We start from the raw sequence: 131,338 nt of genomic DNA, 5'->3' as shown, positions 1-131,338 counted from the left end.
ATCATCAACTGGTTTAGTCAGGTTAGTCACTCATCAATCAGTACACATTTATTGAGCATTTATATATGCCAGACTGTGTTAGGAAATAAGGACATAAGATGGATAAATGAATGAGATATTATCCCTACCTTCAGGGCCCTTACATTCTAGCAGGAAACAGACACATTAATAATTACAATATACTGTCTCTACAGAGTATAAATCAAGTGCGAGAAAAGCATGATAGAGGAGTGGGTTCGTTCTATCCTAGGCTTCGGGGAAGGGAGAATCAGAGAAAGCTTCACAGAGGAGTTGAAATTAACTTGGACCTTAGAAATAAGGAGTGCTCAAGCATCAAACCAAGAAGGAGAAGATCAGGAAGAGGGATGAGCTGGAGCAGAGGCTAGAGGCATGCAAGACCCAGCGGGTTCAAGGATAGCCTGGTGTTTGGGGTGACTGAAGCTTAAGTAGGGATTGGGAAGCACTTTACATGCCTGTGCCATGTTTGTGATTTGGCCTTTATCCTGTGCATGGTGAGGAGGCACTGGACAATCTTAAGCAGAGAAATGACATAATTAGAATTAAAATTTTTAAAGATAACTGATAGTGATACAGGGAATGAATAGTTGGAAATAAAATGCTATGGGATCAGATGTCGTTTATGACCATCTCAGTTCCGGGAATACAAAATTTGGAGTTATCAGAATATGGGTATATGCTATAGCTAAAACCATGGGGATGATTGAGTTCACCAGTAAAAAAGTATAAAGAAGCAAGAAAAGGGCCAACAGCAGTGTCAACCACTAATGGTGGGCGGGGCAGAGGAAGGCCGGCCATTGAAGGGGACTGAGAAAGGAGGCCAGAACTAGCAGTGATCTTGAATAAGGTAAGTGAATTTGCCAAAGGACCAGTTGGGGGTGGAGTACCTAGTGTCAACAGTGCCTAGTGGAGTAGGGCAGTAGAGAAAGGCCATTGAGCTGGACATTAGCTGAACATCTGTGACTTTTGAAAGGGTAGTTGCAGTAAATGCTGGAGATAGAAGCCAGACTCTGGAGTTAAAGTGGAGGCATCAGGAATAGACTTTTCTTTTTCAGATACTTGGCTGGGAAGAGGAAGGAATGAGGTAAGTGTAAGAGAGGCGGGATGCAGGAAAGATTCTTTGGGGATGTCAAAAGCCTGAGTCTCTGGGCTAATAGGAAACTGCTAGTGAAGAAGAGATGCTGGAGGGGAAGAGAGAGTGAGGAGGGAATTGGAAAGAGAAAAACAGATGATACGAAGTCTTCAGATGGAGGCTGGGAGATGTAATCAGATGAAAGGATCAGCTCTGGAAATCCATCAGGTCACCGGGAAAAAAGACCAGTCTAGCAAGTTACTTGACACAGCATGCCTGCATTTTAAAATGTTTCAGCCTGTTCTGTTGGACTTTTGAAGACAAAGCCATGGTGACCTATTTAGAAGCCAGCCAATAGAAATAGTGGCTTAAGATACTGTGTTTTGTTTTTTTAAGTAAATCATCCTGGAAAATTTCAGCAGTGCTTAGGAAAAATCTTCCCCCCTTCTTTTTTTTTTTCCCCTAACAGTTTTGATGTAACCATTGAAGTATTAAAAGCACATTGTTTTTTTTTTGTTTTTTTTTAAATTTTTATTTTTGTTAACATCTTTATTGGAGTATAATTGCTTTACAATGGTGTGTTAGTTTCTGCTTTATAACAAAGTGAATCAGTTATACATATACATATGTTCCCATATCTCTTGCATCTCCCTCCCTCCCACCCTCCCTATCCCACCCCTCTAGGTGGTCACAAAGCACAGAGCTGATCTCCCTGTGCTATGCGGTTGCTTCCCATTAGCTATCTATTTTATGTTTGGTAGTGTGTATATGTCCATGCCACTCTCTCACTTTGTCACATCTTACCCTTCCTCCTCCCCATATCCTCAAGTCCATTCTCTAGTAGGTCTGTGTCTTTATTCCCGTCTTGCCACTAGGTTCTTCATGACCTTTTTTTTTTCCCCCTTAGATTCCATATATATGTGTTAGCATACTGTATTTGTTTTTCTCTTTCTGACTTACTTCACTCTGTATGACAGACTCTAACTCCATCCACCTCACTACAAATACCTCCATTTTGTTTCTTTTTATGGCGGAGTAATATTCCATTGTATATATGTGCCACATCTTCTTTATCCATTCATCCGATGATGGACATTTAGGTTGCTTCCATGTCCTGGCTATTGTAAATAGAGCTGCAATGAACATTTTGGTACATGACTCTTTCTGAATTATGGTTTTCTCAGGGTATATGCCCAGTAGTGGGATTGCTGGGTTGTATGGTAGTTCTATTTTTAGTTTTTTAAGGAACCTCCATACTGTTCTCCATAGTGGCTGTATCAATTTACATTCCCAGCAACAGTGCAAGAGGGTTCCCTTTTCTCCACACCCTCTCCAGCATTTATTGTTTCTAGAATTTTTGATGATGGCCATTCTGACCGGTGTGAGATGGTACCTCATTGTAGTTTTGATTTGCATTTCTCTAGTGATTAATGATGCTGAGCATTCTTTCATGTGTTTGTTGGCAATCTGTATATCTTCTTTGGAGGAATGTCTACTTAGGTCCTCTGCCCATTTTTGGATTGGGTTGTTTGTTTTTTTGTTATTGAGCTGCATGAGCTGCTTGTAAATCTTGGAGATTAATCCTTTGTCAGTTGCTTCATTTGCAAATATTTTCTCCCATTCTGAGGGTTGTCTTTTGGTCTTGTTTATGGTTTCCTTTGCTGTGCAAAAGCTTTTAAGTTTCATTAGGTCCCATTTGTTTATTTTTGTTTTTATTTCCATTTCTCTAGGAGCTGGTTCAGAAAGGATCTTGCTGTGATTTATGTCATACAGTGTTCTGCCTATGTTTTCCTCTAAGAGTTTGATGGTGTCTGGCCTTACATTTAGGTCTTTAATCCATTTTGAGTTTATCTTTGTGTATGGTGTTAGGGAGTGTTCTAATTTCATACTTTTACATGTACCTGTCCAGTTTTCCCAGCACCACTTATTGAAGAGACTGTCTTTTCTCCACTGTATATGCTTGCCTCCTTTATCAAAGATAAGGTGACCATATGTGCGTGGGTTTATCTCTGGGCTTTCTATCCTGTTCCATTGATCTATGTTTCTGTTTTTGTGCCAGTACCATACTGTCTTGATTACTGTAGCTTTGTAGTATAGCCTGAAGTCAGGGAGCCTGATTCCTCCAGCTCCATTTTTCATTCTCAAGATTGCTTTGGCTATTCGGGGTCTTTTGTGTTTCCATACAAATTGAATACCTAAATAAAATATCCCATGAATGAATACTTGCTATTTGTGGGGTGGAAAAGTAAAGGCTTGCCAACAATGAAACAGAAAGGACATTGGGGCTCCCAGACACACACTCCCAGATCTCATGCCTTTGGATCCTAACCAACACAGGTATTATGTCCTCTGTGTTTATGGACAAGGGACTCAAGCTGGAACTAGAAACTATTCCAAGTTGTTCCCATCTCCATCTAATATGGCACCTCCTCTTGGAAAAAAATGATGACCTGAACCATAAAAAGTGCAGACAAGCACTTTTATACAACTTGATATTGTGAATACTTCTGTCCATAATTATTCACAATGCAGGGCACCTAGGACATCGGCTATCCTCAGTCATAATTCACAGTTCCAAAATAGGCATCTGGTATGATACTAAATGAAGTAAGTCAGAGAAAGACAAATATCATATGATATCGCTTATATGCGGAATCTAAAAAAATGATACAAATGAACTTATTTACAAAACAGAAACAGACTTGCAAACTTAGAGAATGAATTTATGGTTACCGGGGGGAAGGATGGGGAGAGGGATAGATTGGGAGTTTGGGATTGACAGGTATGCACTGCTATATTTAAAATAGATAACCAACAAGGACCTACTGTATAGCACAGGGAACTCTGCTCAATATTCTGTAATAACCTAAATGGGAAAAGAATTTGAAAAAGAATTAAAAAATAAAAAACGAAAACAAAAACAAAACAGGCAGCTGGTCTTTTTCCATAAACTGTTTGCTGCTTTTTAATCTTATCACTGACACCTACTAGGAAATAGCATAAATCCCACATATTTCTTCTTCCGGTTTGCAAATTTTCTTTTGGCTTCTTAAGATTATTTGGCTTCTCTATGGTTAACAGTTTGAGTTTAATTAAAATCTAATGGAATCAGGAATCAGAATTCCCAATTTATCTTATAATGGAATAAATACTTTAATAGGCTCAGTTTTTACCAAGAATGTGATAACAACTTTTAAAATTAAGTATAAGAATTTAGGAAATAAAAGGACTCTTTCCTGGCTATAAGGCACAAAGCTATGTTTAAAAATATATTAAGCTGATACTTGAAAAGCCAGGGCTGACTACATATAGTCTACCCATAAGCAAAGAGGTACATTTATTTGACTACACAGTTTCCTTATGCAACTATAAGAACAAAATCTCTATGTCTTGTTTATTTTTAGGTAAACCAACATGTATGATACACAACAGTGCTACGTGACTGGGGAAAGTGTGTTAAGAGATTGCAGAAACCTGGCTGCCTGACTCCAAATACAGCATTTGAACTGCGATTTGAAGGGTTGGTAGGATTTCAATAAGACAAGAATTGAAGGAAGAAATGCCAGGTAGAATGGCAGAGGCAACACCAACAACAGAAAATTGAAATGTGCATGTTTTTAGTAATCCCACCAAAAAGTGATCTTCTCTCATCTGCTAAACTCTAAAATAATGGAAAGGAAACAGTCCATACTCTCAAAGTTCTCATGGGACACGGGAAGGGCAGCATCAGCAACCCCACAATAGTGTCTCCGTGTTTTCTGCCTTTAGGACACTGAGCAACCAGAGGAGAGAAGCTGGAGCTTTAGCTCAGTTAGAGGTTTGCATGTTGAGAGAGTAGGAAAAGGGCCACCCCAGCAGAAGGAGCATGCAAAGACACACAGACATTCTTCCTATAGTTTCTTTTTCTAATTATGTAAATATGAGAAGAAGAAGAATAACATCTAACTCTTTACACTCAACTATTTGTCAGGTACAGGTATTGAAACCTCATTGAATCTTTAGATATCCTTCGGATGAAGGTACTATCTCCATTTAACAGATGAGGAAATTGAGATACAGGGAGTTAAGTAACTTGCCCAAGGTCACAGAGCCAGAAGGGAGGATTTCAACGCAGGGTGTCTGGCTCCAGAGCCCACATCCTCAACGGCAGTGTCACCACAGATAGCCCATGTGGTACGGTCAAGGAAATGTGGGAGATTTACTCTTACCAATTCTATAGTCGGAACAGCTATATTTTTCGAGCCCTAAAAGTTATCCGGCAGGCAGCCAGTTTCAAACATGCATTGAGCCCTCAGAACATTCTACTTGAGACACTACCACCTGTGTCCCTGGGGCTCTTATAGTTTAGGCTGGAAATTGTGATGGACTGCTATCATGTTTTCTGCTCCAAACCTCCCTTGTCTTGAGAACTTGTCTCCCCACCCCCTTTCTTTTCAACCATGTGATCCCAGCGGGGACTGCCATGATCTTACATGAGATGTTTGGCCACCACTGATGGATCTAGAGGTGTGCCTATCTGGTCTTGACTGAACTAAAACTGAGAAGTGGGAGTTGGCGAATCTAGTGGCCGGAGCTGTGAGATACAAGACTTGGCATCATCGGCCATGTGTTCTCAGCCACGTGGTCTACAGCGGTTGAGGGCAAAACCAACAGGCAGAAAGAAACACAGCTGAGAGTTGGAGAGAGCAGGAATTCTGAGGGCATTTGAATGTCCAGATCCTATTTTCCCTAAGGTCTAGCCACATATCCCCCCGACCTGAATTTAGGTCAAATAAGATAAACCTGTAGCCTTCCAAAACATTCACCTCTTTCTTAAACCAGCTGGAATTCTGCCACTTGCAATCAAAAAGGTCCTGAATAACACAAGCATAAAGAATTAATTTCCATAAAAATACTCAGAAACTCTTTATAAACAACCTGCAAGCAAGGGCTGCTGTATCACTATGTAAAATATCATTGACATATACATAGTGGAAAAAGTTTGACCAAGGCACACTTTCTTAAAGGTAGAGATTGGCAACAGATAACTTAGTTCATGTTGTCAAGTGATTCAGCTTCACCCACACTTATTGAGACCATCCCTCTTCTCTGACACCAGAAATTTTAGGGCTAGGGGATCCTATGTGCTTTAAAACATGGCACCTCCCAACAGTTTCCTGAGTACACAAAGATTCTGAAAGAGATGCATTTCTAAGTCAAATGGTACACAAGTTATGACTCCACAGCAAAGCAACTGATTTTTAAATAAATATACCAGAGTCTAAAGCCCAAATGTGTGCTTTTTCATTTAAAGCCATCAACCTAGGACCACACACTTGGTCTCTGAGGCTGCCATGTCTCAAAGCAGCATTGGAACTCCATTTGGGGGATGGTCTTCACAGCTTACCACCTATGCTCTAAATATTCTTTTTTTTTTTTTAACTTATTTATTTATTTATTGGGGGATGGCCTTCACAGCTTACCACCTATGCTCTAAATATTCTTTTTTTTTTTTTTACTTACTTACTTATGTATTTATTTTTGGCTGTGTTGGGTCTTCGTTGCTGCATGCGGGCTTTCTCTACTTGCGGCGAGCAGGGGCTACTCTTTGTTGTGGTGTGCAGGCTTCTCATTGCAGTGGCTTCTCTTGTTGCAGAGCACGGGCTCTAGGGCGCGCGAGCTTCAGTAGTTGAGGCGCACGGCTTAGTTGCTCCACGGCATGTGGGATCTACCCGGACCAGGGATCGAACCCGTGTCTCCTACATTGGCAGGCGGATTCTTAACCACTGTGCCACCAGGGAAGCCCCTCTAAATATTCTTAATGGTACCAAATATTTATCACTGGAGGCAGGTCTAGACTTTTGGAATGAGCCAAAATATTTGGAGCCAAGGTTATTGATTAAGGTGAGTAATCCAGCTTAGAAAACTACTTGGCATCAGAAATAACACTTGAATATAGATATGGAGATAGATTTTTTCATTCATTATTGACAAACTGCTTCTGACAAGTGATTTTGCTCAGTTATATACTGTTATAATTTTATAATATAGTTTAACTGCAAAGTAAAGTTTTAAAATCTTACTTTTATGGTTTATCTAATCAGATTCATAAATGAGAAGGAAAAATCTCCTCTCCCTAAGCCCAAGATCTGACAACAAGAGATGTGCCACCAAAAGTGTTTGGATGTATTATGCAAACTTGTTTTAAAAAAAAGATTACTTTGGATTTTACAGAATCTTCCATTCCAACCTCAACAATACTGAATTATCTGGACTATCATCAAGCCCAAGGGGGACATTTATTACCTTGGGGGATGAGAAGGGACAATTCTTCACTCTAAATTCTTCCCTCTAAATGTGATAATTTTCTCTTTGAAAAATATAGCAGTTAAAATATTTTTTTCATTTTTTGCCTTTTAAAAAGTTTCCTTCCTCTATAAGTTATTCTTTTGCCTACACTATGAGGCCACTGAGTCTACTGAGGACTCCCCTAATGGTCCAGGAGACAAAGATCCTGGAGGATTGTCTTCATACTTCCAAAATCTTCTTTTTTTATATATTCTCTGTGTTATAGATCACAAGGGTTACAAAGCAATCTCTCACATTTCCCAGAAAATAAATACATCTGATTTGGAAATTCTTACATCAGCAAGATTGTGTATTATTTGTACCAGTTATTTCTTAAACAAATAAATAAAACCCCAGAAAATCTTTTTAAAACATCATTTCAAACAATACAAATAGAAATGTGACATGCATGGCATGGCTGTCCATTTTACTTGCACTGTTTTACTGTTTCATATTCTGAGCAAACAGAGAGGCTATTTTCCCCCAAGGGTTCAGGAGGGCATACGATTTCATTTCTTCAGAAAATTGTTTCTCAAGATTTCAATCTTCTTCGCTGGAGATGACAAAATATAATATCAGAAACACTTAGGCTTTTTATCTACTGTATTTTCAAAGAATAAATAAAAGCTCAGTATACGTTTAATTCAGGTAGATTCAAACTTAGGAATAAATCACATACATATTGCAAAATAGCTTTATAATGTAAGAACATTTTAATTTTAAAATGTTTAAGAGAAGATCAATAGAAAAACTAAGCCCTTTAAAAATATTTTGCATTGTCACTCTTATTTTACTCAGCTAGCATTCTATTTTCTAAATCTTGGGGTTAATGAGACAAGAAATAAAAAATTAAATTGGATTTTTAGAAAAAGGGATTCAAATGGGCAGCATTCAGCTAAAGCTTCTTTTTCATTTTTCTTTTTCTAATAGTGGTGAGCACTATTTTGGTTTTCAACCTCATTATACTTCTATTCATAGAGCATGGTATAAAAACTTTAAGCCTCAAATGTTTTAAATAAAACAAATCATGCATCATTGAAAAGAAGACCATAATGGGTTTTTTTTTGTAGCTTGCCTAGTGCAGTTTCCAACTGGTCTCACAGCATTAGCTAAAGAATTCCCATTAGTATTAATATGCTCTTAAGTTCTAACTGTCCTATCATTTAAGCAATAATTTGAGGATCAATTCAATTTCATGGGAATTTCACTATTCCAGGCCAGCCCTGTGGCTTTGTGCGCAGAGAAATTTAGTTGTTGCGACACTGAAGTTTTCACAGTCTTTTGTGGAATAATTGAACACATACACACCCACCACACACATGCCATTAAACTAACATCTTGGATGAAACCAGTTATCAAATAAAGGTGGCTTCTGTGGTATGGATGCCCACCAGCTCCACACCTTTCTTCTCTTGGATCCTAGCTTGTCTGCAGACACCATAGCGAATAGGTCATCCAGGAAAATATCAGGGTTGGTCCCTGAAGAGATTTAAGAGACACTTAAGGAATACTTGAGTCCCTATTCTGTCCGGTTGCTGTCTTGGCTTAAGGCATTGCCTCTAGAAGGTCTCTGATAAGACAACAATTTCTGATCTGGGAGAGTTAACAGGAACTCATTAGCAGGGTTCCCTACATGTAGTAAGAATATATGCTCATTGAATTGAAAGAGCACCCATGAGATCACGTCCATGTAATCTGCCCAATCGGTAATGAGCAAAAGCATCACAGGACAGAGCAAGTCCTGAGTGCTGTGTGGGGGGCAGAGGAGAGAGCAGAAAATAAAAATCCCACCTGAAAATACAGAATTCTTACGTAACTGAAAAAGGCTTAGAAAGAAGCTTCATTGTATACTGAACAAACTATATTCTTGACACAAAAATTATTTTTACTGGTTGTGGGAAAGTTCAGAGAAGTCACCACTATAAGCTTAGGCAGCATTTTATATCTCATTCACTGGAAGTAGAAGAGGCTGAGGAATAAGAACATTGCACCAAGACTGATAGGTTGTGAGACTTCTGAACTTTGACACTAATAAACCCACAAAAACTTCAGCAAGTCTCCTGGCTGATCTTGGAACTTCCTCCTGTTACATTCTTTATAGATAATCCTGCTCCACCCTTAGTTTAGCTTCCTAGGACAAACCCTGGGCATGATCAGTTATAACAGCCATGCAACATGCATTAAGAAAATGAAATACAGGCTCTTCTACTATAAGATATATATGTGTTTCAGGGCTTCCCTGGTGGCGCAGTGGTTGAGAATCTGCCTGCCAATGCAGGGGACACGGGTTCGAGCCCTGGTCTGGGAAGATCCCACATGCCGCGGAAAAACTGGGCCCGTGAGCCACAGCTACTGAGCCTGCGCGTCTGGAGCCTGTGCTCCGCAACGGGAGAGGCCGCGACAGTGAGAGGCCCGCGCACCGCGATGAAGAGTGGCCCCCACTCACCGCAACTGGAGAAAGCCCTCGCACAGAAACGAAGACCCAACACAGACAAAAATAAATTAATTAATTAATTAAAAAAAAAAAAGATATATATGTGTTTCAAATGATACTTGCATTCTGCAAAATCACAGGATTTATAGGAGAAAAAAAGTAGCAAACCACTCAAAACTTAAGCAACTTTATAATGAAAACACCAACACAGAGAATAATAAACCTAATCAAAATATTTTCAGTTTTTTTAAAAAAGTCGTTAACTTCCTAGTTTAAAAGACTACTGCAAAAGTTTAAAATTATATTCTCCATAACGATTTCTTCTCTGCCTTGTTATTTTTCAGAAACAGTGAATGAACAATGAAGACTAAAACACTGTTATGTAAATAAAGGATGTATTGTATTTAAATAAAATGTAACAAATACTGATTTTTAGAAATATCTTTTTTGTGGTTATAAATATTCATGCTCATTATTAGAAGGTATCCTAGAGAAAATGAAAATGACATACAACTCTGTTGCCGCAATGTATCTGTTGAAATAATTATTCATAACTTTTCTTAGTTTTTCAAGTGACCAATGGCTATTTTGTTTAAAAAAGTAAAAGGAACAATTTAACTATCAATAAATTAAATAATGAGATAATTTATAATGTATGCCTACAAAAAAACTTTCACAGTCATTAAGTATAGATGAGACTGTTCTGCAAGTATTGATGTGAATAATGTTCCATATGATACATTAAGTGGGGTAATGTTCAAATTATTGCAAAATATGATTTTATATTATATTTGGTAGAAAAATATCTGTTGTTATCTGTGTGCTTACAGTATAATAATATGTGTCTAACCTGGTAATTTAAGATTGCAATATAATAATATTTGACTAACTTAGTAAATTTTTATTTTACGTATGCAGTTTTCCATTTTTGTGTTGCTGTTTTTAATGAACATTTTTTTTATCATTGAAAGGATGAAATTTATGTGCATTAAAGTGTAAGAGCTAATTCCTGTTACAGAAACATACTACAGACTCCCCTGGAAAAGTTGTCATCCAAGTGTTGACATGGTATTTTCTGAGAACATAGACGACATCTGAGAATCCTGTGCATTACTTCTTTAACCATCTAAAGGCAGAAGCCTGAACCAAATAACCTCCAAGCCCCATCTAGCTCTTCCATTTTAGGAATATTCAATTTTGGAGGCTCAAGAGCAATTTAATTTTTTTAATGATATATAAATGACAATAACAGTAGATGAAATAGATGTAGATGACAATAAATGTAGATACTAATTGGTAGGAGAGCATTGCCCAATACCCTACGTGGAAGAGGAATTTTTCATAGCATAATGATTTTGAAATTCCAACATAACAAGGGAACTTAGTCAAACGAGAGGACAGTTAATCAAGTCAGCCATCAGGGGTACTCATGCTTTGGGGAAACAAGTGTCCAAGGTCTATCAGGGTTTTAGATCCAGGAAGGACAACTTTGTTTATAGCCCTTTGAAGACACACTCATGGAAATCAAAATTTCCACTCTTTGAGATTATTCAACTAATGCATGACCAACAGGCTATACTCTAATCTGTTGCTTTTCACCAAAAGGATTTATCCAGGCCTCTTTTCTGTAGGCTCTTCTCGAAGCTAAGCAGCTCACCCTTTTAATCTGCTTATTCAGCACAAAATATGAAACACAAAATAAAAGCAGTGGTTGACTTTCCATAACTGCCTTTTGTTTTACCTTGTTGGCCCCCTTTTGCCCTATTTGAATAGTAGTGTATCTCCTTCACATTCCAGTCTTAATGAGGTTATTTACCTTGCATACCCAATGAGATTATACCTTATATAATAAATTCTCTTCTCTGAGATATATCTGAGAGGGCAGCCTATTTAACTATTAAAAGGATTAACCTTTTAACTGAGAATGATCTTAAGGCTGGACACAATTTTCATGCTGAGCTTTCAATTACTTAAAGATGTCACCACTGCATACAGAGGTGTTTACATTTACATATACTAGTAGATCACCCTTAAAAATAGCCACTCGTGGGCTTCCCTGGTGGTGCAGTGGTTGAGAATCTGCCTGCCAATGCAGGGGACATGGGTTCGAGCCCTGGTCTGGGAAGATCCCACATGCCGCGGAGCAACTAAGCCCGTGAGCCACAACTACTGAGCCTGCGCGTCTGGAGCCTGTGCTCCGCAACAGGAGAGGCCGCGATAGTGAGAGGCCCGCGCACCGCGATGAAGAGTGGCCCCCGCTTGCCACAACTAGAGAAAGCCCTCGCACAGAAACGAAGACCCAACACAGCCAAAAATAAATAAATAAATTAATTAATTAATTTAAAAAAAAAGTGGGATTAATCATTAGAAGAAGGGTCAAACAAATCAAATATTAAAAAAAAAAAAAAAAAAGAATTTTCACAAATCTATTTTCCTCCAAAATCCAGTTGACTTTTGCATTATGGCACATCTCACTCTCAGATCCTCATAAACATTATAACTTAATCTGCTTGATTAAATGTTGTACTGACCTAAAAAGGAACTGTTTATAGTAATGTCCAAGGCACTGGGAGAGCAGCTCTCTTAAGTCAAAACAATTTGGTCTCTATTCTTAGGAAAGGAATCATTGAAAGGAGAACCTCCCCTTGGACATAAACTACCTTGTCCATCTCCCCTGCAAAAGTCCCAGAAAAATCTAGTCTATTTACTAACGTTCTGGGGCTCATGGATTATTTCTGGAGAACTCAAATATTTATTGATAACCTACCAACTGCTGTGTACTGGGAGTACAGCAGGGAATTAAACTTTCAGAAATTTCTGGCAACATGGATTACTTTCTACAGGGGGAAAGGGTGCAATAAACAAAGATGCAAAATATACACACATTAGATGGTGATAATATTGCTATTGAATATTTGTGATAATAGAGAAGTTTTAGACAATTTTAACAGAGGAAAAAAGCAGGAAAGGGAATGGAGGGATATTATAAGGAAGGTGTTGTCAGGTTAGGTAAGGCAAGTTGATATTTGAGTAAAGACCTGGGGATGGGGGATCCAGCTAAGCAAAAATGTTTAAAGCAGAGGGACAATTAAGAGAAAAGGCTCTGAGGCAGGAGTATGGCTGGCATGTTAGAGGAAAGCCAAGGAGGCCAGTGAGGGCAAAGAGAGATGGGATAATAAGAACAGGAACATCAAGCAGGGGGTGAGGGTGGATAGTGTAGGACTTTATAAGCCATTGCAATGTCTTGGGCTTTTACTCTAAATAATATGGCGAACTGTGAATCTAAACTATGGACTTAAATGTCTGTCAACAGATGAATGGATAAAGAAGATGTGATATATACACAATGGAATATTATCCAAGCATAAAAAGGAAGAAATCCTGCCCTTTACAACAACATGAATGGACTCTGAGGGCATTGCGCTAAGTGAAATAAGCCAGAGAAAGACAAATACTGTATGATATCACTTGTATGTGGAGTCTTAAAAAGATGAACTCAGAGGAATAGAGAGTAGAGTGGTTGTTACCAGGGATTGGGGGGTGGTGGGAGAAATGGGGAGATACTGGTCAAAGGTTACAAACTTCCAGTTATAAGATTAACAATTTGGGGGATCTAATACACAGCATGGTGGTTGTAGCTAATAATCCTGTACCATATACTAGAACATTGCTAAGAGAGTAGATCTTAACTTTCTCACCACAAAGAGAAATTGTAACCATGTGATAGGATGAAGGGGTAGCCAATACTACGGTGGTAACCATTTTACAATTTATAATTATATAAAATCAACACGTTGTACATCTTAAACTTACACAATGTTATGTGTCAATTATATCTCAATTAACCTGGAAAAAACCCCAACAACAACAAGAAGAACAAAAAAAGATGAGAAACTATGGGAAGGTTTTTGAGTAGAGGAGTCATCAGACCCTATGAACAGGCTTACTTTGGCTGCTGCTGGGAACGGATTGTGAAGCAAGTGGATGAGTGCCTGTTACAATAACCCAGAGGAGAGATGAGAGGGGCTGGGGTCTGAAAGAAGAACAGACACAGAGTTCAGGTCTGAACAGCATGGAGTGAGATTAGAGACTGCTCACAGACACAGCCAACATCTAGGTTACAAATGAATTTATTTTATAAATTCTAATTCATAAAATGTATGTACTGTGAAATCAATCCATCAGTGAGAACACAACTTAGTGGCCTCCAGTGTTAAAATTTGTAATAAAATACATTGTGTGTACATTCTTTAAAGTCACTACACATCTGCATTAGAAGTTGAGTCAAATGTTCGAGGAATGACAGAGGGACCTGTGTAGTCTAGGGGATCTGTGGAGCACAGCATGAAAACTAGAACTCCCTAGGCTGCTAGGAAAGATGCCATATCCCGTGAAAACTGACGGAGGTGGCCTCAGAACACTCTCGGGAGGCATCAGGAGAGGCGGGGGCTGTTGAAGTGACTGGAAGCAATAGGACATCCCACTTCCTCATCACTTTTCTGGGAGGGCCTAGTCTCACAGCCCTGAACTACTTCCTTACTTGCCTTCCCAAACATCTGGCGATAATGTTTGACAGCAACATGTGTTAGACGTTTGTGTAGAACGCATGTTCTTTGTGAATAGAACCATCACAATGCATGAATTACACATAAGAATCAGGAGTCATGAAAACTACATGCAAAAGCCATAAAGGACTAGGAGAAAGGTTGATACCAATCTCAAATTCAATAGAAGGACATGCAAAGTACTGGGGAAGCAGGTGCTGGGTGAGCACAGGATGATCGCAGAGGAAGGATAGGAGAGGAAGGAAGGGGAGAGGGGCCAGACAAGGCAGCTGACTAGTGTGAGGACCTTTGTTGGGCCAGTGCCTGTAACCAAAGGTTAAGTGGAGAAAGGCAGCTGGTCATCAATGCCTAGACCTCTAGGTAAAGCCCAAGGGCATGGGAGCTGTGGACAGCAGCAGTCCGTAGCCTTCCCTCCCTGGCTTCAGATGAAGACCTAGACGCACAAGGAAATCCAAAATCAAGGTTTCTTCATTTCATTCAAAAATCTTAAACTTCAGAGAAGATAAGCATCTATATCAGGGGCACAGTGTCCTGCTAGAAACAATTCCAATTCAACAAACATGCATGGAAAACGTACTGTTTGCCAAGAACTGTTCTAAGTGGAGAGTTGAAGGAACCTAAGAGACAATTAGTCCCTCAGTGAAAGTGCAATCCAGGAAGAAATCTGCATCCTTTGTATAAATCAAACCAGCATTTGGCATGTACTCAGAAAAACATTTCAATAGACAAGAAATATTAGATATTTTTCAGTACTTTCAGTAAAAATCTCATTGGAAAGACAAATTTTTTAATGGCACAGAATCAAAGAATTTAGATGTTGGTTTTAGAAATTCACTTAGTACCAAGAATAGAAAGGTAATTTATGTACTGAGCAACTTATAATCACCTTTTCTGCTGTTGTCACAAATCAAGTCAACTCTGTATGGTAGCACAGAAGAGACACAGCTAACAGTGAAAGCGGAAAGAATGCGCACTGCTCCTTACTAAGTGGAGGAGGAGCCAGCAAGCAGTACCATATTCTTTTTTAGCTTCTAAAATAATAGTAACATCTCGAGTACTGTTTCACAAAATCTGGGCAACCCAAGGAGTGAGTGTCTTACCAAAGGGACTCTTCAAGATTTCCTTCAGAATATTACTATGGAACATTTTTACAGGATATTTTAATCACTTACAAGTATATAAAGACAAGACAGTATTGCTGGTAAAAAGTCAGCTTGAACAAATGGATAAGACTGGAGGTGGTGTGATACAGTGAAACATTTATGGATCAACCTAGGTTCAAATACTGCCTTTCCCACTTACCAGCTGTGTGACCTTACATGCGTGACTGAATTTCCTGGAACTTCAGTTTCCTTATCTAAAGAACGGAGATAAATAATTTTCTGTTTCAAAGAATTCTTCTAAGGATCAAATGACACTGTGTATATGTCTTACAGCAGGTTGGGTATATATTAAGTATTTAGTCAACTATGGTTTCCCCAGTAGGAAACCAGCACATCAGGGGGGCCTCCAGGTACACTAGCCTACATAAATAGACACTTAAAATAACTACCATAAAGTAAGTATTTCTACAAAATCTTAAATGTATTCTAAATTTACCTAATTTTGTAAATCATGAAATTCATTCTCATCTCTATCACAAATTGCCACAAATTCTCAATTTGGGAAGCTTGAGTCAGATTTTGCTATGATTGCTATCATATGATAATTATTCCAGAGCAATCTGCACTAAGCTACATTACTGCATACTGTACTGTGATTATTTCTAAATGTTTATCAGAACGCAGATTTAGGAAATTATTTAACCATCCATAGGAAGCAGTCTTGACAACTTGTGAGATTTCCAAAGAAATATATTAAGGGAAGATCAAAGATTATGGTGCCATATTGCATAAAATGAAGCAACTGCTTATTAGAAGACAAAAACCTTTGATTCATTCCTCTTAATCAAAGGAATTAATGAGCTATGTATGCCTATGTGCAAAGAAAGGAAGGTGGAGAAAGTATGTAAATGCACAGGGGCTTTCATAAAAATCTACAGGCTGAGAGTACGTTATTTAAGCTGCTGGAAGAAAAAAATTATCTGAGTTTCTCAGATTCCTTCCTAATTTTTAAGTCCATGTTTTTCATAAAGCATTCATTTCTATTCTTTATTCCAAAGTAACAGAGGTCTCTATTTTTTTTCATTTATTCATTCATTCATTCATTCATTTATGGCTGCACTGGGTCTTCGTTGCTGCCCACAGGCTTTCTCTAGTTGCAGCGAGCAGGGGCTACTCTTCGTTGTGGTGCGCAGGCTTCTCACTGCAGTGGCTTCTCTTGCTGCGGAGCACAGGCTCTAGGTGCACGAGCTTCAGTAGTTGTGGCTCGCAGGATCTCAAGCGTAGCCTCAGTAGTTGTGGCGCATGGGCTTAGTTGTTCAGCGGCATGTGGGATCTTCCTGGACCAGGGCTTGAACCTGTGTCCCCTGAGTTGGCAGGCAGATTCTTAACCACTGCACCACCAGGGGAGTCCTTCTATATTTTTACTGCCCAGATAAACTCATTTTTTTCTCTGCCTTTTGAAGTTGAACTCTTTTTCAAGACTTTGCATATATGAAAATGTTCTGAATTTGGAAATAACTGAACTATTAATTTGAATTTAGAAATCTTTCTGTAACACAGTGATTTGTTGTAGCTCATTATTCTAGATTTTTAATTTTTTACTTTAAAAATTAGACTTGCTAAAAAGTAATGCACATTCTTGATATTCAAAGTACAGGGGGAAAAGGTGAAAAAACAAAGTAACACGTATACTACAACCCAACTATAATTAGTTAAGATTTCTTATATTTTTATAACATTTGTTATAATATTTTTATAAACCCTTCTTTTTCATATATCTATATATTTGTAGATAGATCTATATTTATGTATTTATATAGATATAGATTTATCTCCACATCCTTGTATATGAGACCAGACTAAATATACCATGTAACCTCATATCCACTTTTCTGTTAATATTAAATCTTCAGCATTTTCTCACATTATTAAAAATACTTCAAAAATATTTAAATGCATTATTTAAATACTCGCTCACTTCTGAGCATTTTGATCATCTATTTTTCTCACTATCATAAATAATTCTGTGATGAACTTCATTTTACAATGCAACAGGTTTAGACCTACGAGGCAAATGTACAAACTCAAACTTAAGGTATATTCTGAAGGAGAAATGGAAGAGGAGATACTAGGGGAAGGAGGGAGACCAGGCATTCAAGCGTTCAGCCTGCGTTTGCCTGAGTGTAAGGGAAAAAAACTCATTACCACTTGACAGCTGCTTCGTGGTTTATAAAAAGTTAAGGGTTCAAACCTCTTCCCAGTGACCAGATGCCCATGGCTTCAGGTGCTACGGAACGGTCAGTAACTGACTCACGATTTTGATGACAGTTCATGTGAGAGAAGCTACAGGAGGCAAGTGGGGCCCCATACAGAGCACCTTGCTCAGACACAGTTTGGTTTAAGAATACAACTGTGTACCTATCAATTTATAAAGCATGTAAGCTAAAAGGACTAAAGACTAAAAGGGAACCTAAGGAAGAGAAAGCAGTTAATGCATTACAATGATAGAATGCAGTGAAATAGCTTCTAAAATTTTTATCATTGTGCTTTAGATTTCTTATATTAAAAACCAAGAGAGAAATAGACAAGTATTGGTGAAAAAAACTAATTTTATGACATCATTGCATGAGCAGGAAGCTCCTGGGTTGTGGGGAGGGAACAAGTAGGGGGTTGGGGGGAGGGTGGTGAGACTTTAACATTTATAACATCAAAATCCAGTAAGATACTTTGGGATTCCTTCCAATACCCCTACCTTATTTTCAAAATGCAATCTCACTAATCTCACTAACACTGTCGAGTTTTAAGCAATTCTCCTGTCTAAAAATGATCACTGATAAAGCTATCAGCAATCTAAAAACACTCAAGACCCACACACTAAACTATAGTTCCTTTTTTATACTAATTTTGCCACTGCTGTGGCCATTGCTGCTTTGTACCTGGCATATAGCTTCTGGCCATGGGGATAATTTGATGGGTTCTTTAATGCCCAAAGAAAAGGTACTTGAGATTCAATTGTGGTTTTTTTTAACATCATTAATTTAAATATTACAGTAATGTTAACTGGTATCTTTGATAGTTAGCTATTCTCCTAGAAGAGAGCTACAGAGTTCCTGCTCTACTGACTCATGGTCCCCTTTGAAAATTAGATGAGAGCTATGTATTCTCTTCATAGAAAAATGTGCATGCACACACATAAAATTCTGCAGAAAATTTCCAGAGGTCCTTGGACTCCCTGAATCCCTGTTAACCTCTATGCCAGAAAGAGAAGAATTTATAGAGAAATAGTAAACAGGCTGAGAGGTGTAAAGGGAGATAAAGGAAGGATGGGAAGTAGACAAGAAAGTTTCCCATTCTAGTCCAGACTTGGCCTAGACATCCCCTATTTACTTTTCACAGCAGCTCTGTGTACTACATATCATTTTCTATGGTCAAGGAAACCAAGGTTCAGAGAGGTTACCTAACTTTCCCACAAGGTCATACTGCTGGAAAGTGGCAGAGTCAAAATGCAAGCCTGGTCTCTTGACTTTTTAAGTCCCATGTACATTTCACTTAGGACTTACTAAGTCAACTTACTGCTTTTTCATCTTGGACTTCCTAAGATAGAACTGACCTATTAGAATAACCACCTAGTAGACTATGAACTCCCTGAGAGTAGGGTCCATGTCTCACTCATTTTATATCTCCAGTGCCTGACACACAGAAGGCACTCATCAAAGGAGAACTGAATATATAAATTAACACCCTGGGGCAACAATCCCTTAGACAGTGGGAGAAGCTACATGCAGCTGTGTGTGATCACAAAGATCCTTATCATCACTAAATATTCCTTTAGATGACCACTGGGCACAGACTTCAATATATTTTAAACTACAAATGATAAAACTCTTGTACAGAACCAGCATTTAAGACTTTTGAAAAATAACCTATTTATAAAACACAAAGTAGCTTTACAACAAACCTGCCTAATGTTATCATGTCAACAACATCTTTTTATAGTGAACTACTGCATCTTATGAAAACCAAACTCATGTTGAAAATAAGTGCATAAATTAGGACTGTTTTCAAAAGATACTTAACTTTACAAATGTTATAAGAACTTAAATGTATTTTTGTTGTTTTTGCAATAATTGCTCTGAAGATGAAAACTAAAGCACCATTTCAATGTAGTAAAGGTAATTGCTGCATTTACTGCTCATGTCATGTTGATGCATGACCATGTATCAAAGGTCATCCTTCTGTACTCATACATTATCAAATTTGAAAGCACAATATTTGATTCTGACCAACCTTTAAACTGCCCACAATGTGTGTGAAAAATAGATGGAGTTCTACCTTGGGTTTAAAAAAAAAAAAATGACCCATGTTTCGGAAGCAGAAGGGTCAAGAAGCCAGTGGCGAGGTTAGATATCAGCACCATGAACCTCGCAGTGTCTTAGCTTATCAGTGAGGTCTAGTACAATGATCACAAGCTAAAATTGCTGTACTAATGAAGACAAAGGTCTAAAAACTTAGATAGCACAGGCCCTCTGACAGAGGGCAGTATCTTGTGGACAATCATGCAGAGATAAGGACATAAATCACCCTTTAGAGACAATAAAACCTATAATGCACAAATTGAATTGTTTACATGTCTATTGGAGACACTGTTAAAAACAGAAGTGTTCGCTGCCATACCTCTTGTTACTCATCTGCAACACAGTAGCCCTGAATTCCACTTCTTCATTAGAAGGCAAGTCATCTGCTCCCCTTCCCCTCTTCCTGCTCCAAACATACAACACTACTGTCCAATTTAGTAGTCCTGTGCCATCCTGACCTAAAAGGAGTGCTGAACATTCATGCTTGCTTCAAACTATTGCTTACAATTGTTTGCTGGGAGGAGAAATTGGTCTTATCAGAATCTCCTAAAACCTGAACAGCTGCTGCTCTTGCCTTTGCTGGTTGGGGGAGGGGAGGAGGTGTGGCAGGGTGGGGCATCAGGCAGCAGGGAAGGAAGAATCCCCACTCTTCAGTAAGGATTGTGGCTGTCTTTAAATAAATAAAACGCCATTTAATTCCATCAAGCCCAACTACAGGAGACTGCCTTATTGAAGAGAAGAAAGATCATACAAACATACAAAAAGAATCCAGATCTTCAAAAACCAAAAGAAAAAAAAAATCATTCTGAAAAGAATCCACAACGTCCACCCAAAACATGTTTCAAGCATATCAATTTTATTTCAGCCAATTCTCAGGTTAGATTATTTTATAAAATTCACAACATCCTATACTGAAAACTCATTTATTCTTTGGCTGTATGAACACTCATAATTGAGAATACAAATTCACTCCAAAATTTGATTCCTTCTTGTTCCTAGGAAAAGGGTTTTTTTTAAGCATACCACTGTAATTTAATAAAATATGTCAACTCTTGGCAGGTAGGCCAAGCCTTTAGAATTCTTGCTATAGACAATAAGGCACAAGTAGCCTTTCTCATTTTCAGAAAAAACTAACATAGCTGACTATAATTCATAAAATATACCACACTAATGCAAGTTTTAATTATACTTGCCATGTACTGTAAACTTTGCCTTTAATGATTTTTTGAGGAAAGTACTCAATTTTAAGGTCTGAATTCCTATAGCTTATATACTGAAAGAGGAAATATTCTTAAATTATATATATAGTGCGTGTGTGCGTGTGTGTGTGAGTGCGTGTGTGTGTGTGTGTGTCCAGGCTCCACCAATGTCCAAAAAGCAGCAACTTAATCCATAAAATTCCTAACTTAATGTCAGTTGCAACATTAAATGGTCAGAAATGAGATAATGAATAAAAATAAACATAAAAACAAGGTATTTTTAAAAACCTCATTCCACAGGTAAGTAAAATATGGGATCAGGGGTGGGGGGAGTATAGGGATCTTCAAGAATGGGAGTTTGCTAAAGAACACAAATTATACATACAATTTAGAAATCATACCCAAACAATGGACTCACATGAGTCAAGGAAGAGCTCTGACACTGTGGTCCCCCCCAGCACACCAGTTCTTAGGCCTTCTCCAGGTCTGTTCATTTACAGTTATTGAGCATCTATATCAGGCATTAAGAATTCAAAACAAATGAATCCTCCCCACCCTCAGTGTGCTCACAGTTTCCATTTTCTTATATCTTGAGCCAGTCCTTCTCACTTTCTAGCCCCAATTACTATATTTGTAGGAGTTTCAGATGGAAGTAGCACACCAACCACTAGTGCTGATCAACTCAGGTCTATCACTTATAGGAATCCACTCTCTAAACGTACATGTAGCAGAGACCATGCCAGGTTTTAGTTTTGTTTTAATTTGTGCTGTTTTGTTTGAAGAGAAAAAAAGTGAGAAAATAAAAACTGAGAAACATGGCCTTTCTTCAGTGTTTACAATCAAATGAGGGAGGCAAACATCAGGAGACTACAAGTTACACCTGGCATATAAAGTACACTGGGAACAAAAGGCAAGTGACTGCTTAGGAAGGCTGAGGAAATCACTCAGATTACAGACAGAGTTAGTTCTTAAAGAAATGAGAGTTGACAAGAGTAGCGTCATGCAAGATCAGTGCAGGGCATCTCTCAGAAGTATGAAAGACTCACCTGTGGTCAGAGCGCGAGGGAGAATAGTGGGAGACAAGGCCGGAAAAGTGATTTAGATTCTGAGGGCATGCTTACAAGCCACCTAAGGAGTTGGCCATACACAAAGGAGCCTTACAATAATTTTTAAAGTTTGTGTTTTAGAAAACTCCAACAGCAATGTGGACAATGTATTAAAAAACAAAAAAGACAAAAGGGTCAATTGGAATTTTCCTAAATTGTGAGAAACAAGCTTTCTGGCCCTTTCCCTTCTCAATAATTCAAATAATTTGAGATTTGCAAAATTCTTCACACTATAAAATCCGCATTAAGACTGCAGTGGTATTTCCCATTGTGCATGTGTGTACATGCATGCATACTACCATTCAACAGATAATTTATTATCTCTTCTATACGCCAGGCACTAGGAATATAATAAGCAAAACCAGACATGTCCTTGCCTTCAAGGAGTTCATAGTCTGGTGCAAAAGATAATATTATGAAAGCATTTCAAGGGGAGGGTGTGTGTGAGTGGAAAGTCTGACAAGTGTTAGGCTAAGAGAAGATTGCCCTGAAGAAGTAACAACTGAGTTATCACAAAACTGAGAAACCCAGGAGCCTGGGTCTATTTCTTTCAGCTACCAAAGAAAAAGAAGTAGAGGGCTCGTAGGTAGTAGCGAAAAGGACAGGACTTAAAAGATCCTAGGTTCCAGTTTCATTTAAAATATCCATAAACTAAGTGATCTTGGGAAATTAATTTAATCCCTGCTTGACAGGATTCCATCCTCTCACATAGCTCATAGTCTCACACAGACTGTAAGGGAATGTATATGAAAGTACCCAGAGCACAGTGCCTAACCAAGAATAGGTATTCAAAAAAATGTTCATTTAATTCCCCACTTTCTTTATCCTTCAAAATCAGACTAAGATAGAAATATTTATTTCCACAAAAATAAATGATTTTTCCCAGTTTTCCTAAATCAAGTGCCAGGGATCTGGTAAAAGTCTTTGGCAGTTGAAGATTTGGCCTATTCTCATATAATCCTGGAATAAGAACTTAAAAAACTAATTTACGAGGGAGATTTTTGAGAACTCTTTTTAATCTTCTCAGAGTGCTTCCAGATTCTATCAGTTGTGCTGCCAAAGAAAAAAGGAAGGCATAAATATCTTTTTAAAAAGAGAAAAATGCATAAAGCAGAAACTCTAGGTTTTAAAAAACATCAAATAATACAGAACTACATAAGTGGATAGTATTTTCTTCTCCTAAAACTACATGATAGTATAAATTAAACTACATGTAACAGGACCTTTGAAGGAGAAAGAATGGGAAATTAAATGGAATCTAAGTTTCATACAAAGGCAAACTGATAAAGGTAACTGGAGGGATATCTACTATCCAATAAATGCAACAATATTTTTAAAGGAAGTTTTAAATAGTATTAAAGTAGAAAATGTAGATTAGTTTCTGAGGAGGAAAGAAATTAGACAAATAAATAGTTTATGGATTGATACAATTTAATAAGGTTTAATTCTGTACTCATTTTAATTTTTATTCTTATGATTATATTCTCATAAATGTACTTTTCTATATTTATATGTTTATCTTTCCAAACTCAGAGCCTGAATCTGTGGACATTAATCAAACACTTTAAAGGAGGTCACCAGCAAACTTGTTAACCAGTCTCATTGGCTTCCATCTTTTTTTATGCATAATAAAGTCAACTGACCAAGTGACCATGAACAGAGACTGACTGGGGCTCCTGTTTTTTAGCAGCTGTTCCTCTTCAGCTCTGACCATGTTGTTGTGTGATTATCTCAACTGGTTTTAATCAAGACAGAAACTGAAGCTCTACCACTGAACTGTTTAAAAGTAAGACACTAGTTTCTTGTATTAAAATTGTTTGCAGTAACAGCAACAACACAAAATCTCTGTTTGTTTTATGTCCACATTTTACTTATTAACTTGGTAGAGTTAATATATTTAGGTCTTTAATAACTTTGAAACAAGTCAAATTACAAATTGTAAGATTTAGCAGATCATTGATTCACAACTATCTCTATCTTGGTCTATCTTTACATAAGTACTTTTATTATTTTTAATAGCTCTTTGGGAGTTCATAAACTATATCTAAATCCCTTCTATAATTTTTACAATGAATTGAAGTTATACTAGATAACTTACCACATTATTTTTCTTTCAATTTTCTAAAGCAGCTCTGTTCTCCATAATTGTTTCAAAATAGCTACCATAATTCCATAAATTATGCTCATTCTTCGACCCTTCTGCTAACTGATCTGCACACAAGCCAACAGGTAATACTGTAGAGTAATACTGTGAAGTGGTATAAGGAAAAAAATAAGTAAAATGTTTTAAGATAGTTAGTTACTGTCAGCTGGAAATAGAAGTAAACATGTTACATATTTTAAATAATCTTAATCTCTAACACCAATATTGATTGTATATAAATGGTGTGTAAAATGTATAAAAATGGTGGTTTAATATAAAGCATCCTACATTAAGAGCTGAGATCTGAGTTCTGGCTTGGCTCAGGTAGCTAGCTCTCCCTATGACTTTGTATAAGTCATTTAGCATTTCCAACACTCAGCATACAATATTTAATGAAAAAATCATTATATAATTAGAATCTTCCCCCCCACCTCATGAAACGGTAGCTCTCCTGATTCAATTATGTTCACCAAACAATAGTGATTGTGTGTCTAATGCATACAATGAGAAAGACCAATTACAAGAATAAAGGGCAAAGCTTAATAACAATAATTAGCAAAATTTCTAAACTTGGGTTCTAACTGGAACTATTTCAATTGAATTCAACAACTACTTACTGAGTGTCCCCATATCTATGTGAGTGGGAAGATACCCCAGGCAGAGAAAGAGTACCAGGAGACTGGGGGATTAGAGAAAAAAACACTGCATATGCAAACCACAGAAAACGGTATAGCTACATTAAAAACATGGGGGAACAAGGGGAGAGGAACAGTGGCAGTAGCTGTGGTGAGAAATGCCAGAGTTAACTAGGAGCAAAATTACACAGGCTTTGTGGGCCATATGGGTAAGTTTGGACCCCATTCCAAGAACAATGAGGAATAATTAAAGGGTTTAAGCAATGGTATGACATGATTTGTTTTCCAATTGTGAAAACTCTTTCAGGCTACAGTGCACAGAATAGATAGCTGTGGGCAAGACGGGAGATGAGAAAACCAGTTAAGAGACAGTTTTGAGACGAAGGAGGCTTGAATTAGAAGGCAGTACAACAGTAATAAGAAGTAAGACTTCTGAAGTCATTTGCCTGCATTCAAACCCCAGACTTTCCACTTACCAAGTTGCTTACTCCCTACACCTCTTTTCTCATGTATAATCCAGAGGAAAAAATCCTCACAGGGTTCTTGCCAAAGAACAAATAAAATAATACTCATACAACAGTTGGCATGTTGACTGGCACATAGTTAGAATGCAAATGTTTACTATCATTAAGTAATGTTAATGGGATGGAGAAATGAGAATACAACTGAAAGATGTTTAGGATACAGAAATTGACAGTTAAGGTACAGGAAAAGGGTAAAGGAATGAGTGAACAGATTCTAGTTTCTGGCTTGAATAGTGGCACTATTTGATGAGATGAGAAACACAAAGTTTGAAGGAGAAAATAGTGTTCATTTTTTAATAAATTGATTGAGAAAGACATTCCAACAGGCAGGTGAATATATGGCTCTAAAGTGAAGGAAACAGATCAAGGGTGAAGATCTGAGAATGAGAGAGACAGATGGTAATTAAATCCATTGGGGTTGACCAGAACCTCTAGAGAGAGAATACATAGAGTGAAGAAATGCTGACAAGGTAAAAAGTATGAAACACCAACATTTAAAGGATGGGCAGGGGAAGAGAAGCCTGCAAAGGACACAGAGAAAGGGGCCAGAGAAATAAGAACAATAGTGTGAGAAGTCAAAAGCCAAAAGAAAAGAAGTGTTTCAAACTAAAGGAAGTACTCAACAGTGTCAATACTGCCAAGCAGTGGAATAAGTTAAGGACTGAGAGTCTTCACCGGATTTAGCAACAAAGTTATTCATTCACATAATAAATGTGTCAAACATTGTGCTAGGCCCTGGAGAAACAGAGGTAAATAAGACAAGAGCCTTGCACACACAGACTCTAAGTCTTGAAGAGATACAGTAAACTAGTAAACAGATAAAATACTTACACATTATGATAATAAAGTAACATGACAGAGTAAAAGGCAGAGGCTAGCTTTAGATGCGGAGCTTGGGAGGGCATTTCTCTGAAAAACGAACATTTAAGCTGAGACCTAAGATGGGAAAGGGTTTAGCTTGGTCAGAGAACTGAAAGAGGCCCTGAGACTGCAGCATAATGGTGGAAGAGCCAAGGAGAGAGAAGCCAGCTCATGACTGTAGATTACGCTGAGGGTACAGTGAGAAAAATTTAGGTGATGACCTGTTGAGCATTAGTAAGTAGGGAAGTTAAGATCACTCTAACTAACAGCACTTATTAGTTTGCTTTTCCTCATTTATACTAGTCTTAATAATCAGAAATAGGACATTTTACCACTCTTTCAACCATTAGCTGTTTATTACAATGTCAAAATAAACTTTTCTATTTTAAAGGGTACTATATGATTACAGTATGTTACCCGTTGCATTAATTTATCTTTTAACCTTTTAACCTTCTTCCATAGATACTTTCCATAATATCTGCTTAATTCTATCATTAAATTATATTTCTCTGAGGTACTCCTCATTTTCCAGTAATGTACATCAGAATTTGAATGCTTTATAACAAGAAGACTCAGCAAGGTGTTACTAAAGTGTTATGGGCCAATAACACACAAAAAATCTGATGGGCTTCATCAAAAAAAAAAAAAAAAAAGAGAGAGTGTCTATATCCTGTAGTATTATATTCCACAGTTTCAGGTTCCTATTTTCTTAACCTATGCATTTATATACATGTATATGATAAAGAAAAGCTGATGCAGAAAACTTTGGCTTGATTTTGAACAGCTGAATTATATGTGCATATTGTTTTTTCATTTCCTTATCTGCAAGAGGAAGAATTTATAGCCCTTCCATATTTCACAAGGATATCAATAGTATAAAATGCTACCATTTACTTAATATCTATTAATTATCAGGCAGTGAGCTAGGCACACTACATAAATTATTTTTAATTGTCCCCATACCTGAAAAAGTAGGTATTATTCTTCCAATTTTACAGATGAAAAGAGAGATCAGCTGATTTGCCCAAGACTGAAGAGCTGGAATATAAGCCCAGTCCTGTAATCTTGAAAACTCTGGTCACTATACCATGATGCCTCAGACTATCAACAGATTTAGATTCCTTAAAAATACCTGTCAGATATAAGATATTAAATCATAAAGATGAATTTTTAAATGGTAACAAATGGTATTTTATTAAATTTTTAATAAACTGTGTACAACTTAGAAATACTTGCCATATACACCATTCCTATATATTCCTCCCTTTGGCATAACTTGATTTCAATTTTTTTTAATAATAGAGAAGAGAGATAAAAGGAAGAGAGAAAAGATAACAACACTGTACTTAAAGTACAAGAATTACTATTCTGGGTCAAAAAAATTTCCCAGTTAATCCTTAATACACATATTAAATCCAATGAACTACTAGTAATTAACTGCCTATTCTCACAAAACTATGTCTCTCAAAATTAAAAACTACAAATGGCCTAAGGATTTCATGAATCAGAAAAATCTAACCTCTGATTAGAACCTCTAAATGTCACTATTTCTCTGAATTTGAAAGGCAACAAGTCTGAATAAAAAGATCATAATTTGCTCTTAGCAGAATCTATTGATTTATTGAATTGTGAGCTTTTCCTCCTAAGACTTTTCAGGTAGCCATGTCAGCCACCAAGATACTGTCTGAAGAAGTCTAGGTATTTAACAGAAAGAAATTGCTGCCAGATCATCTTTATTTTCCTTAACAAAATACATAATAGAGCACAAAATTCACTTATAATATCATCATTTTACAAATATAAATAATGCTCAAAATTCAAGTACAGTCAAGTGCAGAGATAGTTCCTATATGTTAATATGTAAACATAAGCTAATTATATACATCAGGTACCTCTGGCCCAGGTGCAAAAAAAGAGACATCAAAATTAACACTGCACTTGACTGTTCGACTGCATTCTTACTGAGAATTCATACCAATGCCTATATTGTTACTGTAGTAACTTTCATACCTCTTAATATAAATGCCTAAATAGACATTTTACCCCTTGGAAAATATCTCAAGAGTTAAAATTCTATCCATTTTAATGATGTAGTATTAAAAATCTTAATTGAGTTTCATTCCTTAAAACAAACGCCATTAGAACTTATTCCTAACCAAAGTTCTTCCTATGTCAAAATGGATAGTATTTACAGGTCACAAATAAAAAACAAAACTGCTATATTTGTTTATATTTAGAATGGAAAAAAATACCTAAAAGCTGTCTAAACAGTGTGGGTTTTATACATTAAAAAGGATTTTACTTTACTGATATCACTTGCTTTTAATTTTAATAGCAGTAGACATAACTTTGACATATTGAAATAGCTAGGCAATCAGAAATTCAGATGACATCAAGCATGTCTTTAGAGGGGGAAAAAAAAGTACCACCTAAGAAAGCAATAACTGACATCAACAAGACTACAAATATCCAGTTGAAGGCACGTGGAAGCATTTACTACATTGTCGAAGATTCTCCACTTAGTTCAGGATTAGGAATAGCATCAGCTCTGGGAACTGTTGATTTGACTTTATTCATTGAGGTTTCCTCATTCTCGGTCTCTTCTTGCTTCTCCTCTGGTTTCTCTGTGCCAGATGCTTGTTCAATCACTGGGTCTGTCTGCTCTGTATCCGGTATTTTGTCATCTGTCTGCTCTGTACTGTTATCTAGAACATCTTGTTCTTCTAAAGATTCTGAAAAGATAAAGAGTCAAGACTTTAGGTATACCCAAATGTTAAAACTACTAAATAAGATAAGCACATGCAAACATGGACTAAGAAACAGTAGAATGGTCTAACATTAACCTCAAAAATCTTAAAAAATATGTACTTAACTCCCTACAGCATACCATATATGAATTGGTATGAATGAAGGAAAAAACAAATTGGGGGGAAACAAACCCACAAACATACTTTTACCTGAAGACCCATAGTTCATGAAATATATGAACTTTCATAATATTTAAGAACTTCAAGATGGGTATGAAAGTTGAATGTCCAAATATATCAAAGTCCCAACAGAATTATGCGCTATAAGACAACAGCCCAGCAAAAAAAGCAAATGTATTAACTCCCAGATTATGTTTCCTGAAGGAACTGGTCTCCCTTGCGTCCAGGCAACACTGTGACCAATGTGTAAATGTGTACCTTTGTGTGTGTGTATGTGGCGTGATTTCCCACACTGATTTACATCTCTATTGTCCATGACTGGGGAGGTCTGGATCCACCTTTTCCAAAGGCATGACAAATCTTCCCTCATCCCTCTGCAAGACAAGTCCTCAGGATTTAAACCTCTGGGTCAGAATATGCTACATACCTTGAATGCTAGGGAGAGAAAGGGAAGGGTCTTTTGCCCCTGTCTCCATAGCGGAGGCCAAGTAAGGGTCTTGGTTCCTACCTGAAAACTTATTCCCTTCAAACTCTCTTTTGAGTTTCATTAAATTCAAATCTCTTAATAATAATTTAATAATAACAACTTTAATTCTTTAAAGTTTATAGAAAGGGATAGGAAAGGGAATGACAGGAGCAGAAAGCTTTGAGCCACCCAATTTCCAAATCAAAGATAAAAACCTAACTTTGAGGTGTTTCTTTGTTTTGTTTTTGTAATAAACAGCAACTAATATTATTGTTAGGAGAAATATGGTTAAACTACATCGGCTAAGCAAATAAGCCGATTTTCATACCATCACAAAAGATCCCTTGCAATAAACTACAAATGTTACTAATTCAAAAAATCTGGAGGAAAGGTCAGTCTACACTAGTAAAAAGTTCTAGTTTTGTTCCTTATATAGTACAGGCCAGAATTTTGCTAAATAGAATTAATAGTTTTGCAAAGAAATTATGTGCTATACGCACACATATTGACCTGGAGGTCTTAACAAATTCATGGTTTTATCATATCAGTTTTAATAAATACAAATTATCTATAAATCACACACTCTATGTCAAGAGTCAAAAAATATTTTTAAAATTATATTTAAAGCAGATATCTTAGACCCTAGTTTACAAAATTAATTACAATCTCTTTCTCTCTTTTTATATATAGAACAAAAGGCCAAAATTGCATAGTTAGGGACATCCAAGTTAATGAGGTTTTACTGTATGAAAATTTCACATGCTCACAAAAAGTAGTGAGGAATGTTCATGTCACAAAAATGTTATTTTTATCTTAAAAGGAACTTCAAATGGCACTGCTGCACCACTTGGAATCTTACAAAAATCCAAAGCAGAAAAGCAGTAGGTCATTTGAGTTGTGTTACTTGAATGTTCCAGTGCTCACAGAAAAAGCAGAAAGTGAAATGAAACTCTATGGACATGTACAGATCATTTCTGCTATAAGGGCAAGCAAGCTCTTCAGTGGAAAATTTCAGGAGTCACTAACCATTTGTAATTCTACCTTCACATATTTATCCAGAGTAGAATTTTAAGAGTCATGGTTTTCCACAACTCTCTGGCCATAGAGCAATACTTACTTGCCAAGAACTTTACAAGTGGTTATAATTTAGTAAGCCCTCCAATAAAGTCACATGAAATGAAAAAACAAAAAGCTCAAAATTCAGGACTCAACTCATCAATAAACGTGCTTAAGTGAACATAGGTCCACATAGTTTGTCATATTCTGTTTGACAGATTGCCTCAGTACTAAACTTAAAACAGGAGAGGTATCAAAGTTCATGATTTATCGTATTAAAGCTCTGTGATGTAACTATTTTCAGAATCAGATACATCCCCAGTCAAATCCGATTTAATTTAAAAATTCTGGGATCTTAAAGAAGCAGTTAATACAAAGAGAAGAACTATAATACTTAATTTTTTAATGTCTATAGAGGTGAATTCTAAGAAATACCATATGCTGTCATAATTAGAAAATAGCATTATATACAAAACTTGCTCATCAATACTGCACTGTATTTCAGAAAATATATAGAAGACTAAAAACTGGTGAAGTGAGGAGTAGGGCTGGAGAACAATCAAAAAGCCTAGTAAGGACTACTTTTCTTCCCCCAGGTTAATTTTTAGAAAAGTAATTTTAATAGCAGTTAACACTACAAAAATTTGGTATGTGTCATAATATCTATAATGCAGATATCAGCTAGTCTAAACGACACAGATATTCAGTGTATGGATACCAATGCCATTTTGTGAGAGGTCATCCCAATAAGCTTGAAGTAAACTAGGTGTGCAAGATTAACAGAGAATTAATTACATATCAGTTTAATAACTAAACCACAGAGCTTTATAACAAGTTTATTAAATATATTCCAAAAGTACTTACTTTATTTCTGTGGGGGGCTATCATTTGCCTATTCTAATAAAAACAGTGAATTTTTTCTGTGAAGTTTAAAATAGCTTGGTGGTATAAAATATATTACAGTAGATGTCAATATTTGGGCATAAAATACCAAAAGAGAAACCAGCTTTCATGTTCACACTAATAAAACAGGCCTACTCTCCCTGTGCAGCACCAGTTTAAGACTAAAATTGATGCAAGTTACATGAGTGACCTAATTCAATCTGTAAGAAAATTTTAAAAATCACCTTTGACATCTGTAATGCCAAGAAAACAACAGATCACAATGTGATAAAACAAAAATTACCCAAGGGATTTGTTCCTTACCTGACTCCTACCCCTGCCCAACTCCCACCCCAATATCCTTGAGAGAGAAGCTTTTTCCACAAAATTGTAACAACTGGCTTCCACTTGTCTGGGCAAAGCTTCAGTTCAGCTAGACAGAGCTCAAACTTGTAAAACTGAGTGTAACTGTACAGTGAATACCACTGCCTCACCTGTAAACCACACACATGCAAAAACATCTAAGAAGATCACCTTACCTTTAGGTTTTTATTCTAGCTCTTAAAAGAATAACTTTCTAAGAAAATTAAAGAATAGTATAGCAAAACAATTTCATATATCTCCAAAAGAAACACATAACTTCCACAGCAAAATACATGATTGTATTTAGATTATGCCTTCCAAAACCCCTCATATTTTAGTGATTTAGATTCTTACTTCTTATTCCTTTTTATAATAACTTAAAAATTTTTTTTTGCCTTGCTAACACATCAGTACCTACTATATGCATAGACTATAAAACTTACCTAAAGGAAATATGTTAAATTAAAATGGACAATTTGTCTTTGAACTCACAGATTTTAAACAAACAGTTTTTGCAAGATTTTTCTGCCTTAAGAAAAATGGCCAACTTATATTTAAGGACCAAAGACATGAATTTCATCCCAAAACTCAACTCAATGGTTCAACGAACAAAATTCAAATAAATGATAACCACCTATGAGAAAACAGCTTATCTTAAACACACAGAATGTTGTGTAATTATTTACCATTGGTGAACAAATTCATTAGATGAGACTTTAGAATGTCATTATTAAGTAATAATGTAAAACTATTAGGTGAAGGTGTTTTAGAAAAGGGAATCAAAAGGCTAAAAGATCTATATGTCTAAAACAAACATGCAAAACCATACTACAGGCAAGTTTACATCTTGAGTAAGCTATACATAGCTAAATATAAATAAAGGTATAAGTTTTTTTGATCTGATAAATACACAGAATTCAATAAAATTTATATTATCAAATAGTTCAATTTCCTAGAGCATCATAATAAGCAATACTAAAAATAGAATTTTCCCTAGTTCAACATAACCTAATGGTTACAGTATATTGCTTAAAAGAAAGGAAGAGCAGAAATCAGGTTATCAGATAAATTTCACCTTATATAAATTTTAATCACTATTTTTGATAGTACTGATTAGATGCCATGAGTTTTATTATTAGCAAGTTATTTCCAGTTGAATAAAAGCTATATTCTACTAAAATAATTACATAAACTCTAGCCAAATATAACTGAACAATGAAAATGATATTAACATTTTTCAAACATGCTAACTCCAAATCACTTTACTAAAATACTAACAGTGTAGAAACCTTGTACTCTAATTATTACCATATCTAACAAAAAGAATGCTATGTATCAGTTATTTTGGAAAATACATTTTTAAAAAAAACAAAACTGATAAACCCACTTTAACATGGCTTAGCAGAGACTCAAATATTACTGTACTATTCATTTCACAGTAAAAGAAACCGAGGAACCAAAAACCAGTTCATTAGTTTGGCATACTATATCTAGTATGCTTTTAGATAAAATGACAATCCTAATATCTTGCTTTCTTTAATAGTCTATTACCAAAGCATCTGTATACACAGTTCTATAAAAAATACTAGGAATTCAAATGAGCAATTAATGGGAGGAATTTCTTCTAGGTCTCCTTCTTTGATGAAAACTTTCCAAGGTTTCATATGTTGTTCTAAAGAGTGGTCCAAAAATTTCAAAAGCCTTGTGCCTCATCCTAAACGCAAAATCTTCCAGTAGCAGGATCAAGACAAAACTTAATTTCAAAGTCTTGCATCATAAATAGAAAAAAAAAAAAACAAAAAAACGTTTCTTCTATTAACTCTAGATTTATATAAATGGTTGTGGAATATTTTTTGAAAAAAAATTCAGATGGAAGAAAGTTACCTTTTGGTTCCATCTGTAAATTCAGTAATGCAATTTCAAGGAGCTACTTCAATACTTTAAAAAAATATAAATATTAAAACGGAAAGTTTTTCTCTCAGACCTCAAGTTTCTATGTCAAAAGTGTAGAAATCAGCAATCTAAGCCCTTAATCACATTGGCTGTCAGCAGAGAGAGTAGCTGATTCAGATGATATGTTCCTTACTTCATAGTTCAATTTAATCATAAAGGTATGCTACCAGCATTCAAATAAATGCAGCTTCATCTGTTCATCAAAATACTTCCTGTCATTTACTAATAGAATCCAGCTTGGAATTGATAACTGTATATCAACAGTGTTGAGACAGGAGTCTTCGAAAAAATTTTCAGTCTTCTGGAAAGCCAAAGAAGTAAAAAGGTGCTCATAATAGCCATTTTGATGAATCCAAACAGAAGAATGAAGAAATTACTACTCTACAGACTATCTTAACCAAATGGAATCGCTTCAGTTTCTAGCACTGTGGAACTATCAGACCCTGCCTCAATGTCTTCACCTATTAACGTTACCTTATTAGGGTTGACTTTGAGCCAGTTAGACTTCATTCCGGAGATTTCTGACAAAAAATGAGACATCTGGGGTATTGCTCCTCCTAGATTAGATGAGAAGGGAAGGTATAGCTGGGTGTTGTTTTGCTAACTGTGCATCTTGACCTTAGCAGAAGATATAAAGCATGGGACTCATTATCAAGATATCTATTTTGTTGGCTGTTTTTTCTTTTCTTTTGTCCCAACTATCGGCTTTCAAATATTCACTTTAGCTTTCATAAGCAAGGTTACTCATGGAAAGGACTCCAATTTTTCCTCTAGGCATCTTCACTATGGAATTCTTTAATTTTCAGTTCCAAGAGGCTTGCAATGGCAAAGCAGATGATTTGCATGTGACAGCATGCAGCTCAGAGCATGACTTAATAAGCAAAAGAAAAAATCTGATATTGTGTTTGGAGTCGATGTTGCAGACTTGGAGAAGACGAATGCACTGATTTCAGTGTTGGAAGTACACAGGCCTCTTGTCATGGCTATCTGTATTCAAATTCCTTTTGATATTTGTTAGTAAGCCAAAAGCCAAGCCCAAGTCAACACACATATTTTAGGTTCATTTTTCGAAGTTAAAAAAAAAAAAGATACTCACAGTTTCATACTAAACTTTAGATATGTGAAAATTCATTGCCTCATATATTATTCTCAGTTTAAGCACTTTTTCTACTACTCAGTGATTTTATAAAGAAATCAAATATATGTAACTGATAATTTCAAGAAGTTAAAAAGATGCATACTGACTACTACTTAAACTATGTGAACTGAACTTCCCATATGGATTTTTTTTTCTGTACCAGGTAAAGCACCAAAATATCAGGGCCTTTGTCATAATTTTAGCAATCTTCATAATTCAGAGCTGCTTAACAAGCAGCTCCTCACCCAATATTAATAACAAGAAATAGCTGGCAATTAATAGTCAGATCTTCCATCTCATCTTTTTCATTTTTTCATGAAACTTCCTCAAGAATTCCTAAAACAGAATTAAAAGATAAGTTCTAAAACTCAATGAATCCTGATAACTTCAGTTTCTCTAAAATAAGGTTGTTTTACAACAAAGGCATTCATCAGCAGTGTTAAATCTTGTGGACCTCAATAAATTGTTTGTTTCAAAGGAACACCAGTCCTATCAACATAGTCTTCCAAAGAATGTAAGGCTGACTTTCCAACTCCAAAGTTTCCGGCTTTCGAGTAACTTCTATTCATTGAAATGGTAGGCACAAACCTATTTTTATCAATGTTAATTACAAAGCTTATAAGAAATTTACCCTTATGAGTAGTAGTTTCATAATTCTCATAATCTGCTTCATTTAAATAAATTGAAAAATAATTCCATGGAAACATTACTAGTTAAATCTCCCAACAGTTATTAAAAGAGGTAACTCCATAAATAATATTTACCTAGCTATTTCTAGATGCTGCTTAACACAATATAACCTGTATTTTAAAACTGAAACACATCATACCAGTTGCACGGGAGGCCACAGTATCAGAACAACAGCTGATCTACGCATGCTGCAAAATCTGATCCATTCTTGTCTAAAATATTATTAAGAGACAAAACTTTTTAATTAACATATTCATACCTTCACTGATCTGGTTCTCTGATGAAATCACACTTCCTGAGGGCAAGGAACCAACTGTACTTGAGCCTTCCAAAGTCTGCCCCTTCTCAAAACTAAACTCTGGAAGTCTTGGAGCCTGGGGTCTGGTTTTTCTTGCAGGATTCAAGAAAAAACAGTAGGCACAACGAAAAGCTGCAGAGAATTTAAAAAAACAAAACAAAAACCATAAAACCAAAGAAATTTTAAGGACTAATCAAGTAACTCTCAAGATTACTTTTACAAACAGTCAAAGAACCCTTCAAAAGTTACTTAGCCCTTGTGAAATTACTCGTGGTTTTAATAATATTATGGCAGGTGTTCTAACCAAAGTTTATTTTAAAGCATACTTTCTAATTATTATTAAAATTATAATATCAATTTAAAGCAGAAAAGATAATAAGTTACATAGCAGGTTAACTAATAGCAAAACAATATTAATAATGATCTAAATGTATTACAGATATTACATTTCTAGTCACCGGAATCATTAGGTATCTTAAAATCCAGAACTTTGCTCACTTGACCCAAAAAATGTAGTATGTCATATTTGAGAAGCATAATTAATCTAGTTCAATATTTTTAAGTACTAGTAGCTGCACATAAAAATATTCTGAGGAGCTTTAAAAAAAATGCTGATTCCTGGACCCCACCCCAGACCAATTAAAGCAGATTATTTGTAGGTGGGACCTGGGCATCACAATTTTTAAAAGCTCTTCATGTGATTCTGATGCACAGTGAAGTTTAAGAACAACTGGCCTAGGGACTTCCCTGGCGGTCCAGTGGTTAAGACTCCGTGCTTCCAATGCAGGGGAAGTGGGTTCAATCCCTGGTCGGGGAACTAAGATCTCACATGCTGTACCGCACGGCAAAAAAAAAAAAAAAAAAAAAAAGAACAACTGTATACTGTACAAAGAAAAAAACCTGAGTTGTCTTTCTTGCTTTGCTCTGTGTTCTACAATATGCCTGAACAACATATAAAGAGTAGTACCTAAAATAAAATGGCATTACATGGGAATTGGCATAGAATGAAATATTTAAAACATTTAAATCTAACTGCCAAATAATTCTTACCAATGTATTCAAATTCTTCTTTCAAAGCCATGCCATTGTGAGAAAAACACTGCTGACATATAAGGGCATACCTACACCAAAAGGAAAAATGAATAGACCAGTTACAAATGCAGATAAAACCCATGGGAGAGGCTACTTTAGCCATCACAACTAAAGTACACAGTACATAGCATTTAATATAGCTAAATGTGTCATAGTAGATTAGATATTACTTATAAAACAATAAACAATACTCTTTAAACATGCTAACAGTCAAAATTTCAACTATTTTAAAATATAATTTATACATCAAATTAAAAATAAACTAAGAAACACTCAAATGAAAATATTCTTACTAAGTAAGCAGAAACATATTTGATAACAGAACACTTAAATTTTAATGTTTTCTAACATATATTCCTGGGGATGACAGACCCCAAATCTGTGGTCAGATAAGACTGGAAAAGATGAAACCTCTTAGAGATTCACAGTGAGTATTATTAAAACCTCTGAGATGTCTTGTAGTAAAGAAATGAATTTAATTTTGTTTAGTCCAGTCCAAAGGTTAATTTCTGTACATCATGATTCCTGTATCTATCCCAGTTACACTTAAACATCTTCTGCATTTTCTACTTATGTAATCTTTCTGTTCTCTGCATATGTACTTAACAAATACTTGGCCCTATCAAACAACATTCTATCTGTTTTGGATAACATATAAATTTTTACATTAACATTAAATTCTAGTCCCTTTATTAAAATGATAATATTACAATAACCTTGTCAAATATTTACTCTAAGAATATCCTAAGAATTACTTAAAAGTCTATACTATGACAATTGCTTTGCTCACATCATACCTATAATCCTACAGTTATTACAAGGATCAATTAAGATAATAACTGGAAAAGCATTTTGGAACTGTAAGTGCCAAATACATGAAATTGTCCTCACTGTTATTAAAATTATCACCATCAAGTCCAGTACTCACATTTATAAAACTCCATTTCTAACAACCTACCAACTTTTCACTATTTACATGCTCTTCAAGTTCAAAAGAATCAATGAAATGATTCAATTTCTCTAAAAATTACCTTATAGTGCAGTTATAACATAGCAGAGTTACAATATTTTTTCTGTTTTAAATGTTTTATCTAGATACTTTAAGCTACTACTGAAAAATAATTGAATATGTACTCTTTTGCAGGGCTATAAAATACTCCATTACGTTCTAAAATCAGGAAACAAGAACCACAAAGTTGTAGAACATCTAGTACATGTGCACACACACATACCCTAAGCAATAAACTTTTCTTCATTTTCATTTATCTACCACCCTAGTAAACATTACCTGTTCTGTGGACCATCACCAACTAAATATTCAACAATTCTATCCAGAGCACCTCGTTCTCGGGGCAGAATAGGTCTTGCTAAAGGTGGACCAGGAGGATGAAGACCTAGTAAATAAATAAATATATATATAACTTATATGTATAAAATACATTTAAAATTTAATTCAGTTGCCAAAAACTACCTATGCTTGTCAGAACTTTTAAATGATTTTAACAAAACAAAAATAATAGTTATTAACCTCTGTATTCAAATTTTCATTAAAAATACTGCACTACAAAAAATACATTTATACATGTGCTATATTAGAACCAGGAACATAATCTATTAAGGAATAAAGCTATGTTGAGTTCTGTACAATTAATTTTTAAAATGCTCAGACTCTTAAAAGTTTATGTAATAGTAAACTAGGGGACTTCCACTTTGTACCACAATAGAATAACCAGGGTCAGATTTAATCTTCCCACCTAAAACAACTAAAATACTGTGTAAAATATATGATGCAATGGTTTTAAAGACACTGGATATCAGGCAATGTAGGATAAAGATCTCTGAAAGACAAAAAGCAAATAAGATGAGCCCACTGCCAACAGCCAACTGCCCCCAACCTGTTGCCTGGAGAGAATTTCCAGGTAGCAACTCAGGCAGGGTAAATCCAGGTGAAGTTCGTCAGTCTCCTTGAGTTGAGGAGATAAAGCTGGAACTCTGGGGAGGCCAAGGCAGGTTGAGTTCACTGGAAAGAGTACCAGAGAGGAGAGAATGCACAGAGCAAGGACACCAAAGATTTGCCCAGGATGCATATGAGGAAGACTACCTGAGGACAGAGAAATAACTGCCCCAAAATATTAAAGCTACCAGTGCTCACATGGGATCAAAAATATCACATTAAAAAAAAAAAAAAAAAAAAATCACATGTTCCCACCAGCCAGGGTGGAAAACTTCATAACTCACAGGTCATCGGGTAAGTATTCAGAGGAGCTTTGTATAGGAATATGAAAACATCCTGTACCCAATAAGGTTAAATCTACAATGTCTGACATCAGATAAAAAATTATTAGATATGCAAATTAGCAGGAAAATACAACCCATATGAGAAAAATCAATCAAAAGTGACCCAGAAATGACAAAGATGACAGCATTAATAGACAAATATACTAAAACACTTATTATGACTATATTCCATATGCTTGAGAATCCAGAGGAAAGATTTAATATGTTAAGTAGAGACATGAAAAAAAGTTAAAAGATCCAAATTGAACCTCTACAGATGAAATCTATAATATCTTGATTAAAAAATCCACAGATGAAATGAATAGCAGTTTGGACATTACAAAAAAAAATTAGTAAACTTGAAGACAGAGCAACAGAAACCATACAAAATGAAACACAAAGTCTAAAAAGATTTTAAAATGAACAAATCATCAGTGAGCTGTGGAACAATCTCAAGCACCTAGTATACATATAACTGAAGTTCAGAAGAGGAGAGAGAGGGAAAGAAAAATATGTTTGAAGAAATAATGCACAAAAACTTTCCAAATTGGATGAAAACTGTAAACAAACACACAGACCCAAGAATATCAACAAACCCTAAGCAAAAGAAACATAAATAATATTGTGCCAAGGCACAGCATACTCAAACTGCTTAAAACCAGTGATAGAGGGAAAATCTTAAAAGCAGTCAGAAAAAGATACATTATATACAGAGAAACAGAGATAAGAATGACAGATTTCTCATCAGAATATAAGCAAGCCAGAAGACAGTGAAACAGTATCTTTAAAGTTCTGAAAGAAAAACTATCAAATTAGAACTCTGTATTAATGAAAAACATCTTTTAAAAACGAAGGCAAAATGAAGACTTTTTTTGGACATACAAAACTGAAAGAATTCATCACTAGCAGAACTGTACTACAAGAAATGTTCAAAGAAATCCTTCAGGCAGAAGAAAAATGACATCAGGCAGAAAGCTGGATCTACACAAAAGAGAGAGGAGTACCTGAAATCGTTACCATGTGGGTAAATATATAAAATTTATTATTTAAATCACTTTAAAAAATAATCAATGGCTTAAAGAAAAAGTAATACATGATTTCCCTTCCTGTCCAAAATTTCCCATGAAAGCTTTTGTAAGCCAAAATGGCATAAAGTGAAGAAGCAATTACCTTAGGATACATCTTGCTAATGGATGCACAAAACAAACTGAGATAAAACACAGATGTTCACAGACAAAGTTCAAAGCTATGGCGGCTTGAGGCTGAGATGCTGAGTGTAGTTCCCAGGGAAGGAGCTTGGTGGTGCCACTCTTGCTGCTCAGGATGTGCGCTGCCTCTATAACAGCTCACTGCAAAACAAACGCTAAACGCTATTTTTGCTTTCCACCTTTTTTTGTAAAAGCGAAAACCCTCTTCCGATTTCTTTCAGTTACTGAAAACAGGTACTAATGTAGGTCTTTCATAAAAGCAAAGTGGTGTAAAGTGAACTTTCAAAATGTGGGGGATATCTGTAATTTCTTCTGGGGTTTATAATACATATATAAGCAAAATGTATGAAAACAATAGCACAAAGGCCAGAAGGAGAGAAACATAAGTACACTGTAGTTTGATTCATAAACTATGTGAGAACTGGTATCATATTACTTGAGATGAACTGTGACAAATTAAAGATACATACTGCAAACTCTAAAGTACCTGCTAAAATAACAAAAACAAAAAAGCACTATCACTGATAAGGCAACAAAAAAAATTAAATGGAATCATAAAAGACACTCAACCCACAAGAAGGCAGAAAACAGGAGAAAGGGAGCAGAACAGATGAGACAAATAGAAAAAAAAATAGCACAATAAAAGATTTAAACTCAAACCTAAACATACTAATCATTACATTAAATGTATGTGGCCTGAACATCCTCACTATAAGGCAAAGATTGTCAGAATGGATAAAAAAGCAAGACCCAATAGGTGCTGCTTACAAAAACCCCATTTTAAATATAAGAACACAAACAGGTTAAAAGTAAATGACAGGAAAAAATATATAAATACACTAACACTAATCAAAAGAAACCTGGAGCACTTGTATTAATAGCAATCAGAGTAGATTCTGGAGCAAAGAATATAATCAGGGATAAAAAGGGTAATTTCATAATGACAAGAAGTCAATTCATCAAGAAGACATAATAATCCTAAACATATATGTGCATCATAACAGAGTTTCAAAAACTAACAGAACTACAAAAAGAAACAAAGACACAATTATAGTCAGAGATTTCAACAGCATTCTCTCAATAATTGACAGAACAAACAGACAGAAAATCATTAATGACGTACAATACTATCTACTACCAACTTGACCTAATTGACATTTATAGCCATTCTACCCAACAGGAACAGAATATATATTCCTTTCAAGTGAACATAAAACATACACCAAGACAAATGATAGTATGAGGTATAAAACAAGTCTCAATACACTTAAGAAGATTCAATAATATAAAGTATGTTTTCTGATAACAATAGAATTAAATTAGAAATCAGCAACAAAAAGACATCATGAAAATATCCAAATTTTTGGAGACTAAATAATAGAGATATAAAAAATCCAGGCTTTAAAGAAAAATCAAAAAAGAAATTACAAACCATTTTTAACTGAATGAAAACAAACAAAAAAAAAACATGTCAAATTTATGACATGCACCTAAAGCAATACTTAGAGGAAAATTTATAACACTAAACACTATACCACTAAACACCTACAAAACAGGATAGGCCTAAAATCCATGAATTCAGCTTCCACCTTAAGAACCACAAAGGAAACAGCAAATGAAACCTGAAGTAAACAGAATAAAGGAAATAATAAAGATCAGAGAGGGAATTAATAAAAGAGAAAATACAAAAATAATAGAGAAAAGCTAGTTCTTTGAGAAGACCAATTGAATTGATAAACCTCTAGCCAGACTAATCAGGGGAAAAAAAAAAAAGGAAGATACAAAATACTAACGTTAAGAATGAGAGGGACTTCCCTGGTGGCGCAGTGGTTAAGAATCCGGCTGCCAATGCAGGGGCCACAGGTTCGAGCCCTGATCCAGGAAGATCCCACATGCCAAGAAGCAACTAAGCTCGTGAGCCACAACTACTGAGCCTGTGGTCTAGAGCACGCGAGCCACAACTACTGAGCCCGTGCACTGCAACTACTGAAGCCCATGCACCTAAAAGCCCGTGCTCCACAACAAGAAAGCCACTGCAGTGAGGAGCCTGCACACTGCAACGAAGAGCAGCCCTCACTTGCTGCAACTAGAGAAAGATCGCACGTAGCAATGAAGACCCAATGCAGCCAAAAATAAATAAATGAATAAATAAATAAATTCATAAAAAACAGAATGAGAGAAATGACATAAATAGAGATAGTAAAAATATTAAAAGAATAAGAAGGGTATATTATGAATAACTTTATGCCAATAAATTCTATAAGTTAGATGAAATAAATTCCTCAAAAGACTACCAAACTACCACAACTCACTCAACAAGAATTAGATAACTATTCAATTTGTTAACATTTTGTTAAGAATTTTTGCATCCATGTTCATGAGGGATATTAGTCTGTAGTTTTCCCTTTAAAAAATTGAATTTTTAGTTAAAAAAAAAAACCTTCCACAAAGAAAACACCAGGCCCAGGTACTTTAACCTGTAAAATTTTAATTTATTATTAAGAAATAATACCAGACCACAGCACAGACAGCAGAAGCAAGAAGAACTACAATCCTGCAGCCTGTGGAACAAAAACCACATTCACAGAAAGAAAAACAAAATGAAAAGGCAGAGCACTATGTACCAGATGAAGGAACAAAATAAAACCCCAGAAAATCAATTAAATAAAGTGGAGATAGGCAACCATCCAGAAAAAGAATTCAGAATAATGATAGCAAAGATGATCCAGGACCTCGGAAAAAGAATGGAGGCAAAGACTCAGAAGATGAAAGAAATGTTTAACAAAGACCTAGAAAAATTAAAGAACAAACAAACAGAGATGAACAATACAATAACTGAAATGAAAAATACACTAGAAGGAATCAATACCAGAATAACTGAGGCAGAAGAACAGATAAGTGACCTGGAAGACAGAATGGTGGAGTTCACTGCCAAGGAACAGAATAAAGAAAAAAAAAAATGAAACGAAATGAAGACAGCCTAAGGGACCCCTGGGACAACATTAAACACACCAACATTCGCATTATAGGGGTCCCAGAAGAAGAAGAGAGAGAGAAAGGACCCAAGAAAACATCTGAAGAGATTACAGTTGGAAACTTTGCTAACATGGGAAAGGAAATAGCCACCCATGTCCAGGAAGCGCAGAGAGTCCCATACAGGAAAAACCCAAGGAGAAACATGCCAAGACACATAGTAATCAAACTGACAAAAACTAAAGACAAAGAAAAATTATTAAAAGCAATAAGGCAAAAACGACAAATAACATACAAGGGAACTCCCATAAGGTTAACAGCTGACTTCTCAGTGGAAACACTACAAGCCAGAAGGCAGTGGCATGATGTATTTAAAGTGATTAAAGGGAAGACCCTACAACAAAGATTATTCTATCCGGCAAGGATCCCATTCAGATTCAACAGAGAAATCAAAAACTTTACAGACAAGCAAAAGCTAAAAACATTCAGCACCACCAAACCAGAACTAAAACAAATGCCAGAGGAACTTCCCTAAGTGGGAAACATAAGAGAAGAAAAGGACCTACAAAAACAAACCCAAAACAATTAAGAAAATGGTAATAGGAACATACACATCAATAATTACCTTAAATGTGAATGGATTAAATGCTCCAACCAAAAGACATAGGCTTGCTGAATGGATACAAAAACAAGACCCATATATATGCTGTCTACAAGAGACCCACTTCAGACCTAGGGACACATACAGACTGAAAGTGAGGGGATGGAAAAAGATATTCCATGCAAATGGAAATCAAAAGAAAGCTGGAGTAGTGATACTTGTATCAGATAAAATAGACTTTAAATAAAGAATGTTACAAGAGACAAGGAAGGACACTACATAATGATCAAAGGATCAATCCAAGAAAAAGATATAACAATTATAAATATGTATGCACCCAACATAGGAGCACCTCAATACATAAGGCAACTGCTAACAGCTCTAAAAGAGGAAATCGACAGTAACACAATAATAGTGGGGGACTTTAACTCCTCATTTACACCAAAGGAAAGATCATCCAGACAGAAAATTAATAAGGAAACACAAGCTTTAAATGACACAATAGACCAGATAGATTTAATTGATATTTATAGGACATTCCATCCAAAAACAGCAGATTACACTTTCTTCTCAAGTGCGCACGGAACATTCTCCAGGATAGATCAAATCTTGGGTCACAAATCAAGCCTTGGTAAATTTAAGAAAACTGGAATTATATCAAGCATCTTTTCCGACACTCACTCATAGTGAGTGTTCCACAACACTATGAGATTAGAAATCAATTAAAAGGGAAAAAACATAAAAAACACAAACACATGGAGGCTAAACAATATGTTACTAAATAACCAAGAGATCACTGAAGAAATCAAAGAGAAAATCAAAAAATACCTAGAGACAAATGACAATGAAAACACGATGATCCAAAACCTATGGGATGCAGCAAAAGCAGTTCTAAGAGGGAAGGTTATAGCAATACAATGCTACCTCAAGAAACAAGAAAAATCTCAAGTAAACAATCTAACCTTACACCTAAAGTAACTAGAGAAAGAAGAACAAACAAAACCCACAGTTACTACAAGGAAAGAAATCATAAAGATCAGAGCAGAAATAAATGAAACAGAAACAAAGAAAACAACCACAAAGATCAATAAAACTAAAAGCTGGTTCTTTGAGAAGATAAACAAAATTGATAAATCTTTAGCCAGACTCACCAAGAAAAAGAGGGAGAGGACTCAAATCAATAAAATGAGAAATGAAAAAGGAGAAGTTACAACAGACACAGCAGAAATACAAAGCATCCTAAGAGACTACTACAAGCAACTCTGTGCCAATAAAATGGACAACTTGGAAGAAATCGACAAATTCTTAGAAAGGTATAACCTTCCAAGACTGAACCAGGAAGAAATAGAAAATATGAACAGACCAATCACAAGCACTGAAATTGAAACAGTGATTTAAAATCTTCCAACAAACAAAAGTCCTGGACCAGATGGCTTCACAGGTGAATTCTATCAAACATTTAGAGAAGAGCTAACACCTATCCTTCTCAAACTCTTCCAAAAATTTGCATTGGAAAGAACACTCCCAAACTCATTCTATGAGGCCATCATCACCCTGATACCAAAACCAGACAAAGATGTCACAAGGAAAGAAAACTACAGGCCAATATCACTGATGAACACAGATGCAAAAATCCTCAACAAAATACTAGCAAACAGAATCCAACAACACATTAAAAGGATCATACACCATGATCAAGTGGGGTTTACCCAAGGAATGCAAGGATTCTTCAATATACGCAAATCAATCAATGTGATACACCATATTAACAAATTGAAGGATAAAAACCATCTGATCATCGCAATAGATGCAGAAAAAGCTTTTGACAAAATTCAACACCCATTTATGATAAAAACTCTCCAAAAAGTGGGCGTAGAGGGAACCTACCTCAACATCATAAAGGCCATATACGACAAACATCATTCTCAATGGTGAAAAACTGAAAGCATTTCCTCTAAGATCAGGAACAGGACAAGGATGTCCACTCTCGCCACTATCATTCAACATAGTTTTGGAAGTCCTAGCCACGGAAATCAGAGAAGAAAAAGAAATAAAAGGAATACGAATTGGAAAAGAAGAAGTAAAACTGTCACTGAAGTAAAACTGTCAGTAAAACTGTTTGAAGATGACATGATACTATACATAGAGAATCCTAAAGATGCCACCAGAAAACTACTAGAGCTAATCAATGAATGTGGTAAAGTTGCAGGATACAAAATTAATGCACAGAAATCTCTTGCATTCCTATACACTAATGATGAAAAATCTGAAAGGGAAATTAAGAAAACACCCCCATTTACCACTGCAACAAAAAGAATAAAGTACCTAGGAATAAACCTACCTAGGGAGACAAAAGACCTGTATGCAGAAAACTATAAGACACTGACGAAAGAAATTAAAGATGATACCAACAGATGGAGAGATATACTACGTTCTTGGATTGGAAGAATCAATACTGTGAAAATGACTATACTACCCAAAGCAATCTACAGATTCAATGCAATCCCTATCAAATTACCAATGGCATTTTTTACGGAACTAGAACAAATCATCTTAAAATTTGTATGGAGACACAAAAGACCCCAAACAGCCAAAGCAGTCTTGTGGGAAAAAAACGGAGCTGGAGGAATCAGACTCCCTGACTTCAGACTATACTACAAAGCTACAGTAATCAAGATAATATGGTACTGGCACAAAAACAGAAACACAGATCAATGGAACAAGATAGAAAGCCCAGAGATAAACCCCATGCACATATGGTCACCTTATTTTTCATAAAGGAGGCGGGAATATACAATGGAGAAAAGACAGTCTCTTCAGTAAGTGGTGCTGGGAAAACTGAACAGCTACATGTAAAAGAATGAAATTAGAACACTCCCTAACACCATACACAAAAATAAACTCAAAATGGATTCGAGACCTAAATGTAAGACGAGACACTATAAAACTCTTAGAGGAAAACATAGGAAGAACACTCTTTGACATAAATCACAGCAAGATCTTTTTTGGTCCACCTCCTAGAGTAATGGAAATAAAAACAAAAATAAACAAATGGGACTTAATGAAACTTAAAAGTTTTTGCAAAGCAAAGGAAACTACAAACAAGACGAAAAGATAACCTTCAGAATGGGAGAAAATATTTGCAAACGAATCAACAGACAAAGGATTAATCTTCAAAATATATAAACAGCTCATGCAGCTCAATATTAAAAAAAAAACAACACCAATCAAAAAATGGGCAAAAGACCAGATAGACATTTCTCCAAAGAAGACATACAGATGGTCAAGTAGCACATGAAAAGCTGCTCAACATCACTAATTATTAGAGAAATGCAAATCAAAACTACAGTGATGTATCACCTCACACCAGTTAGAATGGGCATCATCAGAAAATCTACAAACAACAAATGCTGGAGAGGGTGTGGAGAAAAGGGAACCCTCTTGCACTGTTGGTGGGAATGTAAATTGATACAGCCACTATGGAGAACAGTATGGAGGTTCCTTCAAAAACTAAAAATAGAATTACCATATGACCCAGCAATCCCACTACTGGGCATATACCCAGAGAAAACCGTAACTCAAAAAGACACATGCACCCCAATGTTCACTGCAGCACTATTTACAATAGCCAGGTCATGGAAGTACCTAAATGCCCACTGACAGACAAATGGATAAAGAAGATGTGGTACATATATAGAATGGAATATCAGCCATAAAAAGGAATGAAATTGGGTCATTTGTAGAGACGTGGATGGACCTAGAGACTGTTATACAGAGTGAAGTAAGTCAGAAAGAGAAAAACAAATATCGTATATTAACGTATATATGTGGAATCTAGAAAAATGGTACAGATGAACCAGTTTGCATGGCAGAAATGGAGACACAGATGTACGGAACAAATGTATGGACACCAAGGGGGGAAAGCAGGTGGGGGGGGGGGTGCGATGAATTGGGAGATTGGGATTGACATATATACACTAATATGTATAAAACAGTTAACTAATAGAACCCGCTGTTTTAAAAAATAAAATAAAATTCGAAGAAGGAAATAATACCAATTCTACACAAACTTGTCCATAAAATTAAAAATGAGAAAATACTTTCTCATAGTGAGGCCAGCATTACTCTGATACCAAAACCAGAAAAAAAAATTACAAGAAAAAACAAAAAACAAAAACAAAACTACAGACCAATATCACTAAGGAAAATTGATGTAAATATTTCTAATGAAATTTTAGCAAATTGAACCCAACAATATATATAAAATAATAAAACATCATGACCAAGTGAAATTTACCTCAGGAAAGCTAGGTGGTTTAACATCTAAAAATCAGTGTTAAAAAAACATATTAGGGACTTCCCTGGTGGAGCTGTGATTAAGAATCCGCCTGCCGGCCTTCCCTGGTGGCGCGGTGGTTAAGAATCTGCCTGCCAATGCAGGGGACACAGGTTCGAGCCCTGGTCCGGGAAGATCCCACATGCCGTGGAGCAATGAAGCCCGTGTGCCACAACTACTGAGCCTGTGCTCTAGAGCCCGTGAGCCACAACTATTAAGCCTGCGAGCCACAATTACTGAAGCCTGTGTGCCTACAGCCCGTGCTCTGCAACAAGAGAAGCCACCACAATGAGAAGCCTGCTCACTGCAACAAAGAGTAGCCCCCACTCGCCGCAACTAGAGAAAGCCCACGCACAGCAACGAAGACCCAACAAAGCCAAAAATAAATAAATAAAATAAATAAATTAAAAAAAAAAAAAAAAAAAGAATCCGCCTGTCAATGGAGGGGACACGGGTTTGATCCCTGGTCCGTGAAGATCCCACATGCCACAGAGCAACTAAGCCCGTGTGCCACACCTACTGAGCCTGCACTCTAGAGCCCACGTGCCACAACTACTAAAGCCCCTGTGCCTAGAGCCTGTGCTCCACAGCAAAAGAAACCACCACAATGAGAAGCCTATACACTGCAACGAGGAGTAGCCCCTGCTCGCCGCAACTAGCGAAAGCCCACGCACAGCAACAAAGACTCAGCGCAACCAAAAATAAATAAATTCATTTTTAAAAAATCAGTGTATTTCACCATATGAAATAGTGATGTTAAAACAAAAGAACAAACTAAAACCCTACATGAGCATCTCAATAGATGCAGAAAAAGCATTTGACAAAATCCATCATCTTTTACTGATAAAAACCTTTGTAACTAGGAATGGAAGGGTACTTCCTCAATCTGACAAAGGCAATCTATTAAAAAAAAAAAAAAAACCCTATAGCTTACATTAGGCTGAAGGAAGAAAGAGTAAATGCTCTCCTCCTAAGATCAGCAATAAGGCAAGGATGTCTGCTCTCACCACTTCTATTTAACACTGCACTAAAGGTTCTAGCTAGTATAATAAGGCAAGAAAAAGAAATGAAAGGAATTCAGATTTTAAAAGAAGAAGTAAAATTGTCCTTACTTACAATCTGACAGCCTATGTAGAAAATACTATGGAATCTATTAAAAAAAAAAGCTATCAGAACTAACAAGTGAGTTTAGCAATATTACAGGATACAAGATCAATATACAAAAATCAACTCTATTTCTATATATGTTAGCAATGAACAATGGAAATAGTTAATAAAATATCATTTAAAATAGGATAAAAACATGAAAAAATTAGATGTACGTTTAACCCCCCAAAGGTGCAAAACCTATATACTGAACACTGCAAAACATTGTTGAGAGAAACTAGAGAAGATCTAAATAAATAGAGAGATACACTGTGTTCATGTAATAAATTAGCCAGTATCAGAGGAGATGAATGGAGAATGGGGAGTGGAGGAATAACCCAGAATTTAGTTAATGATTACATCATATAAAAACAGTAGCAACAAAGAGTTGCACATTCAAACTTTATGAATTGTAACTCCACAGTCTCTGAAAACTGAAACAGAACTGTGTGTAGGAGATACTCTGAACTGAGAGACTACACTGAAGGCACTGAGAAGTGAGAGAATAAAATAAATAAGATGTGATGTTTGCCTTTGTAAAACAAGGCCAGATAAGAGTAAGATAGGCAGCAATGGAGGTTATGTGGAGACCTCGTAGAAGACTTTGAAACAAAATGTGGTCTTGTTGGAATAAGCCCTGCAATACATGGATAAAAGGTTTTCAAAATGACTGTGACAAAAACTCTAAAGCATTAAAAAATGGCTTTAGGGCAGCAATATGATATTAATATATTAAAAGATAAGAGATTTGTTTTGTAAATAATCACAAATCTAAAGGTTGTTACCATCTTTAAAAAGGCAAATGATGTAGAATTATAGCTAGTAAATGAAATTTAGGTTCTAGAATAAGTTTTTAGTATTACAAATCAAGTACATTTTTCAGATTTCATCAGTTATTGGTATAGTCGTACTAACAACATTCAATCATTATCATCAAAACATTAACTTGAATGCAGACATTAAGTGTCATCCTTCATTACCAAATTTTCAACTTGAATAAACATGCCAAATTAGATTTTGAAAGCATTTAAGCCAACTTAACTTTTTCTGGAGTATTTTACTTCTACATGTTTAAAATGAAAACGTCCAGAAAGGAATCTGGATAAATAAAACAACAGATTTCATAAAACTATCTTAACTCCCTTGCATACTAATAACTTTTAAAATAACACATCTTTGTATTCATGCTGTTATGGGTAACAGTAATTAATAAAGACATCAAGAGCAATCATTATAGGAATACTGGTCATTTTTACACAGCTTGGCAAATTATCAAGTACCTGCTGGTTATTAATTTCCAAACATATGGGAGCCCTGTGGTAATACACATTAAATTGATTCTCTTCCACAAATATGGCATAATGAAAATATGAATTATTAATCTTCTCTGTAAGAAATCACTTAATTCATTCATACTTTTGGCAATGTACAACTTAAATACAAAGTCTTTTACACGGAAACTAATTAAAAACTTCAGTAAAATATGTTATATTTACATGATCATGAAATGGTAGGCCAGTGCTCCTGCTATAATCTTGTTCTTACATGTGCTATTATATAATTTTTATTATTTTATATAAATTGCTAAACTTTAATTTCTTTAAAACTAGTTACACAAATGTATATAACTCATGCATTCTCACAAAAAAAGTTCTTTCATTAAACAACTAAGAGCTTTACTTTACAAATATGGGTATCTCGAATCACCCAGATAACAACTGAAAGATGAATAATTTTCAATCACTTTAATTTACTCAACTTCACAAAATATATGGCTGCCTTGGGTGACATCATTATATGTCAAGTTTAAAAGTATTTTTTCAATAACCAATAATTAAAAGTTATGTTTTGTATTCATTTCATTTGTAGCTAGCTTTCTTAATGTATTTATAAATTAATAGTTTTCTAGTTTTCTAAAACCTTATGCTGCTTTTTTTGAAGAAAAAGCAGGGAAAAAAGTCTACTGCATTAGTAACATTTAGATTGCTTATTGATTTTATTACATAAGTGCCCTGAATACCTGATATCAACTACTGACTAGCCTCAAAATCATTATAAATTATATGTAATTAGTCATGAAATATGAAAGTAATCTAAATTAAAATTAAATATTCTAAAATAAGATAAATAATTTACTATCATATTCAATAATCGGACATGGAAATCTACATAAACTAATGTGATCTGCTGATGTAGTGGACGTCCATGTCCCAATCACACTCCAAAAGAAAGTTGCAGGGTAATATAATCTATTACACTCCAAAAATGGGATCTTCCCCTAGAGATCTACAACACTGAAAAAAGAGAATCCAAAGAAATGAAATAGTAGTAAAGGCAGTATGTTATTAATTCAATAGAACTTTATGTTAAAGTATCTGTCAGAAAATACTAAGGTTCTATGGCTTAAAAAAAGAAAAATCTACCAAGCCCACATTAACATTAGTAGTATTATACACCACAACACATGAATATTCTTCCTGAAATATGTTAATTGTCATATTTTAAAATATATATGAAGGGGCTAGCAAAAAGCACGAATATATTCCAAAAATGTTCTCTTCTATCCTCATTTTATATAAATCTGGGACCATTCTAAAGCTGAATATAAAAAGATATGTTATACTGTTGACTACAGAATACTACAAAGTTTTATTGCCATTTAGACAAAGAAGCCATAACAGTTAAATGAGCTCAAGAAATAGGTTTCAGTATCACAAGGTGCCAGCTGTAAAGAGTTATGGCTAATTGAATATGGAACTCCTGCTTAATCAGATAACTGCTCTGCTATTTCCAAATGAAATGCCATTTCCATACTGTCTGAAAATGGCCCGTTTTATTGGTAACCAGAGAAAACAATATAAACTGTAAATAACATTAAGTGCTCTGTTTACCCATTCCAGGCACTGAAGTAGCAGGGGATCCAAAACGTCTTGGTAACACATTTGACGATAAGGCTGGAATAACAGTTCTTTCTGGGGGTCCACCAGGGGCTGAAGTGTCCTTTGGTGGTCCAGGAGATACTGGAACTTTTGGGGGAGAGCCCTGGCTAGAGCCTGCTGGTGCTGGAGAAAGGTTTCTTTGAGCTGCAGGTCGCTGACGAATCTCTGAGAATAAGAATAAAAAGTATATATTAGGTTCAACATCCAACATACCACCATTAGTCAATATCACAAATGACTTACATTTAATAATGTTTTGTGGCACTAGGAAGCATCTGTAGGGTCAAAACTACTTGTAATAAGAAATCTATAAAATGTGACACTGAAAGCTGACTGTAGAGTACTCCATTTCTGAACCTACAATTCAACTACATGTATATATTTACGCAACAAGCCTTGATCTACCTGCTGATATTATTTTTCAAAATAAATTCAAATAAAATAAAATCATCACCCAGTTATGTATCATATCTTTTTACAATAATCCTTCCCAAGTTATGATAAAGTTTATCAGAATTAGTGAAAACGCCAGTGAAAACTGTAGAATTGTTTTTTCAAGATAAAAAAATGGTAATGCTAAGAAATGAGTAAATAAGTATATTCTGTAATTATCAAGTATTTATGAAGTAATTAATCAAAGTAGTCATAGAAATGCTGAAAAAGTATTCTTTACTGTTAGGTACCATTAGCTTCCCATTCTCCTTTATACTATTGCTATCTTTCTGGGTAAACTTTTTTTGCCAATACAGTTTACAAAGGAAAACTTCCACTCTGCATAAACAATATATCATCATAAACAAATCTTATCTTTTTGTTGCAAAAATTACAAGAAGTGGGCAAATGTGCCAAATCCAGGCTGCTGCCTCTTTTTGAAACACAATAACGCTGTTGTTTACATACTGTCTATGGCTACTTTAGAAGAGCTGAGTAGTTACAACAGAGACCCTATGGCTCTCAAAGCCATTTACTATATTTACTATCCGGTGCTTTACAGAAAGTTTCATGATCCCCTGCTTACTCGATAACATAAAATTCAATTCTGTCATTCCCCATACCCACCAGTATCTTACTTGAATGTCGATGGTAAGATCTCAAATAAAGATGCACTTCTAGCTTTTTAATTCTACATATCACCTTAAATTATCACAAATCCTGAAACCGTAGGCTAAAATTAAAGAAGTTAAATTTTAATTGGCATGACTGGTAAAAAATGCATACTTCCAGAAGCAAAATAGTTTAGATTTGGACTCTATTTGGCAGTTAAAGATTTTCATGAAAAGTTCATTGCAATCAAAAGTACAGCTTGAGCATCAGATTTCAGTTTACTATAATCTAGTCTACTAGTTAAGAACCTGGGCCCTGCGGTCAAAAAGGTTTGGTTAGAATCCTGGCTGCAGCTACAAGACCTCAGATGGGCTAACTTCACTAAGTCTCTGTCTCTTTATCTGTAAAATTAGGATAATAATATCCTAACTCAGAATTGTTATGAGAATTAAATAAGATAATATCTGTAAGTTGATAGCTCACATTTATTGAATACATATTTCAGATGACAGTGTTTTCATACAGCTAAGTATTTCAAATCACCATTTATCTGTAATTAGTGGGACCAACTAATTTTCCATTGGTTCTTAATTTAATCTCTAACCTAGCCACTGCAATAATAAATTACAAGCATGTCATCATTATATAAATGGAACTGCCCTTATATTTGGCTACTTTCCTTACAGTTTATAGAAAACTTCAGATTTTACCTAGACTAAGTGTATCTTAATAACTCCTGCAAATTAGCTGGTCACTTAATTATCTTTTATTCACAAGGAACACCTTAAAAGATGGTTACACATTAAGAAAGCCATTAAACGCTGCAAAAGGTACTGAGATCAATGAAATCATATAAAGATCTGGTCACTGGAATTAATTTAAAAAAACAAGGCATCAAATATTGTAAATCATTTCTTTAGCAGATTTTTAGGTAAAACATAACTCAAAAATTACATTTTTCTTCCAGATAAATAAATGCTTAACATTTTTTAGACTATCTTAAAAGTTACTACTATTATCCTTTCACTTCTTTTTTTTTTTTTTCTTTTTTCTTTAATTAATTAATTTATTTAATTCATTTTTGGCTGTGTTGGGTCCTCGTTTCCGTGCGAGGGCCCTCTCCAGCTGCAGCGAGCGGGGGCCACTCTTCATCGCGGTGCGCGGGTCTCTCACTATCGCGGACTCTCCCGTTGCGGAGCACAGGCTCCAGACGCGCAGGCTCAGCAGTTGTGGCTCACGGGCCCAGTCGCTCCGCGGCACGTGGGATTCTCCCGGACCAGGGCACGAACCCGCGTCCCCTGCACTGGCGGGCAGACTCCCAACCACTGCGCCACCAGGGAAGCCCCATCCTTTCACTTCTTGAACAAAGACTTGAGACTGCTTCCTCTGAGTGTGCATTTACCCAGTGAAAATTAACTAAGGCACTCTTTTTTTTTTAACATCACTCATATGCTACTGAAAGGTAAGGCCTATAACTAACTATTTAACAAAGAACACCATATCTAGCATTCCATAAAAGAGATATGGCTTAATAATTTCTAAATCTAAAATTAGGCAGACAAAAGGGAAAACTGATACAGAAGAGTCAGGAAAGGGAGAAAAAGTTTCAATGTTTACAAAGGAAAAGCAGGTAACAAAGAGTTACAATGACAATGGTTGAAAATAGTTAGCAATACAATACCAAATCTATATTTGGTAAAGTGTTATGGAATATTCTGGTAGTCTCAATTTAAAATATCTAAGATTTATCTACTTTTAGCTACATGGCACTTAAAAATGCTTTGTATTATAATTCTCTTAAAAAGTTTCTAGTACTCAACAAAGTAGTCATATCGGTTATACTGAACATTTCCCACATTTAAATGTAAAATACCATCCCCCAAAAAGATTTACCAAGCATTCTACGTCAGTCTGGTTAAGTATAAGGACTGTCCCATAAAGCCACCTCTTGGCCAGAGGATGTTTTAACATCCTTATCAATGATCAATCAACTATTCAATAAAAATCATACCAAGTATGAGGACGTGTCTATAATTTTAAATTCAAAATGAAGCAGACTCAAAATGAGATTAAAAACTACTATTTTATGATAAACAAAAGGAAGAAAACAAAGTTTAAAATAATAAAATAGTTGTTAAAAGCATAGATTCCAAAATCAAACTGTCTTGATTTAAATTTTAGCTCCACCCTGTTTATTAGATGTGCATGCAGCCTTTTCCAAGTTGACATCTCTCAGTTCAGCTTCCTCACATAATGAGGAACCTTACCTCCATGGTTGTTACAAAGAACAAGGGCCTCATTTGTCTTCTACTTACTTGACCCTTTGCAGAATATGACAATGGATATCATCCCTACTTACACTTCAGCTTTCTAGATGCCAGTTTAGTTCTGCTTTTAACTTTGATCATTTCTTCTTTTTCCTGGGCTCCTCCTTCTCCATCTACACTTAAATGTTAATGTTCTTATACAGGGGTCCCCAACCACAGGGCCACAGACCAGTATCGTCCACGGCCTGTTAGGAACCGGGCCGCACAGCAGGAGGTGAGTGGAGGGCGAGCGAGTGAAGCTTCATCTGCCTCTCCCCATCGCTTGCATTACCGCCTGGACCATACCCCCACCCCCTACCCCACCCCGGGCCGTGGAAAAATTGTCTTCCATGAAACCTGTCCCTGGTGCCAAAAAGGTTGGGGACAGCTGTTCTTATAGGTCCTCTTACTCTTATTTTCTCTCCCTGGGCAATTTCACTTAATCCCATGGTTTCAATAAGTATCACCTATACTTCCCAATGACTCCTAATCTGTATCTATAACATCAACTTTTTTCTAAGCTCCATTTGAAATAATTAACTACCTATAAACCATATCACCTGGATTTAACTCCCACTCAACAGATCCAAAAGCAAATTCATTATCTTCAACACAAACCTACTACTCTGATTCTTATGTTCCTTATCTTGCTTAAAACACTAACATCTAACCAGCTGCTCAAGCTAAAAATCTTTACTCCTCCTTCGACTCCACACTTTCCAAATCTAATAGCCATCAAGTCCTATCAATCTACTCTTAAATCTGAATTATCTCTTAAATCTCTTCCCTTTTCAACTTCTTTGCAATAATCTATCTAGTGTAGGCCCTTATCTCTTACCTATATTAGTTGGCATCCTAATTGACTTCCATGTGTTCAGCCTTGCTCTCTCCAATCCATTCTCCATGTTACAAAAAAGAAAAAACCAAAACCAAACAAACAAAAGCTGTTCTTTTTAAAATGCAAAGCCTCCAGTGGTTCCCATGTTGCATATAAGATAAAGTCCCAAACTCTGTAATGCTGCATACAAAATCCTTCATAATTATCCCTCCCTCACATAAACCCTACCTCCCTTTTTCAGGCATATGGCACTATTTGCAGTCCCTCAAGGTACCAAGGTCTCTTCTTGGTTCCTTAGAGTAGACCTGAAGAGTCCTTTCCCACCATGTTCTCAAAGCAAATTGTTATTAAAACATATGCATTGTGATTCGTGACGACCTTCACCGTGGTCCTTGGTATGTTAAGATTATTTACATGTGCATAACTTTTTTAACCATGAGCTAATAGGCAGGAACTGCATCCTTATATCCCCAGGATGTGGCAAGGTACTGGCACAGAGTATGAGCTTAATAAAGTCTATGAAACAAATTTATGTTCCTCCTGCACTTTAATAACGAACTTCCAACTGCCTATTACCCAACTTACGTGGTATAGTAGGCAGAATAAAGGCCTCCCAAACACATCCATGTCCTCATCCCCAGAAAATATAAATATGTTATGTTACATGCAAGAATAAGTAAGGCGGTACATGGAATAAGACTGTTAATCAACTGAATTTTTGTTGCCTGCTACATTGAGAATTTCAGCCTAATTTCAGGAGACCATACAAAAAAGCTATCTTCAAGCAGAAAATTTTCTAATAATATATACCACTTGCCAGCCTTTAGTTGAGTTTACTTTTTTGTTGTTCCGCTTTTTAAAGAACTGTTAAGCAAAATGTACTCTTAATTTATCAAACATTTATTTTTCTTCATCACCTTGATGATTTATTTCTACTCTAGTTTGTCTCCTACCTCTCTCAATTTTAAACAACCTGCACCTTGCAGTTCACCAAGGTCTCATTTGGTTAATCAGTTTTTTACAACATTTAAACAAAATTTATGAATTCTTAAAAAAAAATTCCTTTTATTTCCTTTGACAACACACTTATTAAGCAACCACTATGAGCAAAGCACTACTGAATTGAATTCAGAGTTGCAATATAAAGGTGGCAAGCAAAGATAACACAATATTATAACATAAACTAATGCAAGGTAAGTGCCACAAAAAAAGGAAACAACAAAATACCATGAAGGGTTCAGGAAGGGGGATATTAAAATCAGTGATGGGATGAAGAAAGGTTTCATGGTAATGTTGGCATTTAAGATGAACACAGAAAAATGGATGGGGATAGAAATGCCTTTGTTACCTGTATTAAGGTATATGTGGCAGTTTTAAAATAAGAGTCCAAAATTATTTGAGTCACCTCCATTCAAAGGGAGAAGGAGAATGCCTATGTCCCCTCCCTTGAATCTGTACTACTGCTGTTTAACCAAGAGAATATAGAAGTGCCAGCTTTCAAAACTACTTTCTGTCTTTTGGGTGGCTTGCTCTTAGAACCCAGCACCATATTAGGAGCAAGTCCAAGTGGCTCCATTAGAGAGGTCCATGTGGAGAGGAACCAGTGGCCAGCACCAATTTGTCAGTCATGTGAGTAAGCCATCCTGGTAGTAGATCCTCCATCCCCAATCAGGTAGCTCCAACCCATGTGGGGTAGAGATGAGATGTTTCTACCAAACTCTGACGAAATTGTAAATTCATGAGCAAAACAAATGAATGCTGTTTTAAGCCACTAAGTTTTGGAGTGGTTTGTAATACAATAGATAACTACAACAGTATAGCTATAACATGTAAGAACACCCAAAAAAGTGCATTTGCTATTTTATGTTTTTGCAGATTTTCCTTATCAAATGTACATCCCCCAAAACAGCAAAGTATGAAGTATCATTCCATTTACTATCAAGAGCAAAAAAGATTCATGACTTCTACTTTAATCTTCCATATATGCCACGGAACACAAGTGAGTAAACTCTAAAAACCTACTTAAATAAGTTGTAATCCATTTACTAGGACCATTAACTTTTTTTCAATACTTTTTGATTTCAAACTTAGCTGTGGCAGGATATAACTGACTTTCCTTTTGTTAATTTCACTAGTACAAGATGCACTTGTACACTAGATCCCATCCCTTCTTGCCTCCTCATGGATGGTTCTCCATCAACTGTCCCCACTCTCTCCATCATCAATTATTCCATGTCTTCTAGGCCGTTCCCAATAGCACATAAACATGCACATGCTATCATTTCTTTCATACATCATGCTCACTCATACACACAAAATGCTTCCCCCTCCAGCTACCCATTTTTTCAATTTCCTTTACGCAAAAGAACTGCCTCTTCTCATTGTCTACAACTTCTCTACTCCCTTACTTTCTCAAATCTACTCTAAACAGGCTTTTACTCCATTCCTCTACCAAAACTATTCTTCTCAAGGTCACCAAGTTCCTCAACATTGCTAAAACCTATGGTCAATTTTTGACCCTCAACTTACTTGGCGGCAGTATGTGTCACAGATGATCATGACCCAGAAACTTCAATTAGTGTCCAGGACACCACACACTCTTGGGATTTCCTATCTCACTGACCACTTCTTCTCACTTTCTTTTTCTGGTTCTTCTTCATTACTCCAAATACCTTAATGTTAGAGTACCCTAGGGTGGCCTTGGTCCTTTTCTCTTCTTTCTCCACATTTACATCCTTGATAATCTCATCCAGTTTCATGGTTTTAATAGATACCATCCAAATACTGATGACACCCAAATTTATATCTCCAACCCACATAATTCCTGTTTGCCAGACTCATATTCAACTAATTCCTTAGAATCCCCACTTGGACATCTGTCTAATAAGCATCTCAAACATACATATCCAAAATCAAACCCTGTTCTTCACCACCTCGCCTGAAACCCCATCCAAAAAGTGCTCCTCTTGTAATTTCTACCATCTCAGTAAATGGAAACTCTATCTTCCCAGTTACTCAGGCCAAAATCCTGAAGGTCACCTCTGACTCCTCTGTCTCTGACCCAATATCCAATCCATCAGGAAATCTTTTAGGTTCCAACTGTAAAATATATGCAGAATCTTAAACCACCTCTTATGTTACTAAACAAAGGTTCAAGCCACCATCAGTGCTTTCCTAGATAACTGCAAGAGCTTCCTAAGTACTTTCCCTGCTTCCACCTTTGCTTCCTTTGCAGCCTCAACACAGTCACCTTCCTTTTATAACATAATTTAAATCATGTCAATCCTCTGCTCAAAACAAAAAACAAAATTTTTTAAAAATTGAAAACTGAAGTTCTTACAGTGGTCTACATTCTACAAGACCCCACATGATATGATCCTTTGCTACCTCTCTTACTGTCTCTCCTACTATTCTCCCCATTGTTCAATCCAGTCCAGCCATATTGGCCTCCACGCTATTTCTAGAGTAATCTGGGCATGCTCTTTACTCAATCTCTGCACTTACTGATCCTTCTGTCTGGAATGTACTTCCCTCGGATATCTGCATGACTCATTCCCTCACCTCTGAGGTCAAATGACTTTCATCAAATGTCACCTTATCAATGTGGCCTTCCCTGACAACCCTATTTAACACTTCAACCCACCCTCACTCAAGACAGTCCCTATACATCATCCTTTCTTCATTTTCCTCTATCTAACACTATACAGATAAACTGATAGATAAAATTGTCTACCCCCACAACATGCACAAAGGGAGATTTTTTTTTTGTCTCTTTTGTTTACTACTATGACCTCAGGGCCTAAAACAGTGCCTGACAGCACACACTCAATAAACATGTACTGGAAAAAACAAAAACAAATGAATAAATCAGAAATTAGTATATACAAGTCAAATTTATTCCCATATAGCAATTAAAACCTTAAAAAGGAGGTCCTCCCCAAGGACTGAGGAGTCTGCTCCCCACACTGGGCTCCTCAGCCCAGGGGTCCTGAACCAAGATGAGCCCCCAAAATGTCTGACTTTGAAAACCAGCAGGGTTCACATTTTGCAGAGCCAGAGGGCTGTAGGTAACTGAGGCTGCTCTTAAAGGGTGCAGGCAAAAACTCACTCAATCTGAATTCAAGCAGAAAGGCAGCAGTGTGAAAGGTGCCAGGGTCAGACCTACTTGCCGATCTCAGAAAGCCTCCTGCTGGGACTCCCCCTGGGGACTGAGATGATGGCAGCAGCCACTTATGTGATCTCATATTACCTAGATGACACCAGAACCGGCAGGCATGCTCTGGAATCCTCCCTCGAGCCTATTAGCACCAGGGGCCTGCCTCGCCTACCACTGTGCTCACATCAGTTGCCTGCCACCAGGCCTCACAGCCAGATGTGCTGGGGGGCCTGCACCACCCACCAATGTATCCTCCATAATAGCACAAAGCAGGTCCTCTCAGCCAGCTGGGCCCAGGGGCCAGCCCCGTATACCAGCAAACCCACGGCAGTTAGCCCTGCAACAAGAGAAAGGCACACACAGCCCACATAGGATACACCCCTGAAGCATCTGGCTCTTGTGGACAGAAGAGAGCATGTGCCTGGGCCCCACAGGACACCTCCTACATAAGACCACTTCTCCAAGATCAGGAAATGTAACGGGCCTACCTAATACAAAGAAATAAACACAGAGAATTAGGAAAAGTGAGAAGACAGAGAAGTATGTTCCAAATGAAAGAACAAGACCTATCTCAGAAACTAAATGAAATGGAGATAAACAATCTATCTGATAAAGAGTTCAAGGTAATGATCATAAAGATGCTCACAAAACTCAGGAGAAGAATGGATGACCACAGTGAGAACTTCAGCAGAGTAAGAAAATACTTTAAAAAATCAGAGCTGAAGAATACAATAACTGAGATTAAAAACACACTAGAGGGAATCAATGGAAGATTAGATGATACAGAAGAATAGACTAGTGATCTGAAAGAGTAGTGGAAACCACCCAAACTGAACAGAAAAAAGAAAAAGAACTCAGAAAAATGAGAATAGTTTAAGGGACCTCTGGGACAACATCAAGCATACTAACATTCGCATTACATGAATTCCAGAAGAAAGAGAGAGACAGAAAGGGGCAGAGAAGTTATCTGAAGAAATAATAGCTGAAAACTTCCCCAATGTGAGGAAGGAAACAGACATCCAGGTGCTGGAAGCACAGAGAGTCCCAAACAAGATGAACCCAAAGAGGTCCACACCAAGACACATTATACTTAAAATGTCAAAAGAGAAAGATAATGAGAGAATCTTAAAAGCAGCAGAGAAAAACAACTAGTTATACATAAGAGAGCCCCCATAAGACTATCAGCTGACTTTTCAGCAGAAACTTTGCAGGCCAGAAGGGAGTGGCACAATATATTCAAAGTACTGGAGAAAAAAAGAAACAACCAAGAATACTCTACCCAGCAAGGTTATCACTCAGAATTGAAGGAGAGGTAGAGTTTTATAGACAGTAAAAGCTAGAGGAGTTCATCACCACAAAACTGACCTTACAAGAAATGTTAAAGGGCCTTCTCTAAGTGGAAAAGAAAAAGCCACAACTAGAAATAAGAAAATTCTGAAGGAAAAATCTCACCACTAAAGACAAACATATAGTGAAAGTAGTGGATCAATCACTTATAAAGCTAGTAGAAATGATGAAAGGCAAAAGTAGTAAAATCATCTATATCTATGTACTTAAGGGATACACAAAATAAAAGGATGTAAATTCAAAACATAAAACATGATGGGGGGCTAAAAATGTAGGGCTTTTAGAAAGTGTTTGAACTTAAAACAAGATCATCAACTTAAAATAGACAGCTATATACACAGGTCATTATATATGAACCTCATAGTACCTAAAACCAAAACACACACACAAAACAAAGGAATCCAAACATAACATTAAAGATATTGATCAAATCACAAGGGAAGAAAGAGAAGAAGAAAGAAACAAAGAAGAACTACAAAAACAACCAGAAAACCATAAACAGAATGGCAATAAGTACATACCTATCAATAATTACTTTAAATGTAAATGGACAAAGTGCTCTTATCAAAAGACAATGGATGGCTGAATGGATCAAAAAACCAAGACCAGGACTTCCCTGGTGGTGCAGTGGTTAAGAATCCGCCTGCCAATGCAGGGGACACAGGTTCAATCCCTGGTCCAGGAAGGTCCCACATGCCGCGGAGCAACTAAGCCCGTGCGCCACAACTACTGAGCCTGCGCTCCAGAGCCTGTGAGCCACAACTACTGGCCCATGCACCACAACTACTGAAGCCCACGCACCTAGAGCCTGTGCTCTGCAACAAGAGAAGCCACTGTAATGAAAGCCCATGCACCACAACGAAGAGTAGCCCCCACTTAACGCAACTAGAGAAAGCCTGCATGCAGCAACAAAGACCCAATGCAGTCAAAAAATAATTAATCAAAAAAAGAATACTAGCAACCAAATTGAACAATATATTAGAAGGATCATAAACCATGATCAAGTGGGATTTAAACCAAGGATGCAAGGATGGTTCAATATCCACAAATCAATTAATCTGACACACCACGCTAACAAGACAAAAGATAAAAATCCTGATTATCTCAATACAGGTAGAAAAAGCATTTGACAAAATCCAACATCCACTTATGATAAAAACTCTCAACAAAGTGGGTATAGTGGAAACATACCTCAACATAATAAATTCCATATATGACAAACCCAGAGCTAAGACTCAACAGAGAAAGCCGAAAGCTTTGCCTCTAAGATCAGGAATAAGACAAAAATGCCCACTCTCATCATGTTTATTCAACATGCATTGGAAGTCCTAGCCACAGCAAGCAGACAAGAAAAAGAAATAAAAAGCATCCAGGCTACTGCCAGTGTCCTTGTCCTCATGGTAAGACACAGCCACCTCCCGCCTCTGCAGAAGACCTTCCAACACTAGCAGGGTGTTATAGACTGGAAAAGTCCTGGTTTAAAAATAAAGAGATTAGGAGAGGACAGACGGCAGAAGCAAGAAGAAGTACAATCCTGCAGCCTGTGGAACAAAAACCACATTCACAGAAAGATAGACAAGATGAAAAGGCAGAGGGCTATGTACCAGATGAAGGAACGAGATAAAACCCCAGAAAAACAACTAAATGAAGTGGAGATAGGCAACCATCCAGAAAAAGAATTCAGAATAATGATAGTGAAGATGATCCAGGACCTCGGAAAAAGAATGGAGGCAAAGATTCAGAAGATGAAAGAAATGTTTAACAAAGACCTAGAAGAATTAAAGAACAAAGAAACAGAGATGAACAATACAATAACTGAAATGAAAAATACACTAGAAGGAATCAATAGCAGAATAACTGAGGCAAAAGAACGGATAAATGACCTGGAAGACAGAATGGCGGAATTCACTGCTGTGGAACAGAATAAAGAAAAAAGAATGAAAAGAAATGAAGACAGCCTAAGAGACCTCTGGGACAACATTAAACACAACAACATTCACATTATAGGGGTCTCAGAAGGAGAAGAGAGAAAGGACGTGAGAAAATATTTGAAGAGATTATGGTCGTAAACTTCCCTAACATGGGAAAGGAAACAGCCACCCAAGTCCAGGAAGCGCAGTGAGTCCCATACAGGATAAACCCAAGGAGACACATGCCAAGACACATAGTAATCAAATTGGCAAAAACTAAAGACAAAGAAAAATTATTGAAAGCAACAAGGGAAAAGCGACAAATAACATACAAGGGAACTCCCATAAGGTTAACAGCTGATTTCCAGCAGAAACTCTACAAGCCAGAAGGGAGTGGCATGACATATTTAAAGTGCTGAAAGGGAAGAACCTACAACCAGATTACTCTACCCTGCAAGGATCTCATTCAGATTCGATGGAGAAATCAAAAGCTTTACAGACAAGCAAAAGCTAAGAGAATTCAGCACCACCAAACCAGCTCTACAATAAATGCTAAAGGAACTTCTCTAAGTGGGAAACACAAGAGAAGAAAAGGACCTACAAAACCAAACCCAAAACAATTAAGAAAATGGTAATAGGAACATACACATCAATAATTACCTTAAATGTGAATGGATTAATGCTCCAACCAAAAGACACAGGCTTGCTGAATGGATACAAAAACAAGACCCACATATATGCTGTCTACAAGAGACCCACTTCAGACCTAGGGACACATACAGACTGAAAGTGAGGGGATGGAAAAAGACATTCCATGCAAATGGAAATCAAAAGAAAGCTGGAGTAGCGATACTCATATCAGATAAAATAGACTTTAAAATAAAAAATGTTACAAGAGACAAGGAAGGACACTACATAATGATCAAGGGATCAATCCAAGAAGAAAATATAACAATTATAAATATATATGCACACAACATAGGAGCACCTCAATACATAAGGCAACTGCTAACAGCTCTAAAAGAGGAAATCGAAAGTAACACAATAATAGTGGGGGACTTTAACACCTCACTTACATCAATGGAGAGATCATCCAAACAGAAAATTACTAAGGAAACACAAGCTTTAAATGACACAACAGACCAGATAGATTTAATTGATATTTATAGGACATTCCATCTCAAAACAGCAGATTACACTTTCTTCTCGAGTACGCATGGAACATTCTCCAGGATAGATCACATCTTGGGTCACAAACCAAGCCTCAGTAAATTTAAGAAAACTGAAATCATATTAAGCATCTTTTCTGACCACAATGCTATGAGATTGGAAATCAATTACAGGGAAAAAAACGTAAAAAACACAAACACATGGAGGCTAAACAATACGTTACTAAATAACCAAGAGATCACTAAAGAAATCAAAAAATACCTAGAGACAAATGACAATGGAAACACGATGATCCAAAACCAATGGGATGCAGCAAAAGCAGTTCTAACAGGGAAGTTTATAGCAATACAATCCTACCTCAAGAAACAACAAATATTTCAAATAAACAATCTAACCTTACACCTAAAAGAACCAGAGAAAGAAGAACAAACAAAACCCAAACTTAGTAGAAGGAAAGAAATCATAAAGATCAAAGCAGAAATAAATGAAATAGAAACAAAGAAAACAATAGTAAATATCAATAAAACTAAAAGCTGGTTCTTTGAGAAGATAAAATTGATAAACCATTAGCCAGACTCATCAAGAAAAAGAGAAGACTCAAATCAAAAAAATTAGAAATGAAAGTTACAACAGACACTGCAGAAATACAAAGCATCCTAAGAGACTACTACAAGCAACTCTGTGCCAATAAAATGGACAACCTGGAAGAAATAGACAAATTCTTAGAAAGGTATAACCTTCCAAGACTGAACCAGGAGGAAATAGAAAATATGAACAGACCAATCACAAGCACTGAAATTGAACCAGTGATTTAAAATCTTCCAACAAACAAAAGTCCAGGACCAGATGGCTTCACAGGTGAATTCTATCAAACATTTAGAGAAGAGCTAACACCCATTCTTCTCAAACTCTTCCAAAAATTTGCAGAGGAAGGAACACTCACAAACTCATTCTATGAGGCCACCATCACCCTGATACCAAAACCAGACAAAGACACTACAAAAAAAGAAAATTACAGACCAATATCACTGATGAATATAGATGCAAAAATCCTCAACAAAATACTAGCAAACAGAATCCAACAACACATTAAAAGGATCATACACCACGATCCAGTGGGATTTATCCCAGGGATGCAAGGATTCTTCAGTATATGCAAATCAATCAATGTGATACACCATATTAACAAACTGAAGAAGAAAAACCATATGATCATCTCAATAGATGCAGAAAAAGCTTTTGACAAAATTCAACACCCATTTATGATAAAACTCTCCAGAAAGTGGGCATAGAGGGAACTTACCTCAACATAATAAAGGTCATATATGACAAACCCACAGCAAACATCATTCTCAATGGTGAAAAACTGAAAGTATTTCCTCTAAGATCAGGAACAAGACAAGAATGTCCACTCTCACCACTATTATTCAACATAGTTTTGGAAGTCCTAGCCATGGCAGTCAGAGAAGAAAAATAAATAAAAGGAAAACAAATTGGAAAAGAAGAAGTAAAACTGTCACACTTTGCAGATGACATGATACTATACCTAGAGAATCCTAAAGATGCCACCAGAAAACTAGTTGAGCTAATCAATGAATTTGGTAAAGTTGCAGGATACAAAATTAATGCACAGAAATCTCTTGCATTCCTATACACTAATGATGAAAAATCTGAAAGGGAAATTAAGGAAACACTCCCATTTGCCACTGCAACAAAAAGAATAAAATACCTAGGAATAAATCTACCTACGGAGACAAAGACCTGTATGCAGAAAACTATAAGACACTGATGAAAGAAATTAAAGATGAAACAAACAGATGGAGAGATATACATGTTCTTGGATTGGAAGAATCAATACTGTAAAAATGACTGTACTACCCAATGCAATCTACAGATTGAATGCAATCCCTATCAAATTACCAGTAGCATTTTTTACAGAACTAGAACAAAAAATCTTAAAATTTGTATGGAGAAACAAAAGACCCCGAATAGCCAAAGCAGTCTTGAGGGAAAAAAATGGAGCTGGAGGAATCAGGCTCCCGGACTTCAGACTATACTACAAAGCTACAGTTATCAAGACAATATGGTACTGGCACAAAAACAGAAATATAGACCAATGGAACAGGATAGAAAGCCCAGAGATAAGCCCATGCACATATGGTCACCTTATTTTTGATAAAGGAGGCAAGAATATACAATGGAGAAAAGACAGTCTCTTCAATAAGTGGTGCTGGGAAAACTGGACAGGTACATGTAAAAGAATGAAATTAGAACACTCCCTAACACCATACACAAAAATAAACTCAAAATGGATTAGAGACCTAAATGTAAGACCGGACAGTATAAAACTCTTAGAGAAAAACATAGGAAGAACACTCTTTGACATAAATCACAGCAAGATCTTTTCTGATCCACCTCCTAGAGTAATGGAAATAAAAACAAAAATAAACAAATGGGACCTAATGAAACTTAAAAGTTTTTACACAGCAAAGGATGCTACAAACAAGACGAAAAGACAACCCTCAGAATGGGAGAAAATATTTGAAAACAAATCAACAGACAAAGGATTAATCTCCAAAATATATAAACAGCTCATGCAGCTCAATATTAAAAAAACAAACAACCCAATCCAAAAATGGGCAGAAGACCTAAATAGACATTTCTCCAAAGAAGACATACAGATGGCCACGAAGCACATGAAAAGCTGCTCAACATCACTAATTATTAGAGAAATGCAAATCAAAACTACAATGAGGTATCACCTCACACCAGTTAGAATGGGCATCATCAGAAAATCTACAAACAATAAATGCCAGAGAGGGTGTGGAGAAAAGGGAACCCTCTTGCATTGTTGGTGGGAATGTAAATTGATACAGCCACTATGGAGAACAGTATGGAGGTTCCTTCAAAAACTAAAAATAGAATTACCATATGACCCAGCAATCCCACTACTGGGCATATACCCAGAGAAAACCATAATTCAAAAAGACACATGCACCCCAATGTTCATTGCAGCACTATTTATAACAGCCAGGACATGGAAGCAACCTAAATGCCCATCGACAGATGAATGGATAAAGAAGATGTGGTACATATATACAATGGAATATTACTCAGCCATAAAAAGGAACGAAATTGGGTCATTTGTAGAGACATGGATGGATCCAGAGACTGTCATACAGAGTGAAGTAAGTCAGAAAGAGAAAAACAAATATCGTATATTAATGCATATATGTGGAACCTAGAAAAATGGTACAGATGAACCGGTTTGCAGGGCAGAAATTGAGACACAGTTGCAGAGAACAAACATATGGACACCAAGGGGGGAAAGTGGCTGGGAGGGGGCGGGGGTGGTGTGATGAATTGGGAGATTGGGATTGACATGTATACACTGATGTGTATAAAATTGATGACTAATAAGAACCTGCTGTATAAAAAAATAAAATAAAGTTCAAAAAAATAATAATAAATAAAAATAAAGAGATTAGGAGCAGTTGCTCTACTGACTTGCTCTATTAAAAAAAAAAAAAAAAAAAGCATCCAAATTGGAAAGGAAGAAGTCACTGTCACTATTTGCAGATAACATGATATTGTATATACAAAACCCTAATTTAGACATCACCCAAAAACTTTTAGAACTCATTAATGAATTCAGGGTAGGTGAAGGTTAATATACAGAAAGTTAATATACAGAAATCTGTTTCATTTCTATTCACTAATAATGAACTAGCAGAAAGGGAAAAAAAGAGAAAACAATCCCATTTATAATTGCATCAAAAAGAATAAAATAGCTAGGAATAAATTTAACCAAGAAGGTGAAAGACCTATACTCTGAAAACTATAAGACACCGATGAAAGAAATTGATAATGACACAAATAAATGGAAATATATACCATGATCATGGGTTGAAAGAATTAATACTGTTAAAATGTCCACACTATCCGAAGCAATCTACAAATTCAGTGCAATCCCTATCAAAATACCAAGGGCATTTTTCACAGAACTAGAACAAATAATCCTAAAACTGGTAGGAACCACAAAAGACTCCAAATAGCCAAAGAAGAACAAAGCCAGAGTTACTGTGCTCCCAGAGTTCAAACTATACTACAAAGCTATAGTAATCAGAATAATATTGTACTAGCACAAAAACAGTCCCATTGATCAATGGAACAGAACAGAGCCCAGAAATAAGCCCATGCTTATAGTCAATTAATCTATGACAAAGGAGGCAAAAATACAAAGTGCAGAAAGACAGTCTCTTTAATAAATAGTGTTGGGAAAACTGGACAGCTACATGCAAAAGTATCAAATACCATATACAAAAGTAAACTCAAAATGGATTAAAGACTTAAGTGCAAAACCTGAAACTATAAAACCCCTAGAAGAAAACATAGGCAATAAACCCTTGATATCAGTCTTAGCAATGTCTTTTTGGTTCTATCTCCTCAGGCAAAAGAAACAAAAGCAAGAATAAACAAATGGGACTAATCAAACTAAAAAGCTTTTGCACAGAGAAGGAAACAAACAACAAAACACAAAGGCAACCTACTGAGTGGGAAAAGATATTTGTAAATGATATATCGAATAAGGGGTTAATATCCAAAATATCCAAAGAACATACACAACTCAATATCAAAAAAACCAAGCAATCTGATTAAACAATAGGCAGAGGACTTGAATAGACATTTTTCCAAAGAAGACACACAGACGACCAACAGACACATGAAAAGATGCTCAATATCACTAACTATCAGGGAAATGCAAATCAAAATCACAATGAGATATCACCTCACACCTGTCAGAATGGCCATTACCAAAAAGACAACAAATAAGTGTTGGCAAGGAGGAAAAAAGGAACCCTCATACATTGTTGGTGGGAATGTAAATTGGTGCGACCACAATGGAAAAGAGCATGGAGCTGGCTCAAATAATAAAAATAGAACTACCAGAAGATCTAGCAATTCCATTCCTGGGTTTCTATCTGAAGAAAACAAAAATACTAATTTGAAAAGATATATGCACCCCTGTGTTCATTTCAGCATTATTTACAATAGCAAATGTCCACCCATAGATAGGTAAAGAAGATGTGGTATGTATTTATGTATACAATGGAATATTACTCAGCCATAAAACAGAATGAAATCTTGCCATATGCAACAACATGGATGGACCTAGGGGGTATTTTGCTAAGTGAAATAAGTCAGGCAAAGAAAGACAAAAACCACTTATATGTGGAATCTAAAAACCAAAACAAAGGAACAAACAAAACAAAACAGAAACAGACTCACAGATACAGAGAACAAACTGGTAGCTGCCAGAGGGGAGGGGAGTTGGAGAATGGATGAAATAGATGAAGTGGATTAAAAGATACAAACTTCCAGTGACATAATAAATAAGTTAAGGGGATATAATATAGTGTACAGCATGGGGAATATAGTCAATAATATTATAATAACTTTGTATGGTGACAAATGGTTACTATACTTATTGTGGAGATCATTTTGTAATGCATGTAAATGTTGAATCACTATGTTGTACACCTGAAATCAATATTGTATGTCAACTATACTTCAATTATTTTTTTAAAAAATAAAGAAAAACACAAGAGATAAAAAAATGGCGGGGGGGGTGGGGCCGTGAGAGGCTGGCAGTCAGGTTAGTATTATGTTCAGTAAATATTATACTCCTTTTAGTGCTACACCTAAGCAAATCAAAGAATACTATTCTCAAATTTTATAATCATTCTTAGTGTAATATACATCATTAACACCTAAATAATAAAAAATAAAAGAAAGCTATCTACTACACATGAACCCAAGTTCTGGTTCAGAAAACATGCAAGAGAGCTAGTAAAATAAGGACACCACAATTATATTCAGTTTGGAGAGCCACATATGTACATACATACATCCTTTAGTATTTTTTCCCTTTTCTATTATTTAAGTTCAGAAATAGGTGAAAGAAACAAAAAGGAAAGAAAGGGGGAGGGAGAGAAGAAGGTGTTGGGGAGAAAGGGAGTGAGGAAGGAAGGAAGGAAGGAAGGAAGGGAGGGAGGGACTGATGGACTAACAATGGTTCAAAGCAAAGAAATAAAAATTTTAAACTCACAGAAACTCAGAACTTAAACATAAATAAAATGTATGACGAAGTCACCTATAATAACAAGATCAAATTAAACAAGGAACTAAATTATAATTCTCAAAAACTAGAATAAAGTTGAGATACAGTTTAGAATCTTTTTTAAATAGGGAAAAAAATTCCAAATAGCAATTAATATCTACAGACCCAGAAAAGTTAGAAATACTAGAATAGTGTACCCCAGAAGAAATATTAAAAAAAAAATAGGTTATAAGCTTCTTAAGGTCAAAAACCATATTACATTCATCTCTTTATTCCCCATGATGTCTACACATAAGAGTTATTTAATACATTCTTTGAAGTGAATGATTCATTCATATTATAGCTAAATGTTAATTCTCCCTAAAAGAATATCCAAAAGCAGTGCTGCAGGAATCCAAAGTAGAGAGACCAGAAATGGTTTTTCTATAGTTACAATATGGCAGCAAAAGAAAAAAATTGGGGCTTCAAAAGTTTCTAAGGAAAGGTAAGTTTAGATTCTTAAAGGAACTAATGTTGCCTAATATTAATAAATGCTTAAGAATGTCAATAAAGGGCATCATACATCTGTTCTTTTTTAATAAGAGAGAAAACAGATTTTTGTTAAAGTAACAGCAACAGCTTTCTGCAAAATATCACATTTTAAAAATATATTCACTAAGGTTATTCAAGAAGCACTTTTGAAAAGTTACTACCAGTCATGCAAGTAAAAAGTATAGAAACCTGGCCTGCAGGCCAAAAAAATTTTATAATTACTAGTAAGAAGTACAAATTATAGAAAAATTTAAACTGATTATGAAAGTAGGTGTTACATTGCAAGTATCTATGACTAATTTTCTTTTTTTCGGCAGCAGAGCATGGCTTGTGGGATCTTACTTCTCCGACCAGGGGTTGAACATGCACCCCCTGCAGTTGCAAGGGCAGAGTCCTAATCACTGGACCTCCAGGGAATTCTCTACGACTAATTTATTTTAATCATATTTAAACTTTTACATAACTTTTGATAGAATTTTACATTTATCAAAAGAGCAGGCTAATATTTCTATAAACCAGAATCCTACTTATAAAAGACAACCCTCAGAATGGGAGAAAATATTTGCAAATGAAGCAACTGACAAAGGATTCATCTCCAAGATTTACAAGCAGCTCATGCAGCTCAATAACAAAAAAACAAACAACCCAATCCAAAAATGGGCAGAAGACCTAAATAGACATTTCTCCAAAGAAGATATACAGATTGCCAACAGACACATGAAAGAATGCTCAACATCATTAATCATTGAGAAATGCAAATCAAAACTACAATGAGGTATCATCTCACACCGGTCAGAATGGCCATCATCAAAAAATCTACAAACAATAAATGCTGGAGAGGGTGTGGAGAAAAGGGAACACTCTTGCACTGTTGGTGGGAATGTAAATTGATACAGCCACTATGGAGAACAGTATGGAGGTTCCTTAAAAAACTAAAAATAGAACTACCATATGACCCAGCAATCCCACTACTGGGCATATACCCTGAGAAAACCATAATTCAGAAAGAGTCATGTACCAAAATGTTCATTGCAGCTCTATTTACAATAGCCAGGACATGGAAGCAACCTAAATGTCCATCATCGGATGAATGGATAAAGAAGATGTGACACATATATACAATGGAATATTACTCAGCCATAAAAAGAAATGAAATGGAGGTATTTGTAATGAGGTGGATGGAGTTAGAGTCTGTCATACAGAGTGAAGTAAGTCAGAAAGAGAAAAACAAATACAGTATGCTAACACATATATATGGAATCTAAGGGGGAAAAAAAAAAGGTCATGAAGAACCTAGTGGCAAGACGGGAATAAAGACACAGACCTACTAGAGAATGGACTTGAGGATATGGGGAGGGGGAGGGGTGAGATGTGACAGGGTGAGAGAGTGTCATGGACATATATACACTACCAAATGTAAAATAGATAGCTAGTGGGAAGCAGCCGCATAGCACAGGGAGATCAGCTCGGTGCTTTGTGACCACCTAGAGGGGTGGGATAGGGAGGGTGGGAGGGAGGGAGATGCAAGAGGGAAGAGATATGGGAACAAAAAAGAAAAAAAAAAAAAAGATGGGAAACAGTGGGATTCTTCCCACATACCTCCGCCAATCAGAATACCTAAAACTATTATGGCTTATTTAGTACCCATGGTCTTTGTGGATATTTATAAAAGAACTGACTTCTCGAAGCTCTAAATGTCACCCTAACTTTATAAACCAGGCTCCAATTCTGATGATTTATAAGAGTAGAAGTTAAATTTTTGTAATAGTATATTCCATATAGCAACAAAAGCCTTACAAACTACAGGCATACCTCGTTTTATTGTGCTTCATTTTATTGTACTTTGTGAATACTGAGTTTTTTCACAACATGAATTTTACAAATTGAAGGTTTACGGCAACCTGCATTGTCAGATGATGGTGAGCATTTTTTAGCAATAAAGTATTTTTTAATTAAGGTATGTACATTTTTTTAGACAGAACGCTATTACACACTTAATAGACTACTGTATAGTGTAAACATAACTTTAATACACACTGGGAAACCAAAAAGTGTGTGTGACTCACTTTATTGCGATATTCACTTTATTGGGGTGGTCTGGAACCAAACCTGCAATATCTGAGGTATGCCTGTTATTTTATTATACTCTAGAGAAGAGAACAAAAAAGGAAGCCAATGCAAACTCAAACATATCTTTTCACGTGCCAGTCTTGGGAATACTTTATGTAATCACTTAAAATAATAACATAATAGTAATGGTTTCACTAGTAATCTGGCAATATAACCTCAAAAAGAAAGAGTTAATGTTATTATATAGCAGTAATTCAATTTTTTTTTCTCATTTCTAAATTATTTTTTTCTCTTCCTAACTAAAAGTGTTACTTTAGAAGGAACTCAAGTTTGACAAAAATCTTCATTAGATTTCTCAAAAAATAAATCATAAAAATATAAGAATTTTCATAATAGCAGATATTCCAGGAGACTCTTATTTAAAGGGGGGAAAAAACCTTACAAAATACTGGTGAAATCACTTAAATTTCAAAAGATTAAAACTAATTATATATTTAATCTCAACAGATAATAACAACTTTACTCATCAACATATTTCTATAAAATCAAAATGAAATAAACTTATTGCCATCTATTTTAAGTCATATCCCAAATTACCAAAAACAAATTAACATAAAAGCATCCTACATAAGTTTTTCACACCTCTATCACACTTTTGAACTCACTTGGGTAAATATGGATCTTTCCAACAGCAGCAGCAGTTTCTACAAAGTTATTTACCTTGTCCAGGTCTTGCAGTTATAGTTGCTCCAGCAGATGGCGGCTCCAACTCCTGTCAAATACAATAATGTTATTACAGTGACCTACTACAATGTGCGATTTATAATAAAATAGTAGTGATATTACAGCCTTACCTTTGCTTTCTTTGAGTCCGGATCAAACCTTTCAAGAATTAATTTAGCCGTTTTATAAGTTTCTTTTTCCATGACTTCTTCAAGCTGCAAACAAAAATTTCCACAAGTTGTCACACTTTAAAACACACATACCCTACTTACTTTTATAAGTCCTATTCAAAAAGTATTCAAGTACAAGGCTTAAAATAAACAGCACATAATATATCCAGATAGCATGAAAGACTTCCACATTCAAATAATTAAAATCCAGATTTTAAAATGGCTTCTAACCTCTAATATGTTACTTGTATTTAACAGCTTTACTGCAAGGAAATACCAAATATTGCTAATTGTTTACATATAATGAGGAGAATAATTACATGCACCAACTTCAATAATGGAATGTGCAAAAATCTATCAGCCATCATTATTGGAAGTTATTAGACATGACAAGCAAATGACAGGCAATTCCTCAGATTTATTTCCTCCTAGCACTTAATGCTATTAATTTAAAGAAGGTCATTAGCCAAGAGCTTTACAAAATAAAATCTCTGTGCCAATTAACTGCTGTCAGCATCGATTTTAGATTATTTATAAGCAGAAGCAATTAGCTTGCTGCAAAATGCAGTGAAAACTCACTTAACTGGGAGAACAGCCATGCTCTCTCATGGAATTTGCTCAAATGACTTTAAAAGCTGAAGCTCCCCCTTTTTTACTTAAATTCAAACAACTTTAGAGGGAAAAAACGGAACATAATAAGAACTTAAGTAAAGATTTTACTGCGTTCTATGCTCACACTAGGGACTGTAATTAAAGCACTTCATTATTATAGAATTTTATTTACAATGCACTCAAGTCACTTTATGGCTTAATATGTGGGTTTAATTTAAAAAGTAATCACTAGTAAAGTATCATTTTAGCAGTTACAGCCCAATATCAGAAAAAGTTTAACTTTAGTACAAGACAGTCATAGTTATGACAAATAGCTAATATACAGAATAAAAATGCTTTTGCAAAACTTGGAAGAGGACCTTTTCCTTCTCAGTGACCACTGAGAGCCACTTAGATTCATTAAATGTCATGTTTATTCCAAAGGACATTTATTTTAAAATGCAAAGCAGAGAACATTTACCAAGTTAAAATACAATTTAAAATATGCTGCCACAATAGTTAATAGATTCCTCATTACTCAATATAACACTTAAGTGCTTAGATGAATGATTTATTAACCTTGGTTTAGTGAAACTAAAATATTTTTCTAATTATTTCAAAATTATGATAAATTCTCAAAACAAGCAAGTTTAAATTTCTGATGTAAAGAAAATGTTTGTAACATTACTACTTTAGGGTTGGGGAAAAACTTGGGATGGGGACAGAGAGAGGGCATGATAGAATCTATCCCCAAATCAACATAATCTACATGAAATAGCAAAGAACTGAATCCCTGATCTCTACAAATTAATTTTTGATGGCCCAGACCAGTGCCGTAACAACAGAACTACATGTAATGATGGAAGTGGTTTATATCTGCACAATAGAGTAGCTACAATGCCATATGTGATAAATGATCACTTAAAATATTGCTTGTGCAACTGAGGAACCCAACTGTAGCTACTTTTATTCCACTTTAAATAATGTAAATTTTAAAAGCTACATGGGTCTAGTGGCTACTGATTTGGACAACACTATTCTAGAGTAAGACTATTGGTAGGTTTAAAAAGAAGATTAGATACAACTGTGATCTTTAAAACCATACATAAAACTCAAAACTAAATTGTCATTTTATTAAACGATTGCCATTCCTAGTACATCATTCAGCAAGTATTCATGTTTATGTCTATGTACATGTAAAGTATCTTAAATCATTTTAAAAAGCAAAAGGTACAAATCCATTCTCTTTTTCTTTTGCATTTACTTTGAAAAATTCTTTTTTCACGTAATAGCTTAATTAACACATATATTCCTACTACATTTTAAGTGAATAATTTGTTTTATAAATAGGGAGACATCTGATCAGTGGGAAGAATACAAACTTGAAACCATGACATCAGAAAAGATCTGGGTTCAAAGTACATCTCCATTCTTAATTAGCTGTAGAAAGACTGAGCAAGTCTGTTAGCCTCAGTTTCTCCTTTTGTAGATCAGAAACATTAATACTTTCTCATAGCACTGTTATGCAATTTAAATAATGTAGGAGAGTCTATAACAGTACCTAACACAAAAATGCATAATCTTCAATGATACCTCAGTTATTCAGAGTGGATCTGAAACAAGCAGTGTTTTCAAATACCCAACATATTAATATCAGGATTCAGGAATGAGAAATTGAATTCTCAGAATTCCCTAAATTATAAATTACTCTGTATTCTTACTAAAATTTTACATATTTCAAATAATAATGAATGATGTAACAAAGAGTGAATTGTTTTTCTGTGATATGAGTATACTAAAAGTTTCAAAGTTTTTTATTTAAAAAAGAGAATAATAGGGGCTTCCCTGGTGGTGTAGTGGTTCAGAACCCGCCTGCCAATGCAGGGGGCACGGGTTCGAGCCCTGGTCCGGGAAGATTCCACATGCCATGGAGCAACTAAGCCCGCGTGCCATAACTACTGAGCCTGCGCTCTAGAGCCCGTAAGTCACAACTACTGAGCCCGCATGCTGCAACTACTGAAGCCCGCGTGCCTAGAGCCCGTGCTCTGAAACAAGAGAAGCCACCGCAATGAGAAGCCTGCGCACCACAAGAGTAGCCCCTGCTCGCCGCAGCTAGAGAAAGCCAGCGTGCAGCAACGAACACCCAACACAGCAAAAAATTTAAAAATAAAATAAATAAATTAAAATTATAGAAATAAAAATAAAAAAGAGAATAATAAACACATGGTTGCTTATTTATTATGAATCAACATTATTTTGGCAAGATTATATATTTTGAGGACATATAAAAATTATTTCTACCTGATATAGAATTTCATCATAGAGAATACTAAAAGAAGGGAACACTAACACAAAATAAATGTCAATTTTTTTAATTCTGAAAGATAATTATACAATATTTAAGTTATAACTCTTGAAATAAAATTTTAAAACACACAAAGCATTAATTGCCCTATCCAATATTCTTGATCCTTGTTTCACAACAAATATTCCAGATGTAGAAAAATGTCTTCTGTTTTGTACTGACTTTGGTCAAATTATTAAAAGCATCTTCAATTCACAGCTTTAAGGTACATGTTGCATTATTTAAACTCATGTTTTTAAAATGATGAAAATACTGTCTGCTTATCCTGATTTTGTTTTGCTGCTGAAATCAATATTGTTTTTACTAATTCAGATTTTAAATCATTTTCTGATTTCATATAGGAGTATTCTACAATAACAGTAACATCTCTCTCAGCATTACTTCTGTTAAAGTATTTACAAAGATCTGTAGCCTACAGTGATTATTCAAACACTGGAAAACACCAGCAAATATTACTGGGTAATATAAAAATGTAACATATGAAACTTCTAGTGAGGTTAACAGCCCCACACAGAATCACATGCTAAAATTGCCAATTTAAGGACTTATTTTGCTTCCAAAATTTATTTCATGGAATATCACTCACAGGATTTTGTATAGAGTATTCTATATATATAAACTTATTAACATTTATTTGTAAGAATAAGTCACCATTAATAAGAGACAGGGCCCATAAAACAGACTTATGGCCACAAAAGCAAGACTGACTAATTAGATTGTGCCACTTCTCCTCTATGTGCTCCTGTCCTGTTGCCTGAAATGTCCACATTAACCTACAGCTCAGCATGTCAGCATTTCTTGCTCTTGCTTTCAACTGACACTAGTGGATTCTTTTGAACCAGTAACATTTGTAGTGATTGTTAAGTTCTAATTCTCAGAGAATTGTAATACTTCTTTCCCAGGTTCCCAATTTCTCAACCGATTTTCCTCAGGACTTGGAAAAATATAAATTGCCTGAGAAATGCCAGAAAGGAATTACCACATAGAATGACCTGTACTATTCTGAAAAAAGCACAGCATTTTCATGAAGCCACTTAAAGAGGTCATTTTGACTCGAGTTTTGATGGATTTTGATTTTGAACTGTTTTGATGGGACGCTCATGGATACAAAGCGATTATCTATTGAACACTGATATTTTTTAAACTAAAAGTTAAAAAAAAAATGTGAGTGGCAAAATGTACACAACCAGACTTGGGAGGTTTTTTAGGTAACTAAAGATTAATTCCTAGCTTTATTTTAGTAAGTAAATACTTACATTAAGTTTTTAGATTTAAAACATTGTTTTAAAACATTTAAAACATTGTTGTCACTCATTTTCCTTTCTAAGTAATTTAACTTTTTAATCAATTGATAATTCATGTTTATTGTTACAAATTACATTTTGACAAATTACAAATTACATTACAAATCTATCCAGATTAAAGAGATGCATCCCTGAGGAAACCACCTTTAATAACACATCAAGTAGTAAATACAATTTACATTCATTTTTTTAGTGAAAGAGAAGGGTTAGGAGTTGGGTAATTTTAAACTAATGGCTATCTTTCCTGCCAGCATTTTTAAAGCTATAAATGTAGAGTTAAACATCAAGGAACAAGATCAGTTTTGATTACATTTTGCTTTTGCTCAAAAGTAACATCCCTTCTTTTTCCTCTCATTACCAGTACAATCATTAGCTAGCACTGTACTCCTTACAAATTCACCCTTAACACCTATTGTTCTAAACAAAGTATAACGCTACTACTCAAACAAAGCAGCTCTGTTAAGGGCTTGAGCAGTAAAGGCAAGGGACTAGTTCCCAACAGCAACAGTACTGAAACCAGAAACAATCAAGTCAATGCAAATTGTGTTCCCTAATTAACAAAATGAGTTAGAGCAGCCAACTTATTTTTCTTTAATCATACACTGCAAGAGAAATGCCATACTGAAGTATTCTGTAATATTGATGTCTCATGAACCATTTAGATATACAAAACTATTGAACCTTGAACTGAGTTTCCCAACTGTCAGACCTAGATGGAGCATCGTTTATGTTGTGATTCCATCAAGGGCTATTAAAGAAGTAAATAGCTTCGTTTGCCCTGTCAAAGAATTTTCTAAGTCTGCTCTGTTACTCTACTGAGAGTTCTTCACCAATCATATGTTCTCTAAGATTCTGTTCTCTGTTCATGTGATGCCACTGACATTGAATCAGCTTCTCATCACTTAGAATTTTTTTATTTTCTTCTTTTTTTTTTTCTTTTTTCTTTTGTCTTCCTCCTTGTCTTTTCTACTTTAATCAATATTTCTCCATTTTGGTACAAGTAAGACTTGGCTCTGATCAACACTACCAGCTCTTCTTTTTTTATCACATCAGCAAACCAAACCAATCATATCACAACTTCTATATTATTGAGAACCATCAGTATTTACTCACTTTGAATTTCTGGCTGTTCCATGATGTGTAGAATGCCAGAAATATAATAAGATACAATGGAAATATTTCTACGTTTCAATTTAGGACCATCAAAAATATCAATGCAATTTTGATAAATACCTCACAGAACACTGAAGAGGCATCAAATAAAAAAGATAAGGAATCCTTTCAGAATTAAAGTTTCTTTATTTTTCAGGTACTTAAATCCCTCAGGACCAGTGTCTTTTCTTACCAATTCACAGAACAATTTTTAACATTAATCTTAACCTTCATAATTTTTATTAGTTTCATCCATAATTGTTACTTATTATGTTAGACTAAAATACATTAAATTGATTTTGCATCTGATTAAATTTCATTAAGTTTCCATATAACATGATGCTCCTATCAATTATCTTTTTTTTTTTTAAATTTATTTATTTATTATTTTTGGCTGTGTTGGGTCTTTGTTTCTGTGCGAGGGTTTTCTCTAGTTGCGGCAAGCGGGGGCCACTCTTCATCGCGGTGCGCGGGCCTCTCACTGTCGCGGCCTCTCTTGTTGCGGAGCACAGGCTCCAGACGCGCAGGCTCAGTAATTGTGGCTCACGGGCCCAGTTGCTCCGCGGCATGTGGGATCTTCCCAGACCAGGGCTCGAACCCGTGTCCCCTGCATAGGCAGGCAGATTCTCAACCACTGCGCCACCAGGGAAGCCCCTCAATTATCATTTTTATACTTCAAAAATAATTATATGAAAAAAGTATATGTAAATTCAAGCCAAACACCAAGTTCAACCCACTTATTAAAAACTATTGCAGGGCTTCCCTGGTGGCGCAATGGTTAAGAATCCGCCTGCCAATGCAGAGGACACGGGTTCAGGCCCTGGTCCGGGAAGATCCCACATGCTGCGGAGCATCTAGGCCCGTGAGCCACAACTACTGAGCCCACATGCCGCATCTACTGAAGCCCGTGTGCTCTACAGCCCGTGCTCCACAATGGGAGAAGCCGCCGTGATGGGAGGCCCGCGCACTGCAACGAAGAGTAGCACCCCCCCACTCGCTGCAACTACAGAAAGCCCGCGCACAGCAACAAAGACCCAACACAGCCAAAAATAATAAATAAACTTAAAAAAAAAAAACAAAAAAACAAAAAAAACTATTGCATATCAACCTCTAAACATCTAGAGTCCTTACTCTCTCTTGATCCTCCTTTTTCCAACCCATCTGAAGGATGCATTTAACTGGCCCCACAACAGACACCCATGTGATCAGAACTGCTGATAGAAAATGAAAGAAACCAAAGAAAAAATACTCTCTCTTTCTCTCTCCCCAGTTTTCTTTGGCTTTTTTTTTTTTTTTGCATGTTAAATTCGTTTTTTACATCCAATCTTGTTAATTCCGTCTCTCCTCGCCTTATTATGTCAAGAAAATCTGAGAACTGACATATGATGTTTGGTCTTTTTTTGGCCCTAATAATAAATCTGGATACCCACCTTTTTACCACTCTGCCTCCAAAATGATTCATTTACTTACTTCTCAGCTTCCAATTGACATAGACACTCAGACTCTCAAAAGTTCATCTAACTACTTTTTCCTGTCCATCATTATTAACTAGCAAAAATATTCATAACTTAGCTTCACCATTAAACTGTTATCTAAAAACATACTTGTTCCTTGGAGAGTCATTACTTACAACATATAAACATTAATTATTCAGTTCTTAATTTATTAGTTTTATATAAATTAACTTAAATAAAAGTTAACTTACTATTTTTTTCTTCTGGGATTTTAAATCATCCAATGCTTCATCTAGAAAACAAGATTTAAACCAAAACTAAATCAGATATTAAGATACTTAAGATACAAGAAAAAAAATCATGTCAAATGATATACATTAAGCAACTGCAAGAAAACAGTCTCATTTTAGAATTTCTCACAGATATGTACAGACAGAAGTCATCTCAATTTTTATCCATATATATTTTATATGTTTGCTTATATTATGTATTACAAGCTCAGGAGGGGAAAAATGGACTTTATATAGAATAAAACACGTTTCCAAATTTTAAAAGATACATATTTTTTAAATGTTTTCAGAAATATTACTTTTTATTATTTCTCCTTCCTTTCAACATCCCACCCATGTTAATTTACAAAATTAAAGCCAATTCTCTTTTTATACATTGGTAATAAAAATGTTCTCTTTATTTATGAGGAAAGAAGTACATATTTTATTAAGTTATTTGATCTTCAAGATACTGAGCACTAATAAAGAAAACCGTTGACAATCTATAGTATTATATACCTGAGGAGGGACTTGGAAAGAAAGAGGATTCTAATTACTTTTCAAAATTAAACTTTTCCAAGATTTGCCTGTTTAGTTAGGTTGCATTGGTGGAACATAAAGAATCATTTCAAAGGATATAATTTATGAATGTCAATATCTGCTTTACAAATTTATTTTAGGTTTCTAGTTTTTCTCTAGAAATACTGAACTAGTATAAGAATACTATTCCAGCTGGAAAGAAGACTTACAACTTGATTTAAACATTTTACCAAATAGAATTTAAATAATTGTTCTTAATGTTTAATTAAATTTACAAATAAAATTATTGCCTTTTCATTGAAGTTCTGGAGTAGCAAACATCTGAATACCCAATTCAAATAATACTATTTATGTAAAAATCCAAAGAAATACAAACTTATGAAAAGATGATTTTACTATATATTTTTTTCAAAGTGTTCTAGCAGACTTATTACTGAAAGGGGAAAAAAACTGCTGACATCTTTAAAGACAATAGTCATCTTTAGTTAGATAAGACCAAGCCAAATATCTAACCTTTAGTGCAGAGATCAGCAAACTTTTTCTATAAAGGGCCAGACAGTAAATATTTTAGGCTTTATGGGCCAAAAGGCAAAGTTAGGTGAGCACTTTTAAAGGAGTAAACAAATTTCCACAAAACTTTCATTGACATAATACAAATATAATAATAATTGAGTTCAATTTTTTGTAACATAGGTCTACCAATGAAAAGAATGGAATCTGGGGGGGTAGGTGGGGGGTAACATTTCACTTAATTGAGATTCAAAATTAGTGTCCCCCATCCTCAAAATTGATCACAAATGTCAATCTGTTAGTTTATCTGTAATGAGATTTCACACATTTTATTTTTGAAAAATTTTTTTCACACAGATAGGTGCTGCTAAATATTGAAATCAATCCACAATCACATGATTTTAATTGAGCATATTCATTGTGTGAAAGGCATTTATAAAATTCTTTAGATTCTTCTCTTGATATTTGCCTTTTATCATGTCATTGCAAATTAATCACTTCCAGTTAAATGGATTTTGAAATACGGAAATTTCCTTTGTACTTGCATGAGGTCTGAAAAACACTGCTGGAATCGCAGTTTGAGCTCAGATAATGTATCTGCTGCAAATCTGCGTGGGAATGGAGATCTTGTTTCTTAACTTTTCATAGCACTTTTTAAAAAATTACCTTTCGTCATTAAATTATTTGCTTTTCTAAATCACTTTATAGCAGTATAGGTTTCACATATAAGGACTGTTTTGCCTTGTACTCTTAGGTTGAATTCATTAAGAACCATTATCAAGTCTGCAGCAAAATCTAATTTCCAAAGCCAGTTCATTCTTAATGGTTGAAGGTGGTTCTTCTCATTCAGAAACATTTTAGTCTTGGCTCTGAGCTCAAAACATCACAATAAAACTTTACTACTACTACTAATCCATCCAACTGCTTGTATTTCTGATAAAAGTTCACATAACTGATGATGATTAAGTCCATGAGAGCAAATGAAGTTCCCCATTGACAATACTCGTTCAGTAACACATGATAGGTTCAAATATGCTCTGCAAGTACCTGCTGTTGAATAACACAGTGGATAACCACAGAATTTAAACACCTTACAGTTTCATGAGCTTTGTAAATTAATCCACTAAGCCTCTTTCTGCTTCACACATATTTTTACCACCAATAGTTGTAAATACATCTCAGTAGATTCCACTTCAGGTTGTACTAAATTAGTGTTTTTTCAACTTCTTTAAAAATATTCTCTCCCAGAGTGTTCTACACAGACTGTTCACAGAGGCTAATTCTTTAGTCAGTTCAAGTTCAGTATTGACTCCTGAAATAAACTACAATTGAGCTGTATCAGTAACATCTGTCAACTCATCAAGAGTCAATGACAGGGAATTCCCTGGCACTCCAGTGGTTAGGACTTGGCACTTTCACTGTGGTGGCCCGTGTTCAATCCCTGGTCAGGGAACCAAGATCCTGCAAGCCTCACAGCATGGCCAAAAAACAAAAAAAAAAAGAGCCAATGACAATCACTTGAAATAATTTTTTTTAAATGATCTTGTTTTTAAATTAACTATGTTGCTTCCAGTGTTCTTAATTCTTCAAGCAATTGTTCTTGCTAAAAAGGCTACTAGCCAAGCAAGTATTTTCTCTAAACACATTTTTTCAGCTGCTGCAATTACACAGTTTAATTAACTCACCATTGGTAAATAGCTTTCTTTGCTTCACAAATAAGCAACTCATAAACTTACTTTTAAGTTCCATTTTCACTTCTTATTTTTATGAAGAAATTCTGTTATGATGAGACATTCCATTTTAAATGTTCTAATTTTTCTAACATTGCTTTTCTGTGCATTGGGAGTATCATGATGAGTACTTAGCATGATAGTCAATGTATATGTGTATTCTTTTAGTACATTTATAATGGCATTGCATAATAAGCACAATGCTTTGTGTTTTGATAATAAAATAGTCCATAATCCATTGTGCCTTAAAAGTGTAACATTCAAAGTCCAATTTTCTCTTCTTGTTTTTACATAATGAGTGTACATTGGTAATATTAAATAAAATAGTCGCAATACAGCAATATACATGGCACATGAAATGCTGTCAAGTTATAACAGTGTCACTGTGATTTCTTGTGCATCCTACAATAGGCTGAAATGTTGAGAGTACCATACAGTCTGTCACAACTACTCAATTCTGCCATCATTGAATGAAAGCAGCTACAGATAACATAAATGAATGGATGTGGCTGTGTTCCAATAAAACAGAAATTTGAACTTCATTCAAATTTAACATGTCACAAAATATTACTCTTTGAATTTTTTCAATAATTTAAAAATGTAAAAACCATTCTTAGATCATGAGCTGTACAAGGTGGTGGGCAGGACTTGGCTCACAGGCTGTAGTTTGCCAATCCTTGCTCGAATCTATACTAGGTCCAACTTGTAAAAAAAAGGAAATACAACTAACAGAGAACAAAAAGCAAGACATGATCAGTAGCTTCAGACTTTAAAAAAAAAATATATATATATATATATATATATATATACACACACACACACATATATGTACATATGGTACCTAACTTTATGCTAAAAAGAAGTGTAAGACTGCAAGACAATCTCTTATGAAGAGATTTTATCTACATGCAATACCTACGCAAATGAATTTGTACAATTTTTTTAAATGAAAGGATCTGTGAAATAAAATTTTAAAGCAAAAAACTCCTTTATATAATAAGCATGTCCTAATGTGCCTACTTGCAAGTCAAAATATTCACACATTTTCCTTAGAGAAGTGTTTCCAAGGGCTCTTTTAAAATAAATTTTCTTATATTTTTCACTATTTTGTTAGTTCCATGAGGTCAGAGATCATATTTGTTTTAAACTTCTTCTTGTCTTTCCGGCATCTACTATATTGCTAAATATCACTGGAAACAATGCCGTAAGCTTAATTTCTCTAATCTGATTAAAAGTATCAATATTTTTAAAAACCACAGCAAACATCATACTTAATGGTAAAAATTAAAAGCTTTTCCACCAAAATCAGGTGCTAGACAAAGATACCTGCTATTCCCACTTCAACTCAATATTATACTGGGTCCTAACCCATTAAACAAGGCAAGAAAAATTTTAAAGGCAAGAAAAATAAAAATAGGAATTGGAAAAGAAAAATCAGTACCATCAGCCCGCATGTACATAACACTTTACAATTTTTATATGCTTTCACACACAATATTATCAGTTAAAACTCATAACAGTCTTGCCAAAACAAATATTTGTTTCTAGTTTATAAACTAGCAAACTGAGGTTCAGAGGACTTAAACTTATTTGTAGGACAAAAAGATGGCTAGTGTGGCTGGAGCAAAGGTGAAAAAAGGAGAGTGGAAAGAGATGAAGTTAGAGAAATAGACATAAGCCAGAAAGTTGGGGTTAAGGTCAGATTTTACTCTGGTTGCAATGGGAAACCACTAGAAGAATTTAAGTAGGAGAGATACAAGATCTGATTTATACCTTAAAAATGGACTAGTTAGGAAACCACTGCAATAGTGCCAGCAACAGATGATGATGACCTGAATTAGAATTGTAGTAGTAGTAAAGAAAGTTAGAAGTGGTCATATTCAAGATAATTTTGGAGGTAAAAATGAGAGAACTTTGAAGGGGAGGGAGAAATGCATTGTAAATTAAAGGGAATATGGAGTCAGGATGGGATTTTTCCCCCAGATGATTGTATTGAGACAGGATTACATGCCAAATAGGGACAAGCCAATACAAATAGATAATGCAAAAGAGATGCAGGTAGGGATAACTATAAGAGCAAAGTTCATGAGATGGTCAGAGTATCTAGAATCCAGAGCATAAATGAAAGGCTTAGCCAGAGATGGGATCAAGGTCGGTCTTCCAAATTACCATGATGGATGACAGCATACTGAGTAACAGATGGGGCTAACTTTATGTTTTTGGTGGTGGAGATAGCACTCACCTGTTTATATCTATTTTCTTCACGAAGTGAGACTATCAGGTGAGAGTGGCCAGGTAGATTTTGTGAAGTTTTGTTTATTTGTGGCTTCTGAATTTTTATTTGGTTGGTTGGTTTTATTTTGGTTTGGTTTGGTTTTGGTTTTGGGGTTTTGGTATGGTGGTGGGTATTAGTGATTTGAGGAGAAATACAGTGTCAAATAATACTCTCAAAGAGAAAAAAGTAAATTTACTAGGGAACTATAATAGGATTGTGTAGCAGTGTTGAGTGTACATTTGATATTTGCAATCATAGATTTAAAGTGAGTCTAGTCAGCATGTTGTATGATTTTCCTCTAACAAATTCAGCTTTCCTGATGCAGACATAGACTAAGCATATAAATGTTTTTAACCAGGATATGGTTTTGCCAGTCACAGATTAAGCATATAACTGTATTTAAAGAAGGTATGGTTTGCCAGACAAGTAGAATGGGAAAGAGAGGCAAAGGAGTCAAGGGTGTCTAAAAGGGATGGTCATTGGTCTAGATCACAGAACCTTAACTGGGTCAAAGATAAGTCATACATGAGGAGGGCAGTTTGAAAGTTATGTATCTGCGTGAACCTTGTTTGGATCCTGAGTCAAACAAAATATTTTTTAAAGCAAATGACATTTGTAAGATAAATGGAAATTTATTATTTTTATGTTTAATATTTTATATTTTTAAGAATTCTTTTTTAAGTATAATAATGTACATTGTTTACATATTTTTAACTACATTATGGATAGATATATCTGGGATATACTTCAAAATAACAGAGATGGAGAAGTGGGTGGGGGTAAAAATGAAATAAGATTGACCAGGAGTTGATGATTGTTTAGGTTGTGTGATAGGTAATATGAGTGTTCATTATACTATTCAGTCTATTTTTGTATATGCTTGAAATATTCTATAATGAAAAGTTAAAACAAGAAAAAAAATCACATGTAAAGTTCATTTAAAATGAAATTTGCATACCTTGGGTTAATTATAACTCATAGTTTTAAGACCTGAATATCTTTAAAATCTGCACATATACAGAATACAGGAAAATTGTCATAATTTACATACTTCAATAAAAACAAAAGCCTAGGGGTTGTGAGCCTGAAGAGAATGATGCAATTAATAGAATAAATCAAAAGATGTTTAACTATATTTTACTCCATAATAACATGTTTTCTATAAAGATAATTTAATAAATATAATTTCTCTTCATTTAAAGAAATGAATTGTTTTGTGTATTGTGTAAAAAAAATTCTAAATGGACAAGACAGAAATAACACAACTGAAAAACAGAACCAGTTTGATCATTCATAACCTTTCTTATACTTTACAGTAAACAGCTCTTCAATATTTACCACGTTGTCACTTCAATATACCATTTCACAACCTGTTATTCAATTACAAACCAATGCACCATAAGATGGGTTTTTTTAATGTATTTATAAAAACTTCGAAATTAAACTTACTATTTCTTTCTGTTCTCTTGGAAAAGAAGAAAATAAGCACCGTTCTTATGCTCCAGATGCTATAGAACAAGCAAAATTCAGAAACAAAAACCATCATTAGGATACATGAATTAGAAGCCACATAAAATGAAAACAAACACACATTTCCAATTAGAGTTAGGGACATTGTATCCCTTTGTATTTTGAAAATCAAAAAGCACGCCTTTCTTTCAGAGGCCACCAGAAGTCTACCTGTGCTTTCAAAGGAGGAGTTCTCAATCTAAAATCCATGGACCTCCTGAGGGTCCCTCCAAATTGTGAAATTGCCTTTGTGTGCATAAGTGCATTTCTCTGGAGAGACCATTACCCTCATCATTCTCAAAGGAGTCTATGAATCCTCCAAAAGATTAAGAACAAATTATAAAATCCCTTCTTACTAGGTAAGCATCAACTCTAAAACTTTATCTATTCCCATACGTTAGGGAAAAACACATTTTACAAATCCAAACCATTATACAAATGTAAGTTGCTACTCCTTCCCTGTTATTTAATATTAGAGGGATCTTCTCTACTAAATAGGATAAGCTATCTGGAGAAAAAATAAAATCTTACCATCAAGTAAATAACTGATAAGTAAATTTAGCTAAACATTGCCTTTCAAAGATTTTATGAAGGTAATTCTTTAGGCCTTGCATTAGTAAGTCATCAAATGATACTAAAAGAATTAAAAGAAAATCAAAGAATGATCCTAATCACAAACTTGTCCAGGTTATCTCTTAAATTCAATGTAAATAAAACAAAATTCCCTTCTCCCTAGAATATGGCCGAATAAGTATACAAACATTATCCATCATTTTATAAAAGAAATACATTGTATCTAAATGCAAGTTCAGATAATAGGTATGAAAATTAGTTCTTCACTCTGAAATATATCATTGCTATTCTTAGGAATTAGCCTGCAAGGTCATCACCAGTGAACGCTGTCTCCTGGTATGCATAACTTTGTGTAGTCCTCTCTCACCAATGTTGGTCTGTGTGACCAATAGCATGTCACTTCAAGATTAGGTTATAAAAATACGCAGTTTCCATCTCAGGCCTCTTCTTCCACTTGCTTTCTTTCTCTCTCTTGGATTACTCGCTCTGAGACAAGTCAGCTGCTTTGACATGAGGACATTCAGGGAACTCTATAGAAAAGCCCATTTGGTGAGGAACAGTCTCTGGCAAACAGCCAGTGAGGAGCTGAAGCCTGCCAACAACTGCATGTGTGGGCTTAGAAGTAAATTCTCCAGCCTTAGGTAAGCCTTGAGATGAATATAGGCCCAGCCAATAGCTTAACTGCAATTTATATATGAAAAAAGACCCTGGGCCAGAACCATCAGCTAAGCTGCTCCCATATTCTGTCCCTGAAGAACTGTGAGAGAGAATAAACATTTGTTGTTTTAAGCTACTAAGCTCTGGGGCGACTTGTTACATAGCAATAGATAACTTGTACATGTTTTGGGGGTTGTTTGTTTGTTTGTTTATTTATGGCTACGTTGGGTCTTTGTTGCTCCATGCGGGCTTTCTCTAGTTGCGGTGAGCGGGGGTTACTCTTTGTTGTGGTGCATGGGCTTCTCATTGTGGTGGCTTCTCTTGCTGTGGAGCACAGGCTCTAGGCACACGGGCTTCAGTAGTTGTGGTGCGTGGGCTCAGTAGTTATGGCTCGTGGGTTCTAGAGTGCAGGCTCAGTAGTTGTGGCGCACGGGCTTAGTTGCTCCTTGGCACGTGGGATCTTCCCGGACCAGGGCTCCAACCCGTGTCCCCTGCATTGGCAGGCGGATTCTTAACCATTGCACCACCAGGGAAGCCCCTACATGTTTTTTACATGGTGATGATTTATTTTTATGATATGAAAACACCAAAATAACCAGTACCAGATTCCTACATGGTACTTGGACAACTATCTAAGCACTAAAAAAAAGACACTGGGCATTGTCTTATCAAGGGAAGGGAGATGAGAAAAGAGGTTAAACATACAGCTCACAACCCTCAATGATCCTACAACAGTAGAAAAGTCCCATAATATTTCCCCATTGCAAACCCCCTGAAACAGTGGCAAGCTGAGAGAGATGATTTAGGAAAAAAAGTATAGGGAAAGAAAACTGAGAACACAAGAGAAGGAGTTGCAGAGATAATGACTAAAATTCTGAAGGAAATCAGTAAATTTTCTTAAATGGTAGATTTTTTTAAAGCATGTATAATTTTCAAAGTATAAAAACTACAAGAATGGAAATATACTCCCTTACTTCACAATAAAACTCACTAATTTCCCTTTGTGGACAACAAATTCTTCTTTTGGTTTTTATCAGAACTACTGGTGGAGAAAATGAGCTATCAAATAATACACATTTCTAAGTGTCAAGCCTTCAAGCCTTGAAAAGGTAGACTATAATAGAGTTAGTTATTCCTTAAGGCTAAATTAAATGAAATTCTTTTACATAATTCTTTAAAATAAAATTTAGGAAAAGAATTAAAGTACTTCAGGAATATGTGTTCTACTTATCCTAACAAAGATGTTGCTCTCCCAATAATTAAATATAATTTATGAAAATACAGCAACATGTTTTGTGAAGATATTAAAGATATTACTATTGACTCCTCCTTTGAGAATAGTGGCTTAATCTCCATTTCCCCCTTCTCTTCTTAGAAATCATCCAAACAGCAAAGAGACAAAAACAAAAACACAAATTCCTTTTCTGATAAAATTAAGATAAGCTAAAACTCAACCCTCAAAATATGTGGAAGTGTTCCCCAAAACAGTGGAGCTCATGCAGAGGCTCAAAAGAGTAAAAGCAGAGAAGGAAAACTGCTTATCTCACTAAAAGGTAGGAAGATAAACTTCTCAAAGTGTAAAGCCTAAAACTCATGTTTATTACACTGAGAATAAGATACACATGCTACAGGCAGAAACTCCTAAGTTTGGTTCCAACAATGAAACAGAAAAGGCAGGGCTTAAAGAGAAATCACTCAGAAATGCCCTATTTACAAAGAATATTCTGTTTCTATGGCAGCAGGGGAGAAAAGTTTTGTACTATGAAAAATTTTATACACAGTTGCCTAACCCTATTGGCTGGAGAAGGATAAAAGCTGAACAAACTAACACACTAAATCCTGGATCATAAGGAAAATTCTAGATAGCCTAAATGTAGGAAGACTTGCCTCTATACTCTCACATAAACCTCTTACAAATAACTGGGCCAAAGCGAACATACCACATAGCTAGAGATTTTCTATTTAAGGTATAAAAACCAAAAGCAAAATAGAAAATTAGTTTCAAAACTTAGACCAACATCTTTCATCTCAATGAATGTAAATGAGCTAAACTCACTAGAGCAAAAGAAAAAGACTTTCAGACTGGATCATGAAATAAAAACCAACCCTATAATGTAAACTGACACCTAAAACTGTTTTTGAAGGTTGAAAATAAAACAATGGGCAAAAAATATAGTAGGCAAATACACACAAAATAAGGGTTGTGATCTTAATATGCCACAAGACTGAATTCAAGACTACACCCCCACCAAAAAAAGCTTTAAACTAGAAAAAGAAGGTCATTTTATAGTATTATAAAGGATGCAGTTTCTTTCCAACAAATAGAGCTGGAGCAACTGCACATCCACAGGCAGAAGAAAGAAAGAAAGAGAGGCAGAGAGGGAGGGAGGGAGAGAGAGAGAGAGAGGGAGGGAGGGAGGAAGGAAGGATGGATCTCAGTGTGAACCTCACATCTTATATAAAAAATTGGCTCAAAATGGCTTATGAACTTAAATGTAAAATGTTAGAAGGAAAAAAGCATAGCAAAAAAACAAAGAAAATCTTCAGGACCTATAGATACAGAGGGGTTCTTAACAACAAAAGCACAATCCATAAAAGGAAAATTTTAAATAATAAATTTGGCTCTGTGAAAAACCCTTTATAAGGATGAAAAGACAAATTACAGACTGAAAAAAAATATCTGCAAACCATATATCCAGCAAAGAACTTGTATTTACAATATATAAAGAACTCTCAAAACTCAACAGTAAAAAGACTAATTATCCAATTAGAAAATTAGACAGCAGACCTGAACAGACATTTCAATGAAGAAAAGATACAGGTGGGAAATAAGCACATGAAAAGATGCTCAACATCACAGCCATCAGGGAAATGTAAATTAAAACCACAATGAGCTATCAATACACACCTATCAGAATGATCAAATCAGAAAATAGTGATAATACCAAATGCTGCCTAGGATGCAGAGAAACAAGATCACTCAAATATCACTAGTGGAAATATAAAATGGTACCTCTACTCTGAAAAAAAGTTTAGCAGTTTCTTATAAAAGTAAACATGTACTTACAAGCGTCTCAGAGATTACACTCTTGGGCATATACCCCAGAGAAATAAAAACTTACATTCAGACAAAAACCTGTACACAAATATTCATGGTAGTCTCATTTGTTAGAGCCAGAAACTGGAAGCCATCCTAATGTCCTTTAACAGGTGTATGGCTAAACTGTGCTACATTAATGCCATGAAATACTACTCAGCAATAAAAAGTAATTATTGTTACACTTAACATCTTGGATGGATCTCAAGAATATGTTGAGTTTAAAAAGCCAATTTCAAAAGGTTACATACTATGTGATCCCATTTTATAACATTCTTGAAATAAAATTATACAGATGGAAAACAGATGGGGTGGAAGGGGTTAAGAATGGGGCATGTGGAAGAGGGTTGGTATGACTGCAAAAAGGAACTCTGTGAACAATTCTGGATCTAAACTGTGGGGTACTTACATGAAGCTACACATATGATAAAACTGCATAGAAATATAAAACACATACACACAAATGAGTGTATGTAAAACTAGTGAAATCTGAATATGCTCTATGAATTGAACCAGTGTCGATTTCCTGTTGTGATATTTAACTGTAGTCATGCAAGATGTTACCACTGGGAAGGCTAGGTGAAGGGTACACAGGACTTGCTTGTACATCTGTTTTTTCCAATTTCCTGTGAATCTATAATTATTTCAAAATAAAAAGTATTTTTTAAAGGATGTGCCTACAATGAAGATATAACAAGAATATTTACTCATCAAATAGAAAAGCATAACATTCATAAAGCAAAACTAAAGGAAATATAGGGAGAAGTAGAAATATACTGTTATTAGGATACAGAAGACCTATTAACACAGTCAGGTAGTTTTCAATGATAGTACTAAACTCTGAAAAAAAAAATACATATCTTCAAGTGTTCATGAAACACAGCAACTGATCAAATAGCATGCCACCAAAAAAGGTCTCAATAAAATCAAAGAAGTAGAAATATTATTAAACAACATTCTCTGAAAGCAATATAATAAAACTAGAAATAGTAACTAAGCCAAAAACCAAACATACAAACACACATTGCCACCTGGAAATAACTCTTAGATTATAAAAACTTAAAAAAAAAACTTAAAAAACACTTTTAAAAAATGTAATGAAGTCTTAAAAATAACCAAAGTAAATACATATCACTACCTATCAAGACCTGTGGGGTAAAACTAAAGCAGTCAGAAAAATACCATGGCCTCAAATACATGTGTGGTGTACTGTGTTAAGAAATAAGAATGAAAATAAATACATTAAAGCATCCATTTTGAGTTACAAGAATAAAGTAAGCCTATGGAAGAAAAAAGAATTAATAAAAAGAAGTAATTTTTTAAGCTGGTTCTTTGGAAGAAACAGCTAATAAAAACAACCAAAAAAGAATTACAAATATACAAAATAAGAAATAATAAGGAAGCAATAAACATAGCTACAAAGAAATTTTAAAAATCAATGAGACAATGATTATTGCTATTACAACACTATGCAAATACACTTTAAAACTGTAGAATGGTTAACAAAACTAACCTTGGAAGAGAGAGAAAGCCTAAAAAATTAACTATTATTGAATTTTAAAAGTTGTTAAGAGCTACCCTCTATAAAAAACACCAAGCCCAAAAGATTTCAAATGGAATACTACTAAACCTGTAAAGGACAGATAATGCTAGTATTATTTAAACTGTTCCAGAGCATTAAAAAAGAAAGAAAAGCTTCCTGATGTCCTTATAAAATGACTACAACTAAGAAAGTAGAAATTTTCCTAGAATTCAAGATTTCAATATTTGATTTCAATATTTAATATAATCTATCATTATCAAGAGATGTAACATGAAAAATCACATGGCTATCTCCATAGATTATGAAACAGCATTTAACAAAATTCAACAATCTTTCTTGATTAAAAAAAAAAAAAACTAAATAAAATATAAATAGCTAGAAGATTCCTTAACATAAAATATATCTGTCTCAATCCAAAAGTCAGGATAATGCCCAATGGGGAAACATTAGAAGCATTCCCAAGGAACAAGTTAAGGATGTCGACTATTTTCTCTGTAACTTAACATTGTCCTGAAAGTATTAGCCAATACAATTAGCAAAGAGGAAAAAAAAATCTGAAAAGAGTCAAAAAATCTGAAAGGAGGTGGTAAAATTATTGCTATTTACAAATAATATGATTGTATACTTGGAAACTCTCAAAGAATCAACTAAAAAACTTATTAGAAACAATAAGACAATTATTATAGTTGAATACAAAATTAGTATAGAAAATCAATAAGTTCATATATACTATCAGTTCTAAGACATACTAAATACCTTAACTCACATTCATGAAATCATTCCTGTTGTTCTTTCCTGAATGAAACTGATGCTATTTGAAATGTAAGTACGGCATGAATTTCTGTTAAATATTATCCAGTGACTTGCACTATAAAATTATAAAGGTGTTCTAACAGGAATAACTGGAGCCTCAATAAAACAGAATCATACTTTAGATTCAGTAAACATTTTTTTTTTTTAAAGATTTATTTATTGATTGATTGATTGCTGTGTTGGGTCTTCATTTCTGTGCTAGGGCTTTCTCTAGTTGCAGCAAGCGGGGGCCACTCTTCATCGCTGTGCGCGGGCCTCTCACTATCGTGGCCTCTCTTGTTGCGGAGCACAGGCTCCAGACGCGCAGGCTCAGTAGTTGTGGTGCTTAGCTGCTCCATGGCACATGGGATCTTCCCAGACCAGGGCTCGAATCCACATCCCCTGCATGCATCGGCAGTCGGATTCTTAACCACTGCGCCACCAGGGAAGCCCGAGATTCAGTAAACGTTTTAAATCCTTAATACTAAGTGCTTTTACTGTACTAAAGTTAAAAATGCTAAAAGTCAAAATGTAGCAGAATACCTAAAACTCAATCAATATAATAAAACCTTCCTCACTTTTACTAAAGGATTAACATTCTATAAACCTCAAATGATTTTTCACCAACCTTCATATAAAAAGGAATTTTTACTTATCTCGTCCTTTCTGCCAAATTTAAGTGCTTTCTTTCCAACAACTACACAAGTCCAATCCAATTTATTGAAATGTTTTTAAGATGAGACTTAACAATACATAAAGCTAAAAATGAAAAGATACAGATCTCAATATTTATAACTATGTTGACAATTTTGTCAGTTTATTTAACCATCAAAGGCTTTAGGGAGAATTACCTTCACATTTAGACAAGTAACAATGATTTATTTTGGTATAAGGAACAAGCTTTATTTATTTATTTATTTTTTATTATTTGTGGGGGAGAGCTATAACTCAATACCATTTTCCCCCAATGATTTGAAATGCTATCTTTATCATATATAAAAACCATATATGATAAAAATTCCTTTTGGGATTTATTTCTGGATTCTTGTATCTCTTCCTTTGGTCTGTGTCTCTATTTAGACACTATCAAACTTTTAATTAATGAAGTTTTACAATGCATTTGATGCCTGGTAGACCTCTGCTTCTCATTCTGCTCCTTTTTTAGACTTTTCAAGACTATTCTTATGTGCTTATTTTTCCATTAAAAATTATGGAATAAGTGTGCCAAGATTTTTAAAGTATTGTTATTATTTTTATTGTGATCACACATTTTTAGATTAAGTTAGGGAGAACTAATCTCAGAATAGGATTTGTTTTCCCATCCAAGAATAGGATTTGTCTCTTAATTATGTCTCAGTACATAATTTTTTAAGTACAGAATTATATCAAGTGAATATCTATATTTTAATATATTATAAAAGGGATGCTTGCAAAATGATTTTCTTACCTACAAAAACTAAGAGTAAGTATTCCCCTTGAGTAAATACCAAGAGATGTTCAGATACCTTCTCCTTTAAGAGCCAACTACAGTTGATGGGAGATACTTTGTGTTATTATTAGAGTGCCATGAGACAAACTTTTAACTTTCCTGAAAAGGCTACAAATTATGTCTGTTAGCTGCCTAGCTGGATTGAGGGAATATATACCACAAACTGGTTGGGAGGAGGGGAAGTGGGAAGGCGGCATTCCGTGACAGTCCAGTGGTTAAGACTCCACCTTCCAATGCAGGGGGCCCGGGTTCAATCCCTGGTCGGGAACTAAGTTCCCACATGCTGCACAGTGCAGCAAAAAAAAAAAAAATTGTATAAAATCAAAGCTCTAACCTCAAATGGCTTTCAATTCAAGTAGGAAAGCAAGAAAACAAAAAACAGGAGACAAAACCACATTCCTCAGTTCCTTGCTTAAATTTTTTCCCCTCAGATCTCATTTTAAGAGGAAAACACACATACACACGGAAAGAAAATATGGCCAAATCCTCTGGGAAGGTTAACATTTTATGCTAATTGGTCTCTGAAATGACCTTATAGAGCATGGAACTTCTAGAAAGTTATTATTTGTAAGAATAAGGTATCCAGGAATAAAAGTTTGTAAGATTGCTTGCAGAGTCAGTTAAGGGTAGAGACAAAGTTTATGGTTGTTCATTCTTAGAAAATGAGCCAACTCCCAAGATAATGCCTATCTGCCAGCATAATGCAGAAATACAAAAATTTAACTGTAAACCAAACCTTCCCTCACTATGGAGCACAATCTTAATAATTCCTATGAAATCACTTCACCATAATTTCAGTTTCAGTAACAGTTGAAAAGATCAGAGAGATATAAATATATTACTGAATATGAAAAGCAGAAAACCAGTAGACTGGAATCTCACCAAGTTCCTCCCTATTACATCCTAAAAAGAAGACAAGATAAAATCTCAAAGCTTCTTAGGTATTGATACTCTACCATAAAAGATAATTAGGGGACAGTTATGATTAGGAACTATATGCTCAGTCCTGAATCCATGACCTCTCTGCCAGTAAAAGCATTTGGGAAACTTGGAATGCAGAGAAAACAGTCATTTTTTGCCGTTACCAGGTAGATTTCTAAGCTTTATAATTAATGTAGACAGTGATGAGTAAAGCAATACCTTTTATTGCTCCTTCTGCCTCCATTTCTTTAAGCAAACCCTGGTCTAGACCTCAAACTTTGTTTCCAAAGAAAAAAAGTCCAGGGGTAAGCTTGGGCGAGAGCTCACATTACACACAAAAGGCAATGTCCTGTGGTAAGTCTTCTTTCTGTTCACCACAACACCCACTCTCATGTTGTTGTATTCTATTTCATGCTTTTTTGATTGTCATCAATCAGAAGGACAATTCTATTCTTTGTTGGATAACTGGTCTCTGCTTCCAAAAGTGAACAACAGCTCACTGAAATAGAAGCTGCAGCAGTTGAGAACCAGGTCACAGATGTGAATGAGACAAAGTGAGAAATGGCTCTGAAGCTTAACAAGCCAAGAAATACTAGATGCAGGTGATGCAGAACAGGCAGAAGGACACAGTAAGGATAACAAAGCTTCATACTCAAAAGAGTAGAAAGATCAAACTGAAGAAATAACAAACATTTTTAAAGAAACTAAGTTTTTTTACTTTTAAAAACAGTTAGTATATGATTTATGTGCAAAAAAACAAAAAAAAATCTTCTGAGTCACAATAGCCAATCACAATCTGTGCATAGGCATTAGAATTAGCACAGAGAGTTCCCTGTCAGGTATTCTTTTACAACTAGATAAAAATCTTCTATAATCAGAAAATCAATTTTTATATGGAAATGGATGTCAAATGGAGTTTTTTTAAGTATTTAAAGACATTTAAATCAACTAAACATCTCACACTTATTCCCTTTCTAAATTTTTCTCCCTTCTTTTCATAAAAAAAAAAAAATAGAAAGTTAACAAGGGAAAGGGGCTCAGCATTATGAAATCTGAGACTACACCTGGGATAAGAAGCATTCCAAAAGACTTCAAAAGAGAAGAAACATTTTTTAAATGGCAGAGACAATTATTTTGTAATATGCATGTACTCGATTTTTGGCTCTTTACCTACATACAAAGTTAAAATTGTATCAGCACCAGGAGTTCCTAAAGACTAAACCAAAAATGTTTACTATAGTAGTCCCAAAGAAAAAGATCCTACCCCACCCACCAATGTCAAACCAAAAAACCTAAGTATCACCCTGATTCCTCCTTTTCCCTTACCTTCCATTTCCTCCCATCAAGTTGTCTCAGTTTTACTTCCAAAATATTTCCAAATCATCTGTTCATCTTTACTGCCACTGGGCAGTCCAATCCGTCTTCATTTTTTATTAAACTTCTATAACAGCCTCCTAGCTGATCTCCCAGTTTCTATTCTTGCCCTCCTCTTACTCCATCTCCATAAAACATCACACATGATCTTCGTAGATCTCATCATGCCATTCTTCTACTAAAACCTTTACACACTTTCCATTTCACCCAAAATAAAATTCAGACTCCTCTCTGTGACCCTCCATGACCTAGATTGTGCAAGCTCACCTTGCATCACTCTTCCTCTCCATCACACACTCCAGATATAGCTATGTTTTTGACCCTCGCGTAAGTCACGCTCTCTCCTACTTCACAGACTTTGCATTTTCTGTTCTTTCTTCTTGGAATTTTTTTTTTTTAATTTGAACAACACATTGATGTAAAAAATTCTAACAATATCAAAAAAAAGCATGTAGAAAGAAACGACTACTTAAAATTCCAACACCTGAGAAAATTACCATTATTATTTTGAGGATAATCCTTTCCTATATCTCTCTATGGATATATGTGCTATTACACACTGTATATATAAATACTCTTCCATATATTCCAACTCTTTCCATACTGGTTCTTTCTCATACTTCAGTTCTCAATTCAAATACCTCCTCAAAAGAGGCCTTCCAGGACCATCCTAAAGTATCCTATTCTTCTCTATCACATCACCTGTTTATTTTCTTCATTGCACTTATCTCTCTCTAAATTAACTATGTTTGTTTACTTGTCTCATTTTTTGTCTGTCCAATCCCAACTGAATGTAAGCTCCCTACTTTCTCAATCACAACGGGCTAGCCCAAAACCTAACACATTGCAGGTGCCAAATATTTACTGAATGAACAGATGATGGCTTTGACTAATATTTATAAGCTGCCAATCCTAAATTTATATCTCCCATTCAAATTTCTCTCCTGAGGTTCATAGTCATACTTAACCATCCCACTTGGCAGCTCTATCTGGATAGACCATAGGTATTTTGGTCTCAGTGGGTCAACTACCTGCTCCTCCTCATGTTGTTCCCTATTTAGATGAATGATGCTACCATCAACCAAATTTCCCAAGCCGTGAACCTGAATTTTATCCTTGATGCAATTCTTCCTCTTCACCCCACATCTAACCAATCACCAAGAGCCTCTCCATATTACCTCAATTCTACCTCCTAAATCTCTTCAACCCATCCACTTCATTCAGCCCATCTGTTTCTCTTCAACGCTGCTACCACCACTCAAGTGCAAATCACCATCAATCGTTTCTCCCCTAGACAACTACAATAACCTTCTAACTTGCTGCTCCGCATCCATTCTTACTCCCCTCTAATTTACTCTCCATGCTGTAGCCTCACTGGTATCTTCAAGATAATGATATGATCATGTCATACTCCTTAAAAATCTTCAGTGGCTTCCCACTATTCTTAGATTAAAACCTACAATCCTTATCATGGACTATAAGGCCCACAAGAAATATCCTTCGTCTAACAATCCAGACTTTTCTCCATAATCCAGTCTTTGGCCTTCTTTCAATTCTTTAAACCTACCATGCTCTATCCTCCAGGGTCTTCAAATATGCTCTTCCTTCTGCCTAAAACACTACCTACCATGTCACACCACCCTTGCTACACATACTTATCCTTCAGGTCTCAAACTCAAACATCACTTCCTCAGGAAGGCTGTGGTAGGCAGAATTCTAAAGATATCCCCCCCTCTCTCCCCAAGATTTCCATTCTCTGGTTATATTATCAAACAGTAATCTAGGTACTACCATGAAGGAACTTTGCAGATATAGTTAAGTATTACTCAGTTGATTTTAAGATAGGGAGATTAACCTAGATTATCCTGGTGCGTCTAATACCATCATTTAAGCGCTTAAAAACAGAGGTTTCTCTCAGCCAAGGGCAAAATAGGAAATCAGAGAGATACAGCAGAAGTCAGCCAACACCCTGTTTGAGCCTGGAAGCAGATTCTCCCTCCTCAGAGACTCCAGGCCAGCTGATAACTATGATTTAAGCCTGCAAGACCCTAAGCAAAAAACCCACTCAAAAAAAAAAAAAAAAAAAAAAAAAAAACCCAGTCAAACTACCTGGACTTCTTACCTACACACCTGTGATATAATAAATGGGTGTTAAGTCACTAAATTTGTGGCAATAGTAGTAAAGAATACAAAGGCCCTTCCCTGACCTGCATGTCCACTCCAGACTGTGTTAGGGACCCATTATAATATTCATTATACATTTTACTTAATTTAATGTATGCAGTCTAAGATCTGCAGTCAAAGGTTCTGTATTTTTGTGTACCATACACCATTATAATCCAACGTGCACCCAATTGGTACCTATAAATGTTTGTTGATTGAATGAACAAATTTTTCATTCAACTTTCTCTCAAAATTCTCAATCATTCTCATCTCAATTCACACCTCCTGTAAAGTGCTGTATTACAAAATATTTCTGTAATAAGGGTCAATTGCTTCATAGCAGTTACTAAAAAGAGGGGAAGGGTGGGATGAATGGAATACACTCAACATGGGGCAGTTGTTCTTTTTGTTTTACAAGTCCTTCCTCACTTGCCACTACCCACAATCTGAAATGCCTACTCCATGCCCAATACTCCTAGGGAGCATGAACATGTATTAGAGAATCACAAAAGATTCCGTACGGAGCCATTATTACTAATGTCACTGGGTCATATTCTTCAAGTATGTTGGATTGTAAATAAAGGTTTAAAACAATTGTTCTACTTTTTAAAGAAACAGTTTTCAAACTGCAAAAAAATGCAAATTTATTCAATCTGCAACATTATTATTTCATAATAAAAAGAAACTGACTATATTAAAACTATCTAGTCAGGAAGAGGAAAAGTCAACAAAAAGAACATTTTACTTACATTAACGGGAAAGCAAAAAATGGGAGTGTCATGGCAAGTCTTGCTGTAAATTCATCGGGAAGGTACCATAAGTATACAATTAAACATGTAAACAGATAGAGAATTGAAGAGTAGAGAATTAATCTTCCAACCCATAATTTTTGTAATCTCTGATTTTTTTCCCTAAATTCTTCCAATGCTTGAATTTCCTGTGAAGAGAAAGTTATTATGTATTATTAAATCTCAAATTCATAAAGAAATTAAAATGGTAAAAAAATTTTTAATATGATAGAGAGGTTATAAAGAACTCTTAAAAATTCAATGAAACATAATACCTTAATATTTTAAACAGAACATAATATGAAAAAGAAAATTAAAAATGAAGTTAAAATATATGAAAAATGTCTACTATGATTTGACAAATCTTTTTTTAAATTCAAAATTAAGATATTTAAAAATAATATTTGATAACTTATCAAATTAGCAAAGATCAGAGGTATAAAATTGGCACCAATAAATAGTCTTTGTTAAATCAAACAAGTAATAATTCTCCCTGTATAAGGCCTAAAAAAAAAAACTCTTGACTATAAAAAGAATTCATAAAAATTGAAACAGTGACCCACACTAGATTCTTTCAATCCATTCATCACTCTCAACATTCTCAAAGAATAACCATTTTTTATGATAGAAAGTATAAAAAGCTGTGAAGTTTGCAAACTGATACCAATAGTTGCAGACTATTTTATAATCTACTTTGTCCTATCCGTAACATTGATTTACACCATGCTGTAGATCAAATTTCATTCTAACATTCACTATTACCTGACACAGACTTCTTAGGTCACTGATAGACTTTGAATTTTAACATTAAAGTTCTCAGGCTTACTCTATATCACCTCTAAATTCCCATACCAGATCTAGTCTCCAAAGTAATATGTACTAAAATAATATTTATATAACACCTAAAATGAATTAAAACACCCCAGAGCCAAAGAACATACCTTATCTATATTTTCCAGAACCTCTACAGTTGAAGGTTTTGTCTGTTATAGAAACAGAAATAAGAGACAGCATTAAAACTTGTTATTGCTAACTTAGAAACACTTTGACTTATATAATCATAAAAGAACATTTAATCCAAAATTAAGTTTTTTCAATGTTATCAAGCAATATGTATTCCTGTTTTTTTACAAATGAGATTTAGACTTAAATAAAAATTATAACTATAAACAAAATTACATAAGACTAAAGAAATAAGAAATAAGATGTACCTACTTAACTTATTTTTAGTCCTAGAAGTACTTTCAACTCTGATAGCTCAATTTTTACCATCCTTAACCAACCCCAATAAAACATACTTTTATTGAGAGAAAATTTGTTTTAAATTTTCCTCTAAGAAAAATTTTCTTAGATATGATTATTCAAAAGAATTCTATTAAGTTACTATAAATTATTAATTCTATAATAATTCTATTAAATTATTATAATTATAAATTCTATTTAAAAATTCAAGACTAAAGATGGTCTGATTTACTATTGCTAAAAGTTCACTTAGGACTCTGGAGGTCGAAAATCAACAGGTTACCTTCATTCTGAATTCCTAAAGTACTTTTCTGAAGATCAGATTTTTAAAGGGCGCCTAAGAATACTTCATTATTGCAGAGCTTGTTTGTCAAAGATATTTTTTTATATCACCTAGAATAAAAACCAGCCAAAATGGCTCATACAACATTTGAAAAAAGTAATTACCAATTATATACTCAACCATCTAAGAGTGTAATGATTATCAATTCATTGTAGCGCCCACAGGAGTTGTTAACATTAGGTTGAACCACATGAAATTGCTGTTTATGTAGTCAAAACTGGCAGTTTCATATGGTTCAACCTAACAAGAAAGACAAAGGAAGAATAGATAAATTTGATTCTCAGGCAGAACTGTAATAAGGTTTTAAAGGGGGGTGGAGGGTGTCAATGTAATGCCAATCCGAAACAGAGCAACTCCAGTAATAGTCCAAAAACTAAATTGTGTACCAAGTATTGCTAGACTCCATTATTATGGTAAAAAGGAGTCAAAAAATAAGCAAAGTAGTTGTCCTAGACTACATTACCTCCTCTTATATTAGAGAAGAGCATTGACCAGAATATTTTATATTTTATAGCTCTAAATTTGAGATACTTCCTCTAAAGACTTAGCCAAAAAAATCAAACTATATTTTTAATTTTGTTTAACCTATTAATTCCTAAAAGTATACCTAGTGTGACTTTAGTAAATATTTGTGACACGCTTTAAGCAAAAAGATATAGCCTATAAAAACATAAATATTGTATAGAATACTTAATTTCAACTATCTTTCAAGTAAGATTGAAATTTAGGCAGTATAAAAACAAGAAAAGATAACCATTTGTACACGAATGTATAAACAGAGAAATAAAAATAATTCATAGGTCAACGTGAAATAATTCTGTTAAACAGAGACATCAGACACCTATATAGCAAGTAGAACCATTAAAGTCCAAATAAAAAACTAATTCATAAGAGAAGAAAGAAAAAATATTAAATAGAGTTAGGGATAATATTAAACTACTACTCAAGTCTACACCACAAAGGAGACCTTTACAAATAGCTTTATGTGACACTTCTGTATTAGACTAAGAACTGGCTGTAAAGAAAAGTAACTTACCCTCCATCGAGAAAATAATCCACCCATTTTTTTATTTGTAGAAACTGGGCACAATGATAAATATCATCAGTTGTCCAAAGGAATTCACAGCTAGGAATAAAGCAATTATTTTTAAAATTTAAGTTAAACATACAGCATATTCACTATAAAATTTAGATGTTGCAATACTACCCAAAAATACTATAAAATATTAATTTATTTGGACTCCACTTATGTGGAATTTTAATTCAGACAGTCTTGCAGACAGTCCACCTTTTAAAAATTCCTTTCTTCCAAGCCAAAACATATTTAAAAGTGAAAATAAAGCTGGAAAGACTTAAGTAGCAAGGCATTTTAAAAGTGTATATTCATACCATTTTGCAATTTTCTGTTCCTTAAAGTAGGTCCCTTATATTGTTCTTCTAAGAAAAATTCTGCTGTACTACTTTCATTCTACATTCTTAGATACAGTCATTTCTATCATTCAGCTGTCTCCCAACTAAACTAGTTATTTGGAATTAGGGGTGCTCTACAATGTTTAGAATAACATCACCTTACAATAATAGAAAGCCAACAGGATTTTGAGTAAGAAAATAAGGGTTATAAAGCTACCTGTGACAATGAGCATATCATTTAATGTTTCTGAGCCATAATTTTCCTTTCTGTATATTAAAGTTAATAATACTACCACTTTTCACAGGATAGCCTTTATTATTACCATTTTACAGACAAAAATATTAAGTGGAAAGAAGTTTAGTGATTCACCCAACAGCTCAGAAGAAACATTACCCAAAGCCACTCTATCTTCAGACTTCTGGTCTGTTCACTACCGTTCAACACCCAAATAAACATTTCTTTCTGAAATTGTGTCTAAGTCCCTCAAGTTAAACTGTCATGTCAGCTAGTTGTATCTCATATCCCCTTCTTTTAGTTGTTTTTCTATGACTCTCAAATGTATTAAATATTACCATACATATAAAAACATATCAGCAATATTATATCCTAAATCAATTTACCAGTCAATAGTTATATAATTTTTAATTCTTTTAAACAGAAATAGTGAAAGTATATTTTCAAACTTACATATTTTTACCAGGTTACAGTTATATACTACCAATGTATAAAACTGCTTCATTTCCACCTAAAAAAAGTTAGGCCATAATTCTTACATTTTTTTAAACCCATAAATGTAATCACAAAATAATGCCAGTACAAAGTAAGTACATTCACTCTGCAATACTATTTTTAGGTTGGAATTAGCATCAGGCATGCCTATCTTGAACTTTCTTGGTTACAGAAGTAACAAAAAGCCTAATTATGAAACACACAAAGTGATTTTTATGAACAGAAATACCTATAATCTGTCCTGAAAACTTCTGAAGTTTATAAATGTAATCAATGTTATAAGTCACATTTAAGTTGCAATCTAAATATTATTAATCCTTCAATAGTAAATCAGTATTCAAATTTCTAAAGTGTGGTTGTAGGAAATCCAGGAACTTTAATGAATAAAAGTATAAATTTCTGAGTTAAGACATTAACTAGATCTTAAAACCTTAAGATGCTAAAAATCACCAAGAAAGGTGGCTGGGAAGGGAAGATTCAGAGGAACCACTTAACTTGTGTATTTTCAAAGTATACATTATGCCATGTATACGTTGAATGTATGTGCTATACATCACTATGTATGGTGTATAGCACAGTGTTTTGTACACAACTGACCTACACATTTTGGTTTGAAACAGTTTATAGCTATCACAAATCAGAATTTTTAATATTTGAAAGTAATGACAACAATAATATCATTTAAACACTTGGTAAGGACTTAATCTTCTAGCAGGCCCTAAAACAAATGTTTTTCATGAATTTTATCATTTAGATACTACCATCACTCTATTTTACAAATGACAAAACTGAGTCTACAGAAGTGAAGTAATTTGCTAAGTTCCCAAAGACAGTTAAGTAGCAGAGCCAGACTCAGTATTTTAGTTTTGATTTTTTAAAAAGCAACAAGTTAGGGGTAGTGGCTTAAGAGATACAAACTGCTATGTATAAAACAAGTAAGTTACAAGGATATATTGTACAGCACAGGGAATATAGCCAAGATTTATAACTATAAATGGAGTATAATCTTTAAAAATTGTAAATCACTATATTATACACCTGACACTTATATGATATTGTAAATCAATTATAGCTCAATAAAAAAGGCCAAAAAAAAAGCAACAAGTTATTTCTAATAACTCAAAATCAGAAATTAAGTCTTTCTGTAGATTAGATTGGAATATTTATATATAAAATATATAAAAGCACCTCAGACATTCTCAAATAGCTGGTAAACAGAGCTACTGAAGTGGAAAGTTATAAACATAAGACACAGGGTTAGTACAGTGTATCATGTAGCCCAATTCCTTCATCTGATTAAATCTGAATGCTTAAATCTGCATGGAAGAGAAGCTAAATGACATGCCAAAATCATGCAGCTCCAGCTAGGGGCAGAACTGGTGCTAGAAGTCTGCAAGTACTGCCTCTACTTGTTTACTGCACATCACTTTTAAAATACGTGTAATATGAAATGTATGCATAATATTACAATTAATACCAACTTTGACATCAACTATTTGCTTGGAGAATTGTTTTGGTGTTAATGAAACAAACTACATAAGATCCCTTTAAGATCTCTGAAGCAGAGAACTGTGCTTCTAAATTTGTCCTCTAGAACAACACACTATGGTAATAGTCATTAAATGCCATATTCATCCTTTCAGGTTCATAATCAAAGAGCCAATCAACCCTCATTGTCCCAACATTTTTTCTATCAAATTCTGGTATTTGTTAGGGAAGCCTGATTTACTATAATACACATGTATAAGCAGTACTTTCCAACAGATACAAAAGCATAACAAAATTAAATAAATCAACTATTTCTCTACAACTTTAATTTCATACCTCTTCTATTTCCAAACACTTTTTCCCTCCTTGCCACCTGAACATCTTAACTCCAATTCCTGTGGCCCATTACTATGAAACCTTGGGCAAATAAATAACTTAACCTCTCAGTTACTCATTATCTTCATCTGCAAAAGAACAATAGTTAAGAACCCTCTCAAATGTTGAAAAGCTTAAACAGCATAATGTATTCTAAAGTACTTACAACAGTGCCTGACACATACTAATTTCTCGATACAAATTGTTTTTACTGCTGTGGTTGCTGCCCTTTTCTAGTCCATCTCTGCTTCCTTTCAACACATGGAAAATACATGGGAATCAAATAACTAGCATTTCTTTCTGAAGCATAAATCAATTTGCTTGCCCTTGAGTGGACAGATGGTTCAATCTCAAGTGGCCTGTTCCAAGAAATCTTCCGTGAACGTGTATAAAGAGTCTCTTTCCACTCTGATATCACAATGGGACCTGACATGACCTTAAGAGCTGGGTGCATCTAATGTGTTTTTCAATAAATAATAACACTCACCATATTATTTGAATGTTTTCTACTAACTGCTATTCACACTCAGGTTTAGGTGTCAGAATTTGAAATCTTGGGATGTGTTATTCTCAAATTTTCAGCTTACTTCAAGTCATATTGAAATAATGGAATAAAAAAGGTCTTGATTTAAAATATGACTCAACCACATACTAGTTACGTGATCTTGGATAAACTAAACTCTCTAAGCCTCAGTTCAGCATTTGTAAAGCGGTGAAAATATCTACATCTATGCTTCACAGAATTGTTGCATGAGTTAAATGAAATTATATATCACTTGGTAATGAAATAATAAGTGTATAATAAATTATAGATATTATTACTACTATTACCAGAAAACACATGTAGTATGGCAATACTTCTCATATGGAACACATTTCTTTCTAACTTCTTATGAAGAAACTGTTTCATAATTTTAAAATTGGAAAATAAAGTTAGTTTGTATTTTAACTGAAATTGTATTGCTCTCATTTTCTCCAGTATAAAAAATAAAACAAAATACTCTGAAGACTCTTACATTAAAATAACCTTTAACAGCAAAGTAAGTTTAGTTTTATGTTTATCAAGTTCCAAACTTAAGTAGAAACTATTGTCACCATCAACAGTACCTCTATAACACACTGGACTATTCAACTTGAGATTAAAAGTGTTTGTTCTAGAACTCTAAGTTTCAAATATCCTAACAGAAAAGACAATTCTGAAATATCCCAAACCGCCACATTTATTGCTCAAAAATAAAATTACTGAAAAGAAGTACATCTCTAAAAGCACTTTTATTATATAATGATTAAGTTCTGGTCTTCATGGTAAGTCAATGCTCATTCTGAACTAAATGCTACCAAAAAATGACTATTTGATTTTAAAGGTTTCTCCTATAAATCATACCTGTTGTAAGCCATATAATTTCTTCCATTTTTTATTCTTTCAAGTTAATAATATGTAAACACTAAGGTTTTTAACAGCAATGGGTTGATGCCAGTAGATGATGGAGAAACTTGAAATTCTAATTTTAAATGTTTAAAAAAATGTGTTGAAAATCAACTTAGTCCTCCTAAAATGAAACCACGGGGGCTGTTGAAGACAAGAGATTAGCATTCCCTGCCAGTTTGAACATATGCCTAAAACCAAGTTTACTCACATCCACACAACCCGCTGTTGAATTTTGTGTGGTGACAATTTTGTCAATGGTGACACCCAGGCCACTGAGAAAGGAGAAGAAAGTCGACACTAGGCACCACAAACCAGAAGCCTACTGGGAAAAGCGGAATATGGAAAATTCAGTGAGTCACAAATTTTACTTAGTAGAGTGAGGGCACCATCAGCAAAACTGAGTGCACCAATCCCAACTCTTCCTCAATCCCCTTACGCTGTATTCAAGAATTAAAACTATGATGTAGTTTAGATTTGCTCTTCTCCTTCTGCCATGCCTATGACACCCACGCAATCTCGCCCTTCCCTCCACCCCACCATTGCTCAAAAAAGGAATACAGTCGAAGAGAGGCTTCTCTAAGCAGCATACAATCCACGCCCACACGCCTGGGCCGAGCAGCGTGACACTGACAGTTTTCGGTCCCTCCCGATCTCACCAACTCGTGGCGCCTCCGCACAACTCAGCAAAAGACAAGGGTAGAACCCACTCAAAGCGATGGCTTAGTGTAGGACCTTCTGACCCTTCGACCGAACAGGGAGGTGGGCCAAAGAGACGATGCTCAGCTCAACCCAGTCACTGCCCCCCTTCCCCGTCCCGAATCTCCGAGAAAAGGCTGGGGAACCAACTCCCCTCGGGGAACAGAAAGGGGTCTCCAGCACTCCAGAGCCACCCCTGCCACTGTGCTGGGAAACCAAGGGGATCAGGCGGCGAGACAGGGTCAGCGCGCAGCCGGGCAGGAGCTCGACTAGCCGCCGCCGCAGAGCTCGTAGGCCACTCGGCGTGGGGCGGAGGCGCCCAGGAGAGGCAAGCGGGGGAACCCGAAGCGTATTTCCCAGGGAAAAGCTCAGCGCATCTCCCCTCTGCCGAACCCTTCCAACGGCCCTCATTCTGACCCCTCTACCTTCAAGTAGAAGCGGGCAAAGCCCGGCGCTGGCGTCCAGCTCTGCCAGCTTCGGCCGCCACAGCTCAGCCCGCTCCCGGAGCAGGCAGCAGCCGCCACTGACAGAGCGATGGGCTCAGCCAACTTCCCATCAAACCCCGCGCTCCCGCCGTCGGCCAATCGGCGCCGCAGCCGGCGCGCGGCGCTCCCCCGTCACGTAACCGTGACCGGGGCGGGCAGTTGCGGGGCGAGGCCGGTGGTTGGCCCGAGGACTTATGTCCCTGTGCCTTCCGCGGCAAAATAGGATGCTCGTCGTCGCGTCTCACAGGTGGACTGTCATTTATTATGACTCTTACCAGTACAGTTACTTCTTACTCCTCCTCTGCCTCCTTCTTTTCTTTTAGAGCCCGTTCTGCCAAGTCTTACCGGCGAAAGAAAACACCGAAATTAGTCCTGATGGTCCTAGACGGCCGCGGGAGAGAAGAGTGCGCTTGGGTGGAGGTGGGTGCACCTGGAAAGGAGTCCGCCCCGAAGAGTGCCCGACCAGCTGTCATCCAGCCGGCAGAAGAGCAAGTTAATGCTACACCGCTTAGAAGAGACGGGTTCCCAAACAAGCCAGTGGAGGAATTCAGCCTAGACTCCAGGAGTGCTTGCTTGAGGCTTTCATGACTCTTGGACGCCAAAAAGGGTCATTTGATATCTGGGCGCTTACCATTGTGTGGTAAACATCGAATGCCCAAGGATGTTGATTTCAAACTTGCGGATAACAACATAAGCTGAGTTTTCTCTCTCTTACCTTAAGAACACTCCCTTCACAGGTCCTGGTACTAGGCCCACGAATGAACCACCTAGGTTTTATTTGCCTCAGATTTGAAACATTGGCTAAAGAGTGTTAAATCTCCTAGTCAACTGGGAATGACAAGTCTAAATAACAAATGGTACTTGAACCACACAAGGTAATGTTGGAGAAGGGTAGAGAAACCTCAGCAAAAGCTTTTGTCACATTTTACCCCTGTGTGCAAACATTTTTCATGGGATTTTTCTATTTTATTTAGTTACATACACATTTTAAAATAATGAAAAGTGTCCATAGTTTTTAAAGAGTATAACCGTTTTAATATGCTACGTTTAAACTTTGACAACCAAACAGGTAAAGTAAGAAAAGAAAGTGAGCATAGTATCTAGTTGGTAAGAATAATTTATTATACTGGAAGCTACCAGATAATTCACTGTAGAGTTGCTTAACTGCTAAAATCTTTAGTTATAGCTTTGTAAACTTGAAAACAAGGGAAGGGAGCCAAAGTTTCTTCTCGTACTCTGGGTCAGACACTTTACAAATCTAAAAGAAAATGAAAAGAAACATTTCACCTATTCTGGTATGGAAATTTAATCATTTTGTTTTTTCAGCCTTTGCTATTTCAAAGTTGTTTTTTAAAAAAAAAAAAAAAAGACCTGTGCAAGACTTAAGAGGCCAAACTAATGGTTACTAGGGGGCAAGGGTCAGGGGGAGGAGGGATAGTTAGGGAGTTTGGGATTGACATTTACACACTGCTATATTTAAAATGGATAACCAAAAAGGACCTACTGTATAGCACAGGGAACTCTGCTCAATATTATATAACAACCTAAATGGGAAAAGAATTTGAAAAAGAATAGATACATGTACATGTTAAAAAAAAAAAAAAAGGCCTGTGCAGTTTTGCAAATGAATCTCCTCACCTCAGGACAATCTCTTTTCCTAAGAGAACAAGGAAGAAATGTTTTCTACTTGCTAATAATTTGTTCTCTAGTTTTTTGGGTTTTTTTAATATTATTTATTTGGTTGCACCAGGTCTTAGTTGCGGCTTGCTGGCTCCTTAGTTGCAGCACGCAGGCTCCTTAGTTGCGGCATGCATGAGAGATCTAGTTCCCTGACCAGGGATCGAACCCAGGCCCCCTGCATTGGGAGTGCAGAGTCTTATCCACTGCGCCACCAGGGAAGCCCCTGTTCTCTAGTTTTAATTGAGCCATCAAGATCTACTGTAAAGGGGACAAAAACAAGAGAGGGAAACAGAAAAGAGCTAACTGGGTGCAAGAGATTCCAAAAACCTAATCCTGAGACAAAACTCCCTAGGTAATTGATCTACAAGAGGAGAGATTTGGCCTGGCAAGGGGAGAGAGAAGAGTATTAAATAATTAACTTTTTTAATCCTCCCAGCAACGTTTTAAGGTATCAGTATTCAAATGAAGAAACTGAAAAGTAGAAAAATTATACATATATCATTGAAGGTAATGCTAGCACTGCCTCTATCAAGTGGTAAGAGTTTGTAGGCACAGTGAGGGAAGACATTAGAAGCAGAGAAATCAGCATATGCACTATATGGCTGTACTACAAGCTACAACGGTCATTCCAAATATTTATTGAGGACAAGACCCTGTGTTAAGTGCTGGGGATACAGAGATAAGTAAAACAGCTGTCCTAAAGCAACTGATGCTAGTGAGAGAAACCTTCAAGAAAACAACAACAAAAAAATACAATATAAGGTAAATAAGGGTTGTGGTAGAGGCAAATTTCAAAAGATTGGAAAATGATTAGGCAACAAGAGCCAGAGGTGATGTGGGAAAGCCAATGAACGTGGTTCTTCAGTTGAGTCCAAATATTCATCCTAAAAATTGTTCTGGAATAGGTTCTAAGGAAGTGAAGTCAAACAAGAGAGAAGATGAGCAAGGAAACAAACTATTCTAGGCAAAGGAATTCGAAAATGTCTAATTCAACAAATAAGTGAGCCACATTTATTTAGATAAATAAATGAAAGTTGCAAGAGATAGGTGCTCTGAGAGCTTACATTAGGGTCATTCACTGATCTGGTCAGAAAAGTTAGGTAAGGCATGTTTGAGGAGGTCTCCTGGAAGAGGGATCTGAAGGATGAGAGACTGAAGAAAGGAGAAAAGGAAACAGAGAGCATCGTGTATTTTGTCAGGAGTGAACAGTGCAAACCTGAGGGACTGAAAGGAGGCCGTTGTGGCTAGAGCATAGTTTGCAGGGAGACCAAACTAAGCAGAACTTGGTTGGCCATACTGAGAACCTTCATCTTTTTCTTCAGAGCAAAGTGGGGAAGGGATATGACCTGATCAGATCTGTGTTTTGAAAAGATCATTCCAGATGCAGTGTGGGAACAGGAACAGGATCAGCCTTGGACCAGGTAGGATCTATAGGTCATGGTTAGTGTTGGTAGTAAGTAGTTCAAGTGGACTGGGATGGGCACAAGGAGACGGAGACAAGTGCGGAAAATGGACCGATTTAGGAAGTGAAATAGGAGGTCTTGGGAATGGATTTTGATAAGGCAGAGTGGAATGAATGGGGATTGAGGGAGAGGAAGGAGTCAGAAATGATGGGATTTCTGGCAGGCCCAGTGGGTGGATAGCAATGCTCACTGAGGTGTGGGGAACACTGAAAGAGAGTCGGATTTGGGGGAAGATGGTGATTTCAATTCGAACTTGTTGAGTCTCAGATGTTTTCGGGACTTCAAGGAGAGATGTCATGTAAACAGATCTATGGGTCTGCAGCGCTGAGGAGAAGTCTGGGCTGGAGAAAAAGTATTTTATGGTTTGTAATATGTTCTTTTCCACAAGGTACTTATTTTTTCAAAATGCAAATATTATAAATATTGTGGAAAAATGAAATAAAAAGTAGAAGTCCCTAGAGCTGTTTCCCAAACTTCCTTTCAAATTACCTGGGGACTTCATTTTGAAGAAAACAAGTTCTCAGGCTTCTACCCTATAGATTCTGATTATACATGTCTAGTATGAAGCCTCAAAATTCGGATTTTTAACAAGTGCCACCGGTGATCCTTCCTCTCAGTGATTTTCTCTGGGCAATGGTACTCTAGTGCCAGAGGCCACCTGCATGAGAGTTATCCTAAGTGCTTATTAAAATATAGACTCTTGGGCTCTGCAGACTAAAATCTCTGGGGATGGGAGGACTGGAGAAAGGAAGATGGTACAGTACCAGGTTGTCCAAGATTTCACCATCTATGGCAGAGGTGTCCTAGGCCCTCCACCAGGCAGTTCAGAGGAGAGCTGGTGTCCTTTGTTGTATGATGCAAATGTAGGCAGCAGGCAGCCCTGGCAGGCTGGTATGATAACAGCTTTCCTGGCTCCTAGCCCAGGTCTCCCGCCCTGTCCATTGAAATGGTGCTCAGCCTATTCTGATGCTCTCTTTTTCTGCCACTCCTGTCAAACCTCATCCTTCCCTCCCTGGGGAAGGTGTTACGGGTATTATGCTCCCAGTTCAGAGGTTTCTTTTAGCTAATCTGGCCAGGGTTGGGAGAGAAATAGGTTCAAATGCTATGCGTCACTCTCAGCAAGGTTTTTTTTATTCTCAAGAACCTACTTTGTAAGTGTTTTGTTTTTAAAGACTGAATTGTTAGTGTCACTGTAACATCTCTATTTCTCTATGAGGTACTGTAGATGTAGAGGAAGAATCAGAAAGTATGGGGGGAAAAGAGAAGATTAGAATTTTTTTTTTTTTTTGGCTGTGCCATGCGGCATGCGGGATATTAGTTCCCTTACCAGGGATTGAACCCACCCTCCACACTCTCTGCAGTGGAAGTGTGGAGCCTCAACCACTGGACCACCAGGGAAGCCTCTAGAATTATTTTTTGTGACGGGAAATACAGCAAACACACAGAATAGTTCATTAAACAGATGTGTACTGCTTAAAGACTATAACCCAAACACTCATGTAACCCCCACTGGGTCAGAAAGTAGAACATTATCAACATCCCAAAAGGCCCCAAAGTGCCCCTTCCCTTATAACCCCCAAGTACCTAGGGTTAATAACCACTGTCATGATTATTAACATATTCACTTTCTTGCTTTTCTTTATAGTTTTATTGACTAATCACTCAAACAATATAGCTTATGCCTGTCTTTCAACTCTATGTAAATGGAATCATAGAGTAAGTTTTTTTTCACGTCTTGAATGTTTTTAATCAAAGTTATATCTTTAAGATTCATCCATGTGGATGTGGCTATAGATTTTTATTAAAATTTCTTTAACTGTATGTATTAATTTCAGGGAGAATAATATCCTTCCACATGAGCCTTCCCTTTCTGGAATGTGGTATAACTCTACATTTATTCAAGTGTCCTCATGTGTTTTCCAAAAAAATTTTTCATTTTCATCATATGAGTCTCATACGTTATAATAGGTAGAATTCTAAAGATGGCCCTCCAAGATTCCCATCCCCTGGTGAGCCAATAAAACAATAGTCCTGGGCTTCCCCAGTGGCGCAGTGGTTGAGAATCCACCTGCCAATGCAGGGGACACAGGTTTGATCCCTGGTCCGGGAAGATCCCACATGCCGCAGAGCAACTAAGCTCGTGTGCCACAACTACTGAGCCTGTGCTCTAGAGCTCGTGAGCCACAACTACTGAGCCCACGTGCCGCAACTACTGAAGCCCGCACACCTAGAGCCCGTGCTCCACAATGAGAGAAGCCACTGCAATGAGAAGCCCGTGCACTGCATCGAAGAGTAGCCCCTGCTCGCCGCAACTAGAGAAAGCCCGTGTGCAGCAGCGAAGACCCAACACAGCCAAAAATAAATAAATAAATAAATAAAATTTTTTAAAAAAACAAAAAACAATAGTCCTGCTGTGAAGGCCTTTTACGGATGTAAAAGAGGCAACCCCGAGCTCCAGGGACTGGACCTTGAAGGGCATGTTCAGGTTGGAGGGCCCACTTGTGGACCAGGAGGGGACCAGACTCCACTCCAGAACCAGCCTCTAGAGTGACCTTTCTAGCCCCAGGCTGTGCTTGTGCATCCCTGGGGGATGCAGGAGGCAGATACTGCCGTGCCTGGGCCCCGCACCAGGCTAACCACATGCCATTACTCGAGATGAGCCACAACATGCCTGGATTTCTGATCTACAGAACTGCGAGATAATAAATCAGTGTTGTTTTAAGATGTGCGTGTTGCAGTAATGTGTTATGGCAGCAAAAGAAAATTAATACACACCTTTCTTATTAAGCAAAAATCTTTTTGGCTCATCAAGTAAGCCTTTACTCGAAGTAGGAATGATACCAGGGAGGTCACACTACTCAAGTCCTATAGCTGAGATCACTTCACCTTTTAGAATCCAGACTAAAAATGCACGTATATCTACTGAAGGTGACACTTGAAGCTACTCTCGGCTGCCTCTGAAGCTGGGTTTGGTAGATTGATAGTACTTGGGAGGAGAGGGACGACAAGTCGGGGAAAGCACAACAACAAAAGCCAAGAGCTTGCGGTGCAGCAGAAGGAGCACTGCGGCTCCTCAACCTGTTTGCTCACTTCACATTTAGATTCGTCCAGCCCATGCTCTGGAAGCAAATGCATGCTAAATGTAGTTCCCATGTTCCAATAAAAAAGTGAAGAAAGAAATAAAGGCTAGATTGCTGTGAAATAACTGAAAATAAATATTGACATTTATCAAGTCTAACATTAAAGATCCATCTATTATCATAAATAATGTATAATTCCAGAGACCATTTGTGTCTGAAAGGCATAATTTAAAATTAGAACACAAAGTATCCTGGCATGTAGATAGTTCCATGCGAGCTCAATCTAGTTACTGAAAAAGAAAGGAACATTTCCTTCTTAAAATGAAAAAAAAAACTTTGTTTGTTCTGGAAATATATATATATAAACTAAGCTAAAATAAATTATTGGCTTGCTGCCCAGTAATTCTAAAAGATGGCATTCTAATGCTACCTGAAAAATAATGATACACATGACAAATCAGGGAGCTAGTGAAACTTGAGTCTTCACTTGTATGCATGTAAAGCTTACACATAAAACAAGGAAGATGTAGCTTTAGCTAATTCATACTGAGATTTATTGTTAATAGGAGTCATAAGAGTACATGGGATTTTACAAAGCATAAAATATGGAAGACAAATTTTCTGCCCTGAGGAGCTTAGTAAAACATGTATAGGCAGTAGCTAACAGGAAAAATATTAAGTCATGATGATTTACAAGTGATCACCAATGGGAGACTTGGTATAAAAAAAAAAGATGTCATAAAAACAAAGAATTGGGAAATGCCAGGAATTTGAAAAAAGATTGCAAAAGCTTGAAGGAAGAATGAAAAGGAGATGTGAGAAATGAAAGACAAAGGTCTAAGAAATGAGGAAGGAGAAAAAACTAAAGATAAAGATAAAAGACTTGCCACTGTGAGGCGTGAACCAATACATGAGAAAAAACATAGGATTGATTTGCTTGACAAACCTCTGAAATCAGACAACTGGAAATCCTAACTATACAATTTATTTCTTATAAAGTTTAAGAGCAAATTTTCCAAACAGTAGACACTAAACCAAACTTCTTGTTCAAGCCAAATTATTCCATCTATAACATATGTATATATAAATAAGATTCCGTACAACTCTGTATGCAGCTGAATTGTGAACAATTTAAAAGCTTAAGAATATTTTTTAGCTATAATGTAAAAGGAACTTCACTTTAGACTATATATTCAAAAGCAGTAGTTTTCTTTATATATACATATGTTCTAGAAAAGTCCCAATGCTATGGCAATACTGAAATCAGACCCAATATTTCTCTCCAAAATAAAGGGCAACTTCCTGTACAGTGTATTCAGGGCCCACACCATCTCCATGTGCTACCTTTGAGGACACAGCAGGTGTACAGTTTTCTCTTTATTCACCAAATAGGTCATACTCAGGAAATTATCTGTTCAAAAAATTTGCGCATCTTTAAATGACATTGTCTTTTTATTAATGAGTTTTGAGCATTCTTTATAAATTCTGGGTATTCCTTTTCAGATATGTGACTTTCAAATATTTCTCCCAGTCTGTGGCCTGTCTATTCATTCTCTTAAGTGTCTTGCAAAAGGCATGAGTTCTTAATTTTAATGAAGGGAATTTATCAATTTTTTTCTTTTATGGGTTGTGCCTTTAGTATCATATCTAAGAAATCTTTGTCTAACCCAAGATCACAAAAATTTTCTCCCAAGTTTTCATCAACAAGTTTTATGCTTTAAGGTTTTGCTTTTAGGTCTATGATCCATTGTGAGTTAATTTTATATATAAGGTGTGAGGTATGAGTTGAAGTTCATTTTTAAAATTTTCTTTGCATATAGATGTCAAACAGTTTCAGCACCAACTGTTAAAAAGATTATCTTTTTTCCATTGAATTGCCTTTGCACCTCTGTCAAGAATCAGTTCACTATATATTTGTGTGTCTATTTCTGGGCTCCCTCTTCTTTCTATATTTTTGCCGTTTACCACACCATCTTGACTACTCTACCTTTACAGTAAGTAAATGAGGTGGTGTGAGTCCTCCACTTTGCTCTTTTTAAAAATTGTTTTGGCTATCCTAGTTCTATATGAAGTTTTAAGTAAATGTATCAATTTCTAGAAAAAATTTTGCTGTAATTTTTATTGGGATTGCATTGAATATATATATTATATTGAGGAAAATTGGCATATTAACAATATTGAGTCTTCCAATCCAAGGACAGAGTATTTCTCTCCATCTATTTAGATCTTCTTTGATTTCTTTCATCATTATTTTATAGTTTTCAGCATATAGATCCTGCATATTTTTGTTAGATTTATATCTAAGTATTTCATGGTTTTGGTACTTTTTTTAAACATAAATTTATTTATTTATTTATTTTTGGCTGTGTTGGGTCTTCGTTGCTGCACACAGGCTTTCTCTAGTTGCAGCGAACGGGGGCTACTTTTCGTTGTGGTACGCGTGCTTCTTATTGCAGTGGCTTCTCTTGTTGCAGAGCACGGGCTCTAGGCACGTGGGCTTCAGTAGTTGTGACACGAGGGCTCAGTAGTTGTAGCTCACGGGCTTAGTTGCTCCACAGCATGTGGGATCTTCCCGGACCAGGGCTCGAACCCATGTCCCCTGCATTGGCAGGCGGATTCTTAACCGCTGCGCCACCAGGGAAGCCCAATATGTGAATTTTAAGAATGGCTGTCAAGCGTGGGAAAAGTGCTATCAGACTGTTGGTTTTTTCATATAGGCATTGTAAGATGTCAGGGTTTCATGTTTCTTTGTGCAGTAATTAATTGAAAATATTCTTTGAATCAATAACAGTTATTACTCATTCTTGATGTCCTTGTTGTAATAGCACATTATGAGTTTTATATTACTTTTTTCAAAGTAATCATTTTGTGTCTAATCAAAAAGAGTTTTAAATCGTTTTCTAGTGTGTTCATATGATTCCTTCCTCTCATTAATTGCATTATCAAACAATCCAAGAGCCTATTCATCACTTCTATTTGAAATGTATCTCTTCCTTTAGTGAATTCCTGCTTTTGGTGATGATCTGACACCTTTTTGTTGCAAATACTTCTTGATGTCAGAACAATTTCTATTAATTTAATTGCTTACCTTTTCCACTTTTGTTTCATATTCCATTAATTTTTTATCTGAATTTTTTCTCAGTTCTTTATAGATTTAAAGATGAAGAAAGATGGTCCCCTTTATGTAATTCAAATAAGGTGATTGCAATTTCTTAAATATAGAAGCATTTCAAAGTGTCTTTCTGTATTACAGTTATAATGATGTATTTGCTGGTTGTCAATTTTTTGAATAAGCTTTTTGGTTTTTCTTCTGTGTTGGGGTTTTTCTTCCAAATCTTTGAAAATATATTTTAGCGTCTGTAAAATATCCTTGACCCATTGTTGTAAAGCTTGAACAGCTTTATAATGGATAACCCATTATATTACTCTTAGACTTTTTTTTTAATCCATGTTGATATGTTTATGTAAAATACTCCATTTTTGAGAGGAACCTGAAATGAAAATAACTGTTGTAAAATGCCGAGGTGGTTAACAACTGTGAAGCAGCTTTTTCTCTTACCAGATTAAAGGAATGAGCTGCATGTGGTGTATATCCTGCACACTTATTAACATTCTTTAAAGGTTGCTGGGAGCCCTTTTCCTCACCTTTGTTGGACAATACTCCATGAATGTTTTCAACCACAGGTTACTATTTCCAAAAGTTATTTTACACTGTTGGATAAAGCCACAGGCTGGTTTTCAGTCGGTGAAAAAATTTAAAACTATACATAGAGTTTTCGATAACAGCAGTAGAGCACAATAATGGCCAACTAATGGAGTAGTATTTGGTTTCTGGTTTATTTATCTGCTAACCCTTCCATTATATAAATATTTTCCCATTACTTCTATTCATTCTTCATAAACTGTTACTTCTTCCCCTATTTTGGGCATTTTTCCAAGTTCTCATGCAAAAATTAGTTAAATTTAACAATTATTTCTAGGATTCCCATTAAATTTCTATTAATTGAATCATGATTATTGTTTCATCATGACCTCTGAAGTTCCCTTAAAAATGCAATAACCTCAACTACTCTTTTCAGCTCTTCAAAATAATATGGAATGTTCTTACTCAGCTGTTTTTTGATTCATGGGTAATCTAAGAAAAGATAGTTGTCTTGTGCTCCATAGACTAGTCACAGCTTTTGAGGGCTTTCGATATATTCGCTTAGTCTGAAAACCCATCCCGTGTAAGTAATGTCTGTCTTGTTGAAAATAATTTACAAACAAAACAATGTTTATGATCTTTTTTTGCCTTGGCATAAACTAGCTAGAATCTCATAAGAGTATGACTATTTAAAACTTTTTTTTCAAAATATCTTTTTGAGAAACATCTCTTTTGCCCGTTTTATGTTCTGTTTGATTCTGTATAAATATTATTGGAATCACAATTTTGAAGGAAAAAATTTTCTTTAATTAAAGTACTGAATGACATTATTACTTTTTGCAATAGGGCCATAATAAAAGACCACTGTCCTTATTAAGGTCAATGAAGTCATCAACATGAAGCTGCTGCCAAACTTTGTTGACTATACAAATTGTATTTTGCTTGACTATTTTCTATTTCTCCTGCTTTTTCATTTCCTCTTTGGGAGTGCCCTGATTCTCTTCTGTTGTCATGTTAATCATCTAAATTTTCTCGGCTCTAATGAATGCTTTCTTTTCCTCACGATTTTGGCAGTTTTAGTATACATTCCAAGCTAATAAGAAAGTTTTTGATATTTTGAAGCTTTTTTGAATCTTCAGTTTAAATTTTTTGCTTCCAAAAGGATACTCTCTTCATGAGAACTCAATTTTCCACTTATAATTTTACTCATCTGATGATTGAAAGAATTTTCCACAGACTGTCTTCTAGCTCCATATGTTGCAAACCTTGTTTCTCCTCCACTAACAGCCTATTCCCACCATCCAGGTACCACTCATCTTGCGGTAGCCTCTGGCCTTGCACCTTCATACCACCATGCCAAGTGAGCAGGCAGAACAGGCAATTGAAGTATGCTGAGAGGTTATTCTTACCCTGAGGTGCTTAGCAATAACCATAGGAGTGGCTGTCAACCACGTAAATATATCCCACTAAACCTAAAATAGCATATCTCCAAATCAACTACCTCTAAGCTGGATCCCAAAACTGCCTAAGTAATTGCAAAGCCACCTAACACAAGGGGAAGTGTGATGAAGGGAAAGCCAGAAAGGAAAGACACAGCAATCTTCACTGGTTGGAGTTAAAATATCTTACTTGGGCAAATTTTGCAAAAATATATAATTTGGGGAGCACGTCATTAGAGTCCCTATCAAGAAGCTTTATTAACATTTTCTTCCAAGGGGTCATGACACATCAACCTCCTTAGCTTCTTGGTAAATCTGCCTCTGGACATTACTTCCAGGCTTTATCCACAATTTCCCCAACTGCCTGAAATGTCTTATCTCTTTTTCTACTCCTAGCAAATCCCTACTCTTCTTTCACGGCTTAATTCAAATGTCAGTAATTCCCTGAGAAAGAACTCAGTGTATTGGAAAGAATTTGGGCTCTGATAAAAGACAGATAGAGGGTTTCAATCTTGGTTGGGCTTCATGTTCTTTGTGTGTCACAACCAAAGTACTAACTTCTTTGAGCCTCAATTTCTTCATATATAAAATACGGATAATATATATATACATTGCTGACTTGTAAGAATTTTTTTAAATTTAGCAATTTCATCAATTCTATTTTTTCTCATTTTAATATCTCTCCATAGAATATTGAGAAAATGGTGGTTAAGAGAGGCTTTAAATTATTTGTTTCTCTTCTTTTAGCATTATTTTATTATTTGGGTGATCAAAAGAACTGGAACTAGGATGAAGTGAGTGAGACATTTACCTTAGGTCCAAACTATAGGGAGGTGTCAAAAAACTCAGTAATCAATATAAATTCAATATTTTTTAAAAATCAGTGCAAAAAAATCCATAATGAACAAAATATCAAAAAATTTTTTTAACGATGGGATCAGTACTACTGATTTTTCCTTTGCCTTAGGCTCCCATATGACTCACATTGGAACTGGTGATCAAAACTTGATGGAAGAATTTGGAAGATTATTTTTTATAACTATTCATAACATTTAAATTATTCTCTTTATATTCAGTTGTTTTTACAGATGCCATATTTCAATACCTCCAGTATTAATTTTTCTAGCATCAAACCTTAACCCTCGGGCTTCCCTGGTGGCGCAGTGGTTGAGAATCTGCCTGCTAATGCAGGGGACATGGGTTCGAGCCCTGGTCTGGGAAGATCCCACATGCCGCGGAGCAACTAGGCCCGTGAGCCACAACTACTGAGCCTGCGCGTCTGGAGCTTGTGCTCCGCAACAAGAAAGGCCGCGACAGTTAGAGGCCCGCGCACCGCGATGAAGAGTGGCCCCCGCTCGCCACAACTAGAGAAAGTTCTCGCACAGAAACGAAGACCCAACACAGCCAAAAATAAATAATAAATAAATAGCGCGTTCCCTAAAAAAAAAAAAAAAAAAAAACTTAACCCTCCACAATAGATGATTATGCGCAAATTAGCTTTGTTTTACCTTAGAAATATTGTTTGCTCTATTGAAAAGTAGGTTACTGTTTTGGAAATCAATTTCTATTACAGACAACCTCACTCTAGAATGATCTATTCCATTTTTTCCTACACTGAAGCTATTTAAATTTCACTCTCAATCTTTTGCAAAATGACTCATTTCAGAGTACTTCAGAGATCTTACGCTTCCTTTAGGAATTCTACCTATATACCAGTAAGTTGTTCTTATTTTCCATCTAAATTATTTAGCCAAATTTATTTATGACTATTTCTCTGAGGTGATGGAGTAAAACACTTCAGATAGTCTACTTGAGATATGCTCTGTAATGTGTACTCTCATACACTGTTGGTGAAAGTATAAATCGGTACTTGCTTAAGATCAATTCTAACATAACCACCAAATTTGAAATATGCATGGCACATATTACTTTTATAATTAAAATAATAATTTTTTAAGTGTAGTTTTTTCCCGTTCTATCCTTCTAGGTGAAAGAGTACAGGATCCCTGGCTTCAAGGACCTTATACTTTAAAGGTGAAGGAGAAAAGAATAACTTGTGGTCTTTACATAGGGTGATATTTTAAAATTGTTTTGAGGTGTGTTTTCATATTATAAATGTTAATTATAACCCATAATTATAGCCCACATAGAAAGTATAAGGAGAGTCTAAAAAATTTTGAAATTGCCTTAATTCTACACTTCGAAATTAAAGATAATTTTGTGTTAAATGTAAATAAATCCTCAAACTCAGAACAAATGAATTATTATACTAGTCACATATTTCTCTTTTTTAATTATTTTGTTTATTTTTTGAATGGGTAACATGCATATGATACAAAATTCAAAAGTTACAAAAGGGCATACAGTGAAAATTGTCTCTCTCCCGCCCTGTTCTCAGGACTCATAGTTCCTCTCCTTAGAGGCAACCACTGTTGCCAGTTCTTGGTTAGCTTCTCAGATGTCTTTTGTGAATATAAGGATATATTCTGCTCGCTCTCTCTCTTTTTTTTTTTTTTTTGCACAAAGATTATTTCATTCTATACACTATTATGCATATATGTTAAGAATGACAGTCTTTTTAATGGCTGTGTTATATTCAATTGAAAGGATGTAGCATTCTTCATCATCATTATTTAGGTTGCTTCTGATCTTTTAACAATTACAAGCAATGCAAAAAAGCCTGTAACCTTTTACATGGGCCATTTCTTTGTATATCAATATACATCTGTAAGAAAGAATTTCTAGAAGCAACAGCTTTGAAGCCTGAGCAACCGAACTCGGCAGCCACAACCCAACTCGGCTGAACTCAGCTTCGCCGAACCCTATCCGAGACGTTCTGCGCCCTGGGCTTGCAACAGCTTCCTGATCCTTCCTAGCATCCTCTTCAATTCCAGCTAGAATGCTGTGGCAGGCGCTTTGCAGATTTGGTCAAAAGCTGGCATGCAGACGTACACTGGAGACAGGCAAGGCTGAGACTCGCCTTGCCAGATGCCTGACCACTCTGGACTTAGTGGCCCTAGGTGTGGGTGGCCAAAGATAAAGCAGGACCATCCATTGTGATCTGCTTTCTAGCGGCTGCCCTATCTTCTATGTTGGCTGGGCTGTGCTATGCGGAGTTTGATGCTCGGGTTCCCCATTCTGGTTCTGCATATCTCTACAGCCACGTCACTGTGGGTGAACTCTGGGCTGGAAACTCATCCTCTCCTATGTCATCGGTACAGCCAGTGTGGCCTGGGCCTGGAGCTCAGCTTTTGACAACCTGATTGGGAACCACATCTCTCAGACCCTGCAGGGGAGCATCTCACTGCACATTCCCCATGTCCTCGCAGAATATCCAGACTTTTTTGCTATGGGCCTTGTGTTGTTGCTCAGTGGATTGCTGGCTCTGGGTGCTAGTAAGTCGGTCCGGGTTACCAAAGTGTTCACAGTGGTGAATCTTTTGGTTCTCGGTTTTGTCATCATCTCTGGCTTCATTACGGGAGATCTGCACAACTGGAAGCTCACAGAAGAGGACTACAAACTGGCCATGGCTGGACTCAATGACACCTATAGCTTGGGCCCTCTGGGCTCTGGAGGGTTTGTGCTTTTCAGCTTTGAGGGGATTCTCCTTGGAGCAGCGACCTGTTTCTATGCATTTGTTGGTTTCAACTGTATTGCTACCACTGGGGAAGAGGCCCAGAATTCCCAGCGTTCCATCCCCACAGGCATTGTGATTTCACTCTTCGTCTGCTTTTTGGCCTATTTTGGTGTCTCTTTGGCACTCACGCTCATAATGCCTTACTATCAGCTTCAACCCGAGAGCCCCTTGCCTGAGGCCTTTCTTTGTACTGGATGGGCCCCTGCCCTCTATGTTGTAGCCGTCGGATCCCTCTGTGCTCTGTCTACCAGCCTCTGGGCTCTATGTTCTCCATGCCTCGGGTGATCTACGCGATGGCAGAGGATGGCCTCCTATTTCGTGTCCTTGCCGGGAACCACACCGGCACACACACCCTCATCGTGGCCACTGTGGTCTCTGGCATTATCGCAGGATTCATGACATTCCTCTTTGAACTTACTGATCTGGTGGACCTCATGTCAATTGGGACCCTGCTTGCTTACTCCCTGGTGGCTATTTGTGTTCTCATCCTCAGGTATCAGCCTGACCAGGAGATGAGGAATGAGGAGGGTGAAGTGGAGTTGCAGGAGGAGAAGGTCCATGAAGCAGAGAAGCTGACCCTACAGGGACTATTTTGTCCACTCAACTCCATCCCCACTCCACTCTCTGGCCAAGTTGTCTACGTTTGTTCCTCACTGCTTGCTCTACTGCTGGGTGTCCTTTGCCTGCTGCTGGCTCAGTGGTCCGTTCCACCGCTTTCTGGAGACCCAGGGTGGATTGCAGCGTTTGTGCTGCTCCTCATGCTCATTTCTAGGATCACTGAAGTCATCTGGAGACAGCCACCGAGCTCCACTCCACTTCACTTTAAGGTACCTGCTTTGCCTCTCCTCCCACTAATGAGCATCTTTGTGAATATTTACCTTATGATGCAGATGACAGCTGGCACCTGGGCCCGATTTGGGGTCTGGATGCTGATTGGGTTTGCTATCTACTTTGGCTATGGGATGCAGCACAGCCTGGAAGAGGTTAAGAGTGACCAACCCCCACTCAAGTCTAGGGCCAAAAACTATAGACCTGGATTTCAGCAGTGCCTGTACACATTTGATCTGACATAATCACACCTGAGTGCTCTCTGGTCTCCCCACACAATAATGGAGAGTACTCCTGACCACACGGAGAGCTAGGCTTCCCATGGGACGTTGGTGGGGGAACACAGATAGAGCTCTGTAGTTATTGTGGAGTGAAGAATGTGTCTTTGCTGTTTCTTATCTATTTTTTTTCACTTGTCTACTTTTTAATTGTGTCTGTAGCTGCTTATTGGCCTTTAAAAAATTATTATTAAAAGAAACTAGAAATAAAAAAAAAGAATTTCTGGAAGTAGAATTGCTGGGCTAAAGGATCTATACAACTATAGTTTCAATAGATATTGCCAAATTATCCTCCACAGAGGTTGTACTAAGTTACATTCCCACCAGAAATGCCTTTTTCCCCACCCTGGACAGCACAGTGTATGATCACATTTAAAAAATTGTTGACAGTATGATAGTTTTAAAAAATGGTATCTCACAACATTGTAAATCAACTATACTTCAATTTTTTAAAATGGTATCTCATCATAGTTTTGTATTTTTTCTAATTATTAGGGAGGTGGATCATCACTTCATGTGTTTAAGAGCAACATTTACTTTCAAGGCTCATTATGGAAAGAGTAGTCAATATTTCCTTCCAGATTTGACTAGATTCTTTTCCTTTCAATGAAAAAAAAAAAAAAAACCCTCCTACTGAGTTGTAGCTTTATAACAGCTACCATTAAAATAAATAGATAGGGGCTTCCCTGGTGGCACAGTGGTTGAGAATCTGCCTGCTAATGCAGGGGACACGGGTTCGAGCCCTGGTCTGGGAAGATCCCACATGCCACAGAGCAACTAGGCCCATGAGCCACAACTACTGAGCTTGCGCGTCTGGAGCCTGTGCTCCGCAACAAGAGAGGCCACGATGGTGAGAGGCCCGCGCACCGCGATGAAGAGTGGCCCCCGCTTGCCACAACTAGAGAAAGCCCTCGCACAGAAAACGAAGACCCAACACAGCCAAAAATAAATAAATAAATAATAAATAAAACAATTATTTAAAAAAAAATAGATAAATAAATAAAAACATTACAACACTTTAGGATATAAAAGCAGAGTTTTTCCACCTTTTCTGGAAGAATTCAAAAGTTTATCTTTGGATTGTAACAAAGATGTGAAATTTCACTGAGATTATCTATTAGTAAAGTTGGAAATCCCCACAGTATATAAATGCTCAATTTGAATTGCTTTTCACAATTCCATGCCAAAATGCAAAAAAAAAAAAAAAAAAAAAAAAAAACCAATAAAAAATGTTTTCCTTCAAAACAATAGCTGTGATATTATTCAGTAATAAAAAGTAAACTTCTAAGACTTAGAAAATCCCTCTTCTAATGAAAGCTTGTCTTTAGGGACCTTCTAAAATGATTATTGATGAGTAACATAAGTATAGTATAAATTTTAATGCGGTATCCATAAATAACATTCTTACATTGTTGCTAGAGTAGTAACACCAATGTAAATAAATATTGTAAATGAATGTCAATAGTAATGTTTCCCTCTGTTCTATGTCATTTCACTGTTGGCATTAAACCATTCTCTTTCTTTTTTTAATTTTTAAAAATTTTTATCGGAGTATAGTTGATTTACAATGTTGTGTTAGTTTCTGCTGTATAGCAAAGTGAACCAGTTATATGCATATACATATATCCACTCTTTTTTAGATTCTTTTCCCATATAGGTCATTACAGAGTATTGAGTAGAGTTCCCTGGGCTATACAGTAGGTCCTTATTAGTTATCTAGTTTATATATAGTAGTATACCATTATCTTTTAATCATTGTTATAGAAGTTAGTCTTACTAAATAAAATCTAGCACTTGAAATGTATCAAACATCTTAGAACTTTTCTAGTTAGTTTGTATTGATAGTATGGAAATACTTAGTATTTTTAATATCTTTTGGGGGGGGGGGGAATCAGTCTTCTTACTCCCTACTTTCCACCCACCTGATCATCCTCATCCAGAGAAATAGCTCTCTCAAGTTACAGATAAGAGATGCCAATTAATCAATCCGGCTGGTCACTGGAGTGAAAGATGTCACTGCCAGATCCCCTGATAACCTGTATAGTAGCACAGACTCCTGGAATTGAAAAGGAGCCAGCTCGAGGAGTCATTTAATCCAGACCTCTCTCTTCCTGCAAGGCTCTGCCTGAAATGTCTAAGACAGATGGTTTGTCCTTAAAATTCACCAGGGACAGAGATTCTACAGTATTACTCTGGAGCCTTTTCTAATGTTTAATCACTATTACTGTCAGGTTAGCTTAAGCTCTTTCCTGCTAGTTTTTCCTCTGCAGACATGGAAAACAGTTGGTCAGCAACCTCTTTATAATCACCTTTCCAATAGGCAAAGACAGTTACCAAGGTGCCCTTCAGCCTTGTTTTTTCAAGTTTACACAATTTATCTTCTCTATATCACTATTTTATCTCATTAAACATATGGATTACTTTTCATTAAACTCTTTTTAAAAAATTTTTATTTTATTTTTATTTTTGGCTGCATTGGGTCTTCGTTGCTGCACGTGGGCTACTCTTTTTTGCGGTGTGCGGGCTTGTCATTGCGGTGGCTTCTCTTGTTGCGGAGCACGGGCTCTAGGCACGCAGGCTTCAGTAGTTGTGGCACGTGGGCTCACATTGTGACTGGTGGGCTCTAGAGCGCAGGCTCAGTAGTTGTGGTGCATGGGGCTTAGTTGCTCCATGGCATGTGGGATCTTCCTGGACCAGGGAGGGCTGGAACCCGTGTCCCCTGCATCAGCAGGCGGATTCTTAACCACTGCGCCACCAGGGAAGCCCATCATTAAATTCTTTCCATTTGTTCTATATCACCCCTAATTTAACATTATAGTAAGTTCTTTAATTATAATGTGGTTTTTAAATTTTTAATTATTGTAGGATAAGGTAACAACACTTTTGTTTATTCACTAAATAAGTACTTATTGAGTATTTTGAGCCAGCAAGAAAAAGATAGGCAGATCTCCTGCTCTCATATAATATATATTCTAATAGAAGAAATCAAGAATAAGCAATTAAAAATGGATCTATAATGTAATATAATATAATGTTATGATAAGAATAAAGCACCTTGTATGAATTAGAAAAAAGCTAGGCTGCTGTGATAGAGACCCAACAATAATTCAGTGGTTTGAAGAAGAGGTTTGTTTCTTACCTAACGGTCCACCCTGACTGCTCTGTCATCAAGAAGTTCTGCTCCATAAAGCCATTCAGGGATGCCAGTCCTTCCATCATGTTGCATAATCAAACCTTAGGTCATTGTCACTATCTTTATAGTATAAGCTGGGTGACCCAGAGTTCCAGCCAGCAGAGAGGAGAAAGACAGTATGGATGAAGCTATCCCAGGCCCAGAAATGGCACACATCACTTGCACTCCTTTCCAATGAAGAGAACACAGTTACAGGGCCACACTTGGCAAGAGAGACCGGCTAGCCATGTGACCATGAAGAAGAGGAGAATGGATTTTGGGGGGCCCAGATAGGGTGTTGCAAACATTATCAACATTGGGACGTCCCTGGTGGTCCAGTGGTTAAGAATCCGCCTTCCAATGCAGGAGATGCGAGTTTGATCCCTGGTCGGGGAACTGAGACCCCACATGCCATGGGGCAACTAAGCTCGCATGCTGCAACTACCGAGTGCCACAACTATCGAGCCCACCCACTCTGGAGCCCTCGCACCACAACTAAAGAGAAGCCCATGCGCCACAACGAAGAGCCTGCTCAATGCAACAAAAGATCCCACATGACACAGTAAAGACCTGATGCAGCCAAATAAATAACTAAATATTTTTTAAATGTAGATTTGTTTTTTTTTTTTTAGAATATAAAGAATTTTTTATTTTCCAGGACAAAGAGAAAAAGAAAATATTTTCAAATTTTCATTGAGTTGTAACAAATTCAAAAAATAAAGAATCGATTAAAATGGAAAATTTGCCTATCAATGCGATGCATATACATGATTATATTTAATAAAAAATATTTCAAGGCAAATATATATATATATATTTTTTATATTGGAGTGTAGCCGATTAACAATGTTGTGATAGTTTCAGGTGCACAGCAAAGCGACTCAGCCATACATATACACGTATCCATTCTCCCCCAGACTCCCCTCCCATCCAGGCTGCCACATAACATCAAGCAGAGTTCCCTGTGCTATACAGTAGGTCCTTGTTGGTTATCCTTTTTAAATATAGCAATGTGTACATGTCAATCCCAAACTCCGTAACTACCCCTTCCTTCCACGCTGTTTCTCCCCAGTAGCCTCAGATCCTGTTTTACCTCTTTATGTGTTTCTGCTTCCAATGTCAAACACTGGACTGTTTCTCAGAAGATGCTCTAGGAGCACTGGAAAGTCCTAGGAATTTACCTCCCCCAACTCTACCTCACCCAGGGGGGACTGATGAGTGCAGGAGTATGAAAGACCAGCCCCCTTACCCTCTGCTGTCAGGATGATTCTGAGGCATAACTTACATTTCAGAGTTCCCATGTAAGCATAGGCTGAAGCTACTCTCTATGGGAGTTGGCCTGAGATTCATCCTTGCTTGGATGTCTTCTCTTTCCTGTCCTGCTGTCCACATCCCCTTCTTGGTTTCCCCCAAGAGTACTTTCTTAATAAATCACTTGCACATGAATCCTCATCTGATGGTCTGCTTCTAGGAAACTTAATCTAAGACACAAGGTAAAGCATTAAAGGTGCTGGATCATTTTCAGTGGCTTCACACATACGATCAAAAAGTATTTGGACAAGTATGAATGACTTAGCTAGCAGCTATCACCACTACTGTGGGAAAAAAACAAACAAACAAACGAAAATGTGTATTTCTGTTGCTAGGGGTACATTCATATACATAAATTTAGCTTTTGTGATGTGGATATCTACAATTTGTTCAAAAAGTGAATGCATTTGTATCTTGTATATTATCAAATTAAGCTTCAT

The 131,338-nt window shown here is 35.9% G+C and overlaps 1 protein-coding gene and 1 pseudogene across 5 annotated transcripts; one reads left to right on the top strand and one right to left on the bottom strand.

The window, feature by feature from the left end:
- Positions 1–27,509: 27,509 nt before the first annotated feature.
- On the bottom strand, positions 27,510–110,465 carry LNPK (lunapark, ER junction formation factor). 4 transcript variants are annotated; one of them, XM_082397756.1, is made up of 14 exons: positions 110,308–110,465; positions 104,791–104,880; positions 103,111–103,152; positions 102,131–102,318; positions 88,713–88,771; positions 82,191–82,231; positions 75,035–75,118; positions 74,901–74,952; positions 52,640–52,852; positions 38,496–38,601; positions 37,166–37,236; positions 36,077–36,247; positions 34,464–34,546; positions 28,932–29,074 (listed from the first exon to the last, which is right to left on the bottom strand). In XM_082397756.1, the coding sequence occupies exons 2-14, from the start codon at positions 104,815–104,817 to the stop codon at positions 29,066–29,068; spliced, it is 1,146 nt and encodes a 381-aa protein (XP_082253882.1). In that variant the 5' UTR covers positions 104,818–104,880; positions 110,308–110,465; the 3' UTR covers positions 28,932–29,065. The 4 variants fall into 4 exon arrangements, with proteins under 4 accessions (XP_082253881.1, XP_082253884.1, XP_082253882.1 ...); XM_082397755.1 differs by lacking the exon at positions 34,464–34,546 and having other exon boundaries at positions 27,510–29,074; XM_082397757.1 differs by lacking the exons at positions 28,932–29,074; positions 34,464–34,546 and adding an exon at positions 34,653–35,463.
- Positions 110,466–122,565: 12,100 nt separating this feature from the next.
- On the top strand, positions 122,566–126,602 carry LOC309631390 (cationic amino acid transporter 3 pseudogene; annotated as a pseudogene). The gene has a single exon. The product of its transcript is annotated as a cationic amino acid transporter 3 pseudogene (transcript).
- The last annotated feature ends 4,736 nt before the right edge of the window (positions 126,603–131,338 follow it).

This window comes from Balaenoptera borealis, assembly GCF_965194805.1.
Source record: "Balaenoptera borealis genome assembly, chromosome: 6".
In the NCBI taxonomy this organism is placed as follows: domain Eukaryota; kingdom Metazoa; phylum Chordata; class Mammalia; order Artiodactyla; family Balaenopteridae; genus Balaenoptera; species Balaenoptera borealis.
The sequence above is the reverse complement of the archived record's forward strand: the minus strand, read 5'-3'. Positions and strand labels throughout refer to the sequence as shown.

Coding starts and splice junctions, on each gene's coding strand:
- LNPK (XM_082397755.1), bottom strand. CDS start 104,817: ATGGGTGGATTATTTTCTCGATGGAGG. Junction 38,602..52,639: donor TACTTCAGTGCCTGGAATGG/GTAAACAGAGCA, acceptor TTTATTTACTAG/GTCTTCATCCTCCTGGTCCA. Junction 37,237..38,495: donor GGTGATGGTCCACAGAACAG/GTAATGTTTACT, acceptor CTTTTGGTGTAG/GTATGCCCTTATATGTCAGC.